The following is a 135,922-nucleotide window of genomic DNA, read 5'->3' as shown; positions in this document are numbered from 1 at the left end:
TGGGGAGAGCTCTTAGGCGCCAGAGTGAAAGGGAACCTCCATGATCAGTGGCAGCAATCCCCTGAATACCAGTACCGGGTGACAGGGGTGAGGGTGGCTTCCCCCCCTTCGCAAGCCTTCCAGGGCTGCTGCCCTCTGGTCTAGTCTCTTGACCGAGGCCCAGCTCCAGCCTCAGGAGGCAAGGCAAGTGGGTGCCGCAAGGGCGTGTTTCCAGAAGTGCTCCAGTAGCACAGGCCTGTCTGAAACATAGAATCATCGGAACAGAGTTGGAAGGGACCTCTAGGGTCATCTTGTCCAACCCCCTGCAGAATGCAAGGAATTCACAACTACCTGCCCACCCACATTTACCCCAATTCCATGCCCAAATAAACCAGAATCCCTGGACAGTCCTGCCTGGAAGAAATTTGCCTCCCGACCCCTGTGTCCTAAAGGCAAGAGCTGGAAAGAGGTGGAGCTCCTGCTGTGGCTATTCAGACTGTTGCAAGGCCTTCCCTGGGCACTCTGCCCATGCTCTTGAGCAGCCTTCAGGCACAAAGAGGATTCCCAGGACAGACAACCGCACTTTGGTGGAGCTGAACACCTCCAAACAAAGGCAGGCTGTCCGAATTCTCTGAGATCTTCCCGGCTAGGCATGGAGCAGCCCGGGGGGGGGGGGGTGACACGCCCTGGGGTGGAGGCAGCATTCCATTAAATGCTGAGGAGGAAGAGGGGCAGGGCTCAGTCATGTGCAGTGAGAGCTGCTTTCTCCTCTCATTAATTTGCTGATTAATTTGCTTAATTTATTCTCCACCTCTGTTCCCAGCAAGGGCCTAGAGGGGCTTCCATCAATGGCTTCTCTCCCATTTTGTCTTCACAAGAGCTCTGCCAGGCAAGTGAGACTGGTCCATGGCCTCCCAGCAAGCTCCCAAGAGGGGGGGAGGGAATGGACTGCTAGTGCAGATAGGGTCTCCACAGAATCAAGAAGCTCTGTGGGCAAAAGTTCTGCATCTGGGTCAGAAAAAATGAAAAGCATGCCTACTGGATGGGGGATACGCTTCTAGGTAACACTGTGTGCGAACGAGAACTTGGGGTACTTGTGGATTGTAAACTAAACATGAGCAGGCAGTGTGATGCTGCGGTAAAAAAGGCAAATGCCATTTTGGGCTGTATCAACAGGGGCATCACATCAAAATCACAAGATGTCATAGTCCCATTGTATACGGCATTGGTCAAACCACACCTGGAGTACTGTGTGCAGTTCTGGAGGCCTCACTTCAAGAAGGACGTAGATAAAATTGAAAGGGTACAGAGGAGAGCGACGATCTGGGGCCAAGGGACCAAGCCCTATGAAGATAGGTTGAGGGACTTGGGAATGTTCAGCCTGGAGAAAAGGAGGTTGAGAGGGGACATGATAGCCCTATTAAAGTATTTGAAAGGTTGTCGCTTGGAGGAGGGCAGGATGCTGTTCCCATTGGCTGCAGAGGAAAGGACACGCAGTAATGGGTTTAAACTATAAGTACAATGATATAGGCTAGATACCAGAAAAAAAAATTTCATCGTCAGAGTAGTTCAGCAGTGGAATAGGCTGCCTAAGGAGGTGGTGAGTTCGCCCTCACTGGCAGTCTTCAAGCAAAGGTTGGATACACATTTTTCTTGGATGCTTTAGGTTGGTTAGGGCTGATCCTGCGTTGAGCAGGGGGTTGGACTAGATGGCCTCTATGGCCCCTTCCAACTCTATGATTCTATGGTTCTATGATTCTATGATTCTACGATTCAAAGAAGGAGGCAAGAAATACCAGTTGGTCTGGAGCAGCCTTCCTCAACTTCTTTATCTTTGAAGAAGAAGAAGAAGAAAAAGACGAAGAAGAGTTGGTTCTTATATGCCGCTTTTCCCTACCCGAAGGAGGCTCAAAGCGGCTTACAGTCGCCTTCCCATTCCTCTCCCCATAACAGACACCCTGTTGGGGGGGGGGTGAGGCTGAGAGAGCCCTGATATCAGTGCTCGGTCAGAACAGCTTTATCAGTGCTGTGGCGAGCCCAAGGTCACCCAGCTGGTTGCATGTGGGGGAGCGCAGAATCGAACCTGGCATGCCAGATTAGAAGTCCGCACACCTAACCACTGCACCAACTAGCTCTCTTTGAGGGCCAAAGTGGTTTCCCCCTTTAAAAACCGCTAGACTCTTGAGAACAACCGGCAACACATCCGAAAAAGACATGTGCATTCTCAATATAGCACAAAAGTGGATTCCCCCTTTAAAAAACGCTAGACTCTTGAGAACAACCTGCAACACATCCGAAAAAGACATGTGCGTTCTCAATATAGCAGTAGCAGGCATGTCCTTCCCTAAACTCTCACCTCGATCTTCCGGCATCACGATCGCCATTTCCCCCCTTAAACCGGCAAAAGCAACGAATAAGCAGTGCTTCTTTGGCTGAAATCCCTCCACAAGCAATTGTCTGTAAAGTTTCCAAGCACAATAGAGACCCCTGTTAGACACTGCCTGAAAATTTCATGGGGGGGGGAGATTTATTTTTAACTTTAAGAGTGTGTAAACGATTAAGTGCCAGCTCCTACGCCAGCAAAAAAGGACTTTCTGATACATCGAATGAACAAATATGTGTTGTTACAGATGTTTTCGGGTTAAAAAAAAACAGATTTTTAAAGGGAAGCATGAACACAACAGTTAATTGGCTGTTCTGTTTGACTGACAACCAGGGGTGGGAGGAAGCACGGAAAATTATCGCCTCCTTTGTTGCGATTTCGGCGAGACCAGAAACTTGTGTGTTACGAGAACAGTGCTAGTGGGAGAGCCTTTTTTTTAATATAGAAATGGCTGTGTGCGTTACCGAGGTCTGCCACTATTGATTGCAGCGTTTTCCAATAGCACACAGATTTAGCAACATTGCCTGTTGTGCGGAATGGCCCTGAGAATCCCCTGGAATAGTCTTCATGCTTTGAGAAACCCCAGAAGTGGCAGGATCACGCAGAATATGATTGGGAAGCACAGCTGTATACATGCGCACCTGGGCTCCTCTCCTTCCCACCCCTCTAGGCCCATCATTGGCCTTTTTTTGGGGGGGTGGGTCCATATGATAATATATGGTTATACCACCCAATAAATGTTTAATAAATTATATATTATGTGTATATATAATTAATTAACTCCCACCCATTTGGGCAACCCTTCGAGGGGCATCAAGCAACCCCAGGGTTTCACTAAACCCTGGTTGAGAAAGCCTGGTATGGAGGGAGGGGCCCAGGGCAGGACAAGGCAGCAGCACAGTGGGCAGCACAAAGATGTCATGATGGGTCTGCCCAGTGATGGGCTTGCCAGGTTTTGACACATCCCAGTGGACGCATGGGGAGGGTCTGTTGCTCAAAGGCTGTGGGTGGCTAGGCGGGTGGGGAGGGGTCCTCCACTTTACCCCCCCTTTCATTCTGTGAAGAGTTTGTCCTAAGCCCAGAGGGGGCAGAGGCAGAGTGCCCCAGCACTCTGGCCCTGGAGTCAGTGGAGGGCCATGGTGTGAGCCAGCAAGGCAGTGGCCTATCTGGAGGATTCTCCATGCCAGCGGGTCAACAGAAAGTGGGAAGGAAGAGGAGGCCTGAGGGTTTGGCCCCGATCAAACTGAGCCTGTATCAGGAGGGTTCCTTTCCCTGGGGCAGACATGGTATCCTGGCCAGGGGGGAAAGGGGAGGGGTGCTCCTGCAGCATTAAGGAAGACCCTCCCTTCTTAGCCTCTAGCTCAGGTGGGCTTCAGCTGCGCCAGGTATGGTGAGGAGCTGGCAGTGGGCAGCTCCCTTCCCCTGTGGCCATGCAACAGACCCTCTTTCTTTCCCACCTAAGGGAGGTTTCTTTTGACTGCGCACTGCAGGCTCAAGAAAGGCTGAGCAAAGAACCAGACTTCACAGTGGACTGGCAACAGGCTGCCTCTTACAATGTGATCGTATCCCACTTGGAGCAGAGAGGATTGTTCACAAACCATGGGCTGCCCTGTAAGAACAGGAAGCTTCTTGCAAGGATGGGGGGAACTGGGCAGAGTAGGAGGGATTCTGCTGGACTCTTGCATGGCTTCTGGCTCAGTCCCACCCCAGATGCCTAAACTGTGCGCCAGTATAACTTTAAATATCTCCGCTGAAGTCAATGGAAAAATGACTCCCCCCGCCTTTCCCACCCTGACGCCACAATGGAGGCAGGAATTTTACTGACGCTACCCATGGCATTGCCTCAGAGGCACAGAAGCCCAGCCAGGGCCCAGAGATCTCCACAGCCTTTATCACATGGCTGAGCAAGCAGGAGCTGACGGGGGGGGGGGGGGAAGGCTTTGCTGGTGGTGGAGCACTTTGCCTAAGCGACTCAACTGCCTGGGCGATGGAGAACTAAAAGGGAAAAATTGGTCAACCCCACTGGTCTCTGAATCCTTTGGAAAATTCTGCCTCAGACCTCTGTCTCCTTGCTCCCCACCCCCTTTTGTCTGGCTCTGTATCATCTGGGAGGGTGGAGCCCAAGACCTTCTGCTCTGCTTGCTGCCTGGCCACACTCAGGGCAGGGCAGGGCAGGGCAGGTGCCCTTCTCAGGTGAGGCCTGCTGCTCAGCTTTAGCAGCCCCTATTGTGAGAGCCATTTCCAGGCTAGGGGACCTCTCGGGCACTTGGAAAAAGCACCAACTGGCAGTGACCGCTGCCACTGTTTTTATTCCATAGGAACCTGGAACATCAGATCCATGAATCAAGGCAAGCTGGACGTGGTTAAACAAGAGATGACAAGACTGAACATCGACATTTTATGAACTAAAATGGACAGGAATTTAATTCAGATGACCATCAGGTATACTACTGTGGACAAGAATCTCGCAGAAGCTGATTGTGGTTCAGATCATCAGCTTCTTGTTGCAAAATTTAGGCTTAAATTGAAGAAAGTAGGGATAAGCACTAGGCCACTCAGGTATAAACTAAATCATATCCCCGACGAATATACAGTAGAGGTGACAAATAGATTTAAGGAATTAGATCTGATAGACAGAATGCCTGAAGAACTATGGATGGAGGTTAGCAACATTGTACAAAAGGTAGCAACTAAAACCATCCCAAAGAAAAATAAATGCAAGAAATCAAAATGGCTGTCTGAGGAAGATTTACAAATAGCTAAGGAGAGAAGGGAAGTGAAAGGCAAGGGAGAAAGAGAAAGATACACCCAACTGAATGCAGAATTCCAGAGAAAAGCTGGAAGAGATAAGAATGCCTTCTTAAATGAACAGTGGAAACCAATAGATAAAACAATAGAATGGGGAGGACCAGAGATCTTTTCAAGAAAATTGGAGATATGAAGAGAACGTTTCATGCAAAGATGGGTATGATAAGGGACCAAAATGGTAGGGACCTCACAGAAGCAGAAGAGATTAAAAAAACATGGCAAAATTATACAGAACTATACAAGAGCGAGCTTAACATCCCTGAATAACTACAATGGGGTACTTACTGACCTGGAGCCAGACATCCTGGAATGTGAAGTTAAATGGGCCTTAGGAAGTCTGAGCAACAATAAAGCTAGTGGTGGTGACAGCATTCCAGTTGAACTATTCAAAATCTTAAAAGACAATGCAGTAAAAGTCAATATGCCAGCAAATTTGGAAAACTCAGCAATGGCCACAGGATTGGAAAAGGTCAGTTTACATTCCAATCCCAAAGAAGGGCAATGCCAAAGAATGTTCAAGCTACCGCAACATTGCACTAATTTCTCATGCTAGCAAAGTTTTGCTCAAAATTTTACAAGCTAGGCTCCAGCAATACGTGGACCGAGAACTTCCAGAAGTACAAGCAGGATTTCAAAGAGGCAGAGGAACTAGAGATCAAATTGCCAACATACGCTGGATCATGGAGAAAGCTAGGGAGTTCCAGAAGAACATCTACTTCTGCCTTTGATTGTGTGGAGCACAACAAATTGTGGCAAGTTCTTAAAGAGATGGGAATACCAGAGCATCTCATTTGTCTCTTGAGAAATTTATATGCAGGTCAAGAAGCAACAGTGAGAACTGAATATGGAATCACTGATTGCTTCAAAATTGAGAAAGTTCAGCAAGGCTGCATACTGTCGCCTTGCCTATTTAACTTGTATGCGGAGCACATCATAAGAAGGGCGGGATTAGAGGAGTCACAAATTGGGATAAAGATTGCAGGGAGAAATATCAACAACCTCAGATATGCAGATGATACCACTCTAATGGCAGAAAGTGAAGAGAAACGAAAGAGCCTGTTGATGCAGGTGAAGGAGGAGAGTGCAAAAGTTGGCTTGAAACTGAACATCAAGAAAACAAAGATCATGAATCATAGAATCATAGAGTTGGAAGGGGCCATACAGGCCATCTAGCAACCCCCTGCTCAACGCAGGATCAGCTCAAAGCATCCTAAAGCATCCAAGAAAAGTGTGTATCCAACCTTTGCTTGAAGACTGCCAGTGAGGGGGAGCTCACCACCTCCTTAGGCAGCCTATTCCACTGCTGAACTACTCTGACTGTGAAAAACTTTTTCCTGATATTTAGCCTATATCGTTGTACTTGAAGTTTAAACCCATTACTGCGTGTCCTCTCCTCTGCAGCCAACAGAAACAGCATCCTGCCCTCCTCCAAGTGACAACCTTTCAAATACTTAAAGAGGGCTATCATGTCCCCTCTCAACCTCCTTTTCTGTGATTCTGTGACCAGACGCGGCAGCAATGTCAGAGGCATGAAGGGGCAGATCAGGTAGCTCCTTCAGCAGCAGGATGCAGCAGCAGGATACCGACGACTCAGAATGGCTCCGATGCCGTATTGCGAGGCATCGCATGCCAAGGTCAGCAGCAGGTCCTCTGAGTAGTGCACCAAGATGCTGTCTGACTATACCAGGCATTTGACGGCCTTGAACGCAGCTTGGCGATGCCTGGTCCAGGACCATGGCTTGCTTTTGTCCAGCAAATGGTGCAGAGGTTCTGCCACGGATGCCTTGTTTGGCAGGAACACATGATAAAAGTTCAGGAGGCCGAGGAAAGCCTGTAGCTTAGTCTGTGAATGAGGTGCGGGGGCTTGCTTGATTGCCTGGACTTTGGATGGGGTGGGGTGGATACCTGATGCATCCACGAGGAACCCCAGGAATTCAACTGTAGGAACACCCAGTTGACATTTCTCCTTCTTGACTCGGAGACCTGCACTATGTAACTTGGACAGGACGGATCGGAGCCAGAAAGCCAGCTCTTCTTCCGACGACCCGCAGATCAGCACGTCATCAAAATATGGAACCACCCCAGGCAGCCCTCACAGGTGGTCCTCCATCAAGTTTTGGAAAATGCCGGGGGCTGTGCTGACTTCGATTTGACGCATCAGGACGCTTGACCCGGAATGCGCCCCGATGCGTCACAATAGTTTGCATGTCTGTGGCAGTCTCGCTAACTGGAAGTTGCTGGTATGCCTGGGAAAGGTCAAGCTTTGTGAAGACCTTGCCTTCTACGAGCGATGCCAGCAGGTGGCTGACCACAGGAACTGGGTACGCATGTTGTTGTAGGGCCTTGTTGATGGTGCATTTGTAATCTGCCCAAATGCGGTTGCTCCCGTCAGCCTTGAGCGGTGTCACGATAGGGGTTTCCCATTTGGCATCCAGCACTGGTTCCAGAACGCCTTGATTAATTAGGTGGTCCAACTACTCGCCTACGCGTGGTTTGAGAGCGAAGGTCACTTGGCGTGCCTTCAGACGAATTGGCTTGACTGTTGGGTCGAGATCAAAGGAGATTGGCAGGCCCATGTATCAGCCAAGTGTGCCATCAAATATGGCCCTGAACTCTGTGCAGATGGCCACAAGTGGTGAGGGCTGTAGGCGATGGATGCTGGAAATGGCGATGCCCAGCGGGGTGAACCACTCAAGACCCAGCAGGCTGGTGCGGCAGCCCTCAACGATGACCAGCCATAATGCCTTGGTGATGGACTTACGTTGCACCCGGAAGGTCCCGATGCCAATGACAGGGATGCGGTTCCCCGGGAAGTCAGTCAATCGCAGTCCAAGGGGTCGCAGGCGTGGGATTCACCAAAGATGAAGCTTATCGAGAGTCTCCTTTGAGATGATGGAGAAGTCCAGTTCCATACTACAGGGAGCTCCTTCTTTTTACTGTCACACAGATCTTCCGTTGTGTACTGTCAGTTGATTGGATTGTGGTGGGTTGTGATTCTTGGTGAATAGCATTCAAATCTGAGTCTGAGCTGAGGTGCCAGTCGTGGTGCAGTTAGACATTTTTCTTTGTTGTTTTGGTGCTTGACCTTGGCGGCCCTGGAACCAGTCGTCTCTTGGGTGTTCCAACCCTGCTTGGTTGGACCAGCAAGCCCTGACGATGTAGCCATGTTTACCACAGAGCTTGCACTGTGCCCCGCAGAAACGGCACGTCTTCCTCAGGTACGGGCCCCCACAGCTGGCGCAGGCAGTTGAACCAGGGGGTTGGACTAGATGGCCTGTATGGCCCCTTCCAACTCTATGATTCTATGATTCTATGATTTATTTTATCTGCTCCGCTTCCTTCTCATGAGGTGGCCAAAGTATTTGAGTTTCATCTTCAGGATCTGGCCTTCTAAGGAGCAGTCAGGCTGATCTCCTCTAGGACTGACAGGTTTGTTCGCCTTGCAGTCCAAGGGACTCGCAAGAGTCTTCTCCAACACCAGAGTTCAAAAGCCTCAATTCTTTGACGCTCGGCCTTCCTTACGGTCCAACTTTCGCAGCCATACATTGCAACTGGCAATACCATAGCCTTGACTAAATGCACTTTTGTTGGCAGAGTGATGTCTCTGCTTTTTAGGATGCTGTCTAGATTTGCCATAGCTTTCCTCCCCAGGAACAAGTGTCTTTTAATTTCTTTGCTGCAGTCCCCATCTGCAGTGATCTTGGAGCCCAGGAAAATAAAATCCATCACAATCTCCATTTCTTCCCCATCTATTTGCCAGGAATTGAGAGGACCGGATGTCACATCATAATCACAAGATGTCATAGTCCCCTTGTATACGGCACTGGTCAGACCACACCTGGAGTACTGTGTGCAGTTCTGGAGGCCTCACTTCAAGAAGGACGTAGATAAAATTGAAAGGGTACAGAGGAGAGCGACGAAGATGATCTGGGGCCAAGGGACCACGCCCTATGAAGATAGGTTGAGGGACTTGGGAATGTTCAGCCTGGAGAAAAGAAGGAAAGGACACGCAGTAATGGGTTTAAACTACAAATACAACAATAGGCAAGATATCAGGAAAAAAAATTTCACAGTCAGAGTAGTTCAGCAGTGGAATAGGCTGCCTAAGGAGGTGGTGAGCTCCCCTTCACTGACAGTCTTCAAGCAAAGGTTGGATACACACTTTTCTTGGATGCTTTAGGATGTTTTGGGCTGATCCTGCGTTGAGCAAGGGGTTGGACTAGATGGCCTGTATGGCCCCTTCCAGCTATGATTCTATGATTCTAACCTCCTTTTCTCTAGGCTGAACATTCCCAAGTCCCTCAACCTTTTCATTTTTCTGACCCAGATGCAGAACTTCACACTTATCTTTATTAAATTGCATCTTGTTCTCATTTGCCCATTCTTCCATTGTGATCAGATCGCGTTGAACTCTGTCTCTATCTTCCGGAGTATTTGCCAGTCCTCCCAATTTGGTGTCATCTGCAAACTTGATGAGTAGTCCCTCCACCCCCTCATCTAGATCACTAATAAATATGTTAAAAAGTACCGGACCGAGCCCCGAGCCCTGAGGTACCCTGCTACTCACCTCCCTCCAGTCTGATGAAACACCACTGACGACAACTCTTTGAGTGTGGCTCTCTAACCAATTCCCTATCCACCTGACTATCTGAAAATCCAGATTGCAGTCCTTCAACTTATCCATCAGAACATCATGGGGAACCTTGTCAAAAGCTTTACTAAAATCCAAGTAAACGACATCAACCGAATTTCCACGATCCAACAAACCTGTCACTTGGTCAAAAAAGAAAACCAGGTTGGTCTGACAGGACCTGTTGGAGACAAATCCATGCTGACTTCCTTGGATCACCAAATTGTCCTCCCGATGTCTGCAGATCACTCCCTTTAATATCTGCTCCATTATCTTCCCCACAACAGAGGTCACACTCACTGGTCTGTAGTTTCCCGGATCATCCTTCTTCATTGTTCAGGGGGTTAGACTAGGTGACCCTGGAGGTCTCTCCATTGAAAGGGAGGTGTCCAGATTACACTCAAATGTCTGGCTGATGGCGAGATATTAATATTCTCCCCAGCCAGTGTGGGTAGGCACGCCTCCGGATCTGCTGCCTGCAATTGAGAGCTGCAACTGAGGTTAGACTCATTGGCCTGTTTCTTTCCTGGCCATCTGTCTTCCCTTTTTTGATGATTGGGATCATATTTGTTCCCCTCCAGTCTTCTGACACCTCTCCAGTCACCCAAGAGGTCCTAAAGATGATGGACAAGGATTCTACAATCTCTTCTTTGAGCGCTCTTGGGTGCACACCATCCGGCCCAGGAGATTTGAACTCATCCTGTGCAGCCAGGCTCCTTTCGACAACCTCTCTGACCATGTCAACTCAGACACTATACAGTGCTTACTACCATTCATAAATGTGTCCATATTCTTCTGGGAAACACAGAGGCAAAATAGGTACTTAGCCTATCTGTCAGTCTCTCTTGCCTCGTTGACCTTATATTTGCTCCTTACATACCTGAAGAAGCCAGTTTCAGCTCTCTCCCAGCTTTGGCCTCTCTGATGGTTGACCTATAGTGCTTATTAACCCACATATACTCTTCTATAGAGGTCTGTGCTTCCCTCCATTTCTTGAACATTTCCTTTTTCTTCCTTAGTGCCTCCTGAAGTTCTCTGTTCAACCAAGAGGCTTCTTGTATCTGCTACCACTTCCCCATATCACTGGGACACTTATGGCTTGAGCAGGCAATAGCTCTTGTTTAAAGAGCCAGCATGGTGAAGTGGTTTGGAGTGTGGACTTATTATCTGGCAAGCCGGGTTCGATTCTGCACTCCCCCACATGCAGCCAGCTGGGTGACCTTGGGCTTGTCACAGCCTTGAAAAAGCTGTTCTGACCAAGCAGGAATATCAGGGCTGTCTCAGCTCCACGTTCCTCAGGTGTCTGTTCTGGGGAGAGGAAACAGACAGGGATTGTAAATCACTTTGAGACTACTGGTAGAGAAAAGTAGCATATAAAACCCAACTCTTCTTCTAAAGAGAGCCCACCCTTCACTTACTCCTTTCTCTTTCAGGATTCTTTTCAACTATTAGTATTTATCTAAGTTAGTATTAGTATTTATCTAAGTATTAGTATTAGTAATTAGTAATTAGTAATTAGTATTAGTATTTATCTAAGCCTCTGTGGCGCAGAGTGGTAAGGCAGCCATCTGGAAGCTTTGCCCATGAGGCTGGGAGTTCAATCCCAGCAGCCGGCTCAAGGTTGACTCAGCCTTCCATCCTCCCAAGGTCGGTAAAATGAGTACCCATCTTGCTTGCTGGGGGGTAAACAGTAATGACTGGGGAAGGCACTGGCAAACCACCCTGTATTGAGTCTGCCAAGAAAACGCTAGAGGGCGTCACCCCAAGGGTCAGACATGACTCGGTGCTTGCACAGGGGATACCTTTACCTTTACCTTAAGTTTATAAAGGTCTGCCCAATGAAAGTCTAACATATGCATCTGACTACAAACTTCCTTGCCCCCCCCATCCCAAAAGGAATTTTAGGAGGGCATGGTCACTCCCACCCCAGAGTTCACCCCATCTTTTCCCCATCCACCAGCTCTTGCCTTTGGTCAGTAGTAAGTTGTGTATGGCTGTACCTCTGGTAGGTTCTTCCACCATCTGATAAATGAAATTGTCAACCAGGCAGATTAGAAAGTTTCATGACTCTGGATGCTTAGCAGAGATTGTTTCTCAGCACACCTCTGAGAAATTGGAGCCCCCTTGTAATTACAAGGTCCTGTTGCCTGGATATTCTATCAAGCTGCTCAAAGAGGGCAGCATCCACACCTTCATCCTGGCCAGGTGGTCTGTAGCCGAAGTGATAAGTCCCCCCCTCCCCCAAGCACAGAGGGTCCTTTTGAAACAGCCAGGAAAGAGGGGGAGGCATTTCACTTCTTCCTTCTCTCCATAGGTTTGGAGTAACTTGCTGGTATTTAAGGCTACCCATAAGTTTCCCCATTGGGGAATAAGCAAAGTCAGGTCTGGCAAATGGTGTGTGTGTATGTGTGGTGATGGGGGGTACTTACACCCTCTTCCCATGTGCAATGGTCCCAATCTAGATTGGCCTCATGCATGCCTGGGAATCAAGTTCCCAGCACACAGCTCCGGGGTTACAGCTGCTGTCTGTCCACATGTCCACTCCATGGACATTGTCATCTGCGTTACAATGAAAGAGCCACTCTCCTGATGCGGCCAAAGAGAGCTACGTAACTAATACCTGCAACTCTTTCACGGGGAAACATGCCACTATTTGAACACGTGTGATCCTGTGTCCCTGCTACTTGAGTGTCAGGCTCCCCAGAACCAAAAGTTGCTGGGTCCCTCCCATAGGAGACGGGAGAGGAGTGGCTTCCTCTGTGGCCCTGGGGAGGATTCTCCACTGTGGAGGGGGCTCTGAGGTTATTATGGACATAGTTGCTGCACTGATGGCGCCTTCTACACTGCTGTGTATTTTTAGCTTTACGTCCCACATCCCCTGTGAGCTTCCAGAGGCTCTCCTCCAGCACAATATAAGTGAGGTCTATTCAAGGCAAAGATGTGGGTGAGTCAGAGTAGCAGCATTCAGTACGTAGTAGAGGCCGGCTGGATAAGATCCCCTAACCTGGCCTTCCGAAAAGCTGTTCCTGATGAGCCAGATGGTGAACTCAAAGGCTTCCTCATCCACCTTTCCTGTTTGTCTGGCTCAATTTCATTCTTTGGCCATCTTCCCAACATGAGACAACAGGCTAAGGAGTTATTTTATCCCCTGGAGACCCCGCTGTCCCTTTCACACCTGGGTCATCTGTAAACCTGTTAATTGCATGGCTCACCCAGCTCAAGCCTCTAATGAGACCAGTCAGAGCCAACAGGGACCCCAGAGAGCATGCCTTGATGGCTGTTCCTCCCAGGGAAGCCCTGATTTCACTTTGCAGCAGCCCTCTGAGCCACCCACCACCACCGCATCCCCTTCACCTTCCAGGGCTGTCCAGGGAGGGCAGGCCCTGGGCCCCAGTGAGAGCACCTCCAGGGGCCAGGGTTGCTCTTTGGCTCTTGCTCCCTCTAACAGTTAACTCCTGTCTGCATGATGGACCAGGAACAGGTGTAGGTCGGGCCTCCCCCTGCCCCAGCCCACAGTGGCAGCCACTTGCCTGTCAGCTCAGCCCCTGGGGGCTATTTCTGGCTTTCAGCTTAGTTGAGGCAGCTGGGGATTAGGAGCACTGCTGCATGCCAAGAACATTGCCTCGTGCAAGCCCACCTCCCCAGGAAAAGGAAGGGCTTGCTTCTCATCCCTCTACCTAACAGAGCAACAAGCCAAATGCAGGTGTAAAATGACAGCAGTCTCCAAGGCGATGGAGAGAGGGCCACTACCCTGCTCAGCAGGCATCATGGGAGGCCCACTGGTGAACAACTTCCGTCCCAGCCGGGAGGAGCTGTACTGGCTGCACTGAGATCACCCCTCCCGGCTGTGCCACTTCTGCTCTTACTTATCTGAAAACCGCTCCTGCGGAGCTGTAAAAATAAAGCACTAAGGGCATTGTGGGCGGAGAAAGGAGTGGGGCGAGTCCGTGATAAAAACTCAGAGGGGCCAATCGGGAGCTGCGAAGCACAGCGCAGCTCCTGATTGGCCACTTGCCCCGTCGTGGACTGGAGAGTGAGGGGGCCGGGAGAAGACGCTTTGGTGGTGGGAAAGGAGCAGAGCTGCTGCGTCGAAGACATGGCGGCCCTGCTCCTTTCCTGCCGCCGAAGCCGGGGCCTTACCTGGGGAGGGAGGGGGAAGGCTTTGCTGCAGCGAGCAGAGCGGGGCCTGCTCCTGTCACCCCGCCAAATCTCGGACCTCAGTGGGAGGGGGGTGGCCGAAAGGCACCCCTTGCCACCTTGTGCAGCGCCTCTCAAGCCGCCCACCCCCCAAATTCCACTGCCTTCCGCTCATGCCATCATTACAACGCTGGCTGCTGCTTCCACAGGCAGCTGCCCACCATGCGCAGCCTGGTGGAGGCAGCAGGGGGTGGAGGCGGTGGGGGGGGGCTTCACACCCCTGCTGAGCCGCCGCGCCCACCTGGAGGCAGCCCGTGGCCAAGAGCCTTCGGCCACAGCAAAGGGAAAGCCCTGCCACATCACTGACAGGCCAGCCCTGTCCCTTTGCTGCTCATGAAGCCCACCCATCCGAGTCAGCCCCTCCACAAAGCAGAACAGACCCACCCAGGAAGCATGCCCCACCCCAGGTAAGGCGATGCGTGGCCTACCCTACCATTCGCCTCTCGGAGGGGTCCCCCCGCCCTGCCTCCGCTTCCTCGCCCTGCCGCCGCTTCCCTGCACACACCCACACACCACGCTGTTCCACCGTCTGCCCCCCCAAGTCGCCCCCGCGATCTGCAGCCGCTCCAATCTAGATGAGGGTGTGGAGGGACTACTCATCAAGTTTGCAGATGACACCAAATAGGGAGGACTGGCAAATTCTCCGGAAGATAGAGACAGAGTTCAATGAGATCTGAACACAATGGAAAAATGGGAAATGACAACAAGATGCAATTTAATAAAGATAAGTGTAAAGTTCTGCATCTGGGTCAGAAAAATGAAAAGCATGCCTACTGGATGGGGGATACGCTTCTAGGTAGCACTGTGTGTGAACGACCATGGGGTACTTGTGGATTGTAAACTAAACATGAGCAGGCAGTGTGATGCAGCGGTAAAAAAGGCGAATGCCATTTTGGGCTGTATCAACAGGGGCATCACATCAAAATCACAAGATGTCATAGTCCCATTGTATACGGCACTGGTCACACCACACCTGGAGTACTGTGTGCAGTTCTGGAGGCCTCACTTCAAGAAGGTCGTAGATAAAATTGAAAGGATAGAGAGGAGAGCGACGAGGATGATCTGGGGCCAAGGGACCAAGCCCTATGAAGATAGGTTGAGGGACTTGGGAATGTTCAGCCTAGAGAAAAGGAGGTTGAGAAGGGACATGATAGCCCTCTTTAAGTATTTGAAAGGTTGTCACTTGGAGGAGGGCAGTATGTTGTTTTTGTTGGCTGCAGAGGAAAGGACGCGCAGTAATGGGTTTAAACTACAAGTATAACTATATAGGCGAGATATTAGGAAAAAAGTTTTCACAGTCCGAGTAGTTCAGCAGTGGAATAGGCTGCCTAAGGAGGTGGTGAGCTCCCCCTCACTGGCAGTCTTTAAGCAAAGGTTGGATACACACTTTTCTTGGATGCTTTAGGATGCTTAGGGCTGATCCTGTGTTGAGCAGGGGGTTGGACTAGATGGCCTTTATGGCCCCTTCCTACTCTATGATTCTGTGATTCTACAGGGGGCTTAATTTCTAGTTTAATTATATTTGGATTTCTTCCCTGCCACTATTGGCGAGCCGTCTCGTAGCAGGTTACATAAAAGATAAACCCCTACTTAAAATTTAAAAACATCAACCCCCTTTACAGTCAGATCCTGAGGCACAGAAAGCCTGTTCTGTGCTGATGCTGGGCAGCAGGGTTTCAGGAAGGGAGGACAGGTGGAAGGAAGGAGGAGAGAACCCACTGGGTGTTTCACAGTCTGCTGGAAAGCTGGATGTTCTGCTTTTCAGTTAGCCTCCAGCTCCCCAGCCACATTTGGGAGGCAAGGGGGTCTTCCTGGTGTGGCCTTTCTCTCCTGCTCCCCCCCCCAATAGATATATCCAAGCTCCGTCTAATTAGCCAAGAGAGGCCAGCGTTTCCCTCCTAAGGACCAAGTCCTGCCACCAGCATCAGCCAGCCCCACAGCATTCCCCTGATCCAAGCAAGGTAGTAATTTCCTCAAAAAAAGATATAAGTTTGATCTGACAGGACATGTTCTTGATAAAGCCATGCTGACTCTTAGTAATTACAGCCATCTTCTATACCTGGGCAGAGTCTGCACTTACTTTCTTTATTCCATTGTCAATCCTGTTGAATTCAGATCGGTTTCAACTTGATTCTTCCTCCCCCCCCCCCCCATTGAAACAGGAAAGTCTTCTGCACATGGTTAGGGAGGCTCAGAAGGGGGGGGGGAGAGGAGCCAGGCAGGGAGCCTCTTTCTTTTCTTGGAGGGGAGGGGGAGAGGATCGAAAAAGGCAGAGGAGGGAGGAAAAATCCAGGACCCACAGAAGTTGAGAGAAATTAGGGGCTTCTCCTTTAGCAAGCGTGTCACATGACCAGGTGTGGCCTATCGGAGGTTCTCTACCACGGAGCTTTCTTTCCCAAATGAATATTGAGGATTTTCAGCACTCTGAGATATGGCACACTAAAGGTAGAGTCACTCCGAATCAATCCTTCTTGTGGCAGAAGGAAAATTAAAATCGCCCAAAATCCAAACGGAAATCGCATTCTGTGTAGAGGGCAGGGACTGAATTGATCTGGGGCTGGAATAAAACCTCCGTGTAGTTTATACCCTGCTCAGGAACCAACTGATATTTTGTTTTAAAATTTTGCCAGCTATAGACTTCAAGCTGACGGGTCGGTAGTTACCTGCATCCTCCTTTTTCCCCTTCTTGAAGATGGGGACAACATTTGCACACCTCTTTGGGTTTCTGACTAAGGAGGCACACACCAAGCAGGACTACAGCTTTCACCCAGAATTTCTGTCTTGTCCAAATGGGGAGAAATTTCTCAACCATAGGAATAGAGGGGGTAATTTGCAGATGACACTAAACTGGGATGACACTGAATGCAAACACACCAGAAGACAGAATCAGAATACAAGATGACAGGCTAGAAAATTTGGCTAAAATGAATACAATGACAATTTCCGCACATCAATAAAAATAGCGTTATACCAGCTGAATGGCAAAGTGCTAAATTTTATCATGCTTCCCATTCCCTCACATTTTCTGCTGTCTTGCCTTTGTCTGCTGCCTTTTCGTGCATCTCGCCCTCTGCATCTGCTGCTGGAAATGGTGGAAGAGAGCAACACGCCTTATATGTGTTGCGCTTCTGCCTGTCAATCAATCGAGGCAACCAATCCCCTTTCTCCATATTTTAAAGGTCCCACAATGTCAGCTAATTTTTAAAAAAATGTGTACTTCTCCATTGAAACGTCTATGCATAGAATGATAGGTGCATAGTACTTTTTGAACGCCACCCCTTATGGGATCACGAGTCCTTTGATACATTTAAAAACTAATATTGTTATTGGTTTATTTGGGGGAGAAAACATTTGAGAGGCACACTTTGTGTTACAACTTTGAAAAATAACAACTTTTATTTCTGGCATTGCCTGCATGCAATGCCTGCATGCAATAGGCATACGCCTATTCATTGCTCTAGGAAGTTAGCCATTTTAAAAAAGAAATGGGTGCAAGGGCAGAATGAGGCAGGCAACTTTAGTGTATTTGAGCCTCCATACCTTCTTTCTGCTGGTTTCCTGCTGGTTGCTCTCTGGTAGCTAGCACTAAATAGGTTGGTGAATCCACTTTATGCGATTCCCGAACTTGCTCTTTAAAATGGAGGATGTAGCGAGCCGGTTCTGGCCAGATGCTGGATGCTGGCGACGTCATATGGAGGGGCCAGAATATAGCAAATTCTTTTGGGAAATATTACACTACATTTAATGGGTGCGGAAATGCCCAATGAATGTCAACAGTGATAAATGTAGTTCTTCATTTCCATAGGAAAAATCAAATTTATCACTATAGGATGGGCAAGAGTTGTCTTAGCAGTAGTACATGTGAAAAGGATCTGGGGTGGGGGTCTTAGTAGAGCATACACTGAACATAAGTCAGCAGTGTGACTCTGTAGCTAAAAAGGCAAATGGAATTTTAGGATGTATTAAAAGAACTAGAGCATCCAGATCACGTAAGGTAATGTTACCGCTTTACTCCGCACTGGTAAGACCTCACTTGGAGTCCTGTGTTCAGAATTCCTCTGTTCCTTGGCAGAGGTGGGTGAGAGGGGAGGATGTCTTCCAACCCACTAAGAAGAAGAAACCCTCATGCTGTCTAATGTTTTGCTCTCCACCAGTAGAAGACGGTATCCTGGTATCTGATGCTGAAAACCCTCTGGCAAACCATGTGGGAAAAGAGGCAAAAGGAATTGTTGGAGAACAACCTGCTGGAGTCCATGTCTGCCAAAGCTGATTCTACCAGTTTGTAGGTGCCCAGTTTTAGCACCTAATGAAAGCAGCAGCTGGGTCCTAGATAGCTATGCTGCAGATCACTGTAACAGGCACATTGGTGGACCTGATGGGCCAGAAAGACATGGGCCTTAAGTCCATCTGGTCACAATCGATTGGGGTACTTGCTTCCCCACATTGGCTGGATTGCAGAAAATTAAAAGTGTACCCTCTGGGGCTACAGAAAACAACTCTGCTCCATCTACTATATCAGGGGTCGCCAACCCCTGGGCCGCAGACCAGTCCCGGGCCGAAGAACCCTCGGTACCGGGCCACAGCAGGGGGAGGGAGGGAGCCGCAGGCGCTCTGCCAGCGAAGCAACCCTCTGGCCATGAGAAGCGCTCCAGAATTGGGCCATTTCCCCCTTTCCTGAGCTGCGTGCAAAGTGCAGGCTCCAAACGCTGCAAATCCTCGGGGCGGAGCGGGGGGGGGGGGAGCTTGCCTGGGAACGCCGCGGCCAGGGCAGGCGGAGAGCTCTGCCCCAGATTTTGCAATAGCGGCAGGCTGGAGGGCTCTCCAAGAAGCGCTCCTTAAAACCGCTCTGGAGGACCATGTGAGGGGCTGGGCGGTGAAGAGCAGCGAGCGGAGCGGGCATCGGTGGGCAGGACATGGGCGCTTGGCAGTTAGGGCTCCGTGCTTCCTCACTCACCCTTGGTGCCTCATCTCTACACAAGAGCCGTTAGGGGCTTTGCAAGTGTGTGCTGGCACCTCCCCCCCCCCCCCCGCAGCGTGGCGATCGTGCCGAGTGTCAAGCCTGGACCAGCCAGAGACTCGCCACTCCAAGGAAGAACCTTCCATGAAGTAAGTGCTCCGGCCACCTTCCCCTCGTCCTCGGGAAAGGAGCAGGGATGCCGCATCAAAGACCCTGCTCCTTTCCCGGCCCAGGTCCCTCTTGTTGTTGTTGTTATGTGCGAAGTTGTGTCCGACCCATCGCAACCCCATGGACAATGATCCTCCAGGCCTTCCTGTCTTCTACCATTCCACGGAGTTCATTTAAGTTTGCACCTACTGCTTCAGTGACTCCATCCAGCCACCTCATTCTCTGTCGTCCCCTTCTTCTTTTGCCCTCAATCGCTCCCAGCATTAGGCTCTTCTCCAGGGAGTCCTTCCTTCTCATGAGGTGGCCAAAGTATTTGAGTTTCATCTTCAGGATCTGGCCTTCTAAAGAGCAGTCAGGGTTGATCTCCTCTAGGACTGACCGGTTTGTTCGCCTTGCAGTCCAAGGGACTCGCAAGAGTCTTCTCCAGTACCAGAGTTCAAAAGCCTCAATTCTTTGACGCTCGTCCTTCCTTACGGTCCAACTTTCGCAGCCATACATTGCAACTGGGAAGACCATAGCCTTGACTAAACGCACTTTTGTTGGCAGGGTGATGTCTCTGCTTTTTAGGATGCTGTCTAGATTTGCCATAGCTTTCCTCCCCAGGAGCAAGCGTCTTCTAATTTCTTTCCTGCAGTCCCCATCTGCAGTGATCTTGGAGCCCAGGAAAATAAAATCTGTCACTATCTCCATTTCTTCCCCATCTATTTGCCAGGAATTGAGAGGGCTGGATGCCATGATCTTTGTTTTCTTGATGTTGAGTTTCAAGCCAACTTTTGCACTCTCTTCCTTCACCCGCATCAACAGGCTCTTTAGTTCCTCTTCACTTTCTGCCATTAGAGTGGTATCATCTGCGTATCTGAGGTTGTTGATATTTCTCCCTGCAATCTTGATCCCAATTTGTGACTCCTCTAATCCCGCATTTCTCATGATGTGCTCTGCATACAAGTTAAATAGGCAAGGCGACAGTATACAGCCTTGCCGAACTCCTTTCTCAATTTTGAACCAATCAGTGATTTCATGTTCAGTTCTCACTGTTGCTTCTTGACCTGCATAGAAATTTCTCAAGAGACAAATAAGATGCTCGGGTATTCCCATCTCTTTAAGAACTTGCCACAATTTGTTGTGCTCCACACAATCAAAGGCTTTAGCATAGTCAATGAAGCAGAAGTAGACGTTCTTCTGGTACTCCCTAGCTTTCTCCATGATCCAGCGTATACTGGCAATTTGATCTCTAGTTCCTCTGCCTCTTCGAAATCCTGCCTGTACTTCTGGAAGTTCTCGGTCCACATATTGCTGGAGCCTAGCTTGTAGGATTTTGAGCATAACTTTGCTAGCATGAGAAATTAGTGCAATGTTGCGGTAGTTTGAACATTCTTTGGCATTGCCCTTCTTTGGGATTGGAATGTAAACTGACCTTTTCCAATCCTGTGGCCATTGTTGAGTTTTCCAAATTTGCTGGCATATTGAGTGTAGCACTTTTACTGCATCGTCCTTTAAGATTTTGAATAGTTCAACTGGAATGCTGTCACCACCACTAGCTTTATTGTTGCTCAGACTTCCTAAGGCCCATTTGACTTCACATTCCAGGATGTCTGGCTCCAGGTCAGTAACTACCCCACTGTGGTCATCAGGGATGTTAAGCTCACTCTTGTATAGTTGTTCTGTATAATTTTGCCACCTTTGTTTAATCTCTTCTGCTTCTGTGAGGTCCCTACCATTTTGGTCCCTTATCATACCCAACTTTGCATGAAACGTTCTCTTCATATCGCCAATTTTCTTGAAACGATCTCTGGTCCTCCCCATTCTATTGTTTTCTTCTATTTGTTTGCACTGTTCATTTAAGAAGGCATTCTTATCTCTTCTAGCTTTTCTCTGGAATTCTGCATTCAATTGGGTGTATCTTTCTCTTTCTCCCTTGCCTTTCACTTCCCTTCTCTCCTTAGCTATTTGTAAAGCTTCCTCAGACAGCCATTTTGCTTACTTGCATTTCTTTTTCTTTGGGATGGTTTTAGTTGCTACCTCTTGTACAATGTTGCGAACCTCCGTCCATAGTTTATCAGGCACTCTGTCTATCAGATCTAATTCCTTAAATCTATTTGTCACCTCTACTGTGTATTCGTCGGGGATATGATTTAGTTCATACCTGAGTGGCCTAGTGCTTTTCCCCACATTCTTCAATTTAAGCCTAAATTTTGCAACAAGAAGCTCATGATCTGAACCACAATCAGCTCCTGGTCTTGTTTTTATTGACTGGATAGAACTTTTCCATCTTTGGCTGCAGAGCACATAGTCAATCTGATTTCTGTGTTGACCGTCTGGTGATGTCCATGTGTAGAGTTGTCTCTTGGGTTGTTGGAAAAGAGTGTTTGCTATGACAATTGTATTCTCTTGACAAAATTCTACCAGCCTGTGCCCTGCTTCATTTTGTACTCCAAGGCCAAACTTGCCTATTCTCCCGGTTATCTTTTGGCTTCCTACTTTAGCATTCCAATCCCCCATGATGATAAGCACATCATTTTTTGGTGTTGCTTCTAGAAGGTGTTGTAGGGCTTCATAGAACTGATCAACTTCATCCTCTTCAGCAGCAGTGGTTGGGGCATAGACCTGGATCACTGTGATGTTGAATGGTTTGCCTTGGATTCGAACTGAGATAATTCTGTCATTTTGGGGATTGTATCCCAAGACTGCTTTTCCTACTCTCTTATTGATTATGAAGGCTACTCCATTTCTTCTGCGAGATTCTTGTCCACAGTAGTATACCTGATGGTCATCTGAATTAAATTCACCCATTCCTGTCCATTTTAGTTCACTGATTCCTAAAATGTCGATGTTCAGTCTTGTCATTTCTTGTTTGACCACGTCCAGCTTGCCTTGATTCATGGATCTGACGTTCCAGGTTCCTATGGAATAAAAACCTTTACAGCATCAGACTGTCTTTTCGCCACCAGTTACTTCCACAACTGAGCGTCCTTTCGGCTTTGGCCCAATCACTTCATTCATTCTGGCGCTACTCGTACTAGCCGTCTGCTCATCCCCAGTAGCATATTGGACACCTTCCGACCTGAGGGGCTCATCTTCCGGCGTCATAACGTTTTGCCTTTTGGAACTGTCCATAGAGTTTTCATGGCAAAGATACTGGAGTGGTTTGCCATTTCCTTCTCCAGTGGATCACCTTTTGTCAGAGCTCTCAGCTATGACCTGTCCATCTTGGTTGACCCTGCACGGTATAGCTCATAGGTTCACTGAACTACGCAAACCCCCTTGCCACAACAAGGCAGCAATCCTTGAAGGGGGCCAGGTCCCTCAGTGCTGGGCAAAGGAGCAGCCACGCTGCGTCTGACGGAGTGGTCCTGCTCCTTTCCCAACACCCACGCAGCCGCCTTAGCCTCAGGGGGGGCACTCCTTCACCCCCACAGACACACAGACCCTGCCCACCCGGCCCAGCACTGGTCTCCACCCGACCCCCTGCCCACCTTCCCTGGGGACGCTGGGGGCCCACCTGCGCACCCGGCAACGGCCGCCACTTCCCTACCTTCGCCACTTGCCGAGCGGCCTGCCTGCCCAGCCCCCGCACGACGACACCTTCTCCCCAGCGATCTTGCGGCCGCCGCTCCCTTCCCCACGCCATCCCTGCCCACCGAGCCGTGGCCCAGCCGGCGGCAGCCTGTGCGGACCCGGCCTTCTGCTGCCCATCCTTCCGTGGGCTCTTCCTATGCCCATTTCTATAAATGGGCTTTACCCCTAGTTTGTTTATATTCCTCCTTGGTTATTCCCCCTCTGTCCATTTCCTAAATGAGTTTTTTTTTCTTACTTAATTCTTTTGCAAGCTGTTTATGGAGCCACCCTGGTTTCTTTAGGTTCCTCCCAGTTTTCCTTCTCAAGGGAATTGCCTGCAGTTGTGCCATCAGGGTTTCACTTTTGAGATACTCCCAACCTTCTTGGACCTCCATCTCTTGAAGCCCTGTGTGTGTGACTGTGTATACCCCTTTTCTCTTCCCCATGATCATAAAGTCCAAAATCACATGTCACTACTACCAAGAGCACCCACAACCTTTACCTCATCAACCAGTTCTTCCCTATTGGTGAGAATCAAGTATAGAACAGCTGACCACCTTGTTGCCACTTCCATTTTCTAGGAAATGAAGTTGTCAGCAAGAGAAGTCAAGAATTTATTGGACTTTTCATTTTTAGCAGAGCTGGCCTTCCAACAGATATCTGCATAATTGAAAACTCCCATGACCACGAGGTCCTGTCTCTCTGAAAACTTTGTGATCTGGTCTAGAAGCATCTCATCCAAGTCGCCCACCTGGCCTAGCAGTCTACAACAGACACCCACCATAATACCACTATTATTTCCTACTCTTATTTTCACTTGGACTCAGCAGAGCTCTCATCCTCAGAAGCATGTATTTCTTCACAAGTATATATATATTCTTAACAGATGCTACTCCCCGCTTTCTTTGTCCCTTTTAAATAAGTTGTACCTTGCAATCCTATTATTCCATTTGTGAGAGATATCCCACCAGGTTTCTGTTATGCCTGTTAGATCGTAGTTCCCTTACTTTATTAGGACATCTAGTTGTGTTTGTTTCTCATACCCTGCAATTTAGTGTAGAGATCATAATTCTTCATACAAATACCCCAGTTTTAGTTTTTGATCTTTCCAGTAAGTTAATAGAATTGGGGGAACAAGTGGTTTTCTCTTTGATTATGGTAAAAGGAATGACTTGGAAGCTGAAGATAAAGGAGGTGAACCACTCACTAGGTTGAAGGTGTCGGCAGGTGGGATTTGGATTCTGGGACCAAGGGGTGGGTTTTATAGGCCTGCCAGTACAGGATGGGCTTTAGTTATCCAAGCTGGGGAAGAATGTATTGGGCAGGAAACTGGGGAGATTGATCAGGATAGCTTTAAACTGAAGCCACAAGGAGAAGGAGATGTCCAACAAAGGGATTCTCAGGCAGGAGAGCAAATATTGATGACCCATCTGGGATGTGTGAATTAAAACCAAGGGTAAAAGGCTTCAGGTGCCTATATAGCAAGAAGAAGAGTTGGTTCTTATATGCCGCTTTTCTCTACCCGAAGGAGTCTCAAAGCAGCTTACAGGTGCTTTCCCTTTCCTCTCCCCACAACAGACACCCTTTGGGGTGGGTGAGGCTAAGAAAGCCCTGAGATTCCTGCTCGGTCAGAACAGCTTTCTCAGTGCCGTGGCGAGCCCAAGGTCACCCAGCTGGCTGCATGTGGGGGAGTGCAGAATCAAACCCAGCTTGCCAGATTAGAAGTCCGCACACTCCTAACCACTAAACCAAACTGGCTCTCAACATAGACAATAAAAAGTACTTTTTATGAGATACATGAATATTGGATGGGAGATACACTTCTGGGTAGCAGTCTGTGTGAATGTAGCCTTGTGGACTGTATGCTAAATATGAGCAGACAGTGTGATGCAGAGGTAAAGGCGGCGAAACCAGTCTTAGGCGGAATCAACAGAGGCATCACGTCAAAACCACAAGATGCTGTAAGTCCTACAGTCTACCACATTGGTCAGACCCCCACCTGGAGTTCTGTGTGCAGTTCTGGAGGCCAAAAAGGATGTGAACAAAATGGAGAGGATCCAGAGAATGATTTGGGACCAGGGGATGAAACCCTATGAGGAAAGGCTGAGGAACTTGGGAATTTTCAGCCTGGCAGAGGGGACATGATAGGGCTCTAAGTATTTGAAAGGCTGTCACTTAAAGGAGGGCAGGGAGGGGTTTCTGTTGGCAGCAGAGGAGAGGACCCTTAGTAATGGGTTTAAACTACACATAGAATTATATCAGCTAGGTACCTGGACAAAAGTTCTGTCAAAGTAGTTCAGCCGTGGAATCGACTGCCTAAGGAGGTGGGGAGCTCCCCTTCACTGGCCGTCTTCAAGCAATGGCTGGACAGATCCTTATCATGGATGCTGGAGGCTGATCCTGCACTGAGCAGTGGGTGGCACGAAATGGCCTGCATGGTCCCTTCCCACTCTAAGATTCTATGAGTCTAGTTCAGCATTGAAATAGGCTGCCTAAGGATGTGGGGACCTCCCCCTCACTGGCGGTCTTTACGCAGCAGCTGGACAGATCCTTCTCCTAGATGCTGGAGGTTGATCCTGCCTTGAGCAGAGGGGGGGGGGACTGATGGCCTGTGTTGCCCCTTCCCACTCTTAGGATTCTATGGGTCTAGTTCAAGTGAAATGGGCTGCTTAAGGAGGTAGGGAGCTCCCCCTCACTGGCCGTCTTCAAACAATGGCTGGTGAGACGGGCCTTGGCCATCCTTCTGGCAGGAAATGGGGGTGGGGGTGGGGAGGTACAGAGAATTCCTGCCAAAGAGCTCCGCTTATTCATGGCCCCCACCCACTCTCCCCGTGACCCTCACACAAGGCATACACAGGCAGCTTTATTCACGTATCAAAATTACAAAAGGTGAGACAAGGCAGCAAGTGGGCAGAGGGGCCCTGCATGGCCCTGAAAAGTCATATTGGGGTGGAGGACAGCTTCAGCTCAGAGCAGAAATGCTGCTGCGAGGTGAAGCCAGGGCAGGGAGCAGGGAAGGGAACCTCAACCAGCAGGGCCTGGGCTACCCCAGCAGGCACTTGGGAATGAATAAGCAGCAACAGCAGTGAGAGTGTGTGCGTGTGGGGGAGGGGGGTATGGGATAGGAATGGGATAGGCACTGGCTAGGCGAGTGAGGCAGAAGTGCACGCAAGGCAGGCAGGAGCAAAGGTGCAGTCCTGCAAAGGCATCTGATTGGTGAGTCCGGAGGGTGGGAGGGGGCCAGCCAAGGCCGTGTCCTCCCTCCGCATTGCACAGTCAGGCCACGAGGGGAAGCCACGTAGGCGCTACGCAGGCACCTCCCCAACGAGGGAGGAGGCCCAGAAGCCAAGGCACAAGAAGGAGTCCAGGGAGAAAAGTATGTATCGGGAAGGGGGAGAGATGACACTCTTCCTCCTCCTCCTCCTCCTCCTCCTGAGAACAGCAGCCTGGGTCGTGGCCTAGAGGCTTGTGCAGTGAGCAGACGTTGCTGGTACAGCCATGTATGCCCAGGCTCCCCAGCGGGGGCAGGAGAGGACTCAGCCTGCACATGCTCAGAAGGTTTGCGATTAAATAGGGAAAGGAGGCGGGCAGCGGCAGGAGGCCAGGGCAGCTCAGTTCTGCCCCTCATCCCGCAACTCCGAAGGCAGGAACTTGTACTGCTGCTGCCGGATCATGGCCAGCTTCTTGCGTGCTTCCTCCAGCTCCCGCTCTTTGCGCAGCATTTCTTCCTGGGCAGCAATGATCTAGTGGGGAGGCACATCAAGAAAGCAAACAGTGAGGAAGAGGATTTGGGGGGTTAGGGCAGCTCTGAGGGACATTCTGCACAAAGGGCAATGTGGCTAAATCTGTGCGCTATTGAATAGCGCTGCAGGCAAAAGCAGCAGATCGCCGTAACGCACACAGCTGTTTCTAGCGGAAAAAGGCTCCCCAACTAGCGCTGTTCTTGTAACGCGCAAGTTTCCGGTCTTGCTGAAATCGCAATAGGGGAGGAGATTTTTTCACGCTTCCTCCTTTCCCTTAACAGCCTGTTGTGTTCGTGTTTCCCTTTAAGAACTCTTTTTTAAAAACCCGAAAACACCTGTAGCAACGCATATTCATTCCTTCAATGTATCAAAGACCTTTTCCGCAGGCGTAGGAGCTGGTGCTTAATCGTTTACAGGCTCCTCAAGTTAATCCCCCCCCCCCCATGGGCGAGATTTGTGGCCGAAATTATGGGCAGTGTCGAACAAGGGGCTGTATTGTGCTTGGGAATTTTAAAGACACTTGCAGTAGGGAGCTTTGTTTAACTTTTAATCACTTCTGTGGAGGGACGTTAGCCTGAGAAGCCTCGCTCGTTTGTTGCTTTCCCCGTCTAAAGAAAAAATATTGCGATTGCTTCGCTGGAAGTTACGCGGCGAGAGCAGTTTAGGGACTTTCTTTCTACCGCTACATTGAGAACGCACATGCCTTTCGCTGATGTGTTGCATCTTGTGCGCAGAAGTGTAGCGGTTTTCTCAGGGGGAATCCACTTTTCCCGATTTCCCGAAAAGCGCTACAACGAAGCGCTTTTTGTGGGAGTGTTGCAGATTGTGTGCGATGTCATGCGGAACCTTGAATTAGTAGCGTTTACCAAAGGTAAGACTTCTGCTACATTTAAGTTGTGTGGAAAGGCCCTGAGTCAAAGCCCGGACCACTCTTCCCGTCCTGGGCTGGGGGACTGGAGCGCTCTCCACTGCCTCTCCCCCCCCCCCCCCCGTGGCCTGGCACAGCCTCATCCTCACCTGCGCGATGCCCCCCACCATCTTGTCATTCACCACCACGGTCTCATTCTCATGATCCTGGAAGGCGGCTGCTTTCTGGGCGGCCTTCACCAGATTGTCCGATGCTCTCTTCACAGCATTGCCAGCAGCCTGGGCCATGGAGAGAAGGTGACTGCAGTGGCTGCGCGGGCCCTCTGGCTTTCTCACAGAGGCCGCCTGCAGCCAGACAGTCTGTGTAGGCGCTGAGTGCCATTCCCAGGGGTTGTGCTTCAGAAAAGGCAATTGGAAAGAACTTCACTTGAGGCTGGGGGGGGGGAGGGGCCCGCCAGACAGAGGAGATAAGACAGACCCTTTAGAGAGCTGAGGTCTAGCCCAACTCACTATTTGCTCCTGGATTCACAGAACATTTCTGACCAAGTACGATAGGAATGATTGCTATAGGAATAGTTCCCGGACCATGGCTGAGAATTCTTGAGAATGAGGCTTTTGATCAACAGCCTGCACACGACAATGGCCATTTTCAAACTGCATTTGTACTACATTATAGTCACGGGTTCCTGATGGAGTTTTTCTGTTATTCCTGTCTTACTAACTGGATGTTAATGGAATTTATTGACCTGCTCAGACACACCTATTTGCATCAGGGTCACAAAGCATGGCTGAGCTGCTCTTGAGGTAATGACTTCCTTCCATTCCCCACCCCTTTGCTGCACTTCTTAATCACTGTGGCGGGTGGTTTAAAATATCCACAGCGCTTCCTGCAGTGCTGCTCCTGCCTTGCCGTTTCTCACCAGGCACTTTTGTCTTAATGGTCTAAGTTTATAGCGGCACCAGTGAGATACCTTAAAATCTTAAGGAGGGCCTTGTAGCAATTAAGTGCTATAGTGCTTCAACTGAAAATGTTTTTTTTTTTAAAACAACCCAAAACACCTCCAGGAAAGACTGCAAGGCAAAAGGGGAACAACCTTCATGCACTGCACACTCCCCTCTCTATCCCTGCAGCTCATTGGACCCTGCCCACCACACCTCCCGCCCTACGGCATGGTGTTCAGAGGAGGGACCTAGTCGATGTTCCACCACCAGCCTCAATCAGACGCTTGGTGGAAGAGCTACATTTTAAAGGTCCTGCAGAACTGCAAGAGCTCTAACAGCACCCTTACCTCTTCTGGGAGCCCATTCCACCAGATGAGTGACAGGACCAAAAAGGCGCCGGCCCTGGTCAAGACCAAGCATAACACTCTGCAAGGGGCACAAGGCATCCCTTAGGGATGCTGGGCCCAGACCGTGAATGGTCTTAAAGGTCAAAACCAAAACCTTAAACTTGATCCGGACCACAACTAGCAACCAATGTATCAGGATTAAATGGGGAGAAGGGGATTACCATCTGATCTGGCTGGTGGCGGCAGCATCAGCCAGAACTCCCATCTGACTTCTGGGCAACCTACACCTACAGGGTGCTCCTTCCTCACCCACCTGCCCCCTTGTGAGCAGGAGAGGGGACTTACCTGCAGGCGTTTCATGGCCTCGGAGTCCTGGTCTGCCTTGACCTTGCAGGCCACCAGAAGCTGTGCCGTGGAGGCAGCCACTTGCTTGGCGGACGAGATGAGCTTCTCCTCACTGGCGTGACCCTGGACAGCTGCGTTCGCTGCCTCACACAGGTTGTTGGTGGCAGCAGCTACCATCCGGGCCTCAGGGAGGGGAAGAAAAGCAAAAGGGTGTGCTGGGCGAGTCCCAGGGTTCCTGAAGCCTGCTGGGGAACTGTGTTCTCTGGGGTCCTTGTGGTTTGCCCATGGCCTTCTCTAGGGCCTCTGGCACTGGAGCCTCAGTTGTCTCTTGGCTGCAAATAGGGGGCCGCTTGCGTGGACAAAAAGATCCAGCTCTCTGCACCTTCAATTCAAAGGATCTCAAGAAGCTGCTGGCCAAAACTCCAGGACAATCCCTGGCAGCTTCCTCTGCTCATTCCTCCCTGTGCTGTTAAAGGACTAATGAATTTCTTTCCCTTTGTGGGGGGAAACTTATCTTCAGCGTCTTTTTTCTTTGCACTGTAGACCAAGTGTCTACAGCCTACCATTCCTCCAAGGATATCACAGTTCTCCCCTCTCCCGCACTCATCTGCCCAACCACACTGTGAGGTAGGCCCAACAGTGTGTTCATCCAATGAGCTGTAGGAAACCAGGCCTCTGAAGTAATAGAGCAGCCTTCTCCATCCTTTGGACCAGTGGTCCCCAACCCCTAGTCCGGGGACCAGTACCGGGCTGCGGCTCCTCCTCATCCTCCTCCCCAGCTGCTGCCTCGGGGGCTGCCCTGCCACTCTGCCGCTGGCTCACCTTTGGTGCTCTCCGGCAGCTGCCATGGCTGGGGCTCCCCCTTGGCCTGGCACTGTGTAGCTGCTGCTAGCAGTGCCTCCCAGCGGGTGGCGGGAAGTCAGGGGTGCCGGTAGGAAAGTAAGCAGAGCAGGGGCTCAGGTGCCAGCGGCGACGTCCCTCGGCAAAAGACTACCCCCCCCCTGCCCAACAGGTTCACTAGGGCAGGAGGGGAAAGACTAGGACCCCCCCTCCAGAATTCCTGTGGACCCCTGTGTGGGAGTCCCTGTCCTAGAGTTATACCCAATTGGCTCTTATAATGATGCTCAGATCCAAAGGGAAAGGGGTGCTGATAGTGAGATTCTCCCCCCTCCCACCGTGTTGTGCTACTCACAGCTGAAATGAGCCCTTGGGACCACTGTCCATCATCCACGGCATTGGCTGGAATGGCGCCCACCTGGAGGAGAAGTGAAGAGCTGAAGGTAAGCAGCCACCCGAAGCCACAGCCCTGCCCACCCCAGCAGCCCCAGAGCTCACCTTCCCTTGGGCCACCAGCTCTCTCTGGGCGGCTGAGGCGGCTTTCACGAGGGCACTGGTCGCTGCAGCAATGGACTTGGCGGCCTCCAGAATCTGCTCCTCAAAGTTGAGGCTTTCATCCGCTTGCTGTACAGCGGGGAAAAGAACAGAGGATGCTGGGGCAGCAGAGAGGGGGCTCTGGAGCTCTTGCATCACCCCCTGACTCTCTGGACAACCCTAAGCATTCACATTGTCCAACAACCTGTACCCTGATTAATCGGCATGGGTGGCAAGTGGGGTTAAGAGAGAGGGCCTATCTGCTCTGAGGGGCTGTTCTGGTCCTGGGTATAACTCCAGGAGAGAAGCCAAGTAAGGACAGCGTAGACACACAGACTAGTTTGGCCTGGACTAGGGGCTGCCACCTATGAACACTGTTTCAGGGCATGAGTTTTCCCTCCAAATTTCTCAAACTTAGTTTTTGGATGACTGCTTGGTTAGGAGCATGGACTTCTAATCTGGTGAGTCGGGTCTGATTCCACACTCCCCCACATGCAGCCAGCTGGGTGACCTTGGGCTCGTCACAGCACTGATAAAGCTGTTCTGACCGAGCAGTGATATCAGGGCTCTCTCAGCCTCACCCACCTCACAGGGTGTCTGTTATGGGGAGAGGAAAGGGGATTGTAAGCCACTTTGAGACTCCATCTGGTAGAGAAAAGCAGCATATAAGAACCAACTCTCCTTCAGTAATCTCAGAACTCTCTCAGCTTCCTCTCCCTCACAGGGCATCTGTTGTGGGGAGAGGAAAGGGAAGGAGACTGTAAGCCCCTTTGAGAGTCCTGATCGAGAAAAGTGGCATGAACCACATCCTCTTCTTCTGCATAGATTTAACCTTCCCTGGAGGACAAGAGCAGGTTCTCATGTGAACACGTCTTGGATGTAGAATGAACAATGAGGTCACCTTCTCAAAAATATTTCCAGGTGAACTCACACCCTCTAAGAGGCTTAGAGTCAATCAAGAGGTGACAAAACCAGCAGAAATTCACAACAGCTCATCCCCTGCCACAAATTTTGTTAGTCTTTAAGGTGCTGCTTTTCTGCTTGTTCTTTTCTATTAGGTTTTGAGAAAGCATGAAAAAAGAGAATTCTGAACCAGTTGAACCATCAGTTTGCAGGAAACCAGCAATGCTGGGCCGAGATAAGTGGGGGAATATAGCGTCAACGAATGCCGGGGTGCGCTGGCACGAGAGTTTTTACAATTACAGCCTAGCTGTCAATGCTGTGAACCAGCAGTAACTCCGGGGGGGGGGGGGGGGGCTACTGAAGATCTAGAAAAGGGTATCATCCTAAGCACCTTTGAATCACAGAGTTTGAATGGACCTCCTGGTGTCAGAATCCTGTAGTTTCTGTGATTGTTTTAGATTGTTTATTTGGGTTGTAAGCTATGTAGATTCTGTAGTAGATCTGACCTGTTGGCCATGTTTTATTGCCCTAATGTTCATTGATTACCCTGATGCTCCTTCCTGCATTTCTTCCCCCCCTGCCCTTTCCTTGCATCTCTCAACTTCCTGTGGGAGGGGTTAGGAAAGGATATCTGATCCTGATCACAGAAGCCTCTTTGGGGTTCTTGGCTGCCTGCTGACCATCACAGAAGGAGCCTGCACTTGGGGGAAGAGGAGAGCAGCCATCTTGGACATATGAATAAGGCAATGAAGCTTTGGAACTTCTTTAAGCAAAGGCACCTGCCCTGTACTTTACACCAGGCAGGGTACATTTAGCAGAGGGACAGAAGGACCGCCAGGAAACTGGGAGTGACCTTTGATGCCTACCTTTCAATGGAGGTTCAGGTCACACAAGTAGCCCAGACAACGTTTTTTCACCTGCGCCAAGCACAGCTACTAGCACCCTACCTATTAGAGTCTATTAGATCTGCACCTGCTCACTCCTAGTGGAAGAAAACTCGGCCTCCGTCTGAACGAGGCGGGATGGGATAGATTACTGAAATATGTTTTGACCACTTGCTTGTTTATTGTATATTGGGGTTTTATGCGGGGGTTTATTGTATTTTAATGTTTTATTCTGTGAACTGCTGTGGGTTCCTAGGAAATGCAGCAGTATACAAATAAATAAAATAAAATAAAATAAAAACCTGTCTTCTGAACACCTGGCCACAGTGATCCAGTATCTTTTTACTGTGAACTGCCGCGAGTCAAATTGTGAGTGGCGGTATACAAATTCAAAAATAAATTCAAATAAATAAATAAATTTCACCCAGTTTCCTTTGTCTCTTTTGCTTAACTCTGTGCTGTGCTAAAGATATGCTTTTTAAAAGCTTGTTATTTTATTATTGTTGTTATTGTTGGATTTATTGCCTGCCACTCCCACACAGGCTGGCTCGTGGCGTGTTACATAGAAAATTCAGAACAATAATACAATCCCCAATTAAAACCACTCATTAAAACCCTGTAAAATTACAGAAAAATACAAAAACCGTATGCCAGAAATAGTAACACTCTATCTTGACATCTCCCACTAACAGGTGGGTTGGCTAGCATTGGGGTATGACAACCAACCACGCCAATGGACTGGCGTGGAGAACTTTTATAAATTGGAAGTGGACCATAGTTCTCCGATCCACGTAGTGCTCCCCCACCTCGGAAACACTAGCCTAGAGTAAAGGGAAGACCTAGAGAGGGGCCTCACAGGGAAGACCACAGACGCGAGGCCTCACCCGTGCGAAAGGGGCAGCAAGGGGTCCTGGCTCTCCCAGCTGTGACCCTGTATTTTAGCCAGGTGGTGGTGGTTATCCTAAGAGTTCCTTTTGACACCCACTTGGAGTTGGCATGCAGCCAGAATGTAGGGGGGGGGCAAGGACAGAACTGGGCAGTAAAGGTAAAGGTATCCCCTGTGCAAGCACCGAGTCATGTCTGACCCTTGGGGTGATGCCCTCCAGCGTTTTCATGGCAGACTCAATACGGGGTGGTTTGCCAGTGCCTTCCCCAGTCATTACCGTTTACCCCCCAGCAGCAAGCTGGGTACTCATTTTACTGACCTCAGAAGGATGGAAGGCTGAGTCAACTTTGAGCCGGCTGCTGGGATCGAACTCCCAGCCTCATGGGCAGAGCTTCAGATAGCATGTCTCCTGCCTTACCACTCTGCGCCACAAGAGGCTCTATTGGGCAGTTTCTGCCCAACTGGGCAGATTCTGCCACAATTCCTAACATTTTCCCCACCATCTTGTTTTTACGAGGTTTCTATAGAATTATTCACAGGGTTTCAAAAAAATATTTAATTGCTATCTGTAAAACTCTTTGACTCGTCTTCTTTCTAGCTGCCGTAATCCACTGGGGAGCTAAGAACATTTCTGAAAATACTTCCCTTCTTAAGGCAGTTGAATTAGCAAGCAGCTTTCTTCCAATAAAAAGGTGCAGTTTTGCTGATTACACTGCATCTCTTTCTACCTGAAAAGCAGGCAGAGCCCCTGTGGTCACTGCAGTGTACAAACTTCTTTAATCCTAACTGTATGAGTTGAGCAGTTAAAAGGCAGACGAGTGATCCATTGACACGATTTATCAATTTAAAGCCCAAAGGCAAGTTGAAGCATCAGCTGGAGAGGAGGGAGTGCGGGTGGGTGGAGTTTGGGCTTCACAGAATCATGGAGTTGGAATGGCACCTACAAGGTCATCCAGTCCAACCTCCTGAAGAAGGCAGGAAACTCACAACTACCTGCACACCCACAGTGACCCCAATTTCATGACCAAGTTATGCCTTCCCCCCCCGAAATAAGAATTCCTGGCCATTCAGGCCTAGAGGAAAATTTTCCTCCGGATCTCAAAGTAGCAATCAGCATTTTCTTGGACATGAAAGAAAGAGCCACAAGAGTGGCACAACCCTTCCTGCCCACCCACCCACTCACAAGTTGCCTAAATTTACAGAATCAGCATTTCTGTCACATGACTATCTGTCACATGACTTAAAAACTTCCAAAGATGAACCCACCACCTCCCGAGGAAGCCTGTTCCACTGAGGAACTGCTCTGTCAGATGTTAAGCCGAAAGTCCCTTTGAATTAATTTCAACCCAAGCTCCTTAATATTTCCTCATACATTATGGTCTCCAAACCACCTTCACTGCCCTCCTCTGGACATGCTCGTTTGCCTACATCCTTCGTGGTACCCAAAACTGAACACAGTATTGTGAGGTCAAACCAGAGCAGAGTAAAGCATCACATCACGCGATACTTTTCTTGATACAGCTCCAAATCCCATTTGCCTTTTTAGCCACCGAGTCACACTGCTGACTCATGTCCAGTGTGTGGTCTCAGAAAGAGATGAGGTTAGGCTGATGTGACTTGTTCTTGAAAAAGCTGTGTTGGCTCTTCTTCCTCCAAGCCTCCTTCTTCTGGCCATTGATCAGAGCACTTTGAAGTTTCTGTGGGCTGCCTTCTGGCTCAACCTCATGCAAAAGTGGTGCTCCCATCACCCCAGTGGAAGACCACAGAGGTAGGCAGAGAGGCTCTATGAGGTCTCTCACAGCTTGACAGGACAGGTGCTGCAGGCTCACGCTGGGCGACTGAAGAAAGGAGTTCTTGGCTGATGCCAAGAGGGATGCTACAGACAGAGGCCTCCCTTGGGCACGTGGGCTAGGAGTACTGGCCTTGGCACAGGCCTCTTGCCATTCCTCCCTGGCCTTGGGCATGGACTCCGGAGGAAACTCCTGTTTACCCAGACTCACCCAGCAGTGCTCTTCCAATGGGAAAGAGGGCCAAAAGTAGAGTACTGGGAAATGGATTCCTTCATGAAGGCTCACCTTGGGTTTGGCCCGTGGCTTCAGCTGCTCCAGCTTCTTGGCTGCAGCTTCAATGGCAGCAGCTGCACCAAGCAGTTCGTTCTCTGCGATGACCGTGGGATCCTCTGGGTCAACCCACTCTGTCCCTAAAGGAGAAGAAACAGCTATGAGGACCCTGGTCTGTGTCAACGACAGCAACTGCCCTAACTTTCTTCGAAAAGGCAGTTCTGTGTGGCTACTGTCTTGGTCCAGAGCCCAGTCTGACCTGTTCCTATTTCTTGGCAGCTCTAAGAAGAGCTGTGTGATGCCCCAACCCACCTTTCATGGCTTCTGCAGCCTGGATAAGCTCAGTGACAGAGCCAGCCACCCGCTTGGAGTATCCTGCCAGCTGCTGCTTCAGATCATGGCTCGGCTTCTGGAGGACCTGAGGCAGAAGACATGGGGGTAGGTTCAGCTCTTGCCTGACTCACAACACCCACACAGCACAGTCCCTCTGAACATGGACGGGGGGAGTTTGGGTCGCAGAGCCATTCACTTTGCCTTCAAGACACCCAGATTACTGGAGAAGAGCTGCCAGCTGATCGTGGCTGTACAACATGGCCATGGCTCAGGGAGAAAAGGCAGAGACACTGGAGAAGGGCAGTTCTGGCATTATGGTGCTTTGGCAAGAAGCTTAACTAGAAGGTTAACGTTTAAGAAACTCTTGGCACACTGCACAGAGCTTGTTTTCAGTCTTTGCCTTTATTTCTTAAAGAGCCCCCCCCCCCCGTGTCATCCCCATTTTTTGGGCTCTACCCTTGTCCCTTCCACGTCACCTCCATTCAGTGTGCATGTCAACCCAGTGACTTCATGTCCCCCAAAAATCCTCTTGTTAACAGCCCTGCTCAGGTCTTGCATACAGAGGACCTGCAGCTCCTTTGAGGGAGGAGTCCTTGAATCTCCCACTGAGTCTTCCTCTCTTCCTGCTGCCTTCAGCTTCTCCTGCCTTGACTTGGCTTTTCCAGAGGCTCCAGTGTCTTCACATAATGGGGCTGAACTATGATCCATTTAGTCAACTGAGCTTTTAGAAGACCTAGAACACATATTTCTAGCTACCCACAGTATCCATAACACTCTCCTCCAGCACCAATGTTCAAATGGTGCTTTCACATGTAACAAGTAGGCTTTGGATTAGGTCTGTAATTATTTTCATTGGTTGCAATATAGAAGTAGTGTGTAGCAATAATATGTAGGATACTATAAGGATTTGTGAAAATGGGAATACTTTAATATTTTTTCAACAGTGTAATTAAGACGAGAAGCCGGAGAGGAAAGGGGGCGGGGGACGGAGGCTTCTGCCAGGCCCGGGCTCTCCCTCGCGGTAGCGAGGGAGAGCCCGGGCCCAGCAGAAGCCGGAGAGGAAAGGGGGCGGGGTTCGGCAGAAGCCGGAGAGGAAAGGGGGCGGGCGGCGTAGCTCTCCTCTGTACCCTTTAATTTTATCTACATCCTTCTTGAAGTTAGGCCTCCAGAACTGCACACAGTGCTCCAGGTGTGGTCTGACCAGCGCCTTTTTTACCGCTGCATCACACTGCCTAGAATCAAAAGAGTTGGGCTCGGTGCTCGGTCCGGTACTTTTTAACATATTTATTAATGATCTAGACTAGATGAGGAGGTGGAGGGACTACTCATCAAGTTTGCAGATGACACCAAATTGGGAGGACTGGCAAATACTCCGGAAGATAGAGACAGAGTTCACCGATATCTGAACACAATGGAAAAATGGGCAAATGGGAACAAGATGCAATTTAATAAAGATAAGTGTAAAGTTCTGCATCTGGGTCAGAAAAATGAAAAGCATGCCTACTGGATGGGGGATACGCTTCTAGGTAGCACTGTGTGTGAACGAGACCTTGGGGTACTTGTGGATTGTAAACTAAACATGAGCAGGCAGTGTGATGCAGCAGTAAAAAAGGCAAATGCCATTTTGGGCTGTATCAACAGAGGCATCACATCAAAATCACAAGATGTCATAGTCCCATTGTATACGGCACTGGTCAGACCACACCTGGAGTACTGTGTGCAGTTCTGGAGGCCTCACTTCAAGAAGGACGTAGATAAAATTGAAAGGGTACAGAGGAGAGCGACGAAGATGATCTGAGGCCAAGGGACCAAGCCCTATGAAGATAGGTTGAGGGACTTGGGAATGTTCAGCCTGGAGAAAAGGAGGTTGAGAGGGGATATGATAGCCCTCTTTAAGTATTTGAAAGGTTGTCACTTGGAGGAGGGCAGGATGCTGTTTCTGCTGGCTGCAGAGGAGAGGACACGCAGTAATGGGTTTAAACTTCAAGTACAACGATATAGGCTAGATATCAGGAAAAAGTTTTTCACAGTCAGAGTAGTTCAGCAGTGGAATAGGCTGCCTAAGGAGGTGGTGAGCTCCCCCTCACTGGAAGTCTTCAAGCAAAGGTTGGATACACACTTTTCTTGGATGCTTTAGGATGCTTTGGGCTGATCCTGCATTGAGCAGGGGGTTGGACTAGATGGCCTGTATGGCCCCTTCCAACTCTATGATTCTGTGATTCTGTGATTGCTTCTTTTAGTTGATTCATGGTCATCCCTAGAATCATAGAATCATGGAATCAGAGTTGGAAGGTGCCATACAGGCCATCTAGTCCCTGTATCGGCTTTGGCTCGTTATCTTACCTAATACAAAAAGTTTGTTCCCTTTTCAATAAAAATCCATTAACTTGCTGAAGTGTTCTGTTTAGCTTGCTGGAAAAGGTTCAAATGTTCAGAACCTTCAATTTATTGTACCCCAGAGATACATTCTCTATCAGCAACTTATTAGCCATCTAGGTACCCACGGATGCTTATGAGTAGATCAGAAGAGCCCTGCTGGGTCGGACCAGTGAAGCTCTATGTAGCGCCCAGCACCTTGTCTCACGCAGCGGGTCAAGAAAATAATCCCCACTAAAGTTAACAGGTGCAGGAGGCAATTACCTCGTTACAACTGTGCACAGGCATGGCATCCTTAGAGGAGGGCTCTTCTACCCCTACATTGTGAGGTCTGTTAGCTGCTGGCCAAGGAATGCAGACAGGCTTCTCCATGCCAACCACGTGGCCTCCCACCAGGCAGCAATTCCATTTGCTCTCTCCTGCCACACACACGCACGCACGCACACATGCACTCTGGGCCTCCTGCTGAGGCCAGCGGAGCTGCTTACCGAGGAAAGCCAATAACAAACAAAGAGTTAAACCCAGTCTACCTGCAGAGGAGAAGGTAGCCTCTCTTGTAGCTGGGCTCCTGCTCCAGCTGGTGTTAGCCACCATCTCTCACTTGCTGGCCTGGCACAACACGGCATGACACAGCACCAAGGTTAAGGTGCACCACACGTCCATGCAGCTGCTGGGATCATCCAGCTCAACAAGACCTCAGCTTGTAGTTTCAACCCTGGGGCCTAGCAGTCAATGCCCCCTTCCTTCCTCCCTGCTCCAGACAGAATCCACGTAACTGCCCTTGCTCCTCCCTCCACTCCCGTGCATGCATCTCACGTGGCACACACCCATGCAAACACTCTGTACTCACCGGCTGCCCAGAGGAGGGGAGAAAAGAAAGAGGTGAGAAGGGGCCACAAAGGGCTTGTGCGCGGACTCCGAAATTCAGTGCCCCACACCCACAGCTTGGGACAGGCACTCACCACCAACACGTGCTCCAGAAGATCCAGATAGCCAGTGGCACACTCCTTGCCAAACCGCAGGGCTCGGTGCCGGACATCGGGGCTCACCTCAGGGTGGGAGGCAGCTTCCTGTTGCAAGAACACTCTGCTGGTTGCTCCCAATGGCTGGCTGGGCTAAGGTATACCTTCCCCATTATCACCAGCTTTTGGTCTTGAAAGTGGAGCTCGGTAATGCCCCCTCAAGCAGTCTCTCCTCAGCACCAAAGAAGCCGACATCCTGGGGTTCAGAGCTCTGCTCATTCCATGACTACCTGCCCCCTAACCCTACCCAGCATGGCTGCCGTACCTTGCAAGCCCGCAGCATGTCTGCGATAGCCCGACGACTCAAGTTGGCGGTCGCAATCACGTCCTCCTGGCGGCACGAGTTGCCAGCTGCCACGGCCTTCGCGGTTGCCATGGTGATGCCTTTTGTCATGCGGATGAAGTCCTCCGGGGTTGAAGTCTTGGCAGGGGGCACCTGGGAGCAGAACACCTGCAGGAGAAAGGCTCTGAGTCAGGCTGGGATGGAGCACAGCAAGAGGCAGGCACAGCCAACCAGGCATGGCTGCCACACTCACTGCGAGTTCTTGGCGGATGTGTTCAATCGTGGCTTCCAGCGCACGTGTCCCCTTCGTGGCCTCGTCCTCCACCGCCTTCACCGTCTTAAGCAGAGATGTGACATTGGTGACCATAACCTGCCAAGTAACCAGTTGGAGACCAGCTCAACTCCCAGGAAAGGGACAGAAAAGCAGGCCTGGGCCGTGTCTACAGACTGCATTAGTTGCTGCCCACCAAGGCAACTGCTAGCCCTGCCCCCACAAGCCACTTTCCCCACCAAGCTTCCCCCATGGATGAAGTCCCTCCCCGACACTGTCCACCATGGGCGCTCCCACCTTCGCAGAGTTCTTCAGCTGGTACACTGCTGGGTCATCTCCAGATTTGCCAGCTGCTGCCTTGGTGGCACTTATCAGGTCTCCAAGCGCCTTAGCAACGTCCTTCACAGCATTGATCAACACCACCTGAGGTCAGAGGGGCTCTAGGTCAAGAGACGAGGAGGAGGAAGAGGAGGAGGAGGATGGGGGTGGGGATGAACAATGGGGGCAGGCCCCTTTCTGGCCATTGGTCAGTACCTGAGTCTCAGGGTCCTCTGAGCCCAGGCTGGATGCCCCCAGCTTGACCACCTCCGCCAGCCGTGTGATGGTGGCCACCGAGGACTGAGCTGCCTGGGCCAGCTTCTCCTGGCTGGCTGTGGCATTCTGCACCAGAACTTTGGTATCCTCCACCAGGGCCTTTGCTGTCTTCAAGATGCCCTCCCTGCAAAAAAGAGGCACGAGTCACTCAGGGGCTTCCTCCTCTGCTGAGTATCCCACGCACTGCTGTCTCCCAGGCTCCCATACCGGTGGTCAGCAAATGTCTCTGCATTCTCACGATTCAGAGTCCCAGCTGTAGCAAACATAATTGTGGTGTCTAGATCGGCAATGATGCCCGATACGGCACTGGCTGCTGTGATGCACGCTTGGGTGCCACGGTTGCCGGCCTGTAGTGCAGCCAGCACATGAGACACCTGCAGTGGGGAGGACAAGACATACCTCATCTCCAGCATTCTGGAAGCCTGCCTGCATTCCCCCCTCCCTCCCAGCTCAAGCAGGGGACATCGGCCCACGGAGGGAGGCCTCCACGTGCACCAGACTCAAGCAGGATCCCTCCAGGACAGGACGGCCTGGGCCTGTGCGCTTTCCCCTTTGTGCACCCTTTCCCTCTCCCAGCAGGGGCCACCTTCTCTGAAACTCTGCGGGCACACTCGATCAGCTCCTTTTTGGTATACGCGTCACTGGGGCTGCACTGGAGCGCCCCCGCCTTGGTCACCAGTGCGGCACATCCATGGCCCAGCTCCTGCACCCGGTTCTTGATGTGAGAGCCAATCTGGGGGCAAAAAAAGGAGAAAAGGGAACACGTTGGGACTGGAGCTGTGAAAGCTACCTTCACCCACCTCCAATGCATCTCCCAGGCTTCTATTCCGTAGCCTCTTCTCTCCCTGCCAGGACATCCCACAGAGGTTGTGGTTCACAGCAGCCAGGGATTCTTAAGCCCAGAGCTCCTGATCAAGAATTTTCTTTGGCAGCACATCAATCTCAAAGGATTATGTGCAAGAATACAGGCCTTGGACCCCCACCCCAAGGTGAACAATCCTCCCATGCTTTACAAAATGCCTGCAGAAAAGTGTTCGCCATTGTAATAAGTGCCCCTCTCTCCACAATGCAGAAAGAAAGAAAGAAAGAAAGAAAGAAAGAAAGAAAGAGGATGGATGGATGGATGGATGGATGGATGGATGGATGGATGGATGGATGGATGGATGGATGGATGGATGGATGGATGGATGGACAGATAGACAAATCTTGGTTCTCTGCCTCCACTATCACCTCCTCATTCTCAGCAGCGAGGGCCGCTGGCTTGGCCTGGTGCGCCAGCTGGCCATAGTCACTGGTAAGCTGGTTGGCCAATGTGCCCAGCTCATCTGGGCTGGTGGTGGACTTGGTGACCTGCAAAGGAAGAGGGAGAAGCAGCAGTCTGAGAAGAGGCCACAGGGCCAAGAAGAAGACAGCCTGCAAGATGCCTTGATCCCGCCCACTCCCTAGGTTGGGGGAGGCCCTGCAGAGGGGAACACGGCACAGCTTCTTGCAGGATGCCACGTTTGCTTATCACCCCAGCATGACTCACCACCTCCTGGACAGTCACAGCAATGGCCTTTGCTGTCTTCACCATGGTTGTCTGGTAATCCACAAAAGTCCCCTCCGGTTCTCCCACTGGGCCCTCATCCAGCTGGGGGGGAGAGAGAGCCATTTATGCCGAGGCCTGGGGGCGGGGAGCAGCCATCACACGAGAGCCAAGCTGCTCCTATCCACAGGTCCTCCACCTCCTGGCTCCAAATGGATTCCAAGCGGCCCCATTGCTCACAGTGCTGGTTCTGACTGGCAAAGCCTCAAACGAAAGGCCTTCCGTCCCTTCCTGATCAGACTCCCTGGGCTTTAAGGGCGGCAGCAGCAGCATGGCTATCTGCCCACCTGGTTGATGGCTTGTGTGATGGAGTCCACCAGGCCCCCCACCACCCCTGCAGCGCTGGCGGCTTCGTTCAGCGTGGCAGTGAGATCCTCCACTGCCTCCTGCATCATCTGCACAGCCTCCTCCAGAGCTTCCTGCGTATGCGCTGCCTGCTGCAGAGAAGGGAAGGCATGTTAGACACAGGGGAACGCACACAGGGGTGTCACAGAGCAGCCTGACTGAGCTCGTGGCTCTGCCCCTCAGGACAAAGGGCACCCAGGGGTCAAAGCGTGCATGCTGCTCATCCTGCCAAAGCCAGACAGGACCTCCTGCCACAATGGCCCTGGGCATCCCATCGCTCCCCACCAGGCACCTTGGGGTTTCCCCCAGCCTCCTTGGCTGTGTAGAGCATTTGCAGGGCAGACTCCGCCAGTGTCTTGGTCTGGTCCAGAAGATTCATCTGCTGCTGGTGATTAATCGTCTTGGAGGCGGCCCCCACAGCTGCCAGGACCAGGGGCTCGAAGTATTGGGCCAGCTGGGACACCTGCAAGGGGAGGCAAGCCGAAGCAGCACAGCTGAGCTGGATGCCAGGAGCCACAAGCATGGTGAGGGCTCATCTGGCTTCCTGCCTGCTACCTTGGCTGTACAGCTGCCACACCAGTTTGCCCCACTGGATGGCCTCTTAGCCAACACCCAGGTGGGCTCAGCATCCCAGAGGAACAGTATCTGCAGCACAGGTCTGGCTCCATCCTCACCCGGGGGCTCTCAGGGCATTCTGAGGCACCTTTTTACTGGTCTCTGCCTTTTCCTTGCGGCTCGGGTTTATTGTTCACAGCCTCTGGAGCATGCTGGTTCTCCACCCAGGGGTCCTACCCCAGCTGATCTGAAGTTTAGCACATTCACCTAACCTCTTCAGTAACTCCTCCATTACTGGGCAAATCATTCCCAGTGACTCAACATTTATGCTTCCTAAATGCAGCAGGGTCCGCCTGCCCCTTTCCTCCAAGGACCCCTCTGGCCGCCCTGAACCTCGCTCTGTGTGACGCCCTCTCTCTGCCCAAGGGCTTGGGCCCTTTCCTGCCCCACTAGAGCCCGGTTACCTTATGCCCCAGCTGCGAGGCCTCTGCTCGTGCCGCACTGGCTACCGGACCAATTAGGATGCTGATTTCCCGCACAGCTGTCAGCATCTGGTCATGTAAGGCCTGGAAGAGAAGGAAAAGGAGGTGAGTGGCCTGGAGGGCCACTTCAGGAAGGGTCCTATGTCCATGAAGGGCTGTGGCACAGGGGAGCCAAAGGACCCTATGGCTGAGAGCTAAGGCCTGCCTTCACATGCAGGCAGCACAACTCCCCCCCCCCCCCCCATTCCAGCACGACTGCCAGGAACCGGGTCAGCCCAGATCCCAGAAGGCGTGGGAAACTTGGTGAGGGATTGCTCTAGCCACAGCTATGAGGCCCGCAGACACCCTTTGTCAGTCCAGGAAGGGAGCGCTGCCCCCCTCACCTCCTGGGAGATTCCCTCGCGGGGGGCCAGCTGCTGGCTGATGGCTGCCAGGGAGGCCTGGTCCACATCCCGAATGCATTTGGCCAGCACATCAATAGCCTCGTCGCATTCCCGCTGCCCAGGTGCCTTGTCTCTGTGGAAACAACCATCCTCTATTCACCTGTCCGGAATGGCATCTTCTCCTCAGCCCCTCCCACCCCAGAGAGCATCCCCCACGTGCCCCCTGAAGCACCCAAGGGGTGGGAACTAGAGGCAGCAGCACCTGGAAAACAAGAGATCCTACTGGAACCCACCACAAGCTCCTGGGAAGGGAGTGCTTAGAAAACGACGACCATTCAGTGCATGCAAAATCCAAATGCAGAGCTCCAAAGTCAGGTTCTGCAACCTACATAACTCTACTTGACCCTATCCTGCAACAGAGCACACTCACTAAGTACATGCAGCGTCCACAGAGGCTACCCCATACTGGATTCTGTACCCTAACAAGTATTTCTTTCACCGCACCTTCCTCCTCTAGCCAACTGGGACTAGAAAGGTGTTCACTTTTAAAACAAGAGCCTAAACTCCCAGGAAACTGGATTTGACTCCAGTTGCTCCTTCAAAACCAACAACATTTTCATGGTATAGGTTTTTCGAAAGTCAAAGGTCCCTCTGTATCTGAGAGGAGCTGCTGACTGTAAAAGTTCATATCCTGAGACCCTTATTGCCCTGGCCCTTAAGGTGCCGGTGGAATTGCATCTGGCTGTTCTACAGCCAACCAGCCCTTTGAAACTATTCTAGGAAATTGTTTAGCCTGTCCACATTCCCACCAAATACTGTCAATTGAGGAGAAAAGCAACTGAGGTGTCTGTGTGGCCTGTGAAGCTGACTTGGTGCCAGAGAAACAGGTGGTCATGCAGAAAACTAATCCCTTCAAGGACGGAAAAGACACATTCTCCAATGGGGAGCCTGGAGAGCAGCAAGAGGGAGATGCAGGAAAGCTGCCTGCACTGACCTACCACGCTCCCCCCCCCCTTCTAGGCCCCCGGCGGGTTGGGTTCCAGAGCTCAAGCTTCACTTGCTGGACCAAGACGGAGAGGTGCCCACTGCACAAGCCTCCTAGACCTCTGATGCCAACGGCCCATGCACTAAAGGTTCAGTCCCCATCCTCTGCCGGGGAGGCTGAGCCAGTAGCATGTGTGACACATCCATTCCCTGTATGCCCCAAGATGGTGGGTGGCCAGGCAGTGCCTGCAGAGGGATCCATGCCCAGGCAGCAGAGATTGGGAATGACCTCTCTCTGAACGGGACCCTGGATAACTGCTTGTTGCTGGGCTAAGCCAAGGACAGGTGGCCAAGACACCTTTATCTGTTCAGGAACACCCCCTTGCTCTACAGGAGCCATCCCGCCGTCCGCACTTGCCTCATGTTGGTTATTAACTTCTTGATGGAATCGGAGACTGTCCGGGAGTGCCCAGCCAGGATTGACCACTTGGGGGGGTCCTTTGGGTTGACGGCCAGTGAGCGGGCAGTCTGGATGAGGCCAGCAGAGCTCTCCAACATGGTCTTGGCAGCGGAGATTATGGGCTCCATGGCTCTCCGGCCCTGGGAGTGGAGAACACCAGTCAGAGCGAGGGCCTCTCCTTTCCAATCAGCCAGGGCTGGAAGAACCTCCCTTGAGTGGCATCCCCTGTGCAAATTCTGCCAGCGCCCCCCCCCCCCTGCTCTCCCCACGCAGCACATCCTGTGCTGCCCAGCAACATACCCAATGCAGCCACTTACCTCTGGGCTGATCTGGGCAGGAACCGTTGCAAACTCTGGGTTGGAGGCAAAGGCAGTCAGATTGTCCACAGCCTCAAGAAGGGGAGTGGTCGCCTCATGGCAGCACTCTCGGTTCTCAGGAGTGAAGGCCCCATCGAGAGCCTAAGGGGACACAGGCCCGGACCCTCATGCTACCGCACAGACCAACAGATGGGGCCTCTGGGGTCTGTCCCAGGGTGTACTGCCAGCCAAGCTCCAAGTCTATGAGCCTCTCTTCGGCCTCTGTGAGATGGACCCCCTTCCCCAGGCAAATTATTGGTCCCAAACCAGTTATGCAGCCAGCAATGCCGCTCCTGGCTAGACTACTCTCAGTTTAATCAACTGCCTGTAGACATCATAAAAGTTTCACAAGCCTGTTTATCGTGGGTGCCTATCTAGTCAAGAGTGACTCTTAGGTGAGGGTTGCTGTTACTGTTATTATTATTTCATTCAGGGGTTCACGGGGGGGGGGGGGATAACCTGGCTAGTTCCTGGCCGGGGGCAAGATGTTAAGTTACACCCCAGCCAAGATGTGAAGGCGAGCTTCCTGATCTCTTGCCTTCCTGCCCTGCCACAGGACCCCAGTCTTGGAGGGGTTGAGTTTCAGGCCGCTCTGCTCCTACCATCCAGCTATGGCTTCCAAACATCTGACAAATTTATCGGGGGGGGGGGGGGGAGGGGGAGGTCTGGGCGGCCATCCATCAAGCGATAGAGCTGGGTGTCAGCCACGTATTGGTGACACCCCAGCCCGTAACTCTGGACCAGAGGGTGCATAAAGATGTTGAACAATGTGGGGAAGAGAACCGCTCCTCGGGGTACTCCACAAGGGAACTGGAAGGGATGCGACAACTCTTCCCCACTGCCATCCTCTGTGTCTGGTTCCAGAGAAAGGAGAACAGCCATAGTAAGGCTGCCCCCTGAATCCCAGCTCCGTGAGACAACAGGCTAACAACTTGTGGTCGACCACTTCAAATGTGGCCGACAGATCTAAAATCACGAGGACAGCCAAACGGCCCCGATGCAGCTGGCATCAGAGATAATCCGTCAAGGCGACCGTCTTCATCCCATGGCCAGGATGGAAGCCCAACTGGTACGGATCAAGTGCCAAAGTTTCCTCCAAGAATGCCAGGAGCAGGTCCTCAGCAGCCCTTTCAACCACCTTACCCAGAAACGCAAGATGCAAAACTGGGTGGAAGTTTGCCGGGTCTTGCTGATCCAGTGATGGTTTCTTCAGTAAAGGGTGAACCATCACACGCTTCAGCACCTCTGGGAATTCCCCAGCAGTTAGGTAAAGGTTAACAATCTTTCCCAGAGGACCTCCTATCCATTTGTCACTCGTCTCAAGCAGCCAGGACAGACAGTGGTCAGGGGACTAGTGCCACCCTCACCGACCCCAGAAACTTGTCCATTTTGGTCTCAGCCGTCTGAAGCCGTCACCCCCAGAGCCAGCCAAGGGGCCTTCAGTTCCCTTTCTGTATCAATTGTGGCAGGAAGGTATCGGTGGAGCGACAAGACTTTAGCCACGAAAAAGCTCGTGAATGCTTTGCAGCCACTGTCCCATTGACTAAAATGTGGGCACCCTTTTGAGGGCATAAAGAGATATAACTGCCCTAAATAACTGGGCCAGGCGAGAGCTTGTGGATGCAAGAGAGGTGGCATAAAACAGAACCGGACCCAGAGGGTTGCGGTGGGGGAAGAGTTCTCGCATCCCTACGGACTCCCCTGTGGGGTACTGCAGGGCGCAGTCCTATCTCCCACGTTATTCAACATCTTTCTGCGCCCTCTGGCCCAGCTGGTACGGAGCTTTGGGCTGGGTTGCCACCAGTACGCTGATGACACCCAGCTCTATCTCCTCATGGACGGCCGCCCAGACTCCCCCCCGGAACCATTCGCCAGATGTTTGGAAGCAGTGACTGAATGGTTCGAGCAGAGTCGCCTGAAACTCAACCCCTCCAAGACGGAGGTCCTGTGGCTGGGAGGCAGACGGCAGGACCAGGCAGCGCGCTTACCCACCCTGGCAGGAACGCAACTTACTATCGCGCCCCAGGCCAGGAATTTGGGGGTGACCATTGATACCTCCCTGACTATGGAGGCTCAGGTCAAGAGAGTAGCGGGTCAGGCGTTTTTCTATCTTCGCCAGGCCCGACTACTAGCGCCCTACCTGTCCCCTGACCACTTGGCTACAGTGATCCATGCGACAGTCACCTCCAGAATAGATTTCTGTAACTCGCTCTACGCCGACCTACCCTTGTCTCTGATCCGGAAACTCCAGCTAGTGCAAAACGCAGCTGCTCGGGTCCTCACTGGTACACCTTGGAGGGCCCATATCCAGCCTGTGCTGAGGCAGCTGCATTGGTTGCCAATTACTGCCCGGATCAGGTTCAAGGTTCTGGTTTTGACCTTTAAGGCTATACGCGGGTTGGGACCCACATACTTGAGGGACAGCCTACCGCCCTATATCCCCCGCAGGGCTTTACGCTCAGCGGGGGAGAATCTCCTGATCGTTCCTGGCCCTAGAGAAGCGCGCCTGGCCTCGACCAGGGCCAGGGCCTTTTCGGTCCTGGCCCCTACCTGGTGGAACGAGCTCCCGGGTGAGCTGCGGGCCCTGCAGGATTTACCAGCTTTCTGCAAGGCCTGCAAGACGGAGCTCTTCCGCCAGGTTTTTGGTTGAGGCCGGGGTCAGCGAATGAGTGCCAACATTCCCCCCCCCCCCAGACTTAGCATCTCCTCCCCACCCTCCCTGCCGCTCTGATAGCAGGGGTGGGAATAATAAGTTCCGCCATGTTGCGATTGTTTTAAAGTCTTTTAATGGGTATTTTAATGGGGATAGGACTGCTGTGACCCGCCACGAGCCTACGGGGAGTGGCGGGATATAAATCCAAATAATAATAATAATAATAATAATAATAATAATAATAATAATAATAATAATAATAATAAAACTCCGATTTAGCTCCCTTCACTACCATCTCATATGCCTCCATAATCATGTGATATGATGTTCTTGTCGCCTCGTCACAAGTCCTCCTCCACACTCGCTCTAGTTGTCTCACAACCCTCTTCCTCTCCTGCAGCTCCGCCGTATACCACAGTGTCTGAAGAACTATGGATGGAGGTTCGCAGCACTGTACAAGAGGTAGCAACTAAAACCATCCCAAAGAAAAAGAAATGCAAGAAAGCCAAATAGTTGTCTGAGGGAGCTTTACAAATAGCTGATCAGAGAAGGGAAGTGAAAGGCAAGGGAGAAAGAGAAAGATACACTCAATTGAATGCAGAATTTCAGAGAATAGCTAGAAGAGATAAGAATGCATTCTTAAATGAACAGTGCAAACAAATAGATGAAAACAATAGAATAGGGAGGACCAGAGATCTCAAGAAAATTGGAAATATGAAGAGAATGTATCATGCAAAGATGGGTATGATAAAGGACCAAAATGGTTTGGACCTCACAGACCTCACAGAAGCAGAAGAGATTTTTAAAAGGTGAAAAATTATACAAAAGAACTATACAAGAGCGAGCTTAACATCCCTGATAACCACGATGGGGTAGTTACTGACCTGGAGCCAGACATCCTGGAATGTGAAGTCAAATGGGCCTTAGGAAGTCTGAGCAACAATAAAGCTAGTGGTGGTGACAGCATTCCAGTTGAACTATTTAAAATCTTAAAAGCCTTAAAAGTCGATGCAATAAAAGTGCTACACTCAATATGCCAGCAAATTTGGAAAACTCAACAGTGGCTACAGGATTGGAAAAGGTCAGTTTACATTCCAATCCCAAAGAAGGGCAATGCCAAAGAATTTTCAAACTACCACAACATTGCAGTCATTTCTCATGCTAGCACAGTTATGCTCAAAATCCTACAAGATAGGCTCCAGCAATATGTGGACTGAGAACTTCCAAAAGTACAGGCAGGATTTCAAAGAGGCAGAGGAACTAGAGATCAGACTGCCAACATACGTTGGATCATGGAGAAAGCTAGGGAGTTCCAGAAAAACATCTACTTCTGCTTCATTGACTTTGCTAAAGGCTTTGATTGTGTGGAGCACAACAAATTGTGGCAAGTCCTTAAAGAGATTGGAATACTGGAGCATCTTATCTGTCTCTTGAGAAACCTATATGCAGGTCAAGAAGCAACAGTAAGAACCGCGCATGGAATCACTGATTGGTTCAAGATTGAGAAAGGAGTTCAGCAAGGCTGTATACTGTCCCCTTGCATATTTAACTTTTATGCGGAGCACATCATGTGAAAGGCGGGGTTAGATGAGTCACTAATTGGGAACAAGATTGCAGGGAGAAATATCAACAACCTCAGGTATGCAGATGATACCACTCTAATGGCAGAAAGCAAAGAGGAAATAAAGAGCCTGTTGATGCGGGTGAAGGAGGAGAGTGCAAAAGTTGGCTTGAAATTCAACATCAAGAAAACGAAGATCATGGCATCCGGCCCTCTCAATTCCTGGCAAATAAATGGAGGTAGTGACAGATTTTATTTACCTGGGCTTCAAAGATTACTACAGATGAGGCCTGCAGCAAAGAAATTAAAAGACCTGGGGAGGAAAGCTATGGTAAATCTAGACTACATCCTAAAAAGCAGAGACATCACCCTGCCAACAAAAGTGTGTCTAGTCAAGGCCATGGTCTTCCCAGTTTCAATGCATGGCTGTGAAAGTTGGACTATAAGTCAGGCCGAGTGTCAAAGAATTGAGGTTTTTGAACTCTGGTGCTGGAGAAGACTCTTGAGAGTCTCTTGGACTGCAAGGCGGACAAACCGGTCAGTCCTAGAGGAGATCAGCCTGACTGCTCCTTAGAAGGCCAGATCCTGAAGATGAAAGTGAAATACTTTGGCCACCTCATGAGAAGGAAGGACTCCCTGGAGAAGAGCCTAATGCTGGGAGCGATTGAGGGCAGAAGAAGAAGGGGATGGCAGAGAATGAGGTGGCTGGGTGGAGTTTCTGAAGCAGTCGGTGCAAACTTAAAGACTCCTGGGAATGGTAGAGGACAAGAAGTCATGGAGGATCATTGTTCATGGGGTCGCGATGGGTCGGATACGACTTCGCACCTAACAACAACATGATGTCTTGGATGCTCTATATGCCAATTCAGTCTTGGGGCCTAAAGTGTGGTCTAAGAGAGGGGCAGCGGCATTGTGGATTGAGGTGGCTGAAATGGAGCCTCTCGCCTGACTGCTAGGTCTAGGATTCACTTCAGCAGGAGAGCGGTTTGTGACAGGGAGAAACACTCAGAGCTCTTTTCAGCATTCTTGGGAGCCAGGCGAAGGGTCATGGCACTGTGCAAAGGCTTGGGAGGATTACAGAAGCTTTCTGATCTTCTGGGTACAAACCCAAAGGAAGACCAATCCCTCCTTTTAGATTTTTTCATATAATTTTACAACAAAAAAGGAGCAAAATTTATTTAAAAATAAAAAAATAAAAGCAATTTCTTTTTATCCAGACTTTCCTCTTGACTGACTGTGACTGGCAGACCCACAGACTGAAATCTGCCCTTCCCAATTTCAGTTAATTAATTGAATCTGATTAAAGCCTTCCTGCAAACTGCAATGGATGGATGGATGGATGGATGGATGGATGGATGGATGGATGGATGGATGGATGGGATTTCTAAACCACCCCTCTCCAAAACAGGGTGGTGAGGCCCATCTCTGCTTGGACCCTTTTCAGGTTGGCAGATCCATGGTCTGTGGGTTAGCAGCGAAAGGCAGCTCCATCCATTCATGCACAGACTTCTCTGTGGGACTTCAGAAAACATGGAGATGATGGAAAGAAGCTTGCCCAAGAGCCAGCCCTGATCTAGGCCTTCTTGTCTTCAAGTAATAAACCCTGAGTCCTGTCAACCCTTGGACTTGCCATGCCCTGAGCTGTCTGAAGCCTCCCCGGGAGGAAAGGTCACTTACACTGGAGAAAGCCACTTCAAAAGATGACTAGATCAGCTCCACTGGCATTCCCCATTCAGCCATGGTCTGATTCCCCCCTTACCTTGATAGTCTTGACCAGGTTAGCGGTGCTGTTGGCCACCTCCTTGGCCGACTGAACAAACTGGCGCTTGGCCACAGGGTTGGCTGTGTGGGACGAGGCCAGGCGGCAGGTGTTGCAGAGGGCAGAGGTGTGCTTGGCCACTATGGTGGCAGCCGATAAGACCTGTGTAGAGGAGTACGGGGCAACTTCAGCCATCTCAGCCAAGGCATATAGGCACTACTCACTAGGGAGATGGCGCAGAGGTCACATGCTTTCTTTCCACACCAGGACCCACAGTTGGCCGACCCTCTTCCACCAGCTCAACCCTTTCCACTGGTCTATGCAGGAGGCCTCTGTCCAGCCAGGCTGGAAAGGTCTTCTTAAGAGCTCCACACCCTGTCCCAATGCATCTTGGGGAGCTGGCATCTCTGGGCTGTACCTGCCTCCCTCTATCAACCCAAGGAGGCCTGTGATTTGTCCTAAGAGCCCAGGCAGCAGCAGGGCGCCCCTCCAGCTGCCAGAGGACAGATGGCTTTAGCTGAGCCACTCTGAAAGGCATGCTGCCCTGCTTACCCTGAAGGCTGTCACCTACCTGTGACTGCGTGCAAGCAGGGTCAATAAGGTTCTGACAGGCCATCTGGATGGCTTGGTTAGCTCTTGCAAACTGGGTGGGGTCCACCAGGCCTTGCTGGCCGGCCTGGCTGTTGGGATCAGAGACGCCAACCAGGTAGGCTGCCTGGGAGAAAGGTGGAGAGCAGAACTTGTAGGAACAGCCCCAGAGGAGTGGCTGGGCTCTGGGGATGGGACAGCCTTTTCCCCAGCCCGAGTGCTGAGCTTGGCATCCCTGCTTCCCTTTCAAGGTATGTCCTTGGAAGAGTGAGGAGGCTGTACAGGGTAGGCTTCTGGCCATCTCACCTGGGCAGCTGCTTCAGTGAAGCCACAGAGGGCCTTGGAGGCAGTGCTAATAGAGTCCCCAAACTCAGGCAACTTGCTGTTCTTTGCATTTTGGGAAATGCCAGCCATTGCTTCTCCCAGGACCTACAGGAGGCAGAAAGGTAGCTGCTAGATGGAAGCAGCAGCACCAGCAACAGCGGCAGCAGCAGCGGAACAGGCCCCGGAGAACTCTAGCGGGTCCCATGCCCCCAGCCATCCCCTCAAGTTTTCAGAGCAATCACAGCGTCCAGCAGCCAGACCTTCGTGCAAACTCCTGAGTCCACCCTGCAGGCCCAGAGAGCAGCCAACGCCTCACCTTGGAGTTCTCCATGACGCTCTCCAAGCAGTTGAAGTAGGACATGTCATTGACTGCCTGGGTGGGATTCTCCAGGAGCTCTCGCACGGTCTGTCAAAGGGGAGAAGTGAACCTGGGGTCACTCCTGCTCTGTCCCTGCACCCCACTCCCCTGTGGGCCCCACTCCCCTCGCTGGCTTTCAGCTGCCTGCCACTCCCTGGTGATGGTGGCCCAGCCTCTCCTGGGAGCACACACTCACCTCCAGCTCCCGCAGGGCATTGGCACACTCCTTCTGGCCAGGGGCTTGCTGGGTACACATAGTGATCAGCTGATTGATGCTGTCGGTCACTGCCCTGCAAAGACAGAGAGTGTCCTGGGAGGAGCCCCTCTCTTACCCTGGACAGAAGCTCCTGCAGGGAAGCCGTGAAGTCACCACCCCAGGCAACCACATGGGCACTGGAGCAGCCCCCCGCCCTCCCTTCCCCCCGCCTCCCAGTGCTGGGACAGAGCCCTACCGTGCAGCCGCAGCCAGCTGATTCTTGAGGGTGGGGGCAGCAGGATCTGCAGAAAGGGCTTTGGCTGCCAGCAGGAGCTTGCTGGACGACATGGAAATGCTCCTCAGGTTCGACACCACCTGGGTCTGGGCCTCCTTGGACTGTGGAGGGGTTGGAGGTGGAAAAGGGGGTTGAGAAGTTCAGTGTCCAGCAGGAACCCAGATGCTGACAGGTGTAAGCAGCCCACTGGCTTCCCAGAGGCTCCTCCAGCATCCCTGTTCCTGGCTGGGCTGTCAGTGGTTCTGGCCTGCTGCTCCAGCCACATAGGCAAGAGGAACACTCAAGTTCCTTTCATAAGAAACGTCAGAAATGCTCATGTTTTCTAGCTCAGAAATTAAAAAACCTAATTAATGACTCAATCCTAACAAACTGAGAGAAGCCTCCAATGATTCCGTGAAAGTAATTCCTGCCAGCTATCAATTTCTTCATAAACAGGAACAACTGAGCGCTCTCTGCCCAGACCATGTCCTACCCCAGAGATCCCAGGCAAGAATTTCTGGGCACAGGAACCAAAATCCTTCCCCAGCGAGGAGAGGAAGAGGGTCTCAAAGGTCCCAGGAAAAGAAAAATAATCACTTCCTGGGATTTCCTCTCTTTTTAATTGTCATGTCCACCTGGCCACTGCAATCATAGAATCACAGAATCATAGAATTGGAAGGGGCCATACAGGCCATCTAGTCCAACCCTCTGCTCAACGCAGGATCAGCCCTAAGCATCCTAAAGCATCCAAGAAAAGTGTGTATCCAACCTTTGCTTGAAGACTGCCAGTGATCCCCTTGCACTGGGAAAGGAGGTCCCCAAACCCATGGGTGTGTTTCCCAGCCAAAACACCTTGAAGGTAATTCTAGGAGGTTGGGAGCTGGAGGGCACCTTGCACCGGCTCAAGTATTTAAAAGGGTGCTATCATGATGATGATGATGATCAGCCCTAAGCATCCTAAAGCATCCAACATAAAAGCATCCTACAAAACAATTACCCATCTAACCCACACATGACAGCGGCGGCACTCCCAGGAAGGAGACCAGGGATCATTGCAAATATAGCGCTGAGAGGGGAAGGGGGCCCAATCTTCCAAAGGAGGCGCCAGCCTCAACCAAAGGCCTGGTGGAAAAGCTCCGTTTTACAGGCCCTGCGGAAAGCTGGTAAAATCCCGCAGGGCCCGCAGCTCTTCCGGGAGCTCATTCCACCAGGTGAGGGCTAGGACCGAAAAGGCTCTGGCCCTGATCGAGGCCAGACGCACCTCCCGATGCAGCAGAGTTGTTCTCTCTTGCCCCAGAGGGACGGACCAGAACCAATGAGATAAAATTCATTCAAAAGAAATTCCGTCTAAACATCCGGAAGAAGTTCCTGACAGAGCAGTTTCTCAGTGGAACAGGTTTCCTCGGGAGGAGGTGGGTCTTTGGAGATTTTTACACAGAGGCTGGATAGCCATCTGATGGAGAGGCTGATTCTGTAAAGGCTTAAGGGGGTGGCAGGCTACAGTGGATGAGTGACAGGGTTGTGAGTGTCCTGCATAGTGCAGGGGGTTGGACTAGATGACCCAGAAGGTCTCTTCCAACTCTATCATTCTATGATTCTATGGTCCCGCTGTCTGAGTGAGCAAGGGCTATGGGTAGGGCAGCTCCCAGGGCTGGGCAATCTAGAGGCCTCTCTCCCTCCCTGCTGCCCACCTGCATCTCCAAGCCCTGACCCAGGGAACTCACTGCAGTTGGCCCCAGACTCAGGCCATGAGCTGCTGGGCACACTCTGGCCTTCTACCATTCACCCACCCTGTCCAGTGCACCAGAGCAGTGGGGACCGGGACCAGTCCGTGGATCAGTCAGTACCGGGCCGCAGCTCCTTCTTGTCCTCCTCCCCGGCTGCTGCCTCAGGGATGCCCTGACACACTGCTGCCGGCTCACCTTTGGTGCTCTCCAGCAGCCGCCATGGCTGGGGCTCCCCCTCAGGCTGGCACTGAGCAGCTGCTGCTGGCAGTGCCCCCTAGTGGGCAGTGGGAAGTTAGGGGTGCTGGCGGGAAAGCAAGCAGAGCAGGGGCTCAGGCAGCGGCGATGTCCCTCAGCAAAAGACTACCCCCCCCCGGGCCTCAGTAAAATTGTCAAGCATTGACCAGTCCCCAGTGATAAAAAGGTTGGGGACCACTGCACCAGAGGGCCTTGCAATGGGATGCAAACAGGCCTGCCCAAGCCAGCCCACGGAATCAGCTCCTCCCTCCTCCGGGGAATCCACTTGCATGGTTCAGCTTATGTACTCTTCCCCTGCGACACACGGTGGGGGGGAGGCTCCCTATGACCCTCCCCCTCCTCCGAACACACTACTTCCCCTCTCCCCCAGCTCTTACCGGGGACTGCCCAGCCATCTCCACACCAGCTTGCAGGAATTCGTTGAAGTCTTGTCCAAACTTGCCAGAGGCCTTGGCCAGGTCCTGGGGGGTCCCACGTGACGCCTGCACCAGCTCATTGGCAGACTGGTTCAGCCCCGCTGCGGCCCGGTTCAGATGGCTCTGCGCTTCTTGGAAGTTCTTGTTGCTGGGCGGGAACTAGGAGCCAAAAGCAAGAGTCAGTTTCAGCAGGAAGGCAAGCCATTCTATGGAGGCACAGAGTTGGGACCACTGTGCTGCCCACGGAACCATTTGGTGTGCGTGGCCTCCCCCCACCGCCCGCCAGATGTTCCACATTACAGTGCCTGTGCCAAATGTGGCAGCAGCTCCGTCAGTCTGTGGCTGACTCATGATGACCCTTCGTGGGACTTTCGAGGCAGGAGGTGTTCAGAGGGGACTTGCTGCAGCCTGCCTCAGTATTGCAACCTGCCAAATACGATTCACAGCCCACCCTATTTAGTTATGAAGACCTGACAATATCGGGCCAGCCTCGGCCATCCCCTCCCTTCGCTAGGTTGATCCAGTTATGCCGCACACACGCCCCCGGCCCACAGAAGGCATTGCCTACAACAAACACCCACTGCTCTAATGTTCCAAGCCGTCCAAGCTCACAAATTCCTGTAATTCACATGTTGGTCAGAGACACTGGCGACCTTGGTTTGAAGAAGGCAGGATAGAGATAAGAACACAAGAGAAGCCCTACTAGAAGATACCAAAGGACCCTCTGGCCCAGCCTCTTCTTTCCACAGAGGGTGGCCACTGGCCCCAGCAGGCCCACAATGGGAGCATGATGGCTAAGGACCAGGAGAAGACCAATCTCGATCCTAGGGAGCTGTCTTCTACTGTGCTGGTCCCCAACCACCGGGCCGCGAAGGCCCCGGCACTGGGCTGTGGCTCCCTCTCCCTGCCCCCCCTCCCCCCCCTGCAGTGAGAAACTTCCCAGGCCACAAGCAAATCGGCCGCCAAAGGATCAGCCCTTGCGGCCCAGCAAGCTTCTTTTTGCGGGGAGCGGGGGGGGGGGCGGGAGGGAAGCGCAGCTGCCAGCACAAACGTGCATGCACGGCACGTCCGCGCATGCCGGTTTGCACCATGTGCGGCCGCAAATGTGCATGTGCGGACCTGCCGCGCATGCGCAAAATTTATAAACTACTTTCAAAGTAGTTTTGAAAAGTAGCGGCGGCCATGGTGGCGTGGCAGCGGCGCGGGAAGGGGTTGGTAGGCAGAGGGGGGGTATTTAGCGGTGGGTGGGTGCATGCATGGGTGTGTATGTGTGTGTGTTGTGGTTGAAGGGGCGGCAGGGTGGGAAGGGGTGTGGTGGGCGAGGGGGATTATCGAGGGGTGGGTGCTTGTGTGTGTGTGGGTGCATGTGTGTTCCGGTGGGAGCGGTGGCGGTGGCAGCGGAGGCGGAAGGGGTGTGGAGGGCGAGGGGGGGTATGTAGCGGTGGGTGGGAAGGGGCTTGAGGGGTAGGGTCGTGGGAAGGGTCGTCGTGGGAAGGGGCGTGAGGGGGAGGGGGTAGTCTGTGTTGTTTGGGAGCATTGGGGGGGGGCGGGAAAGGAGCAGGGACACCGTGTCTTCGACGTGGCATCCCTGCTCCTGTCCTGAAGGCAAGGGGAAGGTGCCGGGAGGACTCACAGTGTAGGAAGGCGGCTAGTTTTTCCGCGCAGCGAGTCCCCTGGCAGGTGAGGCCAGGCTAAGCAGCCAATGGGGAGCCACTTTGGCTGCTGGGCCCTGGATGGACACTCGGAGGCCCTCCGAGTTTTTATCCTGGACAGGACCCGCCCTAACTCCTCCCAGACAGCCCTTACCCTTTTATTTAATCCGCTCCGTATGATCGGTTTAAAGATATGTTAAACAACACAGGCCCCAGGACAGCTCCTTGGGGTACTCCACTTGTCATTCTTCTCCAAGAAGATGCTGAACCATTAACAAGTACCCTCTGGGTATGATTTGTCAACCAGTTATTGATCCACCTGACAGAATTAGGATGCATACCGCATTTCCCCAACTTGTGAACAAGAATATTTCTTGGTGATTTTGCAACTTAACTGAGAGCTGAAGCACTTTTCCACTATCAGTGAACTCAGTTTGCTTCAAGCTACTTTCTGTTTGGACAGTGAATTGAAACAGTTGTAGGAAAGTTAGATTGCTTTTTAATAGAAGAGTTGGTTTTTATACCCTGTATTTTCACTGCCCGAAGGAATCTCAAAATGGCTGACAATCGCCTCCCCTTCCTCTCCCCACAACAGAGACCCTGTGAAGTAGGTGGGGCTGAGAGAGCTCTGACAGCACTGCTCTATGAATACAGCTCTAGCAGGGCTGTGATTAGGTCAAGGTCATCCAGCTGGCTGCATGTGGATGAGTGGGGAATCAAACCTGGCACACCAGATTAGAAGTCACCACTCTTAACCACTGGAACAGTCTTCCTTGGGAGGTGGTGGGTTCTCCATCTTTAGAGATTTTTAAACAGAGCCATCTGACGCAGAGGCTGATTCTGTGAAGGTTCAAGGGGGCAGCAGGTTACAGTGGATGAGCGATAGTGTTGTGAATGACTTGCATAGTACAGAGGGTTGGGCTAGATGACCCAAGAGGTCCCTCCCAACTCTATGACTCTATGATTCACAACTAAGAGTTGAGATTGGCCTTCTTATCTTGCTATATCAGATGACTCTTATATGCACCTGCTGATTGGCTTCTTTCCATTTACCGTATTTGCCGGCGTATAAGGCGACTGGGCGTATAAGACGACCCCCCAACATTTCCACTCAAAATATAGAATTTGTCACCATTGCACGGCCGAAGCGCGACCGTGGCGCCTCCAGACCGCCCCTGCATCTCCCTGTGACCGGCGCTAGTGTGCAAGTGCGAGCTCTGTGTAAACAAGGGGCGGGCTGGAGCGCCGTTGCTTCCCGCCGAGCAGAACGGGCCGGTCACGCCGAAAAGGCTGGCACCCCTGTCTCACTGCTGACGCTCACCGCAGCCACGCTGATGACCCGCCGCGCTGGCTACCGCACGATCCTGGATGGTATGTAGAATGAAGTGGGCAGGCATCGGGAGGCCACTCTGGGCACCAGACGAGCATCGGGAGGCCACTGTGGGCAGCTCTGCCTATCCCAACTGAAAAGCACCCGGCGTACAGGACGACCCCCCCACTTGGAGGCATGTTTTTCAGGGGGGGGGGAAGTAGTCTTATACGCCAGCAAATGCTGTATGTGGCTTATCTCACATGTTGTTATGAACCAATCTAGATAATAATCACCTAACAGTGATTATTTAGAAATTCAGAAAAAGATAGGTTTGATACTTTTCTATGAATATGTACTTCTGTGACAAATCACACATATTTATTGGGCTGGAAGTCTCAGAAGAATAGGTGAGGTGATTTGGCAGGGAACTTGGGCTGAATCCTGATTTGCTATAATATTAAATCATGCTTAGTGCTTTGATAATTTCAGCATTTATCTTCACAGTAATTGTAGGGTTACCCTTTTTCTGTCTTGCTCAATGAAAACAACAACATATATTCTCAATAAATGATAAATCGCAAATCTCCCTTGGAGAGATAAATTCCAGAGACCTCTGCTGTCAACTGCCTGGCAGAGGCACGGTCTTTGGGAGTGTTTTGGGTGACAGGCTTCAGGAGGGGACTGCTCAGCACTCTGCTGCCTGACCGTGTTGGAGATGCTGCTAAGGATGGCATCCTCCTGCTGGATTAGCTCAACCAGGGTCTGATCCTGGCACAGCTGCCCCATCTACAATTGCAAGCGCTGCCACAGTTGAGTTGGGGCAGGTCTCCACACACCCACTTAAACTCTTCCCATCTCCCCTGCCTTGCTCCCAAGAAAAACACTCACGGAGTCAGCCAGGAGCCTTTTGCTGGCCTCGCCCACAGTGCGGATGGCGGCGTCCACATCCCTCTGCCCAGGCAGGCAGTTCACACAGCGGTTCAGGGCCTGGGACACAGCTTTGGCCACCTGCCGGAGGAACCGAAAGCCAGTCAGGCCGCTTTCTCAGCCTGGGAGGCTCCTGCCATCCCCTGCCCCCACCTCAAGAGCAGAAAGCAGGGAAGGGGGCAGGACGAGAGTCCCAGCAGGAGGCTGGGGAGGGGGTTCACCTGTGCCAAACGCTGCTGGCTCTCGGGATCCCCTGGCTTTGCCACAGCCTTGCGGGCCTCCTCAATGAGGTTGCCAGCCTTGTCCATCACGTCCTTTGCACACTCCAACATGGCCGCCTGCGCCTGAGGATCCTCAGTGTTGGCTGCAACACCCCGTGCTGCCTGGCTCAGGGAGCGCAGCGCATGGGCCACATCTCGGGCTGCGAGCCCTGCGGGAAAGAGAGGGCCAGTTCAGCCCCCCACAATGGACGAAGGCACAAAGGAAGAGGCGGAGGAGAACCCGGAGGTCCCTTCCAACTCTAGGATTTTAGGAGATAGGGAAGGCAGACTGAAGCAGAATTTGCTAGCAGAATTTAGAGAAACACCCCCCCCTGTTGCCAGCTGGTAGCGGAGAGACAGGCAGGTCACCCATGGCTGGGGTGGCTGCTGGGACACCCCAGGGAGGATCCGTACCTGTGTAGTTCTCGTTGCCCTGGGCAACCTCTCCCAACAGCTGGGCGATGGCAGAGCTCACAGCTTTGGTGCTGTTCCCAAGATCCTGGGCGCTCTTCTCCATCTGCAGCAGAAGTGAAGTCCGTGAAAGACACCCTGTCCACCCCCAGAGAGCCACGCCCCCGTTTGGAGCCCAAGCCTCTCCCTGCCACTCACGGTCTCTCCTGGCAGCGGCTTCAGCTTGCCCTCCTGCACAGCTGCCTTGGCTTCTTGCAGGTCTCGCTCCAGGCTCTGCACCAGGCTGAGGGCAGAATCGATCTCCAGGGGTCCGCAGGCCTCCTGGGCCTTCCAAAAAGAGAGAGAGAGACTCCGTCGCTACAGCTCAAGCCCCCTCCTGTGCCCGAGGCCATACGGCTCTCTTCCCTCCTGATGTGGGAGACTGTACCTTCTGTGCTGCTGTGCGGAGCTCAGCTAGAGCCGCTGCCAGGTTCTTGGCACACTGGCTAAGCTGCATAGCAGAAGCCTGGTCCGAAATGGTGGGCACGGTGGCCTTGGCCGCTGCAACCATCTTCCCGCCAGGCTACAAGTGGAGAGAGAAAGCTGCTGTGGCACACCCAGGCAGCGAGCACAACCTGGCAGTCGCATGCTGCCCAACCCCTCAGGGGGCCCTCCTGACCTGCAAGAAACTCTGGCTGGCAGCGATGAGTGACAGCTGAGCGCTGGGACTGTCAGGCTGGGCCTGGCTGCCACGCACACCTTGCACCAGCATTGGGATCTGGTCAGCCACCACCTACAACCAGGCACAAGGGAAGTGGGGTTAGAGGTCTGCTTCTGTGAACCAATCGGAGCTGCCTCAACTCCCAGCCGGCTGGCTCCGGTCTTGCCCCTTCTCATGGAGCCCCTTCCCCCAGCTGCTGTGCTGAGGCCCTTCTTGAGGAATGGGCCCGAGGAGACCTGGTCTCACAGGTCAGCTCAGCCAGGGAGCTGGTCATGGGATGCTGCCCCACAGCTGACTCCACTTCATGGGGCTGCTGCAATCATCTCTTGCCTTTCTCATGCTGGCCGGCTACAAATCAGGCAAGGGAGGGCATCAACCCTGGACTAGGGGGACGCTCCCTGCTCTGATCCAGCAGGGCTTGACTCATGTTGCAAAGTAAGTGGGAGACAGGGAGGACACCTGCACCTCCCACCCTCTGCCGCTCGCTTACCTTACAGCTCTGCACCAGCTGCTGCTGGGCAGAAGGGTTCTTATTGGCTGTTGCTGCATGCTGTGCAGCTGCAATGGTCTGGGTGGCAGCCGCTGCCGCCTGCTTTGCTGCATGCTAGGGAAAGGAAGTGACGAGAAAGGGTGAGGGGGGGGCACCCCAAGCTGAAGACCCAGCGACCTGGTGGCTGCTGGCCAGGGGGAAGAGGGCCCTGCAAAGGGAGGCCTTGCTCATTCCCTGAGCTTTGGGCCCAACCCTCACCTCCAGCCTGTGCACCAACTTCTTTTTGATGGCATTCTGGGCCGCGGCATTGGTGGCCATCCGGAGACCCTCTGCTGCCTCCCGGAGCCGCTGCTGCTGCTCCTCACTGTCTGGATGGGCTGCAGCCCCCTGGGGAACAGTGGTCAGGAAGCTGCCAGTCAGAACTGCATCTGCCATCCTTCCTTCCGCAGCACTACAGTTGTGCTCAGCCACACCATCAGGGCTTGAGCCAGACCCAGCTGCACCGCAAGCAAAGGCAATTGGCTCTGCTTTGCCAGGTCTTCTGCTGACAGCTTTACCCAAGTGTTTTTCAGTGGCATTGAGAGCCACGAGGAAAGCCATTTTGGACTATAGACTACTTCCTCCAATGAGCGAGCATTTATGAAACAGAAAGGCCTGAGAACTCCCACTCCCAAGTCACAGCTTGCCCAGGACAGTCTGGCTCAGGAGAACAGCTCTCCTCCTGGAGCACAGACTAGAGGAGGGGACCCAAGACACACAGGCCTCAAGGCCCTTTCTGGCATGGGCCCCTCCCCCCCACCCCAGTCTCCTGCCTTGCAGTGCCTGACCTTTGCTGCCTCCACCATCTTGGCAGTGGCATCAGCCAGAATCTTCGCAGCACTCAGTAGCTTCCGTGAGTTCTCGAGGTCTGTTTCCCCTTCGGCATCAGCCTTGATGGCGTTCACCAGATCAGAGGTTGCCTGGGCCAGGATGCGTGCCTGACGCACCATTTCCCCTGGAGAAGGAGAGCAAGAAGAAGAGAAGAACAGCCGCCCACTTGTCCAGCATCCCATCTTACACAGTGGCCAATCAGTTCTTCTGGGGACCAAAAGGCACAGAGGCCAAGGCCTTCCCTGGTTCTAGAATCTGGTTCTAGGATTCAGAGGTTTACTGCTTCTGAATGTTCTCTTTAGTCACCATGGCCAGTAGCAACTGATAGACACCTCCTCCCTGAGTCTGTGTAATCGTCTTTTCAAGTTATCTATGCCTGCAGCCACTGAATCCTAGAATCTTAGAGTGGGAAGGGTCCATACAGGCCATCAAGTCCCATCCCCTGTTCAATGCAGGATCAACCTGACGTCCTCTGGCAGAGAGAGGAGTGGCCCAGGGCGCTCTAGGCTCAGCATCACGCGTGGGGCTATGTGGCTCCAAAATCTCCCAACTCCAAATAGGACTTTCCAAATCCTGCAGCCCGTGGCCTCCTAGCTGACCAGCCACTGTTCCCTTGCAAGAGAAAGGGCTGGGGCTTGGTAGAGCATCTCCCATGGGAGGCAGATGTTCCCAGGTTCAAACCTTGGCAGCATCTCCAGTTGAAAGGACCAGGCAGGAGTTGATGGGTAAGACCTTTCTCTTCTGAGGCCCTAGAGAGTTGCTGTCAGTCTGAGTAGATTAGACTGACTGTGAGGGCCTGATTCACATGTCCAGGTTTGAGAGGGTGTCAGCCACTGCCAGAGAATCCTGGTTCCCACAGCAGCAGCGCAGGAGCTCACCTGCATCCCCCATGGAGCTGAAGATGTTCTCCGTGACGTTGAGGATGGTGTCCGTGGCCTGGTCATAACGCCCAATTGGTTGACCGCCTGTGGCATGCTGCTTGATGTGTTCCAGGAGGTCATTGAGGGCTTGTGTCACAGCTGTGGCTGCCACCCCCACTTGCTTCAGCAGCTGCTGGTCATCCGTGGCAGCCTGAGAGGCATCCATGCAGCTCTCCACAGACTTGGCCACCAGCTTCCCAGCCTCAATGAGCTGCTCCTGACACACAGGCGAGCTGATTGTTGGAGCCACCACCTGCCAGGGAGGAGAGCGACAAGCTGAAAGGTAGCCTGATTTGCCCTCTCTCAGCACAGACCCCCTGAGACTCAGAACAGTCTTCATCAAGAGGCCTATCCCTTGGGTGGCTGGGGACTTGTTTGCTCCAAGTCCCCAGCAGGCCTGATCTACCCCACGCAGACCTGTGGCATGGCACCACAGGCAGCCCAGGGGCATTCGGTCAAAGAACCCCAACTAGGCAAGGATGCCAAAAGCTGTCTGCAACTCACCTTGGTACAAGCCACGAGCTGGGAGGTGGACAGCGCACACTGTGTGGCTGCAGCAATCACCTGGGTCTGCAGCGCTGAGTCCTCAGTCTTCTGAGCCACGTTTTTGGCCTTCAAGACCAAGGCTGCTGCAGCGCTGGCCACAGCCTTGGCCAGCTGCATCAGCATGTCCTGGGAGGGGAAGGGAAGACAAAAAGTCAGGCCTGTAGATGTGGCAGATACAGGTTGCCATTCTGAAGGGAAATAGGAGCCCTCCACGGCTAAGAGAACAGCAAAAGCTCCTCATCATGGCCACTCCACCCCCCGCCCACTGCCCCGTTGCTTGGATCCAGCTATACTTACACAGACCCTGAGATTTCTCCAGCCACCACCATCGCCAGCCTCAATCACATACCTCAAGACTGCTGCCGCACACCAAGCCCATCACCAAGATCAAGCACCAGCAGCCAGCCTGGCCTCCAGGTGGAGCTGTGGGCTGGGTTCAAATCCTGCTGCTGCTGCTGCTGCCATAACAGAGCTTACTGTGCAGCTGAAACACTGGCCAGCAACTGACAGATCCATTGCTCCGTTCACATAGTGGGGGGGGGGGGGCTTGAACTTTTCAGGGAGCAGCCAGCCTTGAGCCCCTGGAGCTGCTTGAGATGAGTCAGACCCCGCCTGTCTACTCGGAGTGACAATGGCACTCCTAGGCTGGGGACTTTCACATCACCTGTTGCCAGACCCATTTTAAGTGGAACTAAACCAGGTCTAGCAGGTGCTTCTTGTCCCTCCCACAAGGGCCAGGCAGGGCTCTCTGGCGCCTGAGCCACAGTTTGGCAGAATGCATAGCCCTCCCTGCAGAGATGCCTGCGGTTGGACTAAGCATCTCGTTAATGCGCAGTTTCCTGCCTGGTGAGACATTTATTTATACTTATACCACCACTCTTGGGAGGACCGTCTCGTGGCGGTTCACAATAAAACAGGTCACAATGTTACAATATAAAAATCCCTAAAATCCCCATACAACAAATAGACAGACGGCATCATAATCGGAGTCTCCGTCCTCCTAAAAACCCTAAAATCCCTCTAATGGTTTACAACTCAGGTGCTTCCTACCACAGGGGACATCCCATTTCTGTGCCCCAGCAGGGAAGGACTTATTACACCAACTGAAAGAAACACATTCTGATCATCAGCCAATGGGGCCAGGGAGACACAATGGACCCCCCCCCCTTCACACACAGCTCCCGCCCTTTCCACTGGCTCTGGGCTGAGTCCCTGGTGGGTGGGGGCAGGCAGGCAGGCACACCCTGCTGAGCTCTCTGGCAGCCAGACCCATAGTGGATAGGTTGCTGGCAGCTGTGAGGACCACCCACCACTTGCCCCCTAGACCCTGCTTGTGAAAGGATGCGGCGAGAGGGTTGGAGGACCACTCTGGGAGACAGTTTCTTAGGCCAGGGATTTTCCCAGAGGGCCCAAAGGAAGCAGTGGTTAGGCTGACCTGCCTCAATCCAGCTGGCAACAGAGGTCATCTGTGAGAGTGGCCAAGGCCGTTTACACCGCGAGACCAGGCCAAAAGCCAGATTGGAATGGATCCAGGACCAAAGTTTCCTCTAGGTGTGCCAGCAGTTAGTCTGCAGCTGCCTACTCTTTCACCTTACCCAAAAACACATTATGTGAAATGGGGAAGTAGTTGGCAGGATCCTGAAGTCCTGGAAAGGGCCTGACAAGGAAGCATACCTTCCCAGTCTTGACAGGGTGCAGCTCTCTGCTGCACAGACTGTCCAGAACTTGGAGGTGATCCCCCTTAACAATGGAGGCCCAGGTCACAAAAATAGCTTGCCTAGCTTTCTTCCATGTTTGCCAAGCCAAACTACTAGAGCCCTCTCAGGCCCCAGAACAACTAGCCACAGTGATCCATGTGATGGTCACCTGCAGATTGGACTTCTGTAACTTGCTCTATGCAGGCCTACCCTTATCCAGAAAATGCAATTGGTACAAAATGTGGCAGCCCGGGTTCTGACTAGGATCCTTCGGAAGGCTCAAATTCTACCTGTCCTCTAACAGCTGCACTGGTTACCAATTACATTCCAGGTCAAGTTTAAGGTGCTGTTTTTGACCTTTAACGCTATATGTGTCCTGGGCCCCGTCTCCCTAAGGGATCGCCTCTTTGAATATAGACCCAGAAGAGCTAGCAGCCACTGGCCTCAAAGAAATTCAGCTGGGTTCAATCACAGCCAGACCCTTCTTGGTCCTGACACCTGCCTGGGGGAATAAGCTCTCAGTAAACCTTCAAGGATCGCTGCCCTGCCGTGGCAAGGGGCTTGCATAGCTCAGTGAAGCTATGAGCTATGCCGTGCAGGGCCACCCAAGACGGACAGGTCATAGCTGAGAGCTCTGACAAAAGGTGATCCACTGGAGAAGGAAATGGCAAACTACTCCAGTATCTTTGCCATGAAAACCCAATGGACAAGTTCAAAAGGCAAAACAATATGATGCCCCTCAGGTCGGAAGGTGTCCAATATGCTACTGGGGATGAGCAGACGGCTAGTACAAGTAGCGCCAGAATGAATGAAGCGACTGGGCCAAAGCCGAAAGGACGCTCAGTTGTGGAAGTAACTGGTGGCGAAAAGACAGTCCGATGCTGTAAAGATTTTTATTCCATAGGAACCTGGAACGTCAGATCCATGAATCAAGGCAAGCTGGACGTGGTTAAACAAGAAATGACAAGACTGAACATCGACATTTTAGGAAATGGACAGGAAAGAACGGGAGAACAGGCAAGTTTGGCCTTGGAGTACAAAATGAAGCAGGGCACAGGCTGGTAGAATTTTGTCAAGAGAATACAATGGTCATAGCAAACACTCTTTTCCAACAACCCAAGAGACGACTCTACACATGGACATCACCAGACGGTCAACACAGAAATCAGATTGACTATGTGCTCTGCAGCCAAAGATGGAAAAGTTCTATCCAGTCAATAAAAACAAGACCAGGAGCTGATTGTGGTTCAGATCATGGGCTTCTTGTTGCAAAATTTAGGCTTAAATTGAAGAAAGTAGGGAAAAGCACTAGGCCACACAGGTATGAACTAAATCATATCCCCGATGAATATACAGTAGAGGTGACAAATAGATTTAAGGAATTAGATCTGATAGACAGAGTGCCTGAAGAACTATGGACGGAGGTTCGCAACATTGTACAAAAGGTAGCAACTAAAACCATCCCAAAGAAAAAGAAATGCAAGTAAGCAAAATGGCTGTCTGAGGAAGCTTTACAAATAGCTAAGGAGAGAAGGGAAGTGAAAGGCAAGGGAGAAAGAGAAAGATACACCCAATTGAATGCAGAATTCCAGAGAAAAGCTAGAAGAGATAAGAATGCCTTCTTAAATGAACAGTGCAAACAAATAGAAGAAAACAATAGAATGGGGAGGACCAGAGATCGTTTCAAGAAAATTGGAGATATGAAGAGAACGTTTCATGCAAAGATGGGTATACTAAGGGACCAAAATGGTAGGGACCTCACAGAAGCAGAAGAGATTAAACAAAGGTGGCAAAATTATACAGAACAACTATACAAGAGCGAGCTTAACATCCCTGATGACCACAATGGAGTAGTTACTGACCTGGAGCCAGACATCCTGGAATGTGAAGTCAAATGGGCCTTAGGAAGACTGAGCAACAATAAACTGAGCAACAATAAACAATAAACTGGAGAGCCAGTTTGGTGTAGTGGTTAGGAGTGCGGACTTCTAATCTGGCATTCCAGGTTCGATTCTGCACTCCCCCACATGCAGCCAGCTGGGTGACCTTGGGCTCGCCACGGCACTGATAAAACTGTTCTGACCGCGCAGTGATATCAGGGCTCTCTCAGCCTCACCCACCCCACAGGGTGTCTGTTGTGGGGAGAGGAATGGGAAGGCGACCGTAAGCCGCTTTGAGCCTCCTTCGGGTAGGGTAAAGCGGCATATAAGAACCAACTCTTCTTCTTCTTCTTCTAAAGCTACTGGTGGTGACAGCATTCCAGGTGAACTATTCAAAATCTTAAAGGACGATGCAGTAAAAGTGCTACACTCAATATGCCAGCAAATTTGGAAAACTCAACAATGGCCACAGGATTGGAAAAGGTCAGTTTACATTCCAATCCCAAAGAAGGGCAATGCCAAAGAATGTTCAAACTACCGCACCATTGCACTCATTTCTCATGCTAGCAAAGTTATGCTCAAAATTTTACAAGCTAGGCTCCAGCAATATGTGGACCGAGAACTTCCAGAAGTACAGGCAGGATTTCGAAGAGGCAGAGGAACTAGAGATCAAATTGCCAACATACGCTGGATCATGGAGAAAGCTAGGGAGTTCCAGGAGAACATCTACTTCTGCTTCATTGACTATGCTAAAGCCTTTGATTGTGTGGAGCACAACAAATTGTGGCAAGTTCTTAAAGAGATGGGAATACCCGAGCATCTTATTTGTCTCTTGAGAAATTTCTATGCAGGTCAAGAAGCAACAGTGAGAACTGAACATGGAATCACTGATTGGTTCAAAATTGAGAAAGGAGTTTGGCAAGGCTGTATACTGTCGCCTTGCCTATTTAACTTGTATGCAGAGCACATCATGAGAAATGCGGGATTAGAGGAGTCACAAATTGGGATCAAGATTGCAGGGAGAAATATCAACAACCTCAGATATGCAGATGATCCCACTCTAATGGCAGAAAGTGAAGAGGAACTAAAGAGCCTGCTGATGCGGGTGCCACAAGGAGGAAAGCGCAAAAGTTCGCTTGAAACTCAACATCAAGAAAATAAAGATCATGGCATCCGGTCCTTTCAATTCCTGGCAAATAGATGGGGAAGAAATGGAGATAGTGACAGATTTTATTTTCCTGGGCTCCAAGATCACTGCAGATGGGGACTGCAGCAAAGAAATTAAAAGACGCTTGCTCCTGGGGAGGAAAGCTATGGCAAATCTAGACAGCATCCTAAAAAGCAGAGACATCACCCTGCCAACAAAAGTGCGTTTAGTCAAGGCTATGGTATTCCCAGTTGCAATGTATGGCTGCGAAAGTTGGACCGTAAGGAAGGCCGAACGTCAAAGAATTGAGGCTTTTGAACTCTGGTGCTGGAGAAGACTCTTGCGAGTCCCTTGGACTGCAAGGCGAACCAACCGGTCAGTCCTAGAGGAGATCAGCCCTGACTGCTCCTTAGAAGGCCAGATCCTGAAGATGAAACTCAAATACTTTGGCCACCTCATGAGAAGGAAGGACTCCCTGGAGAAGAGCCTAATGCTGGGAGCGATTGAGGGCAAAAGAAGAAGGGGACGACAGAGAATGAGGTGGCTGGATGGAGTCCCTGAAGCAGTAGGTGCAAACTTAAATGAACTCCGTGGAATGGTAGAGGACAGGAAGGCATGGAGGATCATTGTCCATGGGGTCGCGATGGGTCATACACAACTTCGCACCTAACAACAACAACAACAACAAAACCTCAGGAACCCGTCAGAACTCAATGACTTACACAGAGCCTTTAAAACAGTTCTTCCAACAGGCTTGCAGTCAAGGCCAGCAAAACAGTTAGCATCAGATCGGCCTCCCTCCTATACCGCCCCTACCTAGGGTTCGGGCTTATACTTCTTGGAGATTTTTGAATTCTTTTAGAATGGTTTTACCACAACTAAACTGTATTATTGTGTATATGTTGTCCACCGCCCAGAGTCCATTTACAAATTTAAATGAACAAATTATTGAATACAGCCAAGAGTTAGGATTCAGGTGGTTTTGAAGGCCCATCCTGCACACACGGGATTATGCACTTTTAATGGTAGAGGACAGGAAGGCTTGGAGGATCATTGTCCATGGGGTGGTCTTGGGTCGGACACGGCTTCACACCTAACAACAACAACAATGTACTTTTGCAACTGGATTTTCCTTCTAAAGTGTACGGAAAGTGCATTATCCAAGGTGTGCACAATAGGCCCTAGATGAGACCTGCCTCTAGATCTACAGGGAGCAGCAACAGCAGCAGCAGCAGCAGCAGCAGCAGTGACAGGTGGTCTTTGGACTCAGCCACACAGGAGGCCCTGCACCCGAGGATGCCAAGCCCAAGCCCAGCTTTGGAGAACCAGCTGCCCAATCCCATTGCCAGCAACCCCTGATCAGGAGACCACCACAGCCCTTTGCCCCTTTCGGACTCCTTTACCGTCTTTGGGTCAGGGGCAGACAGGGTCTGGGTGCGCCGGCTCTCCACCATCTGCGCATGAATCCATAACACACAAGCTATTACGGAGCCGAAGTTCCATCCCCAGAGGCCCATCCCAAACAACATTAGACTCATGTTCTTCATGTGCTGCGTATGGGGAGGATTTCTGCTACTCCTCTCTCAGGATGGACTCACCTGGAAATGGGGCTCTGTATCACTCTCCCCAATTTGCTGCAGCAACTCTCCACTCGTCTGTCCCACTGCGCCTGCTGCTTGCAGGAGGTTCTGCCGTGGCTGGAGGAGATGGGAGAGGGTTAGGGCCAGCCTCCAAGGCCAAATTCCCACCTGTCACGACCCATCAGCCAGTCTCCACCAAATTTCAGGGCCTGGCTTCTACCTTTGTCCCTGGAGGAAGGTGAAGCACCCTGAGAAAGGCAATCCAGACACTACTTTACTCCTTCTTGGGAGAAGGGCCAAAGACAAACAATGCTATGACAAAGTCACATTAAGGGAACACGTAAGAAAAGCCCTGCTGGACCAAACCATGGGTCCAGCATCCCTTCACATGTGGCCAATCTTTCCCTAGGATGGCCCACAACAGGGCACAGAGGCTGAGGCCTTTCCCCGCTCAGAAAGAGCATGACACAGGGGATGGAGGAACAGGAGAGGCCAGCCAAAGGGATGTAGTCAGAGGTGTGTGTGGATGATGCCATTGCCTTCGGACAAGCTCTGTGTCGCTAACCTCCTTATTGTTTCTACCAGAATCCTGTCACACACGTCCACCCGCTCACTCACCTGAAGCTGTGGCGGCCAAGAAGTGTGCCTGATGTCAGAAATGGCATGGATGGACAGGCAGAAGTCCACTCTCTCTCAAGCAACACAAAACAGCTCAAGAGAAGGGCAGCCCTGGCCAAAGGACCAGCCTAGCAGTGGGGAGACCTCAGGTCAAGCCTCCCGTCACTGTGTCCCCCTCCCCATTGCTGGGGAATTTCAAAACAAAGGGGAGATGGAGGATGATGTTAGCCCACTGGCTTGGGGGGCAGGAAGACTTCTTCCCAGAATACCCCTAAGTGGCTTGGGCACAGAAGGTGATTTTAATCCCCTTGAAGCAGGGGGAGCTCTCTTTCAGGTTGTTCAGATGGGCAGTCTGAGTTGAGGCCAGGTGAGCTGAGAAATATGCAATAGAAACTTGCAGCCTCCTAAGAAAGGTGCCCACTCTACATTTAATATCAGATAGGAGAGTTTTAGCAGAAAGACAGAAAGATTGCGTTTCACCCAATTCCTTTGGGAGTCCTCTGCTTAAATCTGTGCTAGGCTAAAAGTATGCTTTCCAACATTGTTCCTTTAATAAATCTTGTATAGATTTGAGGCTAGCAGTGGTTCTCTGATCCACACAGTCCCCCCCCCAGCCCCCCCCCCAATCTCAAAAATACTAGGGAAAATGCAGGGTCAGGACAGGGAACTTGGGAAGCAGCTATTCCTGGGGGGGGGGGGGGGGCGGTTCCCTGCAGTAAACTGCTCATGTGCTGGGCTGCGAGATCTTGGAATTGGAAGGGGCAGCTAGGAGTCCTGGTCCTCACAGCAGGCAGCCCTGTACAATGATCAGGCAGTGGGGGTGGGGGTTACCAAGTGAGATGCCTTTATACCCCCTCAGGGAGGTGGCAACCAGCCAGAAAAGGGGATGGGGCAAGGCAACATAGTGCTTGCAAAGCAAAAGTGGGCCTGTTCCACCACAGAGTTCATGAGTGGACTCCTAAGCCAGCTGCGCTCTCTCAGGGACAAAGCCCTGAGCTCCTTGGCGGGAGGGAAATCACACACCAAATGTGTGGAGCCTGCTTCTGCATGCCCTGGCAAGGGCTATCAGCTTAAGCAGTTTTAACAATAGCAAATGCTTGAGCACAGCAACTTAGGGGAATCTCTTGACTCCATCCCTTGATCGAAGCTGTAAAGTAACATGCCTTTCATGCTTTACATGCGGGGGGACCTGCCTGACCCAGACCAGATGCGAGGCACTGGAGCCTGATCTGGAAAGACAACCCATCCCTGGTTCCACCCTCAAATTGACAGGCTCCCCAGCACCACCACAGCTGAGTGCTGTTCAGTGGGCCCCTCAACTGAGCTGGCAGGTCTCCAGGCAGGCTGCCCATTCCCTGACCTTCCACAAGCACTGGCACAGTGGAGGGCCCAGGAGATCCTAGCCAGCACACACCTCCTTCCAGAACCAGGGCAAGCCCTGGCCTTCAATTCAAACAAGTACCATTGACTGTGCCTTGTCCTGTTCCCTACAAAAGAGGGCTAGTAGAATGGAGATATCCAAAATAGAAAAATTCGACCAGTTGGCTGTCAAAAAAGCTTTCTGTTTTTATTTAGTGGAATAGGCTGCCTAAGGTGGTGGTGAGCTCCCCCTCACTGGCAGTCTTCAAGCAGAGGTTGGATACACATTTTTATTGGATACTTTAGGATGCTTTGGGCTGATCCTGTGTTGAGCAGGGGGTTGGACTAGATGGCCTGTGTGGCCCCTTCCAGCTCTGATTCTATGATTCTATTTATGATTGTACCTATTAATTGGGGGAAATGAATAAATTCAATTGTTAGTGTTCAATATGAGCCTCTTGTGGCGCAGAGTGGTAAGGCAGCCGTCTGACAGCTTTGCCCATAAGGCTGGGAGTTCAATCCCAGCAGCCGGCTCAAGGTTGACTCAGCCTTCCATCCTTCCGAGGTCGGTAAAATGAGTACCCAGCTTGCTGGGGGGTAAACGGTAATGACTGGGGAAGGCACTGGCAAACCACCCCGTATTGAGTCTGCCAAGAAAACGCTAGAGGGCGTCACCCCAAGGGTCAGACATGACTCGGTGCTTGCACAGGGGATACCTTTACCTTTTTACCTAGTGTTCAATAGATATTATCTTCATATCTGTGATACCACAGTTCTAGGCATGAAAACATAAATCAAACCAAAAACAGGTTCCGGATAAACAAAGTTTTTTTTCTCAACAGCCCACTTTCAATGGTTCCTTCTTCCTCAGTACTCTGGAGCAGTGGAGACCTCCAGGACATGCTGAGCCATGCTGAGGGACTGTATGTATGAAATATCTGATGCTATTGAGACATGACACATCATCATCATCATTTAGAAATAAAACATTGAAAATGGGCTATTGAGAAAAAAATTGTTTATCTGTATTAGTTTGATTTATGTTTTCATGCCTATAACTATGGCATCCCAGATATGAAGATTATATGTATTGAACATTAACAATCAAATGTATTCATTTTTTTCCCAACGAATTGGTACAATCATAAATCAAAACAGAACACCCTTCTGCTCCCTGGTTGCTCCTGTTCCTTTGACACCCACAAGCTTCTCCCACTACAGGGCCATCAGCCCAGCCCTGGCTACACCAAAGCATAATGCGATTCAGCTTGTTCCCTTCTCTCTTGACCACTCATGTCACCATCTCAGCCCAAACGGGTGTCTGCAGAGGGCCCTGGGGAAAAAGCCTGCCCTGGCCTCCCCACTCACCTCAGCACTGGCGGGCTGTGCAGTCTTCAGCAGCTCCGAGACTGCTCCGGCCAGGTTCTTGGCTGCTTGCAAGAGCTGCCGCCCATTGCCCCCCTCATCCTCCATGAGTGCCGCCAGCAGTTTGACCCCTTTGGACATCTCTGTCAGGTTGGAGGAGATGGTGGTGACAGCACAGCCCACAGCCGTGTAATCTGTCTCAGCAGGGTCACCCGCTGTCAGGTTCACCACGGAGGCCGTGCCTGCAGTGATGGCGTCCACCTGGGAGTGGATCTCATGCTTGGATTCATCCATTTTGTTCTTGCGCCATGCTTTGGAGGCCTGAAACAGAGCGGGGAAGGAGACTGTCAAGCTCTGTCCTGCTGCTCTTCCCTCACTAGAGGGAGTGCCAGCTTCTTACCACTCCCTCAGCCCCCACCCCACTCACCGCATCCTGTCCCAGGGGAGGCAGAGTCTCAAAGTCATCCAGATTGGACTGGGCAGCGTGCACAGCCTGCATGCTCGAGTTGATGGTGCCTGTCAAGGCCTGCTGCGCTGAGGTCTGCAACAAAAGGAGGTAGTGGGTCAGGATCCTGCGAACACTGTGGACAGGAGCAGTGTCTAGGGAGCGAGGGAGTTGACAGTATTTCGTCCGGAGAGCACAAGGCTGTCTTGAGCACAGGTCCCTTACCAGAGGGGGCATGTGTCCACGGTGCATCTGACCACTGGTCACCTGCTGCTGGGCCTGGGGCATGCTGCCCATCTGGAAGTTCTCTGGCCCTCCTGCGCCTGGACGCATGATAGCAGGAAGAGCCACTGAGCCATGCTCTACCTTGTTCACCTGGTTGAATTGCTGCTGCAGCACCGTGGACCTGCCAGGTGAGAGACACAGCAAACTGACAGCCCTGCCCCAGTCCAGGGCCAGGACCACCTCCCATGACTGCCTCCCCTACCAGCCATGGACTCTCACTTTAGGCCACACAGATAAGTCTGCATGCCCAAGATGCCACCCCCAACCTTACTTTTTAGGAGACACAGAGTCTTCGAGCATGGTGGATTCCTCATCACCCTCCGACCCAAAGTGGTCCTTGCTCTTTTTCTGTGGGCCAGAGAGCCAGTCAGTCACATACAAAGTGGCCTTCTCTTGAATCAAGAGCCCCATCCCCCATATCCATCTGTCCCGTGCTGGAGTGCCTGATGCTCATACCTGGAGAGGTTGGAGCGTGAACCTCGGCTCTTCTGCTCTGCCTTGGAGCCATGCCCCTACCAATGGGCCAGTCTCCTTGCTGGCCAAGGTGGGACAATGCCTCGCTACCCTCCCTGCCTCCTTATGCTCGCCAGCTGATCACCAGGACAAGGAGCAACCACCAAGCCCTGTAAGGCCACACAGCCTCCCCCTGGATCTGGGGCAGTGCCTGGCACCCCAGTCCATGTGCTGCCGTAGGATTCTGGCATCAACAGCTGAGCTTTACAGCCTTAGAGATGCGACCATTGCATCACATTCTGGGCCAGAATGAAATGGCTGCATCCAGCCTGCTCAGTGTCCCCAAGCCCTACCAGAGTGAGACAGCCCTCACAGGGAGCCCACCTCTCCTGCCTTCCTGACTGCCTGCAAGACTGGCCAGATCCCAAGTGGCAGCCCTCCAGTGCCCCCAGCTTCTCCAGGGCCTCCTTACCTTCTTCAAGATGATGTCAATGTAGCCAGCAATCAGCTGGGCAATTTGTTCCCCTTCTGTAGTTTGTACCGAGTAGTAGCCATCCTGGTAATCCCCAAAATCCTGCAGCAACAAAGCCAAAGCTGCGGATGTCATAGAAAGCAACTCTCTCGGAAGGAATGCCCCACCTCTGGAGCCCACCCGCTCCTTCTATTCCCACCAGAGGCTGAGGACAAGTGGGGGAGATGGGCCACCAGTAAGGGGGGGGACCAACCACTGGAGATAAGAGGAGCTGGCTAAGAGGGGAAGCATTACCAGTGTGAAGCTTTTGGGGGAAGCAGCCCAGCGCTTGATGTTGGTGAGGCTCCACTCCTGGATGACCTCCTTGGTCTTCTCATCCACTCGCATGACACATTCCTTGGTGATGCCCAGCAAGCGGGGGACCAGCTTGTTCTTTCCCTTCATCTTCTCCTGAGGGCCACACAAGAGATGGAGCCGCACAGGCTGCTTTCCCCCCACACACACACCCCTCAGGCACCCCCAGCAAGATCACTGATACCATGGGCCCCGGGAGGGTGTGCTCCCTCTCCCCCCTGACTCTCTAGAGTGACTCGCGTGAGCACACCTGAAGCTGTCGTAGACAGAACCAGACCTTCCAGTCTTGCTCAGGCTGGTAGCAGCTTTCCAGTGCCTCTTGCCTGGTCCTTTCCACTGGAGATGCTGCTGGGGACTGAACCTGGGACCACTGCCTACATGCCAAGCACAGGCTCTGCCACTGAGCCACAACATCTCCTCCGACCCGAGAGCAGCCCACAACTCACCTTGACTAAGAAAAAGGAGACCCCGTAGGTCTTGAGGGAGCGCGCCAACTTCACGTAGCGGACCTTGGCCTCAATCTCACTCATGGTGCTGCAATTCTTGTGGGCCTGCAAGCATAGCACATAACAAAGCTGGCAGCCAGCCTGTATCTCTGAATCCTCTTGTGGCACCCCCACCCTCCCACCCCAGGCCCATACCAGCACAAGCCAGGCAGGCTCTGCTCAAATAATGGCTGCCCCCACCACACCAGAGCAACTGCACCCAGGACAGAGAGGTAGAACCCGGCCTGAGTAACACTCAAGTAACTCAGCAGTGGGAGCCACCCCTGCACCTGAAGAACATGCTGGTATGATGCACATTGCATGCCGTAATGCATGCAATGGAAATTTAAAGAGCCAGTTTGGTGTAGTGGTTAGGAGTGCGGACCTAATCTGGCATGCCGGGTTCAAGTCTGCACTCCCCCACATGCAACCAGCTGGGTGACCTTGGGCTCGCCAGGGCACTGATAAAACTGTTCTGACTGAGCAGTGATATCAGGGCTCCCCTCCCTCACAGGGTGTCTATAATGGGGAGAGGAAAGGGAAGGCAACTGTAAGCCACTTTGAGACTCCTTCGGGTAGAGAAAAGCGGCATATAAGAACCAACTCTTCTTCTTTTTCAGACTGCCTTCCTGACAGACTCCCCACTGTCCATAGCAGGAGCCAGGTCAGACTAAGGAGCAGAATGTGGCTGGGACAAGCCAGGGCACACCCAGAGGCCCCGATTCCAGGATGCACGCACTGCCCTCTTTCCCTGACTCCTACTCACCATGAAAATCTTGCGCTCCCCCTTCTGTTTGATATACTCCTTGGGCAGAAAGTCCTTCAGACTGTCAGGATGGACAAAAAAACTTGAGACACTGGGAGATGAAGCAAGACCACCCTGCTCAAAGAGTTATTGTACACCCTCACACTGTGGAAAGGCATGGCCAAATCCAGGGGTGGGTGGGTGGTGGTTTATGACATCCTTAAGCATGTCCTCAGTTGAAGTCTGCCTCCCCCATCAGCAGAGACTTCCCCAATCCTGCATGTCACAGGATCCAGGACCCCCTACCCAGCCCCAGCCATGCTCACTCCAAGAATCCTGGCTTGTGCTTCTGCTCACTGTGAGGACCAAACTGGATCTGACACTGATACCCCGCAAACTCGCAGGCCTTGTCGAAGGAGACAGGGTGAGAGCCATTCAGAATGTCATCTCGGGCCTGCAGAGGGAGGCAGGGAGGGAGGGAAGGAGGGAGGGAAGAGGACAGTGCCTTGACATCTCCCGCCCAAGGCTCAGAACCACAGGACAAGCCTGCCAACTCTTTGCAGCTGGGCCCTCAGCCAACTCTCCATCCCTGCCAGGCTACACTAGAGGTAGAGGAAGGGGACACACCTGCACATAGAGAAGATTGAGCTGCACCGGATCACGTGAGTCCACGTTCTGGTCCGAGTAGAAGAACTTCCGCCGGAGGAGCAGTGTCTCACTGTCATCAATGCCTTGCTCACGCAGAGTGCGTCCATGATCCAGCCAGTTCACTGTACCAAGGGCAAGACGCGATGCCGTCAGCATGTCCCAAATGTCAGGCAGGCAGCTTCTCAGGGTAGCAACCACTCTGGCCCCTCCCGGTTGCCCTCTCTCATGGGACTCTCCTCTTGGCCTTGCTGACACTGCTTGGGCCCACTGGGGGGCAAGAGGGGACCTTCTCCCAGCAGAAGAATGTCAGAGGAGTCCCACTGGATCAGACCAGAAAGGGCCCATCTCACCCAGCATGATGTTTCAGCCAGCCTTCTGCCCTGGAAACAAAGCCTCTCCTGATGCACTTTGTGTGGTGGAGGGCTCACATGTCCTTTTCCTCCTCCTCTCCATTTCCCCACATTTAAGACATTTTTTACCTATTAAAGGGACTCATAGAATCATAGAGTTGGAAGGGGCCATACAGGCCATCTAGTCCAACCCCCTGCTCAACGCAGGATCAGCCCTAAGCATCCTAAAGCATCCAAGAAAAGTGTGTATCTAACCTTTGCTTGAAGACTGCCAGTGAGGGGGAGCTCACCACCTCCTTAGGCAGCCTATTCCACTGCTGAACTACTCTGACTGTGAAAATTTTTTTCCTGATATCTAGCCTATATCGTTGTACTTGTCGTTTAAACCCATTACTGCGTGTCCTTTCCTCTGCAGCCAACGGAAACAGCATCCTGCCCTCCTCCAAGTGACAACCTTTCAATTACTTAAAAAGGGCTATCATGTCCCCTCTCAACCTCCTTTTCTCTGGGCTGAACATTCCCAAGTCCCTCAACCTATCTTCATAGGGCGTGGTCCCTTGGCCCCAGATCATCTTCGTCGCTCTCCTCTGTACCCTTTCAATTTTATCTACGTCCTTCTTGAAGTGAGGCCTCCAGAACAGCACACAGTACTCCAGGTGTGGTCTGACCAGTGCCATATACAATGGGACTATGACATCTTGTGATTTTGATGTGATGCCCCTGTTGATACAGCCCAAAATGGCATTCGCCTTTTTTATCGCTGCATCACACTGCCTGCTCATGTTTAGTTTACAATCCACAAGTACCCCAAGGTCCTCTTCACACACATGCCTATTCCCCATCCAGGAGGCATGCTTTTCATTTTTCTGACCCAGATGCAGAACTTTACACTTATCATCATCTTATGGACTCATCATCTTATTGCACAGTGGATACGCTTACTCAGGAGTCTTTGATGAGGAACTTTGTCAAAAAGCCTTTTGACTACTGGATCACCTTTATTCATGCACTACTAGAGTTTGGGTGAGGCAGTGCCTCACTTCCCAGAAGCCGTACCTATTTTTCTCTCCCTTGTTCCTCAGTATTCTTAATAATTTTCTCTTTCACAAGAGTTCCTACTAGTTTACCTGGGAAAGATTTTAGGTTAAGTGGATTGCAATTTCCTGGATTCTCTGTTCCTTTAAAAAAAGTTGTTCCTCCCAACCCTACGGTACAGTGACAAATTACACAAACTTGTATTGACCAATGTGATCCAGAGCTCCCCACCCCCATTTTCCATACCACCGTCAGCCCCATTCCTCTGCCGCCCCTGTTGCCACTACTGATGCCAGGCATCTTGCTGAACAACGCGTTCCACACTCTCCCTTGCCTACCCCGCACTCACACTCATCATCCGTATGCAGCTTCTGCTTGAGTTTCTCCATCTTCTTCTCATCCCTCAGAAGGGTCTTGTCTTTCTTGAGGGTGCCGGTCTGCTCCTCCTTCTTCTCCTCCATGATCTCCCTCACAAGAGAGTATTCATCATAGTTGGTGATCCCTGCAAGGGGAGAAGTTCTCTTGCCAACATGGCATGGCCTGGCACCCAGCCAGAAGACAGGGGCAGCACAAGTATCCCCATCAAGAGCTAGGGACCGAAGAATTCTTTCCAGCATGCGCCGCCGAAGCCAGCTTTGGGTGCTAGGAACAGCTCCTCCTTCCCAGTGAACACCTGCCCTGCCCTTTGCTCTCACCAATCCTGGCACAAATGGTCATGAGCATGTCTGTCACCGTCTTGGAGTCATCCACCATGACAGTCTTGACGGTCCCATCCAGCATGCGCACCTTCAGAGGCCTCTGCTTCTTCTTGTACTCCATGGTGTCCTGAAAAGGACAGAGCCAAAGGACTAGACCAGCAGCAGCAGCAGACTGCTATAACAATCGGGGGGGGGGGGGTTCACCCAGGAGTGCTGGGCAAGGGCCTTGGGGTGAAGACCGCAAGTCAAGGGACCTCCAGTACCATTCAAGGGCCTTCCTATCTGGAGACTGAGCCACTTACACTATGAAGACTGAAGAAGGGACTTACCCCATTGCGTAGCATGTAGTAGTCCAAAGCCTTCCCAGCCTCCAGCCAGATCCCTTTCTTCGGGTCCTCATCCGATAGAAACAGGCCGAAATCATTGGCTGGAAAAGAGCAGTGACTCTCCTGGAACATTCACTTGAGGCCAGAACACATACCAGCAGCTATGCCTTTACATACGGCTTGAGTACTTAGGGCTGCACAGGCACGTGAGCCTTTCAAGAGGATACACCCAATCCAGAGCAAAATAATAATAATACTCTGGCCCTTTCCTAATCAAGGAACAGTGTTTAGGAGGCCAGTTTTCTGTGCACACAAAGAGATCCTGACAGTACATCTGTGCTAAGGCAGATATTGAATCGTAGCCTGTCTGTTCAAAACACAAGACCTGCTGGAGTCTCTGGCCTGAGTTCAGCTCAACAAGCCATGGCAGAAAGGAGGAAGCACAGCAGCAGCAGCAGCTGTGAACCTGCCTTTGAAAACACAGAGCTCCCTTTCCCTGAACCAACTTTCACTGCTGTCTCCTTAGCTGTCCAGTCCCCACAATGTGTCTTCATGGGCCAAGTCAACACCCCCATGACAGCGATGCAATGGAGTTGGCTGGAGGAAATATTGTGAAAAGTCATTCCCATGGGAGTCAGGCCCCCAGAGATCCTGCCAAGGGTCAGGTGTGATTATTAGGATGCAGGGAATTATAGCTTGTCTCTGACACATCTGAGAAATGTAAAGATCCCATGTACATTGACAACTTTCAGGGACAAGGACTAGAATTGGCTACATTTGACCTCTACAAGAACCACTTTTGATTTGTACTTGGGCAGTATGGTCAACTGGTATTATGCTGGGCCTTGAGACTGCAGGTCAGAAGCCAAGAATTTCTGGCCCACCTTTTTGGACTTCAGGAAAGCAAGCTCTTTAGTAATAACAAATGACACCTTAGGCCAACTGCCAGGTTGCCTACAGAATAATCCCATTCCACAGGCAAGGCCTGGCGTCTCTTCCATGCAGCAGAGAGATTCTGCTTTCTCTCCTAACTGAGCATCTTGGCCAGTGTTCCGAGGTCAAAATCAGAGATCAGCCTCTTGTTATTTGCATGCAAGATCAGAGGTCAGTCCCTCAAACAGCCAGCCATACCTGGGGTCCGGTCTGAGTCTGAAGAGGGAACACACAAAGACTAAAGCCACAAGGCCAGCCAGACACGCACACCCATTCCATAATTCTGGCTTCAGGAGACTGGTTCACTTGACCCCAAGGGGACAAGAACTCAAAACGGAAGGTATCCAGCTGTCTTTCCTTGTCAGAAACGGGAGCCACTCTGGCCTCAGGAAATGGACACAACCTGGCCAGCTGGCCTGTCACTTACGCTGCCCCATTTGTGCCTCAGGCACCCGCTCCCGGATGATTCGGCAGGCATCATACACCATGGTGGAGGGCTCAAACTGCATCGTTTTGACCACATTGCCAATGCTGATCTTGAGGGACAGGGCAACCATGGCAGCTGATGGGGTGTCCCCACTCCTGCTTCACCTGTGAGAGATGACATGTTATTACTGTGGGATGGGAGTGAAAAAGGGAGCGTACTTGTGCATGGTGAGGGCTGGCTGCTGCAATATGTGTCTCAGGGCATGCGTTGCAGAAATCACAGGATAGAAAGAGGTGGATATAAAGCCAACTTGGGCCTTTCATTCCTCCCTCAAGAAAGGCACTTTATGCCCCTTGACACATCTGCGGGCATCCATCCATAGATTCAGAATTGAAAGACCTCTAAGAGTCATCTAGTCCAACCCCATGCAGAATGCAGGAAATTCAAAACTACCTGCCCATGCACAGTGGACATCTCCATGTCCAGATGATACCAACCCCCCCCCCCCAATTGAATCCCTGACCAGTCTGACGTGGAAGAAATTGGCCTTCATTGGCAATTGGCATTTCCCTGGACTTGCACAAAAAGGCCATAAGAGCCAAGCACCGACACAGTCTGTTCTACCCACCCACTTACAATCTGCCTAAATTCACAGAACCAGCACTTCTATCAGATGGCAATCTAGCCTCGGCTTACAATCTTGCCTCTTCCACTGAGGAGCCACTCTTAACTGTCAGGAACTTTTTCTGGGTTTATTTTCATTTATGTTTATTTTATGTTTGGATTGTATACCGCTGCTCCCAGCAAGCTTGCTTGCAGTGGTTCACAAAAATAATATAATTATTCAATAAAAAACACGTAATATTAAATACTTAGTGCTTCCAATATATGAGAAAAGGTGGTAAGGGCGGAGCGCTGTCTGGGCTGGTGTCCGGGACCCGTCCAGTGTCTGGACACCGCTTCCAGCTAAGCTGGCCGCATCCAGCACCACAGTGCCCAGCCATCCAGGGGACCGGGACCACTACAGCCAGCAAAGCCTGCCGCTCTGACCAGCCACCAGCCCAGCCGCCTGCCCCTAACCTCGCCCATGCCACCACCGCCCACATGCCTGCCTGCCGGCCACATCACCAACACCAACACTGACCCATCCAGGTAGGGCAACACAGCAGCCGCTGTGCCCTCCTCCCCCCACTAGCGCCCATTGCATCCCTGCATGCAATGGGCTTTCTTGCAAGTATTAATAATAATCCTAAGAACAATCCCCAACTTTATATAGCATAATAATAATCATCTGGCAATACACAATTAAAAATTAAAAACTTGTCACTATGCTTTGGGCCACTGGAATCGGTCCAGATAACAACCTATGATTGGCAGTAAAGAACAGAATAACAACAGGGAGCAAATCATCCAATGGCTCCTGGCTTGGTCTAGCACTGTGAACAGGACGCAAGTTACACTATAAATCCCTCGGCTCTCCTGCTGCTACTTGGAAAAAGGCCTTTGCCAGGTCAGAAATCATGTTCATCAGGCTCTTTTGGGCCTCCTGGATATGACTTCTAGATTGGTCCAGGTGTGCCAAGCCTGCCTTTGGGCCCAGAAGCCTTTGGGGGTAAGCCTTTGGTCTGTCCACTATATCCCCTGGGCTTGACTCAGCCTCCAAGCACTCAGTGTTCTGAAGAAGAGGCATCACCCACATCTGCTGGACTCAAATAACCCACATTTCTCCCATTCCTGGCCTTGGAACACCAAGTCTCCTACCCAACAACTGCTGCTAGTAAAGTCCTCTTCGGGCTGGCCTTCGCTCTCCCACTGGAAAATCCTTCGACTGCAAACCCAGCCTAGAGCCCCAAACCTTTGGTCACTCCCATGGTAAAGGCCCCACTGCTGGCTTGTGCTTTCCAGTATCTGCTTCCCTCAGCCACAGCCCATTTCCTCTTGCCCTAACCATCCCTCCAGAGCCACTTCCTCTCCGAGACCAGCACGCCCTGCCATTGGCTCTTGGTCCCCTGCCCCAGCGCCTCCCTCCCCTGCATTGCACAAGAGACTGGCAGCTGCAGCCTTTGAACTGTCTCAAGGGCCCAGGGAATGCCCTAGAACAGGCAGTGGCCACCAAACTCTCGCCTTGTGAATGCAAATAGTTTCCATGGAGTTGAGCAGCATGGCTTCACTCCCCATTATCAACATTATGAGATTCTTTTTATCGCACTGCTTTAAATTCTGTGCCACCTCCAGCTTGCTGTAATGGTTAGGAGCACAGACTTCTGATCTGGTGAACCAGGTTTGATTCCCCACTCCCCCACATGCAGCCATCTGGGTGACCTTGGCCTTACCACAGCCCTGATAAAGCTGTTCTGACCAAGCAGGGATATCAGGGCTTTCTCAGCCTCACCCACCTCACAGGGTGCCTGTTGTGGGTTGAGGAAAGAGAAGGCAACTGTAAGCCACTTTGAGCCTCCTTCGGGTTGAGAAAAACGGCATATCATAGAATCATAGAATCATAGAATCATAGAATCATAGAATCATAGAGTTGGAAGGGGCCATACAGGCCATCTAGTCCAACCCCCTGCTCAACGCAGGATCAGCCCTAAGCATCCTATAGCATCCAAGAAAAGTGTGTATCCAACCTTTGCTTGAAGACTGCCAGTGAGGGGGAGCTCACCACCTCCTTAGGCAGCCTATTCCACTGCTGAACTACTCTTACTGTGAAAAACTTTTTCCTGATATCTAGCCTATATCGTTGTACTTGAAGTTTAAACCCATTACTGCGTGTCCTCTCCTCTGCAGCCAGCAGAAACAGCATCCTGCCCTCCTCCAAGTGACAACCTTTCAAATACTTAAAGAGGGCTATCATGTCCCCTCTCAACCTCCTTTTCTCCAGGCTGAACATTCCCAAGGCCCTCAACCTTCATAGGGCTTGGTCCCAGATCATCGTCATCGCTCTCCTCTGTACCCTTTCAATTTTATCGATGTCCTTCTTGAAGTGAGGCCTCCAGAACTGCACACAGTACTCCAGGTGTGGTCTGACCAGTGCCGTATACAATGGGACTATGACATCTTGTGATCAGAACCAACTCTTCTTCTTTAGAAAAGCGGCACACAAAAATGAGCACAAAGCTGGCCCAGCCAGACTAGCCTCCCCTCAGGCACCTGAGAAGAGCAATCGGGCTGCAGAAGAGAAGGCAGAGAGGAGAGGAGGAGCCCCAGCATCGGAGGCAGCCACTGCCCAACACGTAAATAAGGCAAGCGGGGAGCCTGGGACAGCCCACTGGGCAAGACTAATGCTTCCAAGTCCAGCAGGGGAGAAGGCAGCACCCAAGACAGGCTGGGAGGGAAGGGCAAGCGGACAGAGAGAGAGTTGGAGCTGGCATGGAGAAAGAAATCATTCCGGCCTCTCCCCTGCCTGGCCAGAACACCCCCTTCCTCCCAGTTCTCAATGCCAGTCGAGTTGGGAACCTGGGAAGGAAGTCAGAGCCGCTAGCTGGAGCCAGGAGGCCAATTCCAATTTAACAAGGGATGGGGAGGCCAAGGCACCGCACATCCAAGAGCCTCAAACCCCACCCCTGCAGAAACAGGCAAAAGGAGAAGCAACAAAAAGACAGCAGGATTGAACCCCTCCTCAGCCTGGGACACTGAGTTCCAGCTTCTCTCTGCAAAGGCTGCAGCTAGGGCAGTGTAGGGGGAGGGCCCAAGTGCCCACAGCCATTACTCTGCAGGAGGCAGCCGCTGCAGGGAAGTACGTTCCACTTGCTGCCGTTGGCGGGCGTCTTATTCGGAGACTTTCCAGGCCTGCATTCCTGAAGAGTTCCACAATGCTTGTGGCGCATTGGAGGTCTGGGTTCCCTATTGGTTGGCAGCACACTGTCAGAGAAGCTCAGAAGCACTGCTCCCTCTGGAAGAGACGTGCACTCAGCCAAAGGAATTCCAGAAGCATGCGGCACTTGGTGGTGGTGGTGGTGGGGGGGGGGGGGGAGTAAACACATAATCCGGGGCATCTGCATAGTGTCAGAGGTATATGTACACAAACAGTACGGACACCCTCAGGCTCTGAGCACCCTCCGGATGGCTTCCCAGGCATAGACTGTGCTGAGGTGGTGTAAGGAGGAACTGAAGACAAGCATGAGCCTGGAAAGAGGTGCAGGATTGTGGGGGAGACCTGCAGTGGGCAAGGTAGCTCCAAGGCCCTGCCAACTGCCAAGGAGAGGCAGAGTGACCTGGGCAAAGCTCTTCCCTGCACATTCCTTTCTGTCTCCAGAAAGACACCCCCACCAGCAGACAGCCTACAGGCATGGGGCTACAGTGGGAAGAGGGGAAAGAAGGAGGCAATTTCACCACTCCCCCACCCCCCATTTGCACACACGGATTCCAGAGCTCCAAGAATAGTTGAAAGCCCCCATGCCTCTTATGAATCAAACGCTTATTTGGGTAGTTGTGAGTGTCCTGCATTGTGCACGGGGTTGGTCTAGGTGTCCCTGGATGACCCTTCCAACTCTATGATTATATTAAAAGAACAGGGGCTGCCTCACTGTGCCTGTGGCACATCGGGGGGGGGGGGGGGAGAGACCAAGCATTCCCCAAGGCAAATGGTCATTTTCACAACAGGTCACAGGCACCTCACACCATGCCTTGAGATGGCTTCCATTTTTATCCCAGATGAGGCTCAGGGAAGGAAACTCCCTTTGGTGACCCTTCCTGGACCATGTGAGTCAGCAACACATAAAAGGAAATAGAAAAAGGAAGCTCACAGTAGAAAGGAAGGTCCCTGACCAGGCCGCCAGAGCAGTGCTATATAGCAGTGGTCCCCAACCTTTTTATCACTGGGGACCGGTCAACGCTTGACAATTTTATTGAGGCCCGGGGGGGGGGGGCTAGTCTTTTGCTGAGGGATGTTGCTGCCGCCGCCTGAGCCCCTGCTCCACTTGCTTTCCCGCTGGCCCCGACTTCCCACTGCCTGCTGGGGGGCGCTGTCAGCAGCAGCAGTGCCGCGCCGTGGGGGAGCCCCAGCCATGGCAGCTGCTGGAGAGCACCAAAGGTGAGCGGGCAGCAGAATGGCAGGGCAGCCCCCAAGGCAGCAGCCAGGGAGGAGGATGAGAAGGATCTACGGACCGGTACCAGCCCACAGACCAGGGGTTGGGGAGCACTGCTAGGATCAGAGCAGTCATCCAAAACCCCTGGGAACCCGTAAGCAGGACCAAAAGGAAAGCACGCACACCTGGCCTCTGGCCAGCAAGAGGAGACCAGAGTATCAAAAACCTTTCAACAGAAGGAATCATAGAGTTGGAAAGGGCCATACAGGCCATCTAGTCCAACCCCCTGATCAACGCACGATCAGCCCTAACCATCCTAAAGCATCCAAGAAAAGTGTGTATCCAGCCTTTGCTTGAAGACTGCCAGTGAGGGGGAGCTCACCACCTCCTTAGGCAGCCTATTCCACTGCTGAACTACTCTGACTGTGAAAATCTTTTCCTGATATCTAGCCTATATTGTTGTACTTGAAGTTTAAACCCATTACTTTGCAGCCAACAGAAACAGCATCCTGCCCTCCTCCAATTGACAACCTTTCAAATACTTAAAGAGGGCCCCACTTCATCTTTGTCACTCTCCTCTGTACCCTTTCAATTTTATCTACGTCCTTCTTGAAATGAGGCCTCCAAAACTGCACACAGTACTCCAGGTGTGGTTTGACCAATGCCGTATACAATGGGACTATGACATCTTGTGATTTTGATGTGATGCCCCTGTTGATACAGCCCAAAATGGCATTCGCCTTTTTTACCGCTGCATCACACTGCCTGCTCATGTTTAGTTTACAATCCACAAGTACTCCAAGGTCTCGTTCACGCACAATGTTACCTAGAAGCGTATCCCCCATTCAGTAGGCATGCTTTTCATTTTTCTGACCCAGATGCAGCACTTTACACTTATCTTTATTAAATTGCATCATGTTCTCATTTGCCCATTTTTCCATTGTGTTCAGATCTCGTTGAACTCTGTCTCTATCTTCCGGAGTATTTGCCAGTCCTCCCAATTTGGTGTCATCTGCAAACTTGATGAGTAGTCCCTCCACCCCCTCATCTAGATCATTAATAAATATGTTAAAAAGTACCGGACCGAGCACCGAGCCCTGAGGTACCCCGCTACTCCCCTCTCTCCAGTCTGATGAAACACCATTGACAACAACTCTTTGAGTGCGGTTCTCTAACCAATGCCCTATCCACCTGACTATCTGAAAATCCAGATTGCAGTCCTTCAACTTAAGGAGGTTTCACATGCTCATATGCCCAAGGGAGACAGCTGCTGTGCCTGGAAGAAGCAGTTCTTGGGGCCATTCTGCACCAGGATCTATGTAGCAAATTGGTTGCGGAACGGAAAAACGCCATTTTAAATAGTGGAATTCGTCGTTATGCATACCTGCCTTTGTAGTGGAATCCAGTTGCGTTTCTATCGTTTCCCACAAGTTTCCGGTCTCGGCAGAAATCGCTAGCCAGGAAGCGATATTGCCAAGCTTTGTCCCGCCACTGGTCATCAATCAAACGAGCAGCCAATGGGCGGCCGTTATCATGCTCCCGAAAAGCCCCTTTCCCTTTAAGGAAGGTTTTAAAAGAAAAAAACACATGTTGCAACAAATCTGCGTTGATTCGTTGCAACGAGAGACCCATCTAGCTAGCAGGTGGTGTTTGAGCTGCCGTTTCATCATTGCCATGCTCCCCCCGAGTGAAAAAAAAAATACCCCCCCCCGCACGGGTGCGATTTTCGGCTGAAAATAGAGTGAAAAATAAAGAGAAAATAAACCAGCAAACGGGGCTTGGTGCTTGGTGACTTAAAACAGCTCTGGGGAGGGACTGCAGCCGGGGAAGCCTCGCTGGGTAAACGAAGGCTCGCCGGTGCGTTGATCTCTGCTCGCTCCGAGAAAAAAAAATGGTGATCGCTTCACCAGAAGATCAGAGGTGAGAGCCAGGGGGAGGGACTTTGCAGAAACTGCAACAATGGTAACGCACAGAACTTTCCCACTAGTGTTGCAGATTAGTTGCAAGAGTGTAGCGCTTTCCAGAGGGTGAATCCACTTTTTGGGATTTCCCTGAAAGCGCTACAACGAAGCGCTTTTTGCGGATCGGTTTCAGGGGTGTTGCAGATTGTCAACGACGTTGTGCATAACAGCAAATCAGTAGTGATTTCAATTTGCAACCACTGTGCAATTTTGAACGAGTGCGGAATGGCCCTTGGTTTTATGACTTAAGTGGATACTGACTGTTGAGACTGCCCATTAAGATCCTCTTTCTGATTCTTGCTGAGTCCCTACCTGCAGAGGGGAGGTTACTGGCAACCCAAGGCAGGGCCTTCTCGGGGGTGGCTCCACACCTCTGGAATGTCATCTCTTGAGACTTGCCTGGGATTCACCTCACTGAACTTCTAATTCAGGGAAGAACTTTTCTACAGCCTGATTCTAGACTCAAGGCAGCTTTATGTTCATATTAGTATGCAGGATGCCTTTATGGCTTGTTTTATTATTCACAACTACATCAGGCATGTGTGACTGAGACCTGGGTGAAAGAGGGCAACATGGTAGCCCTCAAGGAACTTGCTCTCCCAAGATTCTCAATCCTGCATCAATCATAAACTGTGAGATGGGGGCTATCCTAAATCAGTGGGCAGGATTCATCCTTCAGGGCACTCCCCATGGCAATGGTCCTGGGAACTAAATGTCTTGATCTGGTGTGGAACCTGGTCAAGAGCTTGTCCATCTGGCTGGTGTATCATCCGCCATATTCACCAGCAGATGGCCTATTGGGCCTGCTAGAGGCAGTGGCCATGTAGGCACTATGTTAACCCAGACTTATAGTCTTGGGGAACTTTAACATATCCGCGGCGTTGCTGGCATCCATGGCCATACTTCAGCTCTCACAATTTGTTGCCCGTCCCACCCAACAAGCAGGTCACACTGTAGGTTTGATCTTTTGTGTGGGGCTAGAGGTGAATCTGACAGCAGCCAATGCAGTGCCATGGTCAGACTACTATGTTCTGAAGGCCCGACTGTGGATTTCCCATCCTCCTGCCATAGGCAGAGGGTGGATTTAAGGCCTGTTGCAGAGACTTATGGATCTTTAAAGAGCTAATTAGTCCAGTGCTTGGAGGCCATGACGGAATGATTTAAAGCAAGCCGCCTGAAACAGAACCCTTCAAAAAGACAGAGGCCCTATGGCTGAGGAAGAAAGGACCAGACCAGGAAGCACACCTTCCCAAGCCAAGTGAAGCCAGAAAATTGGAAGTGATTTTTAATAACCCCTTGAGTCTCAAGTGACAAAAGTAGCACAAAGCTGGAGTTTTCCCATCTATGCTAAGCAAAGCTACTAGCCCCCTATCTGGTCCCTAGATACTGTGACCCATGCAATGATCACCAGGCTTGATTACCGCTACTTGCTCTATGTGGGCCTTCCCTTGGCCCTGCTCCAGAATGCAACTGCCCAAGTTCTCACACAAATACCATAGAGAGCCCACATAAGAACAGTTCTGCAGCAGCTGCACTGGCTTACAGGCGAATTCCTGATCCAGTTCAAGGTTTTGATATTAACCTTAGAGGTTTTACATGAACTGGGCCCTGCATATCTGAGTGACCACCTTTATGGATATGTTCCCCTCAGACAATGCCAACCACCTGAGGGTCCCTGGCCCCAAAGAAGTATGTCTGGCCTCAACCACTGCCAGGGACTTCTTGGTCCTGGCTCCAGCCTGTGGAATGAGCTTCCAAAGGATAAGAGTTTGGTTGCAAGTTCTCATTGTAGTTTTCCAGAGAGTGACCAGGCTTGAAGAGATATCCAGACTGGAAAGGAGTGCCTTCCACCAAGGGAGTCGGGAAGCTGATATTTGGTCCTGCCACCTCAAACAGTGGTGGGACCTCCCCCCCCTGGAAGTCCTCCTGATTCCAGAAAATCATAGAATCATAGAGTTGGAACGGACCTCATAGGTCATCTAGTCCAAACCCCTGCACTATGCAGGACACTCAAATCCCAATCGCTCATCTACTGTAACACCTTTGCCTTCACAGAATCAGCCGTTAGATGGCTATCAAACCTCTGTTTAAAAATTTCCAAAGATGGAGAACCCACCACCTCCAGAGGAAGCCTGTTCCACTGAGAAACTGCTCTGTCATTAATTTCTTACTCTGTCAGGATGTTTAGATGGAATTTCTTTTGAATTAATTACATCCCATTCATTCTGGTCTGTCCCTCTGGGGCAAGAGAGAACAATTCTGCTCCATCCTACTTATGGCATCCTTTTAAATACTTGAAGATGGTTATCAGATCCCCTCTCAGTTGTCTCCTCTCTAGGCTAAACAAACCAAGTTCCCCCAACCTTTCTTCATATGTCTTGGTCTCCAAACACCTCACTATCTTTGTTGCCCTCCTCTGGACACGTTCCAGTTTGTCAACATCCCTCTTCAACTGGGGTGCCCAAAACTGAACACAGGACTCCAAGTGAGGCCGAACCAGAGCAGAGTAAAGTGGTACCATCACCTCCCGTGATCTAGATACGATACTCCATTTGATACAGCCCAAAATCCCATTTGCCTTTTTAGCCACTGAGTCACACGGTTGACTCATGTTCAATGTATGGTCTACTAAGACTCCTAGATCCTTTTCGCACATGCTACTGCCAAGTATCCCCCATCTTATATTGGTGTATTTGGTTTTTCCTACCTAAATGCCTCTTGTGGCTACCTAAACAGCCTCTTGTGGCGCAGAGTGGTAAGGCAGCAGACATGCAGTCTGAAAGCTCTGCCCATGAGGCTGGGAGTTCAATCCCAGCAGCCGGCTCAAGGTTGACTCAGCCTTCCATCCTTCCGAGGTCGGTAAAATGAGTACCCAGCTTGCTGGGGGGTAAACGGTAATGACGGGAGAAGGCACTGGCAAACCAACCTGTATTGTGTCTGCCATGAAAACGCCAGAGGGCGTCACCCCAAAGGGCAGACATGACCCGGTGCTTGCACAGGGGATACCTTTACCTTTACCTTACCTAAATGCAGAACTTTACATTTGTCCCTATTGAACTTCATTTTATTCAGTTTAGCCCACTTCTTGAGCCTATCAAGATCATCCTGTATTCTGTTGCTGTCTTCAGTTGTGTTTGCTAACCCTCCCAGTTTAGTATCATCTGCAAATTTAATAAGTATCCCCTCTAATCCCTCATCCAAATCATTTATAAATATATTGAACAAGACAGGCCCCAGAACAGACCCTTGGGGCACTCCACTTGTCACTCCTTTCCAAGAATATGCTGAACCATTAACAATTATACTCTGGGTACAATTTGTCAACCAGTTATTGATCCACCTGACACAATTGGGATCCATACCACATTTTACCAATTTGTGAACAAGAATATCATGTGGAACCTTATCAAAAGCTTTACTGAAATCCAGATAAACTATGTCCACGGCATTCCCCTGATCCAGCAAGGTAGTCACTTTCTCAAAAAAAGAGATAAGGTTGGTCTGACATAACTTGTTCTTGCAAAACCCGTGCTGAGTCTTAGAAATCATAGCTCCAGCTGCTCAAGGACTGAGTGTTTGATTATTTGTTCCAAAATTTTGCCAGCTACAGATGTCAAGCTGACGGGTCGATAATTACCCAGATCGTTCTTTTTTCCCTCTCTTGAAGATGGGGACAACATTTGCCCGCCTCCAATTGTCTGGCACCTCGCCTGTTCTCCACGAATTGTCAAAAATAATGGACAGAGGTTCAGAGATGACATCTGCAAGTTCTTTTAGTACCCTTGGATGCAGTTCATCTGGCCCAGAAGTCTTTGTTTCATTTTTAAAAACTAGGTGTTTGTGGACTGTTCCAACAGTGATCCTAGGCCACCATTCCCGTCCCACGTGTTGTGTTACGTTATTGCCACATTGATCACTATTTCCCTCACAAGAAAAGACCGAGGACAAATAGGAGTTAAGCAGTTCAGCCCTCTCTTCATCAGCTGTTATAATTTCACTTTCTTGTCCTCGCAGTGGTCCTAGGGTGTCCCTATTCTTTTTCTTGCTTGAAATATAACTAAAGAAGCCTTTTTTGTTATGTTTAGCATTTCTTGCTAACCGAAGCTCATATTGAGCTTTAGCTTTTCTAACACTCCTCCTATGCTACAGCCTTTGATTGTGTGGAAAACAACAAATTGTGGCAAGTTCTTAAAGAGATGGGAATACCAGAGCATCTGTCTCTTGAGAAACCTATATGCAGGTCCAGAAGCAACAGTAAGAACTGGGCATGGAATCACTGATTGGTTTAAAATTGAGAAAGGAGTTCGGCAAGGCTGTATACTGTTGCCTTGCCTATTTAACTTGTATGCAGAGCACATCATAATAAAGGTGGGGTTAGATGAGTCACTAATTGAGATCAAGATAGCAGGGAGAAATATCAACAACCTCAGGTATGCAGATGATACCACCTAACTTCTTAGACCCACGTCCCGGTACCGACTGATCCACGGATTGGTCCCAGTCCCCGGACCAGGGGGAGTTGGGGCTCACTGATCTAGTCCAACACAATGCAGGACACTCACAACTCAATTATTCATCCACTGTAACCTGCCACCCCCTGAATCTTCACAGAATCTGCCTGTCATATAGCAAATGGAGCAGAGTTGTTTTCTGTTGCCCCTACGGGTTGGACAATGGGTTAACCAATGGGTTAAAATTAATTTAAAAGAATTTTCAGAAGTTCCTGACAGAGCGATTCCTCAGTGGAACAGGCTTCCTCGGGAGGTGGTGAGTTTGGAAGTTTTTAAGCAGAGGCTGCATAGTCATCTGACCGAAATGCTGATTTTATGAACTTAGGCAGATTGTGAGTGGGTGGGCAGGTAGTTGTGATATCCTGCATTGTGCACAGGGTTGATTACCCTGGTGGTCCCAACTCTGATTCCGAATCTATGAATCTATGAACCACAGTGTCCCGATCATGTGAGGTGATATTACCACTTTACTCCGCTCTGGTAAGACCTCATTTGGTGTTCAGTTTTGGGCACCGCAACTGAAGAAAGATGTAGAGAAACTGGAGCATGTCCAGAGGAGGGCTACAAAGATAGAGAAGGAGCTTAATATGTTCAGCCTAGAGAGAAGATGATTAAAAGATGATATGATAACCATCTTCAAATACTTGAAGGGCTGTCATATAGAACAGCGGTCCCCAAGATTTCTGTGGTCGGGGACCAGCTCCGGGGGTGGGGGAGAGCCGACGGCCCGGGCGCCGAGCATGTGCGGCAGCTGAGCAAAAACGCACATGCGCAGTTGCCGCATATGCGCATTTTCGCCAGCAGGGGGCGCAAACGCGCACACGCAGCAGCTCTGAGCGTGTGTATTGCCGGCCGTGCCTGTCTCTTCCCCTCCCTCTCGCAGCGAGAAGCTTGCCGGGCCACGAGCGATGCGAGCACTTCGCTCTCAGTCTGGCGAGCTTCTCACTGCGGGGGGGGGGGGGGAGGTAGGCGAGGCTGCCAGCGGCCCGGTACTGTGGTGGACCGGGGGTTGACGACCCCCGATATAGAAGATTGCAGACCAGAGATGTTTCACAATCTCCTGGTTGAGAAAGTCTGCCCTAGAACATAAATAGCTCAATGAGATCTGAACATGCTGGAAAAGTGAGCAAATGAGAACAAGATCAGCTTAGGGCTAATCCTGCGTTGAGCAGGGGGTTGGACTAGATGGCCTGTATGGCCCCTTCCAACTCTATGATTCTATGATTCTATGTAATTCAGTAAGGAGAAGAGTTGATTTTTTATATACTGCTTTTCTCCACCCAAAGGAGTCTCAAAGCGGCTTCCAATCACCTTCCCTTTCCTCTTCCCACAACAGACACCATGGAAGGGAGGGGAGGCTGAGAGAGCCCTGATAGTACTGCTCGGTCAGAATAGCTATATCAGTGCTATGATGAGTCCAAGGTCACCCAATTGGCTGCATATGGGGGAGTGGGGAATCAAACCTGGGTTGCCAGATCAGAAGTTACTACTCTTAACCTCTACACCAAGCAATAGAAAGGTCTATCCTTTCCTCCATGTCTTGAACATTTCCTTTTCCTTCCTTAGCTCCTCCTGATGTTTTCTGTTCATCAAAATGGGCTTTCTTGGCTCCCCTACCATGTTTCTGTCTTGCTGGAATAGTCATGGCTTGAGCATGCGATTGCTCTTATTTCAATAAAACCTACGCATCATTTGCTTGTGGAAGTAATCAGGGGGCAAATGGAAAAGCACAAGAGTTGAGGAACTGTACCACGTGAAAGCACCAAAGCAGAAGCCCTAGAGTGCATCCCAGCAAATAGGGAAAGGCAGTTAATGTCTACTGGCTTTCTCTTCCCCCCCCCCACACCCCACCCCCGCAATCATTCCTCCACACACTTCCTCAGAGACCAGCTCATTCCAATTAGAGCCTTACTGCATCAAATGACAATATACAAAAGTTTCACTGAATATCCAAATTTATGGCCATTTCCTATTAGATAACAGAAATGTCTAATTTTCTGGCATCTCTAAAAATATTTTTTCTGTTTCTGTGTGATAATGCTGAGGTCAACCCAGTACTGTGGAGACCAGATAACAAAAACTTCCTTTGTTGATTAAAAGGAAGATTCTTTCAATTTTGCAACTTTTTTTTCCTTCCCAAGTTTCCAGTTATGCTGAAGTACAATAGCTTGGTGCTCTGCTCCCTGATTTATATTAAATTAAAGTCACAGAGAATGAGGTGGCTGGATGGAGTCACTGAAGCAGTAGGTGCAAACTTAAATGGACTCCGGGGAACAGTAGAGGACAGGAAGGCCTGGAGGATCATTGTCCATGGGGTCGCGATGGGTCGGACACGACTTCGCACCTAACAACAGCAATAAAAGTCATAGAATCATAGAGTTGTAAGGGTCCATACAGGCCATCTAGTCCAACCCCCTGCTCAATGTAAAGCATCCAAGAAAAGTGTGTATCCAACCTTTGCTTGAAGACTGCCAGTGTATTATAACTTTAAAGTATTAAAACTTTAGATTGTCAGCCCTCTGGAAACATGAATACATCTGGAAAAACTGCTGAAGCCATACTAAGCCCACGGGACAAAGCAAAATGTTTTTTTTAAGAAGGTAATTATTTCCTTAAATACAACCAAGGTATTTATATTGGAAGTGTCAGATATATATATATAAAGCATCCAAGAAAAGTGTGTATCCAACCTTTGCTTGAAGATCCTGTGTTGAGCAGGGGGTTGGACTAGATGGCCTGTATAGCCCCTTCGAACTCTATGATTCTATCAAACAGTTGTTTCTTGATGGCTGTAATTACTAAGAGTCAGAATGGCTTTCTCAACAAATCATGTCAGAGTAACCTTATCTTTTTTTTTTTTTAGAAAGTTACTACCTTGCTAGATCATGGGAATGCTGTGGACCTAGTTTATCTGGATTTCAGTAAAGCTTCTAATAAGTTTCCACATTAAATATTGACAAGTGGGTGAAATGGGGTATTGATCCTATTACTGTTAGGTGGATCAAGAACTGGTTGACATATTGCAACCAAAGGGTGCTTCTTCGTCATTTTCTTGGAGAAGAATTATGAGTGGAGTGCCTCAGGGATCTGTCCTGGGTCCCATGTTGCTCAACCTATTTATAAATGATTTGGATTTGGATTGAGATGAAAGAATACTGGGGGTGCTTATTAAATTTGCAGATGACAGTAAACTGGGAGGGGAGCAAACACACCAGAACACAGAATGAGAATGTTGTTGTTAGGTGCGAAGTCATGTCCGACCCATCGCAAACCCAATGGACAATGATCCTCCAGGCCTTCCTGTCCTCTACCATTCCCCGGAGTCCATTTAAATTTGCACCAACTGCTTCAGTGACTCCATCCAGCCACCTCATTCTCTGTCGTCCCCTTCTTCTTTTGCCCTCAATCACTCCCAGCATTAGGCTCTTCTCCAGAGAGTCCTTTCTTCTCATGAGGTGGCCAAAGTATTTGAGTTTCATCTTCAGGATCTGGCCTTCTAAGGAGCAATCAGTGCTGATCTCCTCTAGGACTGACCGGTTTGTTCGCCTTGCAGTCCAAGGGACTTGCAAGAGTCTTCTCCAGTACCAGAGTTCAAAAGCCTAAATTCTTTGATGCTCGGATTTCCTTATGGTCCAACTTTCATAGCCATACATTGCTACTGGGAAGACCATAGCCTTGACTAGACGCACTTTTGTTGGCAGGGTGATGTCTCTGCTTTTTAGGATGCTGTCTAGATTTGCCATAGCTTTCCTCCCTAGGAGCAAGTGTCTTTTAATTTCATTGCTGCAGTCCCCATCTGCAGTGATCTTGGAGAATGAGAATACGATATTGACAGGCTAGAAAACTGGGCTAAAATGAATTTCAATAGTGACAATGTAAAGTTCTTCATTTAGGTAGGAAAAATCATATGCATCTCTATAGGATGGGTGAGACTTGTCTTGGCAATAGTATGTGTAAAAAGGACCTGAACATGAGTCAGCAGTGTGACTCAGTAGCTAAAAAGACAAATGGGATTTTAAGCTGTATTAAAAGAAATATAATGTCCAGATGACATGAGGTGATGGCGCCACTTTACCTCCCTCTGGTTAGACCTCACTTGGAGTACTGTGTTCAAGTTTGGGTACCACAACTGAAGAAAGATGTAGAGAAATTGGAGCGTGTCCAGAGGAGGGCTACAAAAATGGCAAGGGGTTTGGAGACCATGACATATGAGGAAAGGTTGAGGGAGTTTGATCTGTTTAGCCTGGAGTAAAGATGACTAAGATGTGATACAATCACCATATTGAAATACTTGAAGGACTGTCATATAGAAGATGGAGCAGAGTCATCTGACAGAAATGCTGATTTTATGAACTTAGGCCGATTGTGAGTGGGTGGGCAGGAAGGGATGGGCCAGGGTTTGTCTCTTGTGGCCCTTCCTTGCATACCAAGGGAATTGCTGATCGCCACTGTGGGATTGTAGGTGAATTTTCTCCAGGCCAATCTAAATTCTGGAGATTTTTGGTGGTGGAGGGGATCACTTGGGCATGAAACTGGGGTCACTATGTTTAGGCAGGTAGTTGTGAGTTCCTGAATTGTGCAGGGAGTTGGACTTGATGACACTGGGGATCCCTTCCAACTCTATGATTCTATGAGTCTACCTGGAAATAATTGTTTTGCAGAAGAAGGCACAGAAGATAGCAATCCAAACTCAGCTTCTGGCCTACAAGAGACAAAATTGTGCTTATATCTGCCACCTTCTGAATCAGACCATTGGTCAGCATCACCTACTCTGACAGGCAGTTACTCTCCAGGGTCTCAAGAGAAGGACTTTGACATCACCTATGACCAAAGTCTTTTAAGTAGAGTTGCCAGCGACTGAAACTGTGCCTTCCTGTGTAGTAAGCAGATGCTCTACTTCTGTGCCATAGTTCTTCCCCAGTACTCTCCAGCATGTGCATAGATAGCTGGTAGGCAAGGGTGTTTCATGGAACTACCCTTGTACATATATAGGCATATATACAACCTACTTCTAGAGTTGGGGAGACTCAGAGCTGGAGATGCCCTCCCCCCCCCCCACTCCACTCCACCACAGAGAGTGATACCAAGCAACAAAAGAGCTTCTAGACACATCAGGAAAGCAAAGGCCATCACTCAGAAAAATGCAGCCAGGAGGAACACCAACCTTCCTCCACACAGATATAGCTACCTGAAAAAGGATTCCCCCCCCCCCGCAAAGAGAAGATGCCCCAAATGTGGAAATCGGACGCTGTCTCAGCCTTCCTTCTGTACAAACACTCCCATCTGATCTCAGTCTTGTTTTACTAGATTAAACAATGCAATTTTATGAAGAGCTTCTTTGGCCGAAGCCAAATGAACTCCACAGACAGGACTAGATTGTTTCAAAGACCAAACATTTACTCAAAATGTGTAGAGTGAAAAAGACAAGAATCATCATAGATGATAATTACTATTTATACTATCTACCTATATATTTACAGTTTTGTTTATGTGTAAATAATTGCTGCAATAGCACCTTTAAAACCAACAAAGATTTATTCAAGGTCTTAAAGGTGTTACTGGACTCTGGTTTTATTGTGCTACTTCAGACCAACAGGCGACCCATTTGGATCTATAATTGCTGCAACATCTATATGTTCTGCATCAATACAGTATTAAAGAGTCTGGTATTTTGAATGTTATAAACATAGCCAAATACCTTGGCAGTCTACTGTGACAGCATGAAAGTGCTTCTGTCCAAATCTCTACATCTCTACCTAGTATTTGCCTTGGTATGTTCTCCCTCCTGGGGCCAATGGAACTGCCTGGCACCCATTTACATCATGCAAAGGGAGCTAATCCTGCACCACTAAGCCCCCGAGTCTGGATCCCGCTCCCCTGCTTCCTTTAAGAACAACCAAAACCATCCATGTATCACCAGCTTTGTTCCTGACTGGATGCCTTGTAACCTTGTAGTCAAATTAAAGAATTTATATTTTTGAATTTCATAAATATACCTAAGTAAATATATATATACTAAAATCTTACATTTTAGGTTCTCAATAAATTCAGATCTGATGAAAAAGTAATAACTGCATGAATTTAAATGATTGTCAATATATTCATTTCCCAGGAAAATCCCCATACTCCATGATTTCATAGTTTCACATCTGCAGTCAGTCGGGATTGAAATTCACATTCTTATTTGTTTAAACATTAAGCACTTTGAATCCTATTAGCTGAAATTTCTTTTTTCCTGAACTGTAATGGTAAGTGGAGGCGAAGCTCTTGAAATGGCTGAGGGCTCCTTCTGCAGAGGGAAGAGCTGAGCAGTACTGCCTACGCAGGCAAGGGACAAGGCGGACAGAGGGGGGTGGAGGAGACGTGGCCCTCTCCGCAAGGCCTGCTCTTGACAGGAAGTTGTGCAAAGCAAGGCAGCGACTGGTCCTGCTCAGCTCTAGGGCGGTCAGGTCCCATGTTCGCCCAGCCTGCAACTCTCCTTCCCCCACTGCCAAGTCCTTGGATTTATAGTTCTGTGGAGTGGCTGGAAAAGGCCTCAATTCACTGGTCACCACAAGCTCATAGGTTAAGTCAGCCCGGAGGCTGTCCTTGCATTAGCCAGGTTCTCATCAAAACAAACCGCATACTTGAGTCTGTACACGCGCATGCATGCGCGCGCACACACACACACACACACAAAGAGCTCTCATATGCATTTCCTCCATGAAGTGCCAGAATCAGTCAATGCTCAGCTATGGGCATGACAGGAGCCAGGCAAAAAAACCTGCAGTGCAACAGGGAACAGAATGCAGTAGGGGCGGAGGGTGGGTGGGGGGAGAAAAGCAGCTGCAGAAAATACACACACATGAAGTATCTGTGCAGATGTCACAGAGCAAGAGAAGAAACTCAAGGCAAGGAAAACAGAACTCCAGGCCACCACTGAGCACGCAGGGTAGGAGGGGTTAGATATAGATTTCCTTATCGCTCCATCCTGACTCTGCACCAACAGAATCAGTCACTACATTTAAAGTAGTGGTCCCCAACCCCCGGGCCGTGGCCCGGTGCCGGGCCGCGAAGGCCTCGGCGCTGGGCCACAGCTCCCTCTTCCCGCCCCCCCCCCCACAGCGGCCGATCAGCTTGCGGCCCGGCAAGCTTCTTGCTTTGGGAGGGGGCGGGAAGAGAAGCTTGCCGGGCCGCAAGCTAATCGGCCACTTCGGCGGCTGATTTCCTTGCGGCCTGGAGGGGCGGGGAGAGGGAGCCGCGGCCGCCGGCGCAAACGCGCACTTGCAGACTTGCCGCGCGTGCGTGTTTGCGTCCGGCGGGGGCACAAACATGCACACACGGCAAGTCCGCGCATGCGCATTTGCGCCGGGGCTGCCGGTCACCCTCTCCCCGCACCCCGGCGCAGCGGTCCACAGCCTAACAAAGGTTGCGGACCACTGATTTAAAGGATTCCACATGACACCACAGGCGGAATGAGAGGTCACTTTGCCTGCTTGTGTGCGCTCCCCCTTGCTTTAGGGGCCAGGGATGCCCTCTAAAAGAGTAAAGACACACACACCAGATTCAGAGTACCAACATGGTGCAGAGGAGCTGCTGTACTCACAAGTACCAGGTGAGTGCCCAAGACACAGAGCTAGGGCATTTCTGAGCCCATTAAATGTAGAAGAAGAGCTGGTTCTTATATGCCGCTTTTATCTACCCAAAGGAGTCTCAAAGCGGCTTACAATCGCCTTCCCTTCCTCTCCCCACAACAGACACCCTGTGAGGTGGGTGAGTCTGAGAGAGCCCTGATATTCCTGCTCGGTCAGAACAGCTTTATCAGTGCCCTGGCAAACCCAAGGTCACCCAGCTGGCTGCATGTGGGGGAGCACAGATTCAAACCTGGATCGCCAGATTAGAAGCCCATACTCCTAATCACGGCTCTCATGTAGAGTCATGTTTGCAGAAAGAAGTCAATATATTCTGGCCCCTCCATATGACGTCGCCAACATCCAGCATCTGGGCAGTAACTGGCTTGCTACATCCTCCATTTTAAAGCACTAGTTGGACGGAGCCATACTGGCCATCTAGTCCAACCTCCTGCTCAAGGATCCAGGAAAAGCATCTGTCCAGCCATTGCTTGAAGCCTGACAGTGAGGGGGAGCTCCCCACTTCCTTAGGCAGCCCATTCACTGCTGAACTAGACCCACAGAATCCTAGAGGGGGAAGGGTCGTCCAGGCCATATACTCCACCCCCTGCAAAAGGCAGGACCAGCCTCAATCATCCAGAAGGATCTGTCCAGCCACTGCTTGAAGACTGCCAGTGAGGGGGAGCTCCCTACCTCCTTAGGAAGCCCGTTCCCCTCCTGAACTAGACCCATAGAATTCTAAAGGGGGAAGGGTCTGTACTGGCCATATAGTCCACCCCCTGCTTCATTGAGTGAAGTCTTCACTCCTCCAAGCTCTCTCTCTCTTCTACCACCCCAAGACCCTCCTGCCCTTCAGCGAGCAGGCCCATAATTTCCCGGAGCTTTTTTTTTTTTTAAGTGCCATGGTCTTTTCTACTTTCTTATATTGTTAACAAGCTGTGTTTTTCAGCAGGAGTTAGAACTTCCTACTAAACTTTCTACTGTCCCAGCAAGCTTCCTGGAATCAGCTGCTCCAGCGTGGCCAGCCATACAACCTTTAAATTGTTGCAAACCCAGATACACTACCATCTTCAGGCTCACCCGGTTGAAGAACACTGACCATACCTTAAAGACTCTGAAGGTCCCCATTTGCACACTTGACCCTTGTCTAGCAGGGCTATTAAAATCTAGCAGGGAGTTGATTAAGGGGCCTCTGATGTCCATTATAGCCCCATCACCAATTCAGAGTGCTTTTCCTCTGCAACTGAAGGACCTACTCATGACTCAAGAAAACCACCCCTGGAGAAGAATACTGTCACTAAGACAAAATCTCAAATTTGTGCTTCCTGGAAATTAATGCTAAAAAAGAGGCAGAAGAGCAACTTCACACCACCTCAATGGCATCTCTGTGCCTCACAGCCCTCACAGGGTCTCTGTTGGAGGGGAGAGGAAGGCGAAGACGATCAGAAGCTGCTTTGGGACTCCTTCGGGTAGAGAAAAGAGGTATATAAGAACCTCCTATCTGCTGGTCACTTGTCTTGAGCAGCCACGATGGACAGGGATTAAGAGGGCAAGTGGTCACCCTCACTGACCCCAGCAACTTGTCTACTTCAGTCTCCAAGAGCTGCCTGAAGCCATCAAACATATCTCCCCCCCCCATGGCCAAGGGGCCTCCATTTCCCTTTCTGTATCAAATGTGGCAGGTAAGGTAAAGGTAAAGGTATCCCCTGTGCAAGCACCGAGTCATGTCTGACCCTTGGGGTGACGCCCTCCAGCGTTTTCTTGGCAGACTCAATACAGGGTGGTTTGCCAGTGCCTTCCCCAGTCATTACCGTTTACCCCCCAGCAAGCTGGGTACTCATTTTACCGACCTCGGAAGGATGGAAGGCTGAGTCAACCTTGAGCCGGCTGCTGGGATCGAACTCCCAGCCTCATGGGCAAAGCTTTCAGACGGCTGCCTTACCACTCTGCGCCACAAGAGGCTCATATGTGGCAGGTAGGTGGAGCAAAAAGACTTTACCCGTGAAAAAGCTCACTAATACATCACAGCCTTATTCCAATTGGCTAGAATTTTTGCCCCCTTCCTTGAGGACGGTAGAATCATAGAATTGGAAAGGACTGCCAGGGTCATCAAGTCAAACCCCCTGCACAATGCAGGAACTCAAATTACCTGCCCGCCCACCCACAATCTGCCAAAGTTCATAAAATCAGCATTTCTGTCAGATGACTGTATAGGTAAAGGTAAAGGTATCCCCTGTGCAAGCACTGAGTCATGTCTGACCCCTTGGGGTGACACCCTCTGGCGTTTTCATAGAATCATAGAATCATAGAGTTGGAAGGGGCCATACAGGCCATCTAGTCCAACTCCCTGCCCAACGCAGGATCAGCCCTAACCATCCTAAAGCATCCAAGAAAAGTGTGTATCCAGCCTTTGCTTGAAGACTGCCAGTGAGGGGGAGTTCACCACCTCCTTAGGCAGCCTATTCCACTGCTGAACTACTCTTACTGTGAAATTTTTTTCCTGATATCTAGCCTATATCGTTGTACTTGAAGTTTAAACCCATTACTCTCCTCTGCAACCAACAGAAACAGCAGACTCAATACGGGTGGTTTTCCAGTGCCTTCTCCAGTCATTACCGTTTACCCCCCAGCAAGCTGGGTACTCATTTTACCGACCTCGGAAGGATGGAAGGCTGAGTCAACCTTGAGCCGGCTGCTGGGATTGAACTCCCAGCCTCATGGGCAAAGCTTTCGGACAGCTGCCTTACCACTCTGCGCCACAAGAGGCTCTTTTTGATGACTATATAGCCTCTGTTTAAAAATGTCCAAAGAAGGAGAACCCACCAGCTCCTGTTTAGCCAAAAATTCTTTTGAATTAATTTTAACCCATTGGTTCTGGTCTGACCATCAGAAAGCAACTCTGCTGCATCTTCTATAGTGCAGTGGTCCCCAACCCCCGGTCCGTGGACCGGTACCGGTCTGTGGATCAGTCAGTATCGGGCCGCAGCTGCTCCTCGTCCTCCTCCCCAGCTGCTGCCTCGGGGGCTGCCCTGCCACTCTGCCACCGGCTCACCTTTGGTGCTCTCCAGCGGCCGCCATTGCTGGGGCTCCCCCTCGGCATTGCACTGCGCAGCTGCTGTTGGCAGCGCCCCCAGCGGGTGGCAGGAAGACAGGGGCGCCAACGGAAAAGCAAGTGGAACAGGGGCCCAGGCAGCGACGTCCCTCAGCAAAAGACTACCCCCCCTGGCCCTCAGTAAAATTGTCAAGCGTTGACCGGTCCCTGGTGATAAAAAAGTTGAGGACCACTGTTCTATATGACAGGCCTTCAAGTATTTGAAGATGGTTATCATATCACCTCTTAGTCATCTTCTCTCCAGGCTAAACAGACCAAGCTCCCCCAACCTTTCCGAACCTCTCACCATCTTTGTGCCCCTCCTCTGGACATTCTCCAGTTTCTCTACATCTTTCTTCAGTTGCGGTGCCCAAAACTGAACACACTACTCCAAATGAGGTCTGACCAGCAGGAGGTAAAGCAGTTCCATCACCTCACACGATCTGGACATTATACTTTTTTTTAATACAGCCCAAAATCCCATTTGCCTTTTTATCTACCGAGTCACACTGCTGACTCATGATCAGTATACGGTCTACTAAGAACTCCAGATCCTTTTCACACATACTACTGCCAAGGCAGGTCTCACCCATCCTATAGTGAAGCATTCGATTTTTCCTACCTAAATGTAAAACTTTACATTTTTGACTATTAAAATTCATTTTAGCCCACTTTTCCAGCCTATCAAGATCATCCTGTAACCTGATTCTATCTTCTGGTGTGTTTGCTACCCCTTCCAATTTAGTATAATCTGGAAATTTAATAAGCACCTCCTCAATCCCTTCATACAAATCATTTATGAATATGTGGAATAATGCAGGGCCCAGGACAGATCCCTGAAGCACTCCACTCATCACTCCTCTCCAAGATGATGATGAACCATTTACAAGCACCCTTTGGATGCAATCTGTCAACCAGTTCATAACAGTAATAAGATCCATGCTGCATTTTACCAGCTTGCCAATAAGAATATCATGCAGAACCTTATCAAAAGTCTTACTGAAATCAAGGTAAACTATGTCCATAGCATTCCCATCTAGCAAGGTAGTAACTTTCTCAAAAAGAGATATATGGTTAGTCTGACACGATTTCTTGAGAAAACGATTCTGATTCTTAGTAATTACAGCCATCCACTCTAGTTGCTCAAGAACCGACTGTTTGATGATTTGTTCCAAAATTTTGCCAGCTATAGATATCAAGCTAGGCCACAACTCCCATCCCTCATCACACGAAATGATTTTGACATGCTGAACACAATTCCCCTTGTAAGAGAAGCCTGAAAAGAAGTAAAAAATTGAGTAGTTCAGCCCTCTCTTTCTCGCCTATCACAATGCCACTTTCTGGTCCCTGCAATGGTCTTACTGGGTCTCCATTCTTTTTCTTACTTTGAATATAACTAACTAATTTATAACTACCAAACTACCCTGAACAATTGTGCCATGCGAGAGCTCGCAGACTCAGTAGAGAAAGCATAAAACACTAATTTTGCCACCTTTATTGTCATCCCATTTGCTTTCATAAGCGTGCAATAAGATGCTCTCGCCATTTTGTTGTGAGTCTAGCCATCTTATATCCCTCTTCCTCTCTCGTGGCTCCACCATATAACATGCAGCAAGTTTGTGGCGAAGGCAGAGAGAGCGTCAAGGAGCGTCAATGGCATCTGCCAGGCGGGAATGCCAGTCTGCCACCAGTACTGCCAGCAGGCATCAGGTCCTACAGAGCATTCAGGAATCCAACCAGATCCATTCCACAGGTGGGCTAAAATACACACACCACCCAAGCAGGGAGGGGGTGGTACCCTAAGCCAAGCCTTCAGGGCATAGCAGTCCAACCATGGGATGACCATGGGTAGATCCACCTCTACCCCAGCACCAAAGATCAAGTCGAGGGTGGACTAATGAGAGCTCTGCTTACAGGCAGGCACAGGGTGGGGATGCTGAATTTATCAGCAGCCTTTCATAGGGTGGATTAGGCCATGCTGTTGTAATGTTCGAAGGCAGAAGCATGAATAAAGCATTGTGCTCTGCAATGACCCAGACCAGACCCAGAGGGTTGTTCTTGGACACCAGTTCCTATCATTGTGTGGCCTGTCCTAAGGATCTATTCCACCACTTTGCTCTGTTTAGACCTCACTGTGTTCAGTTTTGGGCACCATAGCTTAAGAAAGATGGCAGCTAGCTGGAAAATGTCCAGGGGAGGTCAGCTAAGACAGTGAGGGGTCCAGAAACCAAGTCCCATGAGGAAAGGCTGAAAGAGCCTGGGGCACAGACAAATGAAAGGTGACCTGAGATCCCTCTTCAAGGATTTGAAGGGCTGGCCTGCAGAGGACAGAAAGGAATTGGTGTCTGTTGCATCAGAAGGTCAGGCCAGAAACAGTGGATTGAAATTAAATCAAAAGAATCATAGAATCATAGAGTTGGAAGGGGCCATACAGGCCATCTAGTCCAACCCCCTGCTCAACGCAAGAGTTTTCAGCTAAATCTAAGGAAGATGTTCCTGACAATAAGAGCAGTTCTTCACTGGATGAGGCTTCCTCGGGAGGTGGTGGGCTCTCCTCCTTTGAAGATTTTTAAGCAGAGGCTAGATGGCCATCTGACAGCCATGCTGACTCTGCAAACACAGGCACATAATGAGAGGAAGGGTGGAGGCACATATCTGTTTTTTTGGAACCTGGGACACAGGGCAGAACCGCAAGCCCCATAGCTCCCCTAAAGAGTCTTCCCACACCATGGCCCACCCCGCCAGCCAACATCCCATCTTCCTGGTGGGCGGCAGCAGAGGGGATAGCCACCTTGAGCTACAAGTCCTCTGTCCCTACCTCAGGGCCACAGCATTTGGGTAGCTTCTGTGTGCTGCCATCTTCCAAACACAGGGTTAGTGCCACCAACCTCTACAGGGGCAGACATCAGGGGTATCGGCAGCAGGCACCATGGCAGTAGGGCCCTTCTGTGTACCGTGGTGGAGGTGCACAGCATCCTGTCTCAGGGCCAGTTTCTGGACAGGTACCACATGCTCTTGATGTCCACCTGCAGGGTTGGGCGCCATCATCCTCCACCCTCAGGGGTGGCCATTGGTGGTGTGGATCAGGGACACCCGGGGCCGCTGGTGGGCCTGCCATATGTACCAGGCTTCTGCCAGCAGTGGGCAGAGCATGGGTCCCTCCCTCCCATGTAGTGCCTAAGGTATGTCCCCTGGCTGCCACCCCCTGGAGTGCATGAAGGGAGGAACTGGCACTTGGCTCTCATGGCCCTTTCTTACATGCCCAGGCTAACACTAATCATAGAATCATAGAGTTGGAAGAGGCCATACAGGCCATCTAGTCCAACCCCCTGCTCAACGCAGGATCAGCCCAAAGCATCCTATAGCATCCAAGAAAAGTGTGTATCCAACCGTTGCTTGAAGACTGCCAGTGAGGAGGAGCTCACCACCTCCTTAGGCAGCCTATTCCACTGCTGAACTACTCGGACTGTGAAAATATTTTTCCTAATATCTCGCCTATATAGTTATACTTGTAGTTTAAACCCATTACTGTGCGTCCTTTCCTCTGCAGCCAACAAAAGCAACATCCTGCCCTCCTCCAAGTGACAACCTTTCAAATACTTAAAGAGGGCTATCATGTCCCCTCTCAACCTCCTTTTCTCCAGGCTGAACATTCCCAAGTCCCTCGACCTATCTTCATAGGGCTTGGTCCCTTGGCCCCAGATCATCCTCGTCACTCTCCTCTGTACCCTTTCAATTTTAACCAAATCCTTCTTGAAGTGAGTCCTCCAGAACTGCACACATTACTCCAGGTGTGGTCTGACCAGTGCCATATACAATGGGACAATGACATCTTGTGATTTTGATGTGATGCCCCTGTTGATACAGCTCAAAATAGCATTTGCATTTTTCACCGGTGCATCACCCCTTTTGGAGTCAGGAAGAAATTTTCTTCCTTGTCAGATTGTCAAAAGCAGTGGTCCCCAACGTTTTTATTATCGGGGACTGGTCAACGCTTGACAATTTTACTGAGGCCCGAAGGGGGGTACTCTTTTGTCGAGGGACGTCGCCTGAGCCCCTGCTCCACTTGCTTTCCCGCCGGCGCCCCTGACTTCCCATCACCCGCTGCGGGGCGCTGCCAGCAGCAGATGCGCAGTGCCACACGGAGGGGGAGCCCCAGCCATGGCGACCGCTGGAGAGCACCAAAGGTGAGCCAGTGGCAGAGTGGCAGGGCAGCCTCCGAGGCAGCAGCCAGGGAGGAGTATGAGGAGGAGCCGCGGCCTGGTACTGACTGATCCCCAGACCGGTCCCTGGATCAGGGACCACTTGTCTAAGGGATCCTCTGGGCATAGAGCAGGTGGGGGATGGTAATTTTGAATTTCCAGCGTTGTGCAATGGGGAGGACTAAATGACGTATGAGATCCCTTCCAGCTCTATATTTCTATGTTCTATGCTGTTTTATCTTTATGGAAACAATCATATACAGATCAGTGGCTGGATGCCATTAATACGCTGATGATAACCCATTCTCTCCTTCTCTTAATCCAGACTGCACAACACTACTACCGGGCTCATGAGTTACTGCCTGACTGCTGTGGTTAAATAGCTAAAAGTGAGGAAGTTGAAGATGAATTCAGGCAAGATGGAGGTGGTGGCAATAGGGAAGGCAAAGCTCTTGGAAAGCACCATATGGCTCACATTTACTGGAGCTCAGCTGACCTTCTTAGTGACGGAGAAGACCAACAAGCAGCCCACACCTGCGTTTGTCACTGCTGCTACAGCTCCTCCCCCCACTTCATGGAATGGCCTCCCCAAACAGTTCAAAGTGTCTTCCGCATGTTTAGCCTTCTGCAAAATGCACAGCACAGAAGTGTTCAGAAGAGCCTTGTTATAGTTTTGTTGTTGTTGTTATGTGCGAAGTCGTGTCCGACCCATCGCGACCCCATGGACAATGATCCTCCAGGCCTTCCTGTCCTCTACCATTCCCCGGAGTCCATTTAAGTTTGCACCTACTGCTTCAGTGACTCCATCCATCCACCTCATTCTCTGTCGTCCTGTTATAGTTTACTGTGCTGTTTATTACACATCTCATCTGATTTGTATGGTGTTCTGTTCTTTTGTGATCCATCGTGCGTTGCTTTTGGTACATCTTATTATACCTTTTAGTTTTATTCTTTTGCTAGTAGTCTTCCTTTAGCAATCCTTTCACTCCTTGGTCACCCAATCTTCCATGCTGATCCCCAAAGAGTCTCATTGCTTGCCTTGTTTAGCACTCTGCTACTCCCATTTCCTCTCCCAAAACCAAGGGTGGTGATATAAAGCCGAACAGCCGTCCTGTGACAGGTCTTCCCAGCCAGTGGCAAGAGCCAGTCCAGGGGGGCCTTTGCTCTAGCCAGTTCCAGGCCTAACTGCTTTAAGGCAGGGGTCCTCCAGATGTCTATGGACTACAATTCCCACGAGCCCCCGCCAGCACTGCAGGTGCTCATGGGAATTGTAGTCCATTGTCATCTGGAGGACCACAGGTTGACTACCCCTGCTTTAAGGCACAGATCATTACACAACCCTCTCTCTTTTTTTAATGTGGGCAGGGGAGGTGGGAATAAGAGAGCTTCTGCTTACATCAGCGTCAAATGCTGGCTGGCTGGCCGGGTGGGGGCTGCTTTCTTAGCTCTTCAAACTGTCTGACTAGGAGAGGCTTGAAGGTTCAGCTGGCTGCAAATTCCTTATTTGGTAACAGTCATTGTTTACGCCACCGCTGGGGGGGAGGGGAAACATACTTTCCACATGGTTCTCACTGGCTGCTGGAATCTGCTGCTTGTCAGATCTAAAGGATCAGGCAGAAATTGAGGTCAGTTTCCCTCCTACACTGGTGTAAGAGGACCCTCCTCAATTAAAGAGTAAAAGCATTGTGCTGAATATGCTTCAGCGTTTTTGTGGAAAGCCTGAACTGAAATCCATTTGCATTGAGCACTTTAAAACATGCATTTAAGTCAAGCACTGCATGATGCGTTGAGCAAGGGGTTGGACTAGATGGCCTACATGGCCCCTTCCAACTCTATGATTCTATGCCACAGGGCTGGAAGCAGAATATCCTTTCCTGTCCAACCTGAAAAGGCCAGACCTTAAGTAGCAAGCCCATCCTGCACTCTCTCCCCGGTGTAGATCTTACATGTACAGAAAAGCAACCAATGGGAATGCTTTCCCAAACGCCACCATTCCTGAGAAGACGGAGAGCCCATCTGGACAGAAGTCTTTTCCACTCAATAGCCAAGAGCCAGTTTGGTGCAGTGGTTAGGAGTGCGGACTTCTAATCTGGTGAGCCAGGTTTGATTCCCTGCTCTTCCCCCCATATGCAGCCAGCTGGGTGACCTTGGGCTCACCATAGCACTGATAAAGCTGTTCTGACCAAGCAGGAATATCTACCTTCTGGTAGAGAAAAACGACATGTAAGAACCGACTCTTCTTCTTCTTCAGTAATATCAGGGCACTTTCAGCCTCACCTCCCTCACAGGGTGGCTGTTGTGGGGAGAGGAAAGGGAAGGTGATCAGAAGCCTTTGGGACTCCTTTGGGTAGAGAAAAGAGGTATATAAGAGCCAACTCTTCTTCTTCATCCTCCTCTTCCTCCTGAGCTAGCTGTCCCAACAGATCCTTTTAAGCAGTGGTCCCCAGCCCCCGGTCCAGGGACCAGTCCATGGATCAGCCGGTACCGGGCCGCGGCTCCTCCTTGTCCTCCTCCCCAGCTGCTGTCTCGGGGGTGGCCCTGCCACTCTGCCACCGGCTCACCTTTGGTGCTCTCCAGCGACCGCCATGGCTGGGGCTCCCCCTCGGCGTGGAACTGCACAGCTGCTGCTGGCAGCGGGAAGTCAGGGGCGCTGGCGGGAAAGCAAGTGGAGCAGGGGCTCAGGCGGCAGTGGTGATGTCCCTCAGCAAAAGACTACCCTCCCCCTGGCCCTCAGTAAAATTGTCAAGCTTTGACCGGTCCCCGGTGATAAAACGGTTGGGGACCACTGCTTTTAAGGACCATGTGCCATTCCTGGGTCTTCACTGCAGGAAGTGCTGATTACTCTTGCTGAGCATTTGTAGGAAACTGCTTGCTTCCAGCTGCCTGCCATGTGGGGGTGGGGTGAGAAGAACCAGCTGTACCATGCAGCACATAACCGTGCTGGAAGCAGGACAAGTCCTTCGGCACACATGAGACCTCAGAGGATGAAGCTGCATTCTTCACCCCCAGAAACTTTCCTGTGAGCACAATCAGCACCTTGATCTGCTGGACTCAAGAAGTTGGTTCTTATATGCCACTACCGGAAGGAGTCTCAAAGCGGCTTCCAATCCCTTTCCCTTTCCTCTCCCCACAACAGACACCCTGTGAGGGAAGCGAGGCTGAGAGAGCCCTGAGATTACTGAAGAAGAAGAAGAGTTGGTTCTTAAATGCCACTTTTCCCTACCCGAAGGAGTCTCAAAGCGGCTTACATTCATCTTCCCTTTCCTCTCCCCACAACAGACACCCTGTGAGGGAAGTGAGGCTGAGAGAGCCCTGAGATTACTGAAGAAGAAGAAGAGTTGGTTCTTAGATGCCGCTTTCCTCTACCCGAAGAAGTCTCAAAGCAGCTTCCAATCCCCTTCGCTTTCCCCTCCCCACAACAGACACCCTGTGGGGTGGGTGAGGCTGAGAGAGCCCTGAGATTACTGAAGAAGAAGAGTTGGTTCTTAGATGCCGCTTTTCTCTACCCGAAGGAGTCTCAAAGCGGCTTACAATTGCCCTTTCCTCTCCCCACAAGAGACACCCTGTTAGGGAGGGGGGGGGGGCTGAGAGAGCCCTGATATTACTGAAGAAGAAGAAGAGTTGGTTCTTTTATGCCACTTTTCTCTACCCAATGGAGTCTCAAAGCGGCTTACAGTCACCTTCCCTTTCCTCTCCCCACAACAGGCACCCTGTGAGGTGGGTGAGGCTGAGAGAGCTCTGAGATTACTGAAGAAGAAGAAGAGTTGGTTCTTAGATGCCGCTTTTCCCTACCCGAAGGAGTCTCAAAGCGGCTTCCATTCGCCTTCCCTTTCCTCTCCCCACAACAGACACCCTGTGAGGGAAGCGAGGCTGAGAGAGCCCTGAGATTACTGAAGAAGAGTTGGTTCTTAGATGCTGCTTTCCTCTACCTGAAGGAGGTTCAAAGCAACTCACAATCTCCTTCCCTTTCCTCTCCCAACAACAGACACCCTGTGAGGGAGGGAGGGGAGGCTGAGAGAGCCCTGAGATTACTGAAGAAGAAGAAGAAGAGTTGGTTCTTATACGCCGCTTTCCTCTACCCGAAGGAGTCTCAAAGCGGCTTCCAATCCCCTTCGCTTCCCCCTCCCCACAACAGACACCCTGTGAGGGAGGGAGGGAGGGAGGCTGAGAGAGTTCTGAGATTCCTGCTCTGCCAGAGCAGCGTTATCAGGGCTGTGGCTAGGCCAAGGTCACCGCGCTGGCTGCATGCATGTGGGGGCGCACTCCCACCACTGCACCAAACTGGACGAAGGGAGGGGTTCCCTGGGCGCCGCTCCTGGCTCCTCGGGGCACGGAAAGCACGCCGGGCGGGAAGGCAGCCAGGGCAGGGCAGGGCTCCCCTCCGCCCCCGCGCGCGGAAAGGGCCCCTCGGGCGGGAAGGGAAGGGCGGGGCTCGGGGCGCGCGGCTGGCTCCTCCTGCCCGGCGGGGGGAGGGGGCGCCAAGCCGGGGGGGGGCTGAGGGGCGGGCGAAGGCGGGTCCCGCCGCGACGCAAGGGTGAGAGAGAGACCGACCGACCGTCCGGCGAACGTCCCCGTCGGCCTCCCTGCCTCCTACCTGACGGGAAGCGGCGGCGACGGCGACGTCTGCGGGGCGCAACTGGTTTCTGAGGGGGAGGCCAGGGGACGGGCGGGGCTTCCTTCCCGCCCGCCGGCCACGCCCCATCGCCGCCCGCCAACCCGGAGGCCCCGCCGGCGGCCATGCCATGTGTGGGCACGCGCCTCCCCTGGCCCCGCCTGCCCGCCATCTTGGGCCCTGGCAGCCTCTTCCCACCGCGGCCGGACTCTCGCGCGCGGCGCCACAGCCAGGCCCGCCCCTTCGCCCCACGGCCCGCGACGCCATAAGAACGCGACGCCCGGAGGAGGAGCCACGCGCCTGCCCATCCCGGCCGAGGAGCGAGCCAACCAGCCGGCCCGGAGTCGGGACTCCAGCCGGGACGCTGCCCCATGACGTCACCCCTGCCGAGTTGGAAGCGGAGGCCGGCGTCACGGGAGGAAGCCGCGAGAGACACGGGAACCCCCCGCGGAAGGCCCACGCAGAGAAGCCCCCCGGGGAGCCAGGTAGAGCCCCCTCCCGCCCCGCAAGGAAAGGCCCCACCCCCGGCCCCCCTTCCCTAAAGGCCCAGGGAGAAAGGGTCCTACCCCCGAGAAACCAGGGAGAGCCCCGCCCCGCACGGAAGAGCCCCACCCCCAGCCCCCCTTCCTCGGAGAAAGGGTCCCACCCCCGAGAAACCAGGGAGAGCCCCGCCCCGCACGGAAGAGCCCCACCCCCAGCCCCCCTTCCCTAAAGACCCTCGGAGAAAGGGTCCCACCCCCGAGAAACCAGGGAGAGCCCCACCCCCGGCCCCCTTCCCTAAAGGCCCAGGGAGTAAGGGTCCCACCCCCAAGAAAGCAGGAAGAGGCCCGCCCCACAAGGGCCCCCACGCAGAAGGGCCCCACCCCGGCCCCCCTTCCTTAAAGAGCCAGGGAGAAAGGTTCCCACCCCCGAGAAGCCAGGGAGAGCCCCGCCCCACGCGGATGGGCCCCACCCCGGCCCCCCTTCCTTAAAGAGCCAGGGAGAAAGGTTCCCACCCCCCAAAAAACCTGGGAGAGGCTTGCCCCGCAAGGGCCTCTCACAGAACACCCAGGAAGACAGCCTGCCCCACAAGGCCTCCTGGGAAGGGCCCCATCCCTCCTACCCGGTAGACCCTGGGAGTGGCCCCCCCCCCAAGAAACCAGGTTGAGGCCCGCCCAGCAAGGAGCACCCAGGAAGCTGCACAATGGCCCCCGCAGAAGACTCAGGGAAGTGCTCCAGCCTCCCTCCCCGAAATACCCAGAGAGGGGGTCCCCCTGCCGGGAGATACAAGAAAAAGGCCCGTCCCACTAAGTATCCCTGCAGAAGTCCCTCATGAAAGCCCCATAGAGGCCCCTCTCCCTGTGAGAACCCCAGAGAGTAGCCAGTTGCCCCTCATGCCCCTCTCCGGTTCTGCAGTCCCCTCTGCAGTCCTCTCTCCGGTTCCTAGAATCATAGAGTTGGAAGGGGCCATAAAGGCCATCTAGTCCAACCCCCTGCTCTACGCAGGATCAGCCCAAAGGATCCTAAAACATCCTGGCTCTCCATGGGGCCAGGAAGGACACAGAACACATCTTTCCCCGTGCTTTTCTCTCCACAGAGGACCCAGGATGCCCAGCCCCCCCCTTCTTACTGCCGTCCCATTTGAGGGTCTCCCACACACACATACAACGGGAGATGCCCTGCCTGCTCCCCCACTGTCATAACCTTCCCAGGTGGGATGCTGGGGGAGGGAGTAATCATGCTTGGGAGCCCAGCCTCCAAAGCAGCCATTTCGGCGGCGGCGGGGGGGGGAGTGTGGACTCATCTCTGTCGCCTGGCAAAGATGACCCTTGGGATGGCTTGGTCCTGCCCATTGCCATCCACATGGGCAGGCCAGCAGGTGGCTCCCCCCTGAGATTCATTCCCTAGCTGGGGGCTCAGGAGCAGGACTTGCAGGCAAGAGGGGGGAGGTATCTGCCAGGGGAACTCCTCCCCAGCCATGCAAGTCTATGTGCTGACCGCAGGAGCTCTGCCACCTCCCCCCGCTCATGTGTCACATACAGTGCTCAGGAGCTGCTCGCCTTCTCAACAGCTGGAGATGTTTTGCCCAGACGAGATGGCGGCTCTGTCGGATGAGGACCTCCTCGACTTCCTCCTGAAGGATGGAGCCCCCGCAGTGGATTTCCTTGGGAAGGGTGACGGCTTCCTTGCAGACTGGAGCCTGCTGGAACCAGAGGTGAGGCTGGGCCTTCCCGGAGCCCCCCAAGTGTGTGGGCCAGCTGCTTGACTCTGCTTCCCATTCTGCATTTGCAGGGCTTGGGGGAAGAGGGAGTGGAGGACTTCCTCAGCTGCCTCCTGAAACCCTTCCAGGAGGAGGCGGTGGCAGAGGCAGGCTGCTCGTGGGATCCCTCCACTCCTCTCAGTGACAGCAGTCGTTCCGAGGACTCGAGCGGGCCCTGCAACAACAGCAGCAGCAGCAGCCACCCTGGCAGCATGGAGGCGTCCTCTGTGTGCATCCCCCAGGGCTCAGAAAGCATCCAGGCAGACCACAACTACGCCTTGCACCAGGAGGCCCCGGGCCCAGGGGCCCCCTTGCTGGGAAGCTTCCACCTTGCCGAGAGCGATGTTGCTATTGATCTGGGTAAGCCTTGCCGGACTGGGGTTTGATGGTAGGAGCGCTAGGCTCTCCCTGAAGAGCTGCTGCTGGCAACAGTACAGTTTCTCTTGAGTGGTACCATGGAGGAGGAGCCAGCACAGTCTTGTGCTGTGGAATTTTGCAGTCCTAGTCAAGGGGTGGGCGGCAGTTCCAGGAGGGCCTCCTCGGTGTTGCATGTGATGTGGCTTAATAGCTTGAGTCACCTGTTCTGTATGTGTCTCATACTGTGGCTGGGCTCATGTATGTTGGCCATGAACCCATGTGCAGGCCAGGGAGCCGTTGCTGGTCTTATGGCCCCTTCTGTGCCTGATTGAGGGACGCCTTCCTCTTCCAGAGACATGGGTGGAGGCAGAGGCCCCTGACGCGTCCAGCAGCAGCCCCTGGGACTCTGGCCTTCCTGTTGCCGTGTCCATTGAGGAGCCCCCCCCAGGAATGGGTCTACAGGTACAGGGTCCTGCAGTCTCCTGGCACGGGTGCTGGCCAGGGCCCCTCAGGCTGGAGCTTGGCATTCCCAGACTTTGCCCCCTCTCGCCAGCTTCATCTCTCAGCTTGGGTTATTTGGGGACTTTTCAGATGGCATTTCCGGAGCTGATCCTGACTAATGAGGAGAAACGGCTTTTGGAGAAAGAAGGAGTCTCCATCCCATCCAACCTTCCCCTGACCAAGGTGAGCCCTGATTCTTTCTGCCCCTGCCCTTTCCAGAAATGGGGCCCTGGGTACTGGAGGCATGTCAGAAGTACAGGCAAGGGAGTTAACATGTTCGCAGACAGCCCACCTCCAACCCCCCCCCCCGCCCAAACCTTGCAGAAATGCAGAAACCCTGGCAGTGGCGCAGCTGTTTTTTTCTGCCAGGCAAATAATTGCAGGTTTCAGTAAACAAAGTAGAGGTGCCCTATACTGGGCAGCCTTTCTCCATGACACTAGTGCAAATATCAGAAGAACATTAGAAGAGCCTTGGTGGATTAGACCAGTGAGTCTTCTAGTCCAGCCTCCCGTCTCACACAGGAGCCAACAATTCCTTTGGAGGGCCAGCAACAGGGCAGAGAGGCTGAGGCCTTCCTAAGAACATCAGGAGAGCCCTGTGAAAGTCCATCTAGTCCAACCTCCTGTCTCACACAGTGGACAACCAGTTCCCCTGCAGGGCCAACAATGGCAGAGAGGCTGAGACCTCCCTAAGAACATCAGGAGAGCCCTGCTGGGTAAGACCAAGGAGGGGTATTGGGCAGAGAGGCTGAGGCCTTCCCCTCATGTCTCCAGGCTCTGGGAGTGAAGGTTCTCCTCTGCCATTGGTAGACCTCTCCTCCATTAATCTTTCAAAAACCCCTTTAAACCTATTTCTTCACATGGCCATCACTCCACCCTCTGGCAGCAAATTCCACATTTTAATCACCCTCTTTGTAAAGTGGTACTTCCTTTTTTCAGTCCTGAACCTGCTGCCCAGCAGTTACATGGGATGCCCTTGAGTCCTAGTTTTTAGGAGAAGGAGAAAAATTCTTCTTTGTGGACTCTCTCTACCCCAGGTATTACATGAGAAACCTCTATCAGCCCCTCCACTTGGTTGTCTTTTTTCTTTCTGAGAAAGTCCCAGCCTCTTCAGCCTCAGGGGCTCCAACCCCTACATCATCTTGGCTGCCCTGCTCAATATTTTTCTCAGCTCAGCAGTTTCGTTTTTGGGATATGGCAACCAGAATGGGGCACAAGATTCCAAATGAGGCCGCACCATAGATCTACACAGGGGCATTACAATGCCAGCCATTTTATTCTCAATCCTTTCCTGGTAATCCAGGCCTTTTCCATCCTCCCCACAGCACGCTGAGGTGACATTGCTATTGAATATCCACTACAGCCCCAAGATCTTTCCCCCTTTCAGTCCCAGCTAATCCGGACCTGGTTAGCCTAGACATGGAAAATGGGATTTCTGGCCTAGTGTTCCTCACCTGACCCTTGACAACGACGAACTTCATGGACCAGATCCTGGGGTAGTGCTTCCTCATGGTTTGGGTTGGGCTTGCAGGGGCTGAGACGGGCACTTGGTGCTGAGCTTACATGGCAGCCAGGCTAAGCGAACGCAAGCCACAGGGCAGAAGAGAGAGCCATGGCTCACTCCCTCCTGCGGAATTGGCCTTGCAGGCTGAGGAGCGGGTGCTGAGAAGAGTCCGTCGGAAGATCCGCAACAAGCAGTCCGCTCTGGACAGTCGCCGAAGGAAGAAGGTCTATTTGGACAGCCTGGAGAGCAGGTGGGGCAGGCGGAGGGGGTGTCTCACATCAGGAGCCCCCAGGACTTCTCTGGCAACCCAGAGAGGTTCATTGGTTGGTCCCAGGGGCAGGGTGCACCTCAGAGGGCATTGCCAACAGGGAGGCATGGCCTGCTGCTCCCTGACCTTGCTTGGGGTGCCGGCAGGCTTCCTCTGCTGCTCTTCTGAGAAGGGGCAGCTCCTCTGCCTACCCACCCCAGAGCTTCTCTGCTGGCAAGGGAGCCTCATTTCTGCCAGCTTTCTTGCCTCAGCTAACTGATCTGCAGCCGTGCCTACTTCCTTGTCACTCCTTGCAGGGTAGTGGCCTGCACAGCCCAGAACACGGAGCTGCAGAGACAAGTGCAATTGCTGCAGAAGGAGAACATGTGAGTGACTGAGAGCATGCCTTGCAAATCTCCCTGGGGACCAGCAGGGTCTGCACCATCCTGTCCACTTATCTGGTCCTGCTGCAGATAGCTCTTGCTGCTCTTCATCTCATCAAATGTTTGGCTGTCTAGGATATGACCCTTCCCCCAGATCCTCATTTTACAGGCAGAGAGGGAGGGCCTTGGCTGAGGCCGTGGCCCAGGGTAGACAGCAGGGCCTGGTGAGGATCCAGTGCATGGGTTCCAGGCTGCCCAGCTTGCCCACAAAATGTTTTTCCCAAGAGTGCCCCTGGGACTCTGATCCACTACTCTGACTGTGCTGCAGGTCCTTGCTGGCACAGCTGCAGAAACTGCAATCCCTGGTTTGTCGGTCATCCACCAAGACCACCACAGCCAGCACTTGCATCATGGTGAGCAGTTTACATGTGTCCCTTGGGGTCACCCTGCCAGTTGGCGTTGCCTGATGCCAGCCACACAAACACCACTGAGCTGTGCCTCTTTCAGCTCCAGAGAGTGGAGCTGGCTCCCTCTGCTTGGTTGGGGTCCTTGCCCCTTGTTTGGGGTGGGTGGGCTGTCTGCTTTTCCATGCTGAAGACTGTTGTGTCTCCTGGCAGGTCCTGCTCTTGTCCTTCTGTCTCCTCCTCTCCCCAAGCCTGTATCCGTTTGGAACCCGGGAACAGCAGCTGGAGCTCCAAGGAGGTGGGTGAACCTGGTGGGGTGGGGCGTGGGTGACCACTGGGAGGCTGCTTGTCCCTGCTTGCAGTGGGAGGGAGGAATGGAAGGCCGTGGGCATTGTGGCAGCTCTTCAGGAAATGCCAACATGAGATCATCTACCTTGACGTAATTTCTGGATTCTTCAAACCAAGATTTAAGAACTAGTAGATGATGCAGCAGGGTGTAGAAGAAGATTTTGTTGGATTCTAGGTGACCCACAGGCCATGTGTCAACTAATGTTCATTTCATAAAAAAACCAAAGTCATCTGGGAGAAATCTGCTCATCATAACTTCCCAATCAGCAATCTATTTAAATAACAGCTCTTTGCCCCCATGAGTACAGTGGATTTCTCAGGGATAAAATCATAGAGTTTGATAAAAGCCCTAGTCCCACTGCCTGCTCTGTGCAGCACCAGCCTCAAGCATCCAGGAGAAGGATCTGTTCAGCCGCTGCTTAAAGACCACCAGTGAGGGGGAGCTCCCCACCTCCTGAGGCAGCCCATTCCACGGCTGAACTAGACCCATAGAATCCTAGAGTGGGAAGGGGCCATGCAGGCCGCTTAGTCCCACCCACTGCTCAATGCAGGATCAGCCTCAAGCATCCAGAAGTAGCTGTCCAGCTGTTGCTTAAAGACCACCAGGGAGGGGGAGCTCACCACCTCCTTAGACAGGTGATTCCCCTGCTGAACTACCCTAGCTGTGAAAAATTGTTTCCTGATTCTAGGTGGTACTGCTTTCCACATAATTTAAATTCATTATTGTGGGTCCTATCCTCTATTGCCAACAGCAAGTGACAACTTTCAAAATACTTAGTGAGTCATTATGGCTGAATGTTCCCAGCCTCTTCCAGGCTGAATGTTCCCAAGTCCCTCAGCCTTTCCTCACAGGACTTGGTCTCCAGTCCCCAGATCATCCTCTCCATTTTGCCCATGTCCTTTTTGATGTGAGGCCTCCAGAATTGCACACAGGACTCCAGGTAGGGTCAGACCAATGCGGTATACAGCATAGGGACCATGGCATCTTGTGGTTTTGATGTGATACCTCTGTTGACACATCCCAAGACTGCATTCCACCGCCTTTTCCACCACATCCCACTGTCTGCTCATATTTAGCTTAGAGTTCACAAGTGCCCCAAGATCACATTCACACACACTGCTACCCAGAAGTGTATCCAGTATGCATACTAATTTTTGGAACCCAGAACTCTGCTCTTCTCTGTATTGAATTTCATCTTGTTCTCATTTGCCTACTTTTCCAGCATGTTCAGATCTCATTGAACTCTATATATTCTGGAGTGTTCACTGCTACTCCCAATTTGGTGTCATCTGCAAATTTAAGATTAATCTTCCTTTTTTTTGATAGAATGACTAGTTCAGTAGATGCAAGAAATGTGGCAATAGTGTATCTAGATTTTAGCAAGGCCTTTGAGTAGGTCCCCCACAGTATTCTTGTGAGGAAGTTAGTAAAAACTGGAGTGGATAAAGTCACGTTGGATCAAATGGATTTGTAATTGGCCCATTGATAAAAACCCAAAGAGTGCTCATTGATGGTTTATCATCACTGGAAGGAGATGGCTGGGCCAGTCTTGTTTAACATTTTTGTTAATGATTTGAATGAGGCAATATGACACTGAGTTGGGTGGGGTGGCTAATAGCCCAAAAGAAAGGACTACTATTCAAAGAAATCAGCATAGATTGGAAAATTGGGCCATTGCCAACAAAATTAATTTTAACTGGGAGAAATGTAAAGTATTACATTAGGGTAATAAAAATATGCATAACTATAAGGTGGGGGATACCTGGCTTGATAGTAGGACATGTGAAAGGGACTTAGACGTTCTGGTGGACAATAAGTTGAGTATGAACCCACAGTGTGATACGGCAGCTAAGAAGGCTAATGTGGTATATCAGGCTGCATTGCTGGAAGCACCAGACCTAGGGCTCGGGAAGTTCTAATGCCTCTCTATTCTGCATTGGTTAGACCTCCTTTGGAATATTGCACCCAGTTCTGGGTCTGCATTTCAAGAAGGAGACTGACAAGCTGGAACATGTCCAGAGAAGGCTGTCTAGGATGACTCAGGGGTTGGGATCCTTGCCTGCAAGGAGAGGTTGAGAGAGTTAGGAGGGAGGGCAGTTGTGTTTCACTACTACAAGGAAGACATGCTGAAGAGTGGGCCAACCCATTTGCTGCATCTTTAGAGACAAGGACTAGGAGCAATGGATTCAGATGGTGGGAAAGGAGGTTCCTCTTAAATATAAGAAAGTATTTTTTTTCATTGATGGAGTATGCAGCCTCGGAGGATGGTGGAATCTCCTTTGTTGAAAGTTTTTTGGAGGAGACTGGATGAGGACCTGTCATGAGTGTGTGTCTTTTAAGAGCCCTAGAAGTTGGGGGTCTGGAGTAGATGGCAGCCTCCTGTGATTCGGGATCTGATTCTGAGCACCTGTTTTGGATCCACACAGCTGATAAGAAGAAGCAGATGTGGGGGGGGGGGAGGCTGTCCAGGGTCTTGGCAACAGATGCTGCCACCTCGGGGGCAATGGGTCCCCATTTTCTTGCCCTTGCAAAGCAGCCATGTTCTGGGGGGGGGGGGGGCACTGCCCCAGTCCTGTGCCTTTCTTCCACTAACTCCCTAATTTCCTGGTGCCCTTGCAGTGTTATCCCGGAAGCCGCGTGAGTATTCAAGTGACGGAGGGCAGCTACAGGCCGAAGTGCCCGTTAGGAAAGCAGCAGCCCGTCCTCTCCCTGCTAGCCTTCTGCAGCATTCGGAGGAAGAGGAGTCGTTGCCTGAAGACACGCCGCAGGCCCTGGGCAGTCTCAACCAATCCTTGGAGGATAGTCGGCACCCTTCAGAGGCTCCAGCAGCCGCCATCGCCAACAGCTCTGCCTCCGAGGACCCCTTTCTCCAGCCTGCAGGGCATCCACCACCGGAGAAGTCACTCTCGGGGGAGCGCACAACTTTCCTGCCTGCCTCTGCCAAGCAGGAGCAGAGCTGGGTGGACCAGGCCACAAGCGTCATACTCCAGCCTCGCCACGCAGACGAGATGTGAGGCCACAGGTGCAGAGAGCGCTCCGCTGGCAGTGGGAGCCACGGGGCCAGCCAGTACTGTACCTCCCCGGCACTGGCTGGACAGAGGGAGGGAAGAGTGCCACCTCCCAAGCAGCTCTGGACAACGCTCCAGGAAGGCAGTGCTACTCTCCCAGGGGGGCTCTCCTCTCGGGCACAGCCCCACCCCTCGCTTGCCTCGGCTCCCGCAGGGGCCAGTGTCTCCGTGAGCCAGTCCTCCCTCTCCTGCCACCTGCCCTGCTTCTGAGCCCCGAGCCCCTGCTGGTCACAACCCGCCTTGGAGTCAGCCCCTTAATGCTCTCCCTTTGCTGGATAATCCAGACCCCCTCCCCCCAAGCATGCACTTGAAAAAAATAGCTGGGTTTTCTCCCAGAGGGAGTCTCAAAGCACATTACCACATCAGTCCCGGCTGCTCCAAACTACTATGCTGGAAAGAGCTGGGACAGATCCTCACAGCAAGAGTTGCTGCTCCCTTGGCAGGCAGGAAGGCACTCTGTTCCCCCACCGGGGCTCGTGCTGCCTGAACCTTGTGGGGAGGGGGGGGGCGGAGAGGCAAAGGCCACTGCCTGCAGCTGCCTCCACAGCCTCTGCCGAGGGGTGCCTGCCTCACAGCCATGGGGTGCCCTGCTTTGCACCGTAGCCATGGCTCTAGAGGGACAGCAAGACAGCCCCACTGCTGTAAGGCTGACTGCAGGGAAGTAAAGTAGATGTGGGGGGGGGGAAGGCTGTCCAGGGTCAGCTCCCCTCTTTGTTTGGCTTTGCTCCCACTAATCCTGGGGCTTGTGACAGGGCAAGGGGCATAAAACATTGCATAAAATAAAGAAGAGCAAAACCATCCTGGTAGGCAGCTGCTGTGTGTGACTTCCCCCTCGGCTGTGCGTAGCAAGCCCCTGCAGTGGCTGCTGGCTGTCTTGGGGCTGTGGTACATCGTGTGCACTCCAGGGTGCTGCAGAATTGGGAGGGCTGGTGCAGCAGTTGGGAGAAGAGCACCCTGATCTTACAGGCTGCTGGGTGGCACGGCCCTCCTGGGCAGCAGGCAGTCACTTAGCACAGTGGTCCCCAACCTTTTTATCACCGGGGACCACTCAACGCCTTTTACTGAGGCCCGGTGTTTATGGGGGGTAGTTTACTCCTCTACTCTCAACCACTGCCCTAACGCTCTCTGGTCGCTATGGTAATGTTTAAACATCCCTTCAAAATAAGATACAGACACGCCACAACAATGAACATAAGGAACATTTTATTTTCATGGAAATTTTAACTCATGACAATGACAAATCAATGAGAACCCTGAGCTTGTTTCTCTGCAACGAGATAGCCCCATCTGGGAGTGATGGGAGACAAGGATACCCGAAGTGTGTTGTAAAGGGCCGGGGGGGGGGAGGCATCCTTTGGGGCCCACCTCCAATTAGTCAAAGGACCACATGTGGTCCGCAGCCCACAGGTTGGGGATCGCTAACTTAGCACACAGGGTGGCGGAAAGGGTAGGCGGTGTGCTGGCTGGGATGTTCTGCCTGGAGGGGAGCAGGGATGTGTACCCATGGCAAAGCTGGCTCCGACTTGCTCTCTCCCCCACACATTTGCCCGTCTTCTGACCCCTGAAGAACAGCCTCGCTTGGGGAGGTTCCATTCAGCCTTTCCACACAGGTACGGCAGGCGAGGGGGTGGGTGATGGAAGCTAGAATATGCCCCCTCTCTATCTGCCGCTTTTAGGAATGAAATTTTGGTAAAGCTTTTTTTAAAGGCAAAGATAAAATTAACATAAATGAAAAGGGGAAAAAGATACAACTGCAGCTTCCTATTTCCAGCCATTCACCTGCTCCTGTGGCTGTCCTTACTTGCAGGGCACCCACCCCACCCACCCTGGGCTTGTGCGAGGAGGTCAGGGCTGCTGGTGTGGTGGGTGAGGCAGCTCTGCGTTTCACTCGACACGCGTGAAGATGTTTCTTCCAACCCTGTGGAGAAGCAGAGGCAGGTCAGGGTGCTCTGTGGACACGCAACCCCCCTCCTCCTGACCCCAGGAGCCAGAGGATGGCTGTTCCGGGGCCTGGCCTGGCCTCTCTGCAGACCGCTGCCGCCACAAGACCCACTTCGCCTTACCGGGTGGCCTTCCAGTCCTCGCCCCGTGATTCGGCCTGTTCACGCAGCAGCCAGGTGGTCTCCAGGGTCTCCTTCCCCTTGGCGTCCACAAAGTGTTGGCCCACGAAGACTGCTGTGGAGTCTGGGGAGGGAAAGGGCCGGTGGAGGCAGTGGGCAAGCCATCCCCTCCAGGGCACCTGCTGGCTCCAGGGGGGGGGCGGCTGTGGAGCCCAGTCCAGTGGTGCTGGTGCAGGGGGCAAGGGCCCGGGGTGGGGTGGGGAGGGCCCGCACACATTTCACTGCCCGGCAGGCAGAGGGCGTGGGAAGGTAGGGAGTTAGGGTTAGATGGCCCCCGGTCCTGAGGCTGGAATGGAGCCATGCAGGTTGCAGACTGCGAGACACACATGCACCTCAAGCATGCCCAGAGTGGTGGGGTTTGGGGAACGGCACGGCCAAAGGATGCTCCTCCCCCGTGGTTCGCCCAAGCACTCCGGGAGCGAGGTCCGGCCCAGACAATTTCCACTGGCATCCTGCTTAGTCCCTCGGGGGGGGGGGGGGGAGAGCGCCACTCACTCCGGGGTGTGACCCCAGTGGACCTGCCAGCCATGGTGGCTTTGTAGCTCCTGCCGGAGGCTGTGGCAGCCAGGATGCACCGCAAGAGCCAGCTTGGTGCGGTGCTTAGGAGCGCAGACTTTGATTCCCCACTCCTTTCCCACATGCAGCCAGCTAGGTGACCTTGGGCTAGTCACAGTCCTGATAGTGCTGGTCTGATTGAGCACAAATCTCAGGGCTCTCTCAGCCTCCCCTCCCTCCCAGGTGTCTGTTGTGGGGGAAGGTAAGCCGCTTTGAGACTTTTCTCTAAAGTGGCACATAAGAACCAACTCTTCTTCTTCTTCAGTAATCTCAGAGCGCTCTCAGCCTCCCCTCCCGCACAAGGTGTCAGTTGTGGGGAGAAAAAGGGAAGGTAAATGGAAGCTGTTTTGAGACTCCTTTGGGTAGAGAAAAGTGGCATCTAAGAACCAACTCTTCTTCAGGGCTCTCTCAGTCTTGCCTCCCTCACAGGGTGTCTATTGTGGGGAGAGGGAAGGGGATTCTGTGCCTCTGTGAGACGCCTTCTCCTTTGGCCCCCACCCACGCTCCTCTGCAGCAGTGAGGCAGGCCCGGAACCTCGCAGCTCCCTCCAAGCTCCACCAGCCGGCGGCAGGGGAAGGCGCTGGTGCGGCTCGGCTCCGTTCCTCGGAAGAACCGAAGCGCCCCGCCCCGCCCTCTGCTCGGAGTTTCTCCCGTCCCTCCTTCCGTTTGCTCTCTTCCTTCCCTGCTAAATCCCTCCCCCCATACACCCCCCCAATCCTTCCCCTCCCATATATTCTCTCAACTAAGCGCCTGTTGCGGGGGGAAAAGCCTATCCCGCCACCGAAAAGCCCCCTCCCTCGTTTAGACGGTGGGTAACGGCGGGGGCGGGGCTCTTCCGGGACCTCAGCCGGTGCTGCGTTGCTCCGGGCTTCGGGGCAGGTGACAAATGACGCGCGCCTCCGGAGCGGATTTCTGCCTGCTGTCCGGGCCGCGGGTGGAGGGGACGGGGAAGATGGCCCTGGCCGGCCGGGCCTGGTCAGGCTGCGGCGCTGGGCTGGGCTGGGCTGGGCTGGGCTGGACGGGTTGGGGGAAGGGAGGGGGAGGGGGAGGGGCCGCCGCCGCCGCCGCCGCCGCCGCCGCCGCCGCCGCGCCCACCTGAGAAGGTCCAGTTGACGGCGAAGCCGAAGGTGGGCTGCTCCAGGTGGTCGGCCAGGTGCTGGGTGCCGAAGAGGGGCGACTCTTGGATGGGCTTCTTGGAGGCGGCCACGGCCGTCTTGTAAGTGCCGCGGAAAGCGCCGGCGGCATCGGGCGCCCCGAGGACCATCGTGGAGCCCAGCTCGTTCTGCCAGGTGCCGGTCAGGGCGGCCTGCGGGAGACGGGCAGGCTCAGCGCCGGGCCGGCCGGGGCTTCCCGCTCCGAGGGCTGCCTAGCCGGGTGGGAGGCGAGGCCCTTCCCGGCCGTTGCAGGGAGGGGGGGTGGCAGCCCAAGGGGATCCCCTCGCGACTGCCAGCCAGGGAGAAGCGGCGGCCCTGTGGCCGGCCGGCCGGGAGAGAGGGAGGGAAGGGAAGGGAAGGGAAGGGCGGCCGCGGGCTCTGCGCCCAATCTCCTACCTGGCGGGGCTTGGCGGCGGCCTCCACGACGGGCAGGAGGCGGCCGCCGGAGAAGATGGAGCAGAGGAGGGCCAGCGGCGGCGTCAGACTCCAGCGTTCCATCCCGGCGGCGCGGCGAGGATCGCCCCGCCGGCTTCCTCTTCTTATAGGCTCCGCGCTAGCGCCTCCTGGCTGGGCTCGCCCTCGGGATTTCCGCGCCGCTTCGGAGAAACCAGCTGCCTTCTCCGCGACCCAGAAAGCGAAAGCGGAGCCATGGATTCTATTCACCTAAACCGTGACCCGCGGTGGCCTGGTCAATGCTCCTGGGGGGGGGGTCAAGATCAAGGCAGCAGGTCCTTGTGTCTGTCCTTGTGCTGTGCGCTTCTTTGCTGCTCACCCTCTCTACCTGCAGGGAAGGACTGGCCGCTCCCATTGCTGCCTCTGTGTGGAAGGGCACCTGCACATGGAAGCTTCTACCTTGAGTACAGGTCTGTTGGCCTTCAAGGTGCCTGACAGGATTCGAACCCGGTTCTCTCTTTCCCAGTGTTTACCCTTCTCATCAGCCGCTGACATCAGAACATGTCCAAGGTCAGGCATGCCACAAAATAATGTTCAGCACTGAGAGATTGGTCTGTGTGGTACCTTTGGGCTCTCTGATGCTTAAGAACCTACTGTGGCCTCTGGCTGAGATCCTGGCAGGGGGTTTCCCAGGCTGGCCTGTAACACTGGAAGTGCTGGGACCCCCGGGGGCCCCAGGAACCAAGCCCCTCCCTACAGAAGCCTTGCTTGGTCAGTTGGGTGGAAGCCTTGGTCCAAGTGGCAGCTACCTGCATTAACTGCCACGCAGAGCCAACATCCCCCTCCTCCCCAGGGCAGCCAGAGGACCCAAATATGGCCACAGAATCATAGAGTTGGAAGGCACGTCCAACCTCCAGCACAGTGCAGAAACTCATCCCAAAGGACTCCTGGGGATCCTGTGGATTTATTGTCCTCCCAAATGTCCTGTCCATCACAGCCCTGCTCAGGCACACCTTCATACACTCAGATACATGATGAGAGATGCCAGAGAAATGAAAGCGGCTGCCGTGGCCAACCATCCTCTGCCCTTTGAGTCCAGGACAAGATGGAGTTCAAGTTGCAGGCATTGGCCTTCCAGGCTAGTGGCAGAAGACCTACTGGGAGGGGCGTCAAGACCTGAGACCTTAATGCCTCCCACAGGAACCAGGAGGTTTTCGAAGAGGTGGCCATGAGGATGCGGGCTTTGTGCCACAATAGGATGGGGCTGGAGTGCCAGTCCAAAACTAAAATGATGAGGGCAGAATATTTTTGCTGCATGGCCCACAGCCGGGATTCCAGAGCAGCTCCAGTAACCTGCCCCTATTTTGAGATCCCATGCATCTATGAGGAGGGTGATGGCAATCCATGGCCCTAAAGTGTTTCTCATAGCCTCTAAATAACTAAGAGGGAGCGGGCAATGGAGGACAGCAGCCAGCAGCAGCCAGACAATCCCAATTACTGGAAGGTCTCGCCCAAGGACTCATGCCAAGCCGGAGAGGACAGAGATGGTCACCTTCAACCTCTTTCCAATCCCAATAGGGCAGGAATCCGTTTTCCGCCACCCTACCCCTCTAGCCTAAGGTAAGTATGGAGCACCAGGATTGAGGGTTGGTCTGCCTGAGCCTTTGACAGGTGGCAGGCATTTATATGCTCATGACAGCCCTCTTTTTGAAAGGTTGTCACTTGGAGGAGAAGAGCCTCTTGTGGCGCAGAGTGTATCCAAGTGGCAGAAATGCTATCTGAAGCTGTCTGTCCACAAAGTTGGAAGTTCGATCCCAGCAGCCGGATCAAGGTTGACTCAGCCTTCCATCCTTTGGTAAAAAGAGTACCCAGATTGCTGGGGCGTAAAACAGTAATGACTGGGGAAGGCACAGGCAAGGCCACCCTGTATTGAGTCTGCCATGAAAACTGTCAGGATTGTAGAATCTCTGTCATAAATTAGCCTGAGTTCCTCCATGTCAGTTATATTACTAGATGGGGCCCGGCGCCTGCTAGTCCCGGCCTTGTAGTTTGTAAGCAATAAAATAGAATAGTGATGTTATGTTAACCTTATCTTGTTATGGGCAGAAAGGGCTGTTTGTCACCTCTTTCAAGGATGGGAGTTTGGAATCCTGTTTTGGTTTCACATATGTCTTTTCTCACTCACCTCCCCCCCTTGGGAACTGTCAAGTTTTGGGCGGGAGAAATGTATTGATAAGCTGAGGCAAATCTGGCTTCTAGTCAGATTTGACTTTTCAGTCCCTTGCGTGTAGTGCTAATCAATAAAACTATTTTTTCTTTTGAATAAGTTTTGTTGTGAGTTTCCTGTGCGCTTGACATCAAGTCAAATCTGACTACTCCTTTCACCTGCAAAATGCAGGGCGAGGGACATACTTTTTCTGATCAGGGAGAGGGCCTGGATTGGGACCTCTCCCAGGCCGAAGGCGCTGGTGCGGGGCCGCACAGCTCGGCCATGATGCGGGCTGTCTCGGGGGCAACCCCGGGACCCGAGGAATTTTTGGAACGTCACATCACCCAGCGCAGGCGGTTGTCAAAATACGACCGCCCTACTGGGGATGAACGTTGGCCGGAGCACCTGGGACTGCCTAGCTACGCGCTGGAGCCTGTGGGTGAGACACAGGACTTGCAGTACAAGCTGGACAGGGTGACTAACTGGCTGCAGGACCTCTCGGGTCGGCTGGATCCGGAGGAGAGACGCCGAACACAACGCCTGCTAAAGGACGTGCTCGGTGGGGGTGCACACGATACCAGTGCACGGAGAGAGAGCGGTGGGTTTGCACTGCAGGAGCACGGCATGGCGGCCGCGCAAGCAACGGCAGAGGCGGCTGAGGCGCTGGCCAGAGCCCGGGCTCAGCTAGAGATCGGAGCCGAGGCGGCGGCAGCGGCGGCGGCGCGTGAAGCAGCGCGAGCGGCCGCGCGAGCAGCAGCAGCGGCGCAGGTAGCGGAGCGAGCGAGAGTGGCGGCTGGGAGAGGGAGAGGCATTGGCCGGGGTGCAAGACCCCCGGCCCCGGCCCCAGCACCGGCGGACTGGGGCCCAGGGCGCCTACCTGCCCACCTCCGTGGAGTGGAAATGCGGAACACCTATAAGTTCAAGGCAAAGTTTTCTGGGGACCCCTCCGATTTCCCCACGTTCCTGGTGCACCTCCAAGCCTACATGATGGACATGGGGTTCACTTTCCAAGACGACGCCGAACGGGTGCGTTTCGTGGGGCAAGCCCTGGAAGGCAAAGCTGCCAAATGGTTCGTGGATTTGTACCGTTACCACCCCCAAGCCACCCGCGACTACAACCATTTCATGAGGGCCCTGCGCCAGATGTACGTGGAACCGTTTGAACGGGAGACTGCGGAGAAGAAACTCCGGGCTCACCGGCAAGGAAAGTTGTCCGTGGTTGAGTACGCCAGGGAATTTAAGGAGCTGGCTTCCTCTGTACCAGACTGGACGGAGCCCCAACGTGTGCTGGCGTTTGTGGGGGGCCTCAATCCCACTCTGGCTGACAAGTGCCTCCTCCTGGAAGACCCACTCACTGTCGAAGGGTGGGTCCAGCTGGCTGGAGAAATGGAAAACCGCTTGGAACGGGCCTCAATGGTGCAAGCCCTGGCCGGGAAAACCATGGCGAAGACTTCCACCCCGGTGAAGACCAAGCCCCGAACCAAATTGGAACCGGCGGAGCGCACTCGGCGCATGGAGAAAGGGCTGTGCTTGGGATGTGGCCAAGCCGGGCATTTCCTCGCACACTGCCCAACGAAAGCGGCATCAACCCCGAAAGCTGCGAGCAGCGCCCCATCGAAAGCCACGCCTGCCAAGAAAACCACCACCAAGAAAAGCACCAAATCTCTCCTGGTTCCAGTGGCTGCCGTGCCAGCGGTGGACGACTCGGAGGAGGGAAGCGGGCTGGAGGACGAGGATCAAGCTGAGGAGCAGTCGGGAAACGAGGACGGTCTGCTGTAAAGGCGCCCCGCCAGCAGGCCGCCAACAGGGGCAAACGCGTGGTGAGTGATTCCCCCTTGCTACTCCTACCGGCCAACCTTTCTAACCCCAAGTCGGGGAAAACGGTGGGAATCCGATGTATCGTGGACTCGGGGTGCACCCAATCCCTAGTGAGCCCGGCACTGGCCGAGACTTTGGGGGTGGGGAAAGTGGCACTGAAAGAACCCTTGCCAATCACCCAGTTAGATGGGAAATGCGCTCCCGGTGGGGAAGCCACGGCAAAGACTCGCCCCATGGACTTGGACATAAAAAAACATTGGGAGCAAATCCAACCTTTGGTGGCCCCTCACTCTGCCTTCCCATGCGTGTTGGGGTTGGATTGGCTGAGGGAACATGATCCCCTTGTGAAGTGGAAGGAAGGGACTGTGGAATTTACCTCCGCCGCTTGCGAGCAGCACACGCGGCAGCAGGGTCCTCCGAGATCCGGGGTGGTGGCTGCTTTGGGGGTGGGGGTGGACGCGCTCCCTCCTGAATACCGGGACTTTGGTGATGTGTTCGCGGAGGTGGAGTGCAACCAGCTTCCCCCCCACCGCAAAACTGACTGTGCCATCGAATTAAAGAAAGGAGAGCCTCTCCCCAAAGCCAAACTGTATTCCATGAGCCCGCGAGAGATGGCAGAGCTTAGAGAATTTTTGGATAAGAACCTAGCGAGGGGTTTTATTAGACCAGCCACATCTTCCTTGGCAGCCCCGGTCCTTTTCGTTAAAAAGAAGGACGGTTCGCTAAGGTTGTGCACCGACTACCGCGGGTTGAACGCGGTCTCCACCTGCAACGCCTACCCGCTTCCCCTGATAAAAGACTTGCTGGGCCACTTGGGGAAGGCGCGCGTTTTTTCGAAACTGGACTTAAGGGAAGCCTACTATCGAGTTCGGATCAAGAAAGGGCATGAATATTTAACAGCTTTTAATACGCCCCTGGGGCAGTTTGAATACACCGTAATGCCGTTCGGCCTCGCCGGCGCTCCGGGCGTGTTCATGAATATGATAAATGAAATTATGCATGATTTATTGTACCAAGGGGTGTTGGTTTACATTGATGATATTCTTGTGTATTCAGAGAATGTTGAGAGTCATACGAAGCTGGTCCGCGAAGTGCTCCGCCGCTTGCGGAAGCACCAGTTGTTTGCTAAACTGTCAAAATGTGAGTTCCACCGCGAGGCAGTGGAGTTCTTGGGTTTCCGGGTCTCCCAGGCTGGGATCGAAATGGACCCTGGCAAAGTGCGTGATTTGCTGGCATGGGAGCCTCCCCGCACCAGGAGGCAATTACAAAGTTTCTTAGGATTCGCTAATTTTTACAGGACCTTCATTCCCAACTTTGCCAAGGTTGCGCTGCCCCTCACTGACTTGTTAAAAACCAAAGGGGGGAAGACGGCAAGCCGACCTGGGGCGCCTCTCCCTTGGACTCCCTCCTGTCAGGAGGCGTTTGATAAACTAAAGCTGTTATTCACGTCTGAACCTGTGTTGGCCCATGCCGACCCCTCCAAGCAATTTACAGTACAAGTAGATTCCTCGGACGTAGCAATGGGGGCCGTGATCCTCCAAGAGGGGGGGGACGGGAAATTGCACCCCCTGGCCTATTTATCAAAGAAATTTTCAGCGGCAGAAAGAAATTGGGCAATTTGGGAAAAAGAGGCGGCTGCAGTGAAATTGGCCCTTTCTACGTGGCGGCATTGGCTGGAGGGGTCCACGATCCCGTTTGTAGTCTGGACAGATCATAAAAACCTTCAGGCACTCAAACAGCCCCGCTCGCTTTCAGCCAAACAAATGAGATGGGCGGAGTTTTTCGCTCGTTTCAACTTCTCCCTAAAGCATCTTCCTGGCAAACTGAATTTTTTGGCTGATGCACTATCGCGCCTGCCTCAGTACAACAGCAAACGAGACCCATTGGTAGATACCGTCTTTACTCCCGCCCAACTGGGGATGGCCGCTGTGACGCGCAGCCACACAAAGACTGTTACGCCCATCCCAGGGGGCTGGGTCCAAAAGGACTTGTCAACTGACCCAGAGTTTTGTTCCCTCCGCCCTGATTTGTCTGAGAAGGGGGGGCTCTTTTTCAAAGGCGAAAGACTCTTTGTGCCTGCCGCGGCCCGGGGGAAGGTTTTGAAACTTTGCCACGATGCCAAAACCGCTGGACATTTTGGTTTTGTGAAAACTCTGCACCTGGTCAGGAGACAGTACTGGTGGCCATCCTTGCGTAAAGATGTGGAGAAATATGTGCAGGGGTGCCCCATTTGTATTGCCTCAAAGCCAATTGGGGGCAAGAGGAAGGGACTTTTGCAGCCGCAGCCCACCCCCTCACGTCCATGGACTGATGTAACTATGGACTTTATTACGGACCTTCCCCCCAGCCAAGGGAACACTGTTATATGGGTAGTAGTGGATGCTTTTTCCAAACAGGCTCATTTCATCCCCTGCACGGGCGTGCCCTCAGCACCAAAGCTGGCCTCTCTTTTTATTAAACACGTGGTACGTCTGCACGGGATCCCGACACGTGTCCTGACGGATCGGGGCCCCCAGTTCGTTTCCAAGTTTTGGAGGGAGCTTCTTAAACTATTGGGTGTGGAGCAAGCCCTCACCTCGGGCTATCACCCGGAGTCAAATGGCCAGACCGAAAGAGTAAACCAAATCCTGGAGCAGTATTTACGCTGTTTTATCAACCACCAGCAGGATGATTGGGTTTCTTTATTGCCACTTGCTGAATTCGCCTATAACAATGGGGTCCACTCCTCAACGGGGGTATCGCCCTTCAAGGTGGTGTATGGAACTGATTTAGTGTCAGCCCCCACTTGGGGACTTAGCTCCGCAGAGGTCCCTGACATAAACAAATGGGCAGCCTCCATCAGTACGGGCTGGCCAGAAATCGTTGCTAGCCTCAAGGAAGCCAAAGATGCCTATAAGGCTCAAGCTGACAAGAAGAGGGTACCTGCCCCTGATTGGAAAGTGGGTGATTTAGCCTACCTGTCTACCAAGAACTTAAGGTGCCAGCAGAAATCCAGGAAACTTGGTCCAAAGTTTGTGGGACCATTTAAAGTGGTGAAATTGATAAATGCTGTGACTGTGGAGCTAGCTCTACCAAAAACTTATAGGAATGTGCATCCGGTTTTTCATTCCAGCCTGCTGCGAAGAGCTCCAGCCCCGGACGAGTGGCACCCTCCTCCATCTATGCCTGTTCCAATTTACATCGATAAGGACACCCACTATGAAGTCAACCAAATCTTAGACTCTCGCTTGCATAAGGGTCGCCTTCAATATTTGGTCGATTGGAAGGATTTCCCCTCTGGGGATAAAGAGTGGGTTGAGGCTGGAAATGTGAAGGCACCCCGCCTTCTCCGGGCTTTCCATCGAGCATTTCCTGATTGTCCTCGCCCGGTTGATGCCGGCTAGGTGGGGGAGTGAAGTTAGTTTTAATGCGGAGGGATGTCAGGATTGTAGAATCTCTGTCATAAATTAGCCTGAGTTCCTCCATGTCAGTTATATTACTAGATGGGGCCCGGCGCCTGCTAGTCCCGGCCTTGTAGTTTGTAAGCAATAAAATAGAATAGTGATGTTATGTTAACCTTATCTTGTTATGGGCAGAAAGGGCTGTTTGTCACCTCTTTCAAGGATGGGAGTTTGGAATCCTGTTTTGGTTTCACATATGTCTTTTCTCACTCACCTCCCCCCCTTGGGAACTGTCAAGTTTTGGGCGGGAGAAATGTATTGATAAGCTGAGGCAAATCTGGCTTCTAGTCAGATTTGACTTTTCAGTCCCTTGCGTGTAGTGCTAATCAATAAAACTATTTTTTCTTTTGAATAAGTTTTGTTGTGAGTTTCCTGTGCGCTTGACATCAACGCTGCAGGGTGTCACCCCAAGGGTCAGACATGACTCGGTGCTTGCACAGGGGATACCTTTACCTTTACACTTGGAGAAGGGCAGGATGCTGTTTCTGTTGGCTGCAGAGGAAAGGGCGCACAGTAATGGGTTTAAACTACAGGTACAATGATATAGGCTAGATATCAGGAAAAAAAAATTCACAGTCAGTGTAGTTCAGCTGTGGAATAGGCTGCCTAAGGAGGTGGTGAGCTCCCCCTCACTGGCAGTCTTCAAGCAAAGGTTGGATACACACTTTTCTTGAATGCTTTAGGATGCTCTGGGCTGATCCTGTGTTGAGCAGGGGGTTGGACTAGATGGCCTGGGTGGCCCCTTCCAACTCTATGATTCTATGATTCTTGGAAAAGAGTGACAAGTGGAGTACCCCAAGGATCTGTCCTGGGCCCTGTGTTGTTCATCACATCAAAATCACGAGATGTCATAGTCCCGTTGTATACGGCACTGGTCAGACCACACCTGAAGTATTGTGTGCAGTTCTGGAGGACTTCAAGAACTTCAAGAAGGACGTAGATAAAATTGAAAGGGTACAGAGGAGAGCGACGAAGATGATCTGGGGCCAAGGAACCAAGCCCTATGAAAATAGGTTGAGGGACATGGGAATGTTCAGCCTGGAGAAAAGGAGGTTGAGAGGGGACATGATAGCCCTCTTTAAGGATTTGAAAGGTTGTCACTTGGAGGAGGGCAGGATGCTGTTTCCGTTGGCTGCAGAGGAAAGGACGCGCAGTAATGGGTTTAAACTACAACAATATTTAAAGAATACTGTTACCCGCCACGAGCCTGTAGGGAGTGGTGGGAAATAAATCGAATAACAATAACAATATAGGCTAGATATCAGGGGGAAAAAATTCACAGTCAGAGTAGTTCAGCAGTGGAATAGGCTGCCTAAGGAGGTGGTGCTCCCCCTCACCGGCGGTCTTCAAGCAAAGGCTGGATACACACTTTTCTTGGATGCTTTAGGATTCTCTGGGCTGATCCTGCGTTGAGCAGGGGGTTGGACTAGAAGAACAGGTCACAGAGGTTTGCAGTGGGAGATGAATTTTGCACTGCTGTGCGGCGTGTCACAAGGGGCGGAAGAAGAAGAAGAGTTGGTCCTTGCAGCATTGTGTGCATCACCCCCACACCCCACTGGACTCCTGTTGCCACCTTGCGCCCCATGCTCCACGATCCTAAGTGTTTTGGGATTCTCTGCCAAGCGGCTGCTCTACCACTCACCCCCATTTCTGCACCGGGTGTGAAGAAACAAAGCAGCGCTGCCCCCCACCCCTTGTGAGAACCGGGAGAAGACCACTGGGATCATCAGATCCGGGAGGGGGCTCCAACTAGTCCTGCACCGCTTCCTCCCCCCAGTGGCGAGCCCCTAATTTGAGATCCTCCCATGGGGGAGAGAGGCCCAGGCCTTCCCTGATGTGGCCTCCTGGCTGTGGGAATCATAGAATCATAGAGTTGGAAGGGGCCATATAGGCCATCTAGTCCCACCCCCTGCTCAACGCAGAATCAGCCCTAAGCATCCAGTGGTCTCCAACCTTGTTATCACCGGTGACCACTCAACACCGGGGACCACTCAATGCCTTTTACTGAGGCCCGGTGTGTGTGTGGGCGTAGTTTACTCCTCTACTCTCAACCACTGCCCTAACGCTCTCTGATCGCTATGGTAATGTTTAAACATCCCTTCAAAATAAGATACAGACACGCCACGACAATGAACATAAGGAACATTTTATTTTCATGGAAATTTTAACTCATGACAATGACAAATCAATGGGAACCCTGAGCTTGTTTCTCTGCAACGAGATAGCCCCATCTGGGAGTGATGGGAGACAAGGACACCCGAAGTGTGTTGTAAAGGGCCGGGGGGGGGGGGGGAGAAGGCATCCTTCAGGGCCCACCTCCAATTAGTCAAAGGACCAGATGTGGTCCGCAGCCCACAGGTTGAGGATCGCTAAAGCATCCAAGAAAAGTATGTATCCAACCTTTGCTTGAAGACTGCCAGTGAGGGGGAGCTCACAACCTCCTTAGGCAGCATATTCCACTGCCGAACTACTCTGACTGTGAAGATTTTTTTCCTGATATCAAGCCTATATCGTTGTACTTGAAGTTTAAACCATTACTGCGTGTCCTCTCCTCTGCAGCCAACGGAAACAGCATCCTGCCCTCCTCCAAGTGACAAACCTTTCAAATCCTTAAAGGGGGCTATCTTGTCCCCTCTCAACCTCCTTTTCATCCAGGCTGAACATTCCCAAGTCCCTCAACCTATCTTCATAGGGCTTGGTCCCTTGGCCCCAGATCATCCTCATCGCTCTCCTCTGTACCCTTCGATTTTATCGATGTCCTTCTTGAAGTGAGGCCTCCAGAACTGCACACAGTACTCCAGGTGTGGTCTGACCAGCGCCGTATACAATGGGACTATGACATCTTGTGATTTTGATGTGATGCCTCTGTTGATACAGCCCAAAATGGCATTTGCCTTTTTTTACCGCTGCATCACACTGCCTGCTCATGTTTTAGTTTACAATCCAGAAGTACCCCAAGGTCTCGTTCACACACAGTGCTACCTAGAAGCGTATCCCCCATCCAGTAGGCATGCTTTTCATTTTTCTGACCCAGATGCAGAACTTTACACTTATCTTTATTAAATTGCATCTTGTTCTCATTTGCCCATTTTCCCATTGTGTTCAGATCTCGCTGAACTCTGTCTCTATCTTCTGGAGTATTTGCCAATCAGAGAGGTTCCCTGGAGTCACCAGGGCCAGCAGCCTCCTCCGTGAACTGTCTCAACTCTCTTCTTCTTCTTCTGGTTGCGGTTGGGATTCCCGCCTTCCCTGGAGGGCAGGTGGGAGGGGACCAGGCCGGGCCTTCATGGATGCCGTGAGTGTGCTCCTTGCTGGCCAGAGCTGCCTGGGAAAGGCTGTATTTGGGGACCCCTGGATGGGAGGCCAGTGGAACCTTGGAGAGCAGCAGCGTTTGAGAAGCAGGGTCTGTGGGTTCCCTAGGGGGGACAGCAGTGGCCAGGGGAGGAGGGAGGGATCTTGACCCACACGGTTGTTCCTCTTTTCAGGCCCTGGGTTCTGATCTCTGGCTTGTACTTGGGAGCTGGCTGTGGCCAAGTCAGGAGGATGTTGAAGCGGGGCCCTCTCTGCTCTACGCACAACTCATGCACCTCTTATTAACCCCTTCCCAAATTG

At 51.9% G+C, this 135,922-nt stretch overlaps 4 protein-coding genes across 10 annotated transcripts; 2 read left to right on the top strand and 2 right to left on the bottom strand.

Annotated features, from left to right (window-relative positions):
- Positions 1-25,527: 25,527 nt before the first annotated feature.
- Positions 25,528-111,677, bottom strand: TLN1 (talin 1). 5 transcript variants are annotated; one of them, XM_077346657.1, is made up of 57 exons: positions 111,552-111,677; positions 80,556-80,719; positions 79,199-79,296; positions 78,867-78,996; positions 78,521-78,673; positions 76,766-76,908; positions 76,465-76,592; positions 76,160-76,220; positions 75,355-75,459; positions 74,849-75,004; positions 74,555-74,656; positions 73,901-73,977; positions 73,570-73,750; positions 73,327-73,440; positions 72,903-73,220; positions 69,576-69,674; positions 69,381-69,431; positions 63,212-63,379; positions 62,666-62,960; positions 61,745-61,911; positions 61,176-61,304; positions 60,918-61,031; positions 60,386-60,499; positions 60,155-60,289; positions 59,926-60,054; positions 59,731-59,833; positions 59,278-59,486; positions 59,018-59,137; positions 55,127-55,324; positions 52,750-52,889; positions 52,494-52,587; positions 52,256-52,345; positions 51,922-52,044; positions 51,599-51,742; positions 51,028-51,189; positions 45,016-45,156; positions 44,657-44,838; positions 43,255-43,387; positions 42,854-42,955; positions 42,127-42,297; positions 41,777-41,926; positions 41,433-41,534; positions 41,135-41,254; positions 40,491-40,637; positions 40,112-40,278; positions 39,850-40,028; positions 39,608-39,738; positions 39,293-39,409; positions 39,022-39,207; positions 38,697-38,804; positions 35,338-35,443; positions 35,041-35,165; positions 30,257-30,382; positions 30,114-30,176; positions 28,922-29,104; positions 27,438-27,566; positions 25,528-26,420 (listed from the first exon to the last, which is right to left on the bottom strand). In XM_077346657.1, exons 2-57 carry the CDS (start codon positions 80,683-80,685, stop codon positions 26,289-26,291), a joined length of 7,680 nt encoding a protein of 2,559 aa, XP_077202772.1. In that variant the 5' UTR covers positions 80,686-80,719; positions 111,552-111,677; the 3' UTR covers positions 25,528-26,288. The 5 variants fall into 5 exon arrangements, with proteins under 5 accessions (XP_077202772.1, XP_077202774.1, XP_077202773.1 ...); XM_077346659.1 differs by having other exon boundaries at positions 41,777-41,923; XM_077346658.1 differs by lacking the exon at positions 111,552-111,677 and adding an exon at positions 82,317-82,477.
- A 2-nt stretch (positions 111,678-111,679) lies between these two features.
- CREB3 (cAMP responsive element binding protein 3) lies at positions 111,680-121,419 on the top strand. Of its 2 annotated transcripts, none has more exons than XM_077346668.1 (10): positions 111,680-112,054; positions 113,591-113,763; positions 113,841-114,168; positions 114,518-114,627; positions 114,757-114,849; positions 116,314-116,420; positions 116,735-116,803; positions 117,129-117,213; positions 117,418-117,502; positions 120,173-121,419. In XM_077346668.1, exons 1-10 carry the CDS (start codon positions 111,700-111,702, stop codon positions 120,565-120,567), a joined length of 1,800 nt encoding a protein of 599 aa, XP_077202783.1. In that variant the 5' UTR covers positions 111,680-111,699; the 3' UTR covers positions 120,568-121,419. The 2 variants fall into 2 exon arrangements, with proteins under 2 accessions (XP_077202783.1, XP_077202784.1); XM_077346669.1 differs by having other exon boundaries at positions 111,830-112,054; positions 113,620-113,763.
- Positions 121,420-121,807: 388 nt separating this feature from the next.
- Positions 121,808-125,003, bottom strand: LOC143842043 (avidin-like). Its single transcript, XM_077346675.1, has 4 exons — positions 124,847-125,003; positions 124,392-124,602; positions 122,685-122,805; positions 121,808-122,539 (listed from the first exon to the last, which is right to left on the bottom strand). The coding sequence occupies exons 1-4, from the start codon at positions 124,946-124,948 to the stop codon at positions 122,506-122,508; spliced, it is 468 nt and encodes a 155-aa protein (XP_077202790.1). The 5' UTR covers positions 124,949-125,003; the 3' UTR covers positions 121,808-122,505.
- Positions 123,848-132,143, top strand: LOC143842039 (uncharacterized). 2 transcript variants are annotated; one of them, XR_013232970.1, is made up of 2 exons: positions 123,848-124,104; positions 131,983-132,110. XR_013232970.1 is itself a non-coding variant. In XM_077346670.1 (2 exons), exon 1 carries the CDS (start codon positions 127,236-127,238, stop codon positions 128,829-128,831), a length of 1,596 nt encoding a protein of 531 aa, XP_077202785.1. In that variant the 5' UTR covers positions 125,117-127,235; the 3' UTR covers positions 128,832-128,872; positions 131,983-132,143. The 2 variants fall into 2 exon arrangements, 1 of the variants encoding a protein (XP_077202785.1); XM_077346670.1 differs by lacking the exon at positions 123,848-124,104 and adding an exon at positions 125,117-128,872 and having other exon boundaries at positions 131,983-132,143.
- Positions 132,144-135,922: the final 3,779 nt, after the last annotated feature.

The sequence above is a fragment of the Paroedura picta genome, chromosome 7 (genome assembly GCF_049243985.1).
Source record: "Paroedura picta isolate Pp20150507F chromosome 7, Ppicta_v3.0, whole genome shotgun sequence".
Lineage (NCBI taxonomy): Eukaryota > Metazoa > Chordata > Lepidosauria > Squamata > Gekkonidae > Paroedura > Paroedura picta.
Note: the sequence above shows the minus strand (reverse complement) of the source record. Positions and strands in the feature narration are given on the sequence as shown.

Bases quoted from the DNA above. Each gene is read 5' to 3' on its own strand.
- TLN1 (XM_077346657.1), bottom strand. From the start codon at position 80,685: ATGGTTGCCCTGTCCCTCAAGATCAGCATTGGCAATGTGGTCAAAACG. The intron at 59,138-59,277 runs GTGAACCCCCTC...TTCCTCCGGCAG, and splicing joins GCCAGCAGCGTTTGGCACAG to GTGGCCAAAGCTGTGTCCCA. The intron at 27,567-28,921 runs GTAAGTCCCCTC...TCCATGGCCCAG, and splicing joins AGGCCATGAAACGCCTGCAG to GCTGCTGGCAATGCTGTGAA.
- CREB3 (XM_077346668.1), top strand. From the start codon at position 111,700: ATGTGTGGGCACGCGCCTCCCCTGGCCCCGCCTGCCCGCCATCTTGGG. The intron at 114,850-116,313 runs GTGAGCCCTGAT...TTGGCCTTGCAG, and splicing joins CCAACCTTCCCCTGACCAAG to GCTGAGGAGCGGGTGCTGAG. The intron at 117,503-120,172 runs GTGGGTGAACCT...GTGCCCTTGCAG, and splicing joins GCAGCTGGAGCTCCAAGGAG to TGTTATCCCGGAAGCCGCGT.
- LOC143842043 (XM_077346675.1), bottom strand. From the start codon at position 124,948: ATGGAACGCTGGAGTCTGACGCCGCCGCTGGCCCTCCTCTGCTCCATC. The intron at 124,603-124,846 runs GTAGGAGATTGG...CGTCTCCCGCAG, and splicing joins CCGCCGCCAAGCCCCGCCAG to GCCGCCCTGACCGGCACCTG. The intron at 122,806-124,391 runs GTGGGCGCGGCG...TTCCCTCCCCAG, and splicing joins CGTCAACTGGACCTTCTCAG to ACTCCACAGCAGTCTTCGTG.
- LOC143842039 (XM_077346670.1), top strand. From the start codon at position 127,236: ATGCAGGGCGAGGGACATACTTTTTCTGATCAGGGAGAGGGCCTGGAT.